This window comes from Podarcis bocagei, assembly GCF_964188305.1.
Source record: "Podarcis bocagei genome assembly, chromosome: 7".
Lineage (NCBI taxonomy): Eukaryota > Metazoa > Chordata > Lepidosauria > Squamata > Lacertidae > Podarcis > Podarcis bocagei.
Window position 1 is genome coordinate 66,434,620 of NC_138132.1, and position 132,562 is coordinate 66,567,181.

General features: G+C 47.6%; 5 protein-coding genes and 1 long non-coding RNA gene across 12 annotated transcripts in view; 3 read left to right on the forward strand and 3 right to left on the reverse strand.

Annotated features, from left to right (window-relative positions):
- Positions 1-1,296: 1,296 nt before the first annotated feature.
- CHD5 (chromodomain helicase DNA binding protein 5) lies at positions 1,297-60,837 on the reverse strand. 5 transcript variants are annotated; one of them, XM_081201344.1, is made up of 43 exons: positions 60,506-60,837; positions 56,295-56,425; positions 48,670-48,852; positions 47,797-47,838; positions 47,415-47,533; positions 47,059-47,303; positions 46,640-46,764; positions 45,733-45,850; positions 43,838-44,004; positions 42,579-42,794; positions 41,362-41,568; positions 41,046-41,257; positions 40,406-40,537; positions 38,850-38,961; positions 38,262-38,453; positions 37,548-37,748; positions 35,739-35,876; positions 34,791-34,912; positions 33,479-33,652; positions 31,780-31,921; positions 30,228-30,359; positions 29,701-29,818; positions 28,561-28,685; positions 27,640-27,871; positions 26,842-26,967; positions 25,808-25,980; positions 24,463-24,637; positions 22,537-22,629; positions 20,728-20,816; positions 20,286-20,419; positions 19,258-19,402; positions 18,005-18,164; positions 17,145-17,224; positions 16,638-16,767; positions 15,957-16,055; positions 14,114-14,248; positions 13,019-13,127; positions 11,294-11,426; positions 10,061-10,256; positions 7,945-8,108; positions 7,100-7,214; positions 6,909-6,959; positions 1,297-3,893 (listed from the first exon to the last, which is right to left on the reverse strand). In XM_081201344.1, exons 1-42 carry the CDS (start codon positions 60,546-60,548, stop codon positions 6,952-6,954), a joined length of 5,892 nt encoding a protein of 1,963 aa, XP_081057470.1. In that variant the 5' UTR covers positions 60,549-60,837; the 3' UTR covers positions 1,297-3,893; positions 6,909-6,951. The 5 variants fall into 5 exon arrangements, with proteins under 5 accessions (XP_081057470.1, XP_081057471.1, XP_081057468.1 ...); XM_081201345.1 differs by having other exon boundaries at positions 22,543-22,629; positions 56,295-56,428; positions 60,506-60,836; XM_081201342.1 differs by having other exon boundaries at positions 56,295-56,428; positions 60,506-60,836.
- A 4,061-nt stretch (positions 60,838-64,898) lies between these two features.
- On the reverse strand, positions 64,899-75,678 carry RPL22 (ribosomal protein L22). Its single transcript, XM_081201762.1, has 4 exons — positions 75,541-75,678; positions 69,975-70,079; positions 66,798-66,922; positions 64,899-65,114 (listed from the first exon to the last, which is right to left on the reverse strand). The coding sequence occupies exons 1-4, from the start codon at positions 75,550-75,552 to the stop codon at positions 64,970-64,972; spliced, it is 387 nt and encodes a 128-aa protein (XP_081057888.1). The 5' UTR covers positions 75,553-75,678; the 3' UTR covers positions 64,899-64,969.
- LOC308591169 lies at positions 70,100-73,609 on the forward strand. The gene is made up of 2 exons (XR_014010017.1): positions 70,100-71,400; positions 71,896-73,609. It is a non-coding gene; the product is annotated as an uncharacterized lncRNA (long non-coding RNA).
- A 1,974-nt stretch (positions 75,679-77,652) lies between the features above and the next one.
- On the forward strand, positions 77,653-105,505 carry RNF207 (ring finger protein 207). Of its 2 annotated transcripts, none has more exons than XM_081201531.1 (18): positions 77,653-78,267; positions 80,301-80,491; positions 83,198-83,327; positions 85,241-85,385; positions 85,946-86,027; positions 89,175-89,250; positions 90,586-90,711; positions 90,893-90,939; positions 91,760-91,832; positions 92,485-92,553; positions 93,131-93,199; positions 93,991-94,112; positions 98,674-98,866; positions 99,933-100,118; positions 100,241-100,292; positions 101,353-101,470; positions 102,022-102,114; positions 103,254-105,505. In XM_081201531.1, exons 2-18 carry the CDS (start codon positions 80,301-80,303, stop codon positions 103,468-103,470), a joined length of 1,989 nt encoding a protein of 662 aa, XP_081057657.1. In that variant the 5' UTR covers positions 77,653-78,267; the 3' UTR covers positions 103,471-105,505. The 2 variants fall into 2 exon arrangements, with proteins under 2 accessions (XP_081057657.1, XP_081057656.1); XM_081201530.1 differs by having other exon boundaries at positions 78,218-78,311.
- Positions 105,506-107,333: 1,828 nt separating this feature from the next.
- ICMT (isoprenylcysteine carboxyl methyltransferase) lies at positions 107,334-115,234 on the reverse strand. The gene is made up of 5 exons (XM_081201669.1): positions 114,878-115,234; positions 110,968-111,056; positions 110,158-110,327; positions 108,652-108,869; positions 107,334-108,261 (listed from the first exon to the last, which is right to left on the reverse strand). The coding sequence occupies exons 1-5, from the start codon at positions 115,217-115,219 to the stop codon at positions 108,079-108,081; spliced, it is 1,002 nt and encodes a 333-aa protein (XP_081057795.1). The 5' UTR covers positions 115,220-115,234; the 3' UTR covers positions 107,334-108,078.
- Positions 115,235-132,077: 16,843 nt separating this feature from the next.
- HES3 (hes family bHLH transcription factor 3) overlaps positions 132,078-132,562 on the forward strand; it is a 4,239-nt gene continuing 3,754 nt past the window's right edge. Inside the window, exon 1 of one of the 2 annotated variants that reach the window (XM_081200097.1) lies at positions 132,078-132,138. In XM_081200097.1, the coding sequence (XP_081056223.1) occupies positions 132,085-132,138 (54 nt within the window). In that variant the 5' untranslated portion in view covers positions 132,078-132,084. The remainder of the gene's footprint in view (positions 132,139-132,562) is intronic. The other variant, XM_081200098.1, reaches the window with a different exon arrangement.

Consider the following 132,562-nt stretch of genomic DNA (forward strand, 5'->3'; position numbering starts at 1 on the left):
GCCTCCCCCTCCATCAGCAAGTGGGGTGGATAGAACAAGGTTTGGGGGAAAGAGAGTGCCTGGGATTGTGAGGGCAGGCTTAGACACTGTGAAAACTACAACGTTGATCGTGTGAGGATACCCAGAGCTTACAGGGTTAACAGCTCAAGGGAAATGATGTCCTGTCACTGGGGGTGAGTTCGCATCTTTGTGAACATCTTTACAGTTTCTGTTTTGGCTGCAACAGGAAAGGCATTTCTCATAAGATCCGAAAGGGCTCGTCTTATGTTCTTATGGTGGCAAAGCATCTTCTAGCTTAGGCTAAGAAGCTTTGCAGTTTTGGGTGTCCGCATTTGGTCCCAAATATTCCCCAAATCCCCAAGTGACCTTTAAAAATAATAAATAAATAAATAAATAAATAAATAAATAAATAAATAATAAAATTTCCCCCCCCCCTTATTGAGTAACAGAGTCCTTATATTGCTATTTTATTAATCTGGAATAAATCTATATGCTGTACTTTTGTGTGGATTGTTTAGAATCCTGTCCTGAGCCAAACCCAACCCCTCAGGTCACTTGAATCACAATTAACCTCTTTTGTTTTACTGGCAGCTTCACGAGGCAGACTGATAAATTGGCACTTGTTTCCTGTGGTGACCCAAGGTTCTGATGAACCCACAGGTTTTCTCCTTGGGCCTTAAATCATGGGGTAGTAGCAGGCGATGGTTAGGGCGGGTTTGGATTGACTCTAGATTCCTCATTCCTTACAATGACAAACGTCATGTCAAAAGTGTTTCTGTAAACGTACCTCTTCCCATCTTCCAAACAGCAGAAGGTTGGTGGGACCCAGGAGAAGAACCAGCCAGCCATTCTCTCAGGTTTCATTTTTTAAATGATTTATTAAAACACAAAAATAATAAAAAACAAAAAGCAGGGGGGGAAACCCTTTGAGACACTCACAGAATTCAAAGGGGTGGGGAGACACAGTTTGTGGCATTATAAACTTGCCAGAAAGGCCACCCAAGGGTGGGGAGAGCACTGCTTTGATGTCCCACTTGCTGGTATCACAGAAATAAAAACACAGGAGCAATATGACAAAGTAGCTTGGAACACTTTTCTCATTACCCCACAACCCATGTTAGGAAATCTAACTGGTCTCACCTGCATTTATGCTCCCAGCTTAAGAGCCAGACTTTCTACTCAGATAGGGGAGGAGGGGGAAAGAGGGGTCCTTAAAGAAGAGTTGAGACACCCTTGGCAAAGCCAGGGGGAAATGGTCACGGCAGGCAGGTGGTGGTGACTTGGATTGGGTGGAGGACTCCCAACTTCCAGCAGCCAGCAAGCGCTGGTCAGTGTTGTGGCATATCAGAAGTCCAGCAATGGCCAACCCCTCACCTGTGCATGGTTTGCTAAGGCTAACACGGGGCTTCCAGATGTCAGAGTTCAGAAAGATCTAGGAGTCTAATAAGGCATCCTGAGCTGCTCACAGGAAACCATTCTGGGCTTCTCCACATTCTGCCTTTCTCTCCTGGCATTGCACTTGTGTGTACCATGAGGAAGTAAACTCCCACTCTCACTTAATCGAATGGAGCAGGAGAAGCTTTGTTGTCAGGGAATAGCTAGTTAAAACAATTGCCCAATACTGTAAATGAGTGTTGTGCTCATGCGCTGAAAAGGATGAGCGTGCAACCGTCTCTGAAAAGCACATTGGGGAAATATATAGAAGGAAAGCATCTGAAAAGGGGGGTGGGGGGACATTCAAAATAGCAGAGACTTGAGGCACACATCCCAGGATCATCCACCGGGTGCCTGCAATACTCACGTAACCCACCAAAAATGCATACAAAGGTGCTTATTGTTGGGAAAATACTGGTTTTTGTCATGAACACAGATCAGTACTCATCAAAGGCAGAGTCCTCCTTCAATGGCAGACCCAAGAAGGAGATGGAACCATTCCCTGGTCCTCACCATATGGAGCCACAGGCACAAAAACCCCTAACACCTTGGTCCGCAGACTCCTCAAAGGGTCAGGATTGCCCTGAGGAGGTATCTCCACTGCTTAAAACCCTGGGGCCTTAGAAGAAGCCAGCAGATGCAAAGAAAGGCACTGCCCCTTTAAATGGCCAGATGCAGCTTTCAAGGGTCATGGGGGGGGGGGTTTACTTAAAGGATTACCAAGCCGTGGTTATAAAGGTTGCTCCAAGACATTGCTAAGATCTATGGCCTATGTCAGCTGCAGGATTGCTGACCATGGTATTCAAACCCACAGGTTGACCGCTCTCCATGGTGCTGAACTTGCCTTGCCTTCCTGTTTGCCTGGAATCCTGGGGCAACTGATCTCTTCTTCACTTCGGCCATCACCTATCCAGGGCAGAGGGCATTCTCCGTATATCAGGGCACATTTTGGGGATTTAGACAACGGGCATGGGGGCACTGACACATTCTGTATGAGCTAGTGAAGGCTTGGTAAAAAGGAAGGCATCCAGGCCCTTTGAACAGATTGCTCAAGCATATACAGGTGGAAAGGGACCAAGCTCAGATTACACTCTGGAAGAGCTATATACAGCTGTCTTCATTTTATGGGAAAGACCAGAGTGGTCATGGCAACAGGTGGACAGACAAAATCAAATCAACAATTCTGGATTGATGTTTTCATATCTGGGCACTTGTAGATTCACTTTGGGATGTGTCCCCCTTGTCTCCTCGCCCTGGTTTTTGCTCAGGGGCACTGAGGACTTTCTACTGTGTGATGGTTCACATCCCAATGCACATTAATGCATCTCCTTTTAAGTTTGATCAAAGTACACCCAGGCCTGGTTCACACATGCACATTCATCACTGGATAGCAGAACAGCTCATGATGCCTTCGTTGCATTGCTTGGGAATGAGCATTCACAAGCCCCAAAGACGGAACTTTTGTACCACCACAACTCTTTTTGGTGCAGTCAAATTTACCTGCCGGTTACTGAGCAGAGGGAAATCAAGCAACAGATGCACACATGTGAGATGGGCCTTGAAGAGGACATGCTTGGTGCTTTCATATCCCTCATTACTGGGGCCAATTAAAAACCACATTGCTTGACCCTTGCAAAGCCTTGAATCCTTTACACCGTGACCATTAGCCAAACAACATTAAACACTTTGAAGTCCCACTGATTTCAATGGGGCAGAGAGTTAACTGAACGATTAACTCCTGCAGAAAGCGACAGGAGTCTTTGGCTGGACAGAGACCTTGGTGTCCATATTTCCTTTTTGAACCTCAGTTGGCTTTTTTGTTCAAATGCGGGTTGCATCCTCAGTCTTGAACACATATCTGGATTGAGCACAACCACAGTTCAGACCCTCCTCGACACACACAGCAGCAGCAGAATTCAGTCTACCCAACCTAGCCTGCTCAACGTCTGAGCTCAGAGAGTGAGCTTGTACCTTCTCCAAGCACAGGCCAAACAGGCATTAGCAAGGTTCTCCACTTGAGTCATGACTGCCACACATCTCTGGATGGGGGCGGAGAGGAATAGCACATTGGCACCTGCTCCCTGTCTCTCAATCAGCTGCGTATGAAAGGGCGACAGCATCCAGGCGAAAAACTGAAGAATCCATTTGTAATCCAGCCAACAAACCTTTCAAGTCCTCGATAAGAAAGTGCGAAAGAAAAACCCAAGATACAAGGAAGTGAAAATCTTGCTGTCTCAAGGAAGTTTGTGAAATGGCCCAAGGGATGCGGGGGGTTGTCCTTGTTTTGAAGAACACTTTGAGATGTGAACACAGCAAGCCCAGAGCCACCAAGACTGGCCTTCAATCTTCGATGCAGATGACATCGCAATGCTGTTCCTTGCAGTCTAAGGTTGCACCATCTTTCAGGGGCTCGGGGACCTTTATATCCAGGTGGCTCAAGGGCGGTCCATTGGGTGTTGCTGAAAGGACAAAAATGGAGGGATTATGTTCCTTCGACTGAGTTCAGCCTGGATGGCTCGGTTGGTTCGAGTGTGGTCCTCATAACAGGTTTGATCCCTGTATGGGACAGATGTATTGCAAGGGGTTGGGCTGAGACGATCCTCAGGGTCCCTTCCAACTCTATGATTCTATGAGGTACTTCCATCATGAGCCAGGGCCAATTTATGTATTAAACATGTGGCCTGACCAATGCCATTTTTAAAAGCTGGGAAGCCATTATGGACCACAAGATTTCAAACCCTGTTAAGGAGATGCCTGGTCTAGGAGCATCTGAAGTGAAGGAGATGAGCTGTTGATACATTGAGAGGACAGGGCTACTGATGGCTATGTTCTGGCTCCATAGTTGTGAGGCAACAATGCTTCTGAATGCTAGTTACTGGAAACCACATGAGGAGAGAGGGCTTTTGTGATCAGATCCTGCTTGCTGGTTTCCTTTTGGGGCATCTGCTTGGTCACTATGAGAACAGGATGCTAGACTAGATGGACCTGATCCAGCGGGATCTTCTTACATTCTTGTGAAACAAGTGAGGACCCGGAAGGTTGCTTCCCCAAACTCTTCACTGGAAGTCTGGACCTAAAGATAGAAGCAGCACCTGTGCTGTCATCAATGAGAGTCCGCTTAAGAGGCAGGCAGTAGCTGCCATGTGGAGGCCATTGGAAGCCGTGTGGGGAAACTGGGTTTCTGCCCAATCCTGAAGACTCTCAGCAGCAGCAAACTGGGCTGAGGGTGACATTCCTCTTATATTCCAGGCAGCACCTGCTTCCCCCTTAGGAAGAACCTCTTTCTGGCCAGTTTCCTGGTTTCACAGATTGGTTCTTGTGATAAACAACAGAACTGGGCCCAATGGTGGATGGACCATCTGCCAGTTCCTTTCCTTAAAATTTGGAAAAGGGTAATTATTCATAGAGTTTTAGGACTGAAGAGTTGGAAGGTACCCCAAGGGTCATCTAGTCCAACCCCCTGCCATGCACCCAGGGCCAACAACATCTGTTGAGTTCTTAAAAAGCATTGGGGGGGACACCTACAGAATGCATCACAATTTAAGGTTGAATTATAGCACCAAAGACTTCTGAGTGCTAGTCATGGAATAAGAGAAAAGGTCCTCTTGTGGATCAGGAATTGAGCAGGGAGTAAGAATAAATGGACAGTGAAAATATTGGATGAAAATGGATTGCATTAGGTTAAATGGCTTGCCAAAAATGTGTATATTAAGAAATACTGCAGAAAATGTGTATATTAGGTAAAATGCATGAGGACTTTTTAAGACTGGAAAAATTTAGAAACTGAAATAATCTGAAATCGACAGATTCATTGGTCCTTGCTCTTGAGTATTTTCACAACAAATATACACCAGCAACACAGCATACTTAAATGTCACAGCTCCCCAAATAAATAAACTCAGGAATTGTGGTTTGCTAAGGATGCTGACAATTCCCCATTTGAGATCCACTGTTTGTTAAATAACTTCATCTTCCTGAGGAGAAGCAAAAGCTCTTTGATTAGTCTGATGTGCAGATTCTCTTTCTTGGCCAAAGCTACCTCACCAGGTTGTCATGAGGATTAAGATGAATAGCCCCAAGTAAACCACCATTTTGAGTCCCGGGATTCAAATCTAATCCATTTAATTTTTTCACCCCCAAAATGGCATTTCTCTATGAAGATTCTCAGAAGAAAGCCAGCTCCTCTAGTGATCTATTCATTTTAGAGAGAGCAGAATGTAGTGTTGTTAAAGTGTCAGAATAGCACTTGGGATGCCCTGGGTTCAAATCATCACTCAGCCACCTGAGCTTAACCTACCTGCAGTGCTGTTTGTGAGGACAAGTGCAGGGGGGGGAATAAATGGTTAAGCCCCCTTCTCAGGTTCATTGCAAGAGGTGAAGTTTAACAGAGAAATAAAGAAGGGATATGAACTTAATAGAAAGAAATAAGACTAGAGAAAGAAAACATTTTAAAAGCTACTGAGGCTTTAAAGGGCAAGGCTGTTAAAATAGGGTGGTGATTAAAAGGTGGGGGCAACTCTCAGTAAAGGCCATTTTGCAGTGCAGGTGTCGGGATCCAGAGAGCTCTTGGGAGAGACAGGTCCAGTGGGCTGGAAGAGGTGAGGTCTGAGACTCAGGATATCTGGGCAAGTGACCTCAGAGTTTCAATCCATGCAAATAATGGAAGGGAGCAAGTTTGGGAGACGGGCAGTTCTGCAAGAGGGAAAAGAGGGGGGTGCTTAAGAGTTCCGAAGAAGAGAGAATTTCAGCAGGTGCATCAGCTATCCCCTAGTCAGCTATTCCTGCATGCTCTCCCTGCTGAAATCTCTCCCCACCCCAACTCTTAAAGGAGAAGCACTGACCTATTTTGCATCTGCCCACCCAGGTGCTGTTGCTGATCAAGGTACCTAAGGTTGGCTCTCCCACCCCACCTCATTTTAACATAATTTTAATTAATACCAAGAAAGAGTGCTGCACTGATTAATCAGGTAGAGGGGGCGTTAGAACTTATTGGCTGGTGGAAGATTAGTTAATTAGTCAAAATGTTTTTAAAATTATTATTTTTATTGAATTGTGATTTTATTTTTGTACTTACCAGGAAAAGTACATGTGGAGCACATGCTTTTTTTAAAAAAATCCTTTTAACAGAGGAATGCCTTTTGTTTCAGGTGCCATTTGACTCCCTACAAATTCAACTGGCTAAGCAAAATTAATGGATTGTTGTGCTGTAGAACCTTTTCCATGTTTACTCCGAAGACTCACTGTGTTAACCGGGGATTGCGCCATAGAAAGCACCCTTAGAATTACAGCGTAAAGCTCAGGGGATCAAATCAACGAAGGTTTTGTCCGTCAGGTGACAACGCGAACCCCAAAGGTTGCAAGTTTGCCACCTGCAGGAAGACTAAGCTGGTCACAGCAGTGCCAGCCACCCCCACCCTGCCCAAAGACAGAATGACAGAACACAGTTTATGAGAGAGTAATAAGCGTGGCCTTACCTCTCGTAGCAATGAGAACTGCAGAGGAAACTCTCGCAAACGGCTAAATATCTATTGATAAGAGAGAAAACAGCTGGCTTGCCCAATGCCCTTTTGTTTTTTGACTCATGGCCCCCACTTTAAAATTTGTACTCTTAAGAGAAGAAAGAGAGAGAAAAGAGAGGGGGCAGCTGTAAGGAACCTCAACTCACCCGTCACGTAAGGTCCCAGGGGCATCTGACTGTAGTTGACAATCCCACCTGGTCCTGGACCACGGAAGTTGGGGCCAAAGTTGTTGCTGTAGATCTGGGAGGAGCCAAAAGAGGCCTGGAGAGGGAGGAGATGGGGAAGAGCATTTATTTGAAAACACAAACCAACCCCATCCCCAAAGGCTCTGGGTGGATAACATTTAGAAACAAAGAAACCGTCAATATTACAATGATATTTTTTTTAAATGCTGGCGATTGATGCTGTGTACAAAATAACTTTAGCAAAAGAACAAACCTCTGCCCCACGGAATTTATAATCTCAATTTCAAATGGGGTGGAGTTGCAAGTAAGGGAAGATGAGAAATAGGCTTGAATTTGAACTGCTACAGGGTCAGCTGAATTGCAATTGCATCCCCAACAGATATATGGTTCGGAATAATAATATAATCATAATAATTTATTATTTATACCCTGCCCATCTGGCTGGGCTTCCCCAGCCACTCAAAATATTCCAAATATTCCCCAGCCACTCGAAATATTTCAAAATTCCAACAAAATATTAAAATACAATAATGCATCAAACATTAAAAGCTTCCCTAAACAGGGTTGCCTTCAGATGTCTTCTAAAACTCTGATAGCTGTTGTTCTCTTTGACATCTGGAATGCAATTGCATCCCAAACGGATAAATGGTTTGTCTCATTTCCTTACCGCTGCACACAGAACATCTGGCCACACAAAAAACCAAAGCCCTGCCCACCCCCCATTAGTGGGGAAAGGCTTTCCAGAGAAAACAGGAGCTCATTCTGGATATGCTGATGCACCAATGCCTTTTAACGCTGCCTCTAACCTGCTGGATGCTGGGGTCGCTCCCCCGGTTTGTCAGCCGGCTCAGGATGCTTCTCTCGGACATCTGGAGGCGAGCGGCCACAGGTGGGATGCGGGAAAGCATGGAGGGCAACCGAGTCACATCAGCTTTCATGTCGCTCAGCAGCTCTTCCAGCTGGTTTAGGACTGCAAGACAGTTGGGCACCTGTGAGCCCCAGAAACCTGTACCCAACCCATCTGGCAACACCGCAGATTTTTCCTTCTGTGTAACTTAGGCTGCCATTTCTTAAATTTTATTTTAGTACGTGCCATCATAGGAAACCCATTAGCTGTGGGTGCATCTGACAGAGCACAGTGCAGCCCATGAAAACCTATCCCATGATAAAATTGTTAGTGTTTTTTTAATGCAACAGCATTTATAAAAAATTAAAATAAAATAAATCATTTATTGTTTTCCTGATATAGACAGAAAAGTGAGCCTGATGGGCTGATTATGGGATCAGATTCTGAGAGAGAATTGTAACCAATGGGATGCCCAAAAAGCTATGAAATGCAAGTCGATGACACAGAATTGTAAAGTTGGAAGGTACCCCCCAATCTAGTCCAAACCCCTGCAATGCAGGAATCATAGCTCAAGAATCCCTGAAAAACGGCCATCCAACCTCTGTTGAAAAATCTCCAATGAAGGGGAGTCCACCACCTTCTGAGGAGCTGCATTCCACCGTTGAGCAGCTTTTGCCGTCAGAAAGTTCTTCCTAATGTCTAATCGGAATCTCCTTTCTTGCAATTTGAGTCCATTGGTTCAGGGCCTGCACTCTGGGGCAGGAAGAAGCAAGCTTGCTCCATCTTCCGTGGGACAGCCCTTCTGATATTTGAAGATGGATTCATATCCCCTTTTCTGGGCTAAACATCTCCAACTCCCAATCCCCGTGAGGCCTGCTTTCCATCTTGGCTGCCCTCTCTGCAGAGAGAGATGAGTCATATACCCTTTGGGGGTGTTCTTACTGTGCAAACTCTCCCCTCCTTCCCACACCCACAACACGCACAGAGTTATATTTACTGATTGCAGACATTTAAATTCCAGTTGTTGTTGTTGTTGCTGCTGCTGTTGTTGATCCGAGTAGTTCATTTTGCCAGTGTTCCCACAGCACAGCTGATAGTGTGAGTTCAGGTTCCCTTAGAACCTGAAAAAGCTATTTTCTCTCTTAGCCACTGTGGAGGTGACACTCCGCTTGTGCTGAGGCAAACCTCGCACCATGCATGCAACGGTGTGCCAAGGAGCATTGCGCCCACGCTCCGTGACCTTTTGCCTCCTTGGCTAGCAAACAGGGTTTTCCCCCTGATCATTTGTCCTCTCACAGATTTGGTTACTAGACATAACGCTTGGCTGCAGCATGACCAGGGATGCAGACGTAATCAAGTACCAGGGAAAACATTTTAGGGAAACACCTGCTAACACGTGTATTTGTTAATGCTGGAAATGTGCTTAGATGGAAATACGTCATGTTCAGAGTGGTTTCACTACTGTTTCCAATTGTTGACTTCTGCTAATAAAAGGAGCCTCTACAGAACTACGGGACTACGGAAGTCTACGGGACGCGGGTGGCGCTGTGGGTTAAACCACAGAGCCTAGGGCTTGCTGATCAGAAGGTCGGCGGTTCGAATCCCCATGATGGGGTGAGCTCCCGTTGCTCGGTTCCTGCTCCTGCCAACCTAGCAGTTCGAAAGCACCTCAAAGTGCAAGTAGATAAATAGGTACCGCTCTGGCGGGAAGGTAAACGGCGTTTCCGTGCGCTGCTCTGGTTCGCCAGAAGTGGCTTAGTCATGCTGGCCACATGACCCAGAAGCTGTACACCGGCTCCTTTGGCCAATAAAGCGAGATGAGCGCCGCAACCCCAGAGTTGGCCACCACTGGACCTAACGGTCAGGGGTCCCTTTACCTTTTTATTACAGAACTAGCCGGCAGCCTGCTTGGAGCATGCTTGCCAGCGTGCTTCTGCACAGCTCACCTGCCTTCAACCTCCTGTTGTCCTTGTTATTCCTACAGCCACCACTCTCCCAACTGGCATGGGAGAAGCAGACAAGGTGGAGGGAGTTAAGGGAGCGGGGAAAGCGATCCCTTTTTGGGAAAGACCCACCTTTATGAAGGACAGCGTTGGCGGGCTTGTTCCCCGCAAGGGACTCTTTGGAGAGGTGCTGGTGGCTCTCAGCAAGGCACTCCACTTCAGCCAAGCGGGCGTTCAAGGCCATGGCTGGGTGATTGGGGTCCTGGGTCATGTTGAGGTATGCTGCCCGACGGAGCTGCTCCTCAATCACCAGCGCCTGCTCCAGCAACTGCAAAGAGGATACGGGGAGCACATTCCATCAACCTTGCAGAATCCTCCAAGAGGCAGAGGTGGCCTCATACACAGATATCAGCAGCCGAGGAGCAGCAGAATGGGCGAAACATGAACCAGGAGAACATAAGCAGAGCCCGCTGGATCAGGCCAGTGGCCCATCTAGTCCAGCATCCTGTTCTCACAGTGGCCTAATGGAAAACCCACAAGCAGGAGCCCAAAGAGTACTCTTGTTTCCTGCAACTGCCATTGAGAAGCATTGCTGCTACTGTGGAGGCAGAGAATAGACATCATGCCTAGTCGCCATTGATAGCCTTATCCTTTCAATATCCCATTACACAGGGGGATGCACATCAAGGCAGGCTGCAGAGATTTAAAACACCCATTTAAATTGTCTCTGTTTGCATCAGGAGCGAGGACATCTGGGGACCCTTCAGGCTATGTTACATCCTCAATTGAATCATTCTGGCCAGGGCTGATGGGAGTTGGGAGTCCAGTAACATTTGCGGGGCTGCAAATGCTCCCCACTCCTGATTTACATCAGTCCACCCCAGGCCCAGACAGAAGGGGGGCCATATGGGCCACTTGGCCCGAGCCTCCTTTTTGAAAGGGGGCCTCGGTCAGCATATTCACAATTGCTAGGGAAGCATTTTTAAATGTAAATACTTAAAATAATCCTTTTCCCTATGTATTTTTTAAAAGTACTATTGTATATCTATATTTTCCATTTTGTCTTTATATGCAGATACAGTTCAAGCCTTGAAATAAAATTATTTGTCAGCATAACTTTTGTGAAAATTATTTATATACTTACTTATTTATAAGACTTCAGTTATCTCCAGGGTAAAAAAAGGGGAGGCACATTATCTACCTGGCCTGGGCCTCTGCCTGGCTCTGCAAGGCCCTGGTCCACCCTGAAAGGTACATTGCCTCTGTCCATGGAAGCTCGTCTTTGCTACTGCTGCTGAGACCTGGTGATAGGTTTTATCCTCTGCAAATGTGGTCGCTCTCGAACGGGTATTTCTGGAAACCCACCTTGAACCGCCGTGCCAGGAACTTGTTCTTCATCTCCAAGTAGTTACCCTTGTGGATCTCTGACTTGAAGGGCTCGTTCAGGATGACATAATGCGGGTCGTTCTGGATGTCTTGCCAGCGGGCGTAGCCGTGACTTAGGCAGCAGAGAGGAGAGGCGTTAAGGGAACAACAGAACCATCTGGCATCTGAAAAATCTCCTTTCATTCATTCATTCCTACCTTTTTCCCTGACAGAGACTCAAGGTGGCTTACAGATAAAATAGAAACGGGGGGGGGGGGGTTTAATGTAAAAAACAATCAGACATTAATAGAATATACAACTACAGATAATAACAATAAAAACATCACAGTACCATCCGTTTCCTTAAAAGTGCTGTCCTTAAAAGGACAGCACGGTGGGAGCCAGTGAGGCTTTTTAGGAAGAGAGTTTCAGAGCCTGGGAACAGCCAACAAAAAGAAAGATGTAGAAGGGAGCTCTCAATTTCTACTTTTCCCAGTCTTAAATTTGGTTTGCCCCATTTCCACTTCAGCTTGGGCAATTTTCATAGAAGATTATCCTAGAGAATCTTCATGCACATTCCTCCTAACGGAGTGCATTTTTGCATGTTGACTGATATTTCATTTATTTCAAATAAATTGATTGTAAAAAAAAAACCAAAAAATCCCCACGTTAGGGCAGTTTACCAAAAAGATAAATCAATAAAATGACCACTAAAAAAATTTAACAACAATAATTTTTTAAAAAAGTTACAATAACAATAGACTAATGAAAACAGATTAAAACTTGCTTCACCTTTCTAAATTTCAAGGCAGACTTGCCTAAAACAAAAATGATTTTAGCAGTCACTGAGAAGAATAGAGTGAAGGTGTCTGCCTGATCTCAATAGGCAGGGGGTTCCAAAGTGTGGGTGCCACCACACTAAATGATTGATTTCTTACAAATATGGAATGGGTATTATGTGGCACCTGTATCAGGGCCAGATCTGCTGAGAAAAAACTGTGGTTCTGCATGAACTTGCCCCTGTGATGTGCCTTTTTTGTATGCATTTGTTTTCATCACAAAATCCAGTAATAATAAGGATTTGTATGCTGCCCATCTGGCTCAGTCCCCAGTGCCATCTCCTGGTAGGGCTGTGTAGGACCCTTCCCGTCAGAGTAGACAACACTGAGCTAGATGGACCAATGGTCTGACTCAGATTGGGCAGCTGCCTAGGTTATTATATCTCTGTGTATGCAGCTTGGCCGAATAAGCATGTGAACTGCCCTTTGGATTTCACACTTCTCCCTGTTTTGAGTCCTCAGCTCAAGAAACATACCAAAATGCACATTTCAGGGTTAAGTACCTTTGGAAATGCGCACACAAGATAAAGTAGGGAGCTGAATATGAATCTGCAGGCATTTTTAAAACAAAACATAATAATAAGCCCACATTAATGCAGAAACATGGTAGGACCAACTTATATGTGCAAAATGAACATGGGCCAGGAACAGGGAAGGGCCGTAGCTCAGTGGGGTAGAGCATCTGCCTCGCATGCAGAAGGTTCCAGGTTTGATTCCTGACAGCGCCTCCAGGTAGGGCTAGGAGTGACCTCTGCCTAAAACCCTGCTACCAGTCAGTTTAGGCAATACTGAGCAATATGGAGCAATGGTCTAACTCAGCAGGAGGCAGCTGAAGGAAACCACTGCTGCATCCAGCCCTGACTTCCCATAACCACGCCAAGGATACGTGACGATTCCTGCCAGGAGCCAGTAATCGTGCCTCCGGTGCCAGATGTCGTAAATCTTCCCCGAGGAGACAGCCGCCCTCTCCTCGTTCTGCCACAGCGTGTGCAGTTCTGTAAAGCGAGAGCAGAGAGATGCTGCGTTTCAGGCGCCACACCAGCTGCGGACTGGAATGTCAAGAGGAGGTTTAATAATGCTTGGCATTTCCACAGCCCTTGTGGGTAGGAAGCCTTGCACAAACTCTCAAAGGGAGGCCGCTGTTATTAGCTCCACAGGGAGCCCAGTGACAGCAGGCTGCCCAGGAGTCCAGGAAACCAAGCCAAGAAATTCTCGCGGTTCCTGCATTGCATGGGGGTTGGGCTAGATGGGCCTTAAGGGTCCCTTCCCTACATTTCTATGTGGGTTGCCAGGGCTCTGCCTTACCTCTGATCCTGTGTTATGGCTCTGTGTGAATTCATCATTACTATTATTATTACCAATATTCTTGATATTAATATTGAACAGTTATTTATATAGCGCCATCAATGTACACGGCTCTGTACGCAATTGAAGTAAGAAATTCTACCCCACAGGGCATGCAATCTAAGAGAACAAACCCCAAACAGTAAAAATCAGTAGTTTGAAATGCACAATTCCCAATGCATAGCAGAATTAGGTACACTTAGAGGAGGTTCCCTGTCGCATCTCTGCATAACTTACTGCTCTGTCCTTCCCTCCTCCTCCCAGTTAGAGGGTAACTCTGCCATTTCTCTGCATCATGTGCAGAATTATCTGCCCTCAGAGGAAGCTGCCTGCTGTGTCTCTGCCCAGCTTGCTGCCCTAGCTTTGCATCCTTCCTCTCAGCCTCTGCTTGGGGCAGGTAATGCATCATATGCAACTGGATCAGAATTGTCCCTCCTTCTGAGGAGACTGCTGCTCGCCGTGTCTCTGTATAAGTCACTGCTCTGAGCTTCCCAACTTCCAACCAAAAATATGGAGCCGAGATGGAAACAATGAAGCATGCCTCCAATCTTAACCAATAAAGGAACAGAGCTTGAGCCACCAGGATCTCACAGGGGGAGGCTGGCTTTCCAGGAGGTTGGGGCCTGCTCGCGTGTACCTGTGAAGCCCCCGTCAGCGATGTTGAACATGAATCGGATCCCACTCTTGTCGTCCTTCTTCCCATCCTCCTCCTCCTCCTTTTCTCCATTCTGCTGAGCCTCTGACAGCTCATTGTCTTCTGCCTTGGCATCATCTGCTTAGCAAAACACAGGGGCACCCCATCACAAGAACACAAACATAAGAACATACTAAGGGCCTGATGGGTCATGCCAACAGCCCGTCCTGTCCAGCATCCCCTTCTCACAGTGGACAACCAGGGGGGATGCATTTTTATAAATGCCAAATTAGGTTAAGGTGGGGTTAATTACAGTAACTTTTTTTTTGTTCTGTTTTGTTTTCTGCATGGGTACTCCTCCTCCTCCTCTTCTTCTTCTTCTTTGTGTCTTACTCTGCACACTTGTCATTATGTATGCTTTATTTTTCAATAAAGAAAAGCATAAAAAGAGGGTGAATTGGAGGGGGATTGCCTAACAATGCAGACCAAATGAAATCTTTAGGGAGACCAGAGTCATGCAGGGGTTCTATATAATGATGGCTAGTTGCTGCTAAATTAATAATATCCCGAGTAAAGTGGATGGAATCCATCAAGTCTGCCTGTCCTAACACTGGCTCTATGCAGGGTAATCGCTCATTGCTAATCAAAAGTGACTCATTAATTGCTGGGGCCAGAGAACAGTAGCCAACCAGATGCCCATGAATGGAAACCGCAAGCAGCAGCTGAGCACAAGAGACCCCCCCCTTCCCCACACTGTGGTTTCCAGCAACTGGGATTCAGAAACAGACAGTGGAGGCAGAGCATTGCCATGATGGCTGGTTCCCATTGATTGCCTTATTCTCCCCAATGAATTTGACCAGCCCTCTTCAAAAGCCATCCAAGCTGGCAGCCTTCAAGTGTGTGATGGAGCAGGTTTTCCAGAGCAGGGGTGCCAAGTTGAATAAAACATTGTGAGTCCTGCATTGCATAATCGATCACATGACACAGGGCACACACAACATTTGAATGGGTAGGCCCAACAACTTTGTGGGAACCCGTCTCCCTAAAATATTTTATAGTGGGGACTGAAGCCACCACGGCCCCTAGAAGTTGGCTCCTATGCTCCAGAGTGAGCTTGGCATTCAAGCCGTGCCCAGCTGGAAGAAGATGCCCTTTTATCCTGGCAAACCTCATCTAGGGGCCCCAAGTGCCGCTGAGACCTCTGCCTGCCCACATTGCAGTTGTAATGGTGGGATATTTAAGAAACCCTTCAGAACACTTGCGCAGGACAGAAAGCAAATTGATCCTGAGAAATCAAGGATTTCTCGGTCCAGTATATCTGAAGGCGCGTCTCACCCCCATCATTCTACCCGGACACTGAGTTCCAGTGCCGAGGGCCTTCTGGCTGTTCCCTCACTGTGAGAAGCCAAGTTACAGGGAACCAGGCAGAGGGCCTTCTCGGTAGTGGCGCCTGCCCTCTGGAACGCCCTCCCACCAGATGTTAAAGAGAACAACAACTACCAGACTTTTAGAAGACATCTGAAGGCAGCCCTGCTTAGGGAAGCTTATAATGTTTGATGAATTACTGTATTTTAATATTTTGTTGGAAGCCACCAAGAGTGGCTGGGGAAGCCCAGCCAGATGGGCGGGGTATAAATATATTATTATTATTATTATTATTATTATTATTATTATTATTATTATTATTATTATTATTATTATTATTGATTTTGGAGGAAATTGAGCAAGTTGTTGGCCCTCAAGTAGCTGGTGGGGAGGAACCCAAGCAGGATCTGTTTGGAAAAGTTACATTTGCTTATGACTATGCATGCTGAGCTAGGTAAAAACTGAAGAGGGGGCTTCTTACCTGACTTGGATTCTTTACTGCTTCCTTTACAGGGGCTGGCATTTGATTCCGACTTTGCGGCTGGCTTTTCATTCTCCTGGGAGGCCTCATCTGCAGGAGCTGGGCAGGGTGGGGGGGGTAGGCAGGGAGGAAGGGAAGGAAGCAAAGCCTCACATCAGCCAACAAGGAGATGAACACAGCTTTCCATCAGGCAGCTTTGCATCAGAAATTGGCACCTGGGGCAGTGGGGATAATATGGCCCTCTTTGGGGCCTCGTTCCAAATATAATAATAGCCTCATCTTCTGCTTTTAAAACCATGCAAGTTGTTGGCCATCACTGCCTCCAGTGGAAGTGAGTTCCATAGGTTAGCTATGTGCTGTGTGGTCATATAATATAGCCCCTCATCCTATGGATGTGCACACTATGATGTGAGGCAGCTTTATTTACACTACTTTTTATTGCACCCTATTATGCACACTTAGATAATTCTACGTGCTTTCTTTCTTAGTGCTGGTCATTGACAATAAAGATTTGCTTTGAACCCACGTTCCTCACACTGGCTCACTACACCAGGTGCAAAATGACATCAAGCGAACTAGAGCAGGGTCCAGTTTGATGGGTCATTCTGAGGTACCGGTCAACCCCCAAAACCCATTGCTCTTGCACTGTCACCTCCCCACGGCATCTCATCAGCCCCACACCTTTTGCTGGCTGCTCGGGGACAGGCTCCACCCTCTCTTCCTCTTCGATGCTCTCTTCGACTGGTTTTGCTTGTCCCACCACAACTTCCTCCTTCTCGTCCTTCTCCGTTTTCTCTCTGTTCACCGGCACCTGAACATAAAGCAGAGTTTCCATCACCCCAAGCTCTTTCCATTATGAATTTGTCTGATCCTGATGGGGGCTGTTGGAAGGTAGACTGTGGTCTCTGGGTCAGTGCCCTATTCGCCCTAGTGGATCAGCCCCACTGCTCTTTCTACCCTTCTTTTTTCTTCTTTCTTATAAGTAGTAGTATTTTCTTGATGCCAACCCATATATTTTCCCGGTTTACTCTAGGTTACCCCTTTCTGGGTGAAATTCAATATTATTATTATTTTAACCAACCTGCTGCCAACAACCCATCTGCAAGATCTCAATGTCCCACTTGCAACACTTAAGTCCCTATCTGTGCCCCAAGGATGCCCCTCCTAGCTCAAGGGATGTGCTCTTACCTGGCTCTCCCGTGGCTTTTTTGCCCTCTGCTCCAATGGATCTTTTTCCTGGGGGATCCCTGGCTGTGGGTCCGCTTTGTCTGAAACAAGAGATGAGGCCCGCAAATGAAACGCCAGCAGCTTGGCAGAATCCTGCACACAAATCCGCTTTCTGGGCTTTTGCATGGAAATTATTAAGGCTGGCGGTTCTGTTTCTACAGCTATTAGCCATCGTTGTATCAGGAGTGGCCCTCCAGGTTGTGCTGGACTTCATCTCCCATCAGCCCCTGCAAGCACGGCCAGTGGCCAAGGGTGATAGGCATTGTAGCAGGGCTGCCATATGCCTGGATTTTCCTGGACATTACCAGGATTCCAAAGGTGAAATTGACATCCTGGATCTTAGGCAAGTCAATTGAAAAATCACTCAACAACTTTGAGGTTTGTCTAAAAAAAAAACCCTGAAAGAAAAGTTCAACAACATTCGGGTTGTACTGGTTTTTACAACCCTAATTGTAGTCCCGTAGCATCTGGAGGATCAAAGTTTCCCCACCCCCCAATTTGCATTACAGTGGTACCTCGGGTTAAGTACTTAATTCGTTCCGGAGGTCCATTCTTAACCTGAAACTGTTCTTAACCAGAAGCACCACTTTAGCTAATGGGGCCTCCTGCTGCTGCTGCACTGCCGGAGCACGATTTCTGTTCTCATCCTGCAGCAAAGTTCTTAACCCGAGGTACTATTTCTGGGTTAGCGGAGTCTGTAACCCTAGGTACCACTGTATATCAATCCAGCAGCTGCCTGATGTTGAGTCTAGCCCAGCCTTTTCTACACATGGGTTGGCAGTGGCTTTCCATGGTTCCAGGTGGGGATGTTTCAGCCATACCTGGTTGCAACGTGGGCCCCACCTGCCCATGAGCTGGGCTGGCTGGGACAGGCGTGTTTGGGTCCGAAGAGAGAACCTCCCCTCCCTTTTTGCTCTCCAGGCCTTCCGGGATGAGGTCAGGAGTGCTGTATTTCCCGTTGACAGGTTCGAACTCTTGAACCTGGATCAAGGAATGGGCAGGGTGGGGGGAGGGAAGGTGCAAGGAACATGGGATTAGACCCCCCACACACAATCCATTTATTTCTTAAAGTTTAAAGAACACCATTTCTTACAGAGTACAAGAAGCAGATTCAGAAACGAAAGGTTGTGAATAAAATGAACTGATATTCAGGTTAATGACGTCATCACCCAGACAATGATATTATGTTAGGGTTGTCATATTTCAAAACGTGAAAATCTGCACATAGAAGTTGTTGAACTTTTTTTTTTTTTTTGGCAAAGTTGTTGACATATCCCAGACATATGGCAACCCTAATTTGGGTTGATGATGTCATCATACAGGCAATGATTTTCAGATTAATGATGTCATCATACAGGCAATGATATTCAGGTTAATGATGTCATCGTACAGGCAATGATATTCAGGTTAATGGCGTCATCATGCAAACAATGATATTCAGGTTAATGATGTCATCATCAGAGCAATGATGACTCAGAACTCAAACACAAAAATAAAGGTCATTTCACACTAACTCCCCCCCCCCAAAAAAACCCTAAAACAGGAAAGAGTGAAGCACCTTGCTGATTAAACAGAAGGTAAAAACCATTCCTACAGTACTACATCAGTTAAATTAATCTCACTTTCTGCAACCTGGTGCCCTCCAGACATTTGGGGGCCACAATTCCCATCAGCTATGAAAGCAACATTGGGTAACATGTAGAAGTCAACTCGGAAGAAGAAGAAGAGCTTGGATTTGATATCCCGCTTTATCACTACCTGAAGAAGTCTCAAAGTGGCTAACATTCTCCTTTCCCTTCCTCCCCCACAACAAACTCTCTGTGAGGTGAGTGGGGCTGAGAGACTTCATAGAAGTGTGACTAGCCCAAGGTCACCCATCAGCTGCATGTGGAGGAGCAGAGACGCAAACCCGGTTCACCAGATTACGAGTCTATCGCTCTTAACCACTACACCACATTGGCTCTCGGACCCAACTAAAGCCATATATACAGTCTTACAATGACTTTTCCATCAACTCACTGAGCTCTCAGGAGCAAGCCTAGCAGGAAATAATTCAAGGGAAGAGTTGACCTACCTTCTTCCTTACTAGCGACATCACGCCAATTCGAGTCAGCACATGCTGCCGGGACAATCCCTCGCGGGGGACTCCATCAGCGAAGGTCTCCGCCCCGTCTGCCCCAGGTTCGCACAAGTGCCTCATGAACAGGGAGACATAGGCCCTGAGGAGGAAACAAACAGGAGGGAGGGAGACGCCAGGGCAAATGGCTTCCATTGTCTTAAGTCAAAATAGATGCAAATGTCCCAACCCTTAAATTAGACAGCTTGAGCTAAGCAGGGATAGATCTCTGTGTGGAAAGACTCAGCTTAGATCCAGTAATCAAACCAACACCCCGTGTCTTCTACCCAGAGTTCCAGGTGGTGGATCCTAGAATCCTAGCAAAAGCACAAAGCAGATTCCGCAAGTCTGCTTTGGTCTAGAAAAGGCTGAAATCAAGCAAAGCACTTGGGAAATCCACTCCACGGAGGTCCATCCATTCTCTGCCGCAGCTCCCGGTGACTACTCCAAAACAGGTCCCGAGGGCAGGAAGAGAGAAGGGTCACAGGGCACCCCCAGTGCCAGGCATGGAGAGTCCTCCCTTCCCCTTGGCAACTTGACAGATAAGAATTAACGAGCAGTTGATAGATTTGTAGTCCTTTTATTACAGCGTCATGTTGCAGGCACAAATACACAGCTCTCTGCAAGGAGGGCAGTTGGCTACTCTAAATCCTCCTTCTGACTTCGGCAGCATTTTGGGCGCCAATGGGAAGTTCCTCCGTCCTCCCTCTGGCTCCTTTGCTCTCTGATACATTCAGACCTCTGAAACCGAGGGGAGGAGAGATCCTCCACGCTCTCAAGTGACGTTTCAACTAGCTGCCCACTCCCTTCTGGTTCTGTCGTCATTATCTCATAACTGGGTAACTCCCCACTAAGCTGTTCAGCTTCTGCCTCTCTCTCTCTCTCTGTGATTCTTCCCCCTCCAGCTCTCCATCGGAGAGAGGCTGGTCTGCCATAGAATGCACTCCCTAATCCTTGTCTTCAGACCATTCCCTGACACCGAGTACCTGAACTCCTTCTCGCTTTTCCCCCGGAGGTCCCGCACCAGCCAGTGGGAGTTGAAGGCGTCCTGAGGGGGCATCCCCCAGCGCATGATGGCGTTCAAGAACGCTTTCCGCTGGCGAGCGTTGAAGCCCAAAACCTGCAAGGAGAGGCAGGGACGGGTGGAGAAGAAGGAGGATATGGGGAAAGATGGCATTCTCAGATGCCTAGGACAAAGAGGCAAAGCAGCATGGGATTGTAGGACCAGAAAAGGAACCCCAGGGGTCATCTAGCACACACACACCCGAAATGCAGAAATCACAGCTACAGAATCCCTGGCAGATGGACATCTAAAGTTTGGAAATCTCCAATGAAGGAGGGTCCATCACCTCTCTAGAGACTCCAATCCACTAGCCAACAACTCTGTCCACCGGGCCATCGCCATGAACAGCATTGTCCAAGACGTACCTCAATGTTCCCACCGACTCTCGCCAATAACGGTGGGAGGGGCTTGTCCCTGTCACTCTTCAGCTGCCTTCGGGACTGCCGCCGGCCACCTAGAGAGCGTCAGAGAGATCCCGTGTCAATAAGCTGAGATCCTAGGAGGAAGCTGCAGCCTCGAAAATGCCCTGTGGAGGGAGGCAGTGCTCTAGACATCCTAGGGTGCTTAAAAATATAATAATTCATGGTTCTACGCTAAGCTAAGCGACGTGGACTTGGATCCACCGAGGACCAAAAATGAAGACTTGAATGCTGCACACACCACACCAGAGCATCCCTGCATTCCGAAAGCATCGCTGCAAGGACTCGGCCCGGAATATAGGGCAGGGCTTCCGGGTTAGGCTTATTTTCGCTGACTCTCAGAGCGTCTTCAGCTGTGAGCGGGGAGGGCTGAGAGGCTACGGTGATGTTTTATTGGGTAGGGTGTTGGATTGGACCTGGGAGAGCCACAATGAAGCTCGCCGGGTGATCTTGGGTTGAACTACCTCACAGGGTTGTTGTGGGGGTTAAATGAGGACTAAAATCTGGGAGAGGCCAGGGTTGAAATTCCCACGCAGCCAAGAATGAAGCTCACTTTCTTTGTTTTTTAGGATGGTGTTTTCTTTATGAAGATGGGAGAGAAAGGGACTTTAAAAAGAGAAAGTGTGCAAGATAGGCAGAGATCCTTCAATAATGATCTAGGAGAAACAACGTCAGCAAAGCCTTTCTTGTACAGAACTGCCAAAATGGAAGGACCTTTCTCCTCCTTTCCACGGGGTTGGACCAGGTCAGCCTTTCCCCAATGCTGGTGCCTCCAGATCTTTTGGACCACAAATCCCATCAGCCCCAGGCAGAACAGCTGCTCCTTCTGGAACTGATGGGAGCTGTAGTCTGAAATGACCTTGCTGGCTGAGCCTGATGGGAGCTGTGGTCCAAAAAGGCTGTGATGGCTGGGGATGATGAAAGTTGTAGTCCAAAACATCTGGAGGCCATCAGCTTAGGGAGGGGTGGTCTAAACCAGTGGTTCCCAAAGTGGGTGGTACCTCCTGCAGGTGGGGGGATTCCCTGGGGGGGACACTAAGAGGCAAGGGGGTGACAGGGAGGTGCTGGAGGTGCAAGTGACTATCAGAATGGTGTCGCTAGATCAAGTTCAGCAATTCTGTAGCAATAGCATTAATGAAATAATACAGAACATCCACCCAGCATCCATGCTGTAAGTGAGAGAAATTACCAGAGACAACAACAAGCATAAATCTTGTCCAATGAATTCAACTGAATACTTTTAATTGGATTTTGAATAGACGTGCAATGAATTGTGATTGTTTTGAATTTTACCATGTTCTTCTCTTCCATGCTGGGTCGTGCAAACTGCTGTTCGGAATCATGCTTTTTATAGGGAGCAATGGGAATGGGTTTATGCAACAAAGGGGGTGGAGGAAAAGTTTGGGAGCCACTGGTCTGAGCAAAGATTTGGGGGGCAGGGGGAGAGACATGACAAGGAAGATTGCAGGCTGGACTTTAAAGATGAGGTCCAGGTCTGCAGGATCAACCAGGGGTAACTGCACAAAGGAATTAGGACCCCCCTTTTCCTTTGCACCCCATTCTGCCTTGCTCCAACACCCACAGCAGACTCTGAGGATGCCTGGGCAAATGCCTGCTGTCCATCCACTTTGCTCCCACTTCTGCCAGGATCAGCCTCTAAGGGCCCAAGAGCAGTTGCTGGAACATGCCTGGCTGATGTCAGCACAGACGAGGAAAGGGACTGGGTGCCGTCGAAGTAACAAAGGTCTGACTCACTCTGACCTTCGGGCCGCTCCTCAAAGTCTTCGTCCTCATCTTCAGAGCCGATGGAGTACTCAGACTGATTGTCGGATAGCTCGTCCTGCCACTCTGCCGGCAGAGGAGAGGGAGGGGTCTCAAGAGGGAGAAGCAAGGGGTCCGATGCTAGGAGGCTCGAGGCTGGGCGCAGAAGCAGGCTAAAGTGGCAGAGTCCTCAAGGGGCTGCGAGGACTCTGCCACTTTGGGCCGCAAGTGCGAACTCACATTCGTGAACGTTTGAAGCATCATAATAATCATCTCCTCGCAACGGATATTTAAACAACAACAACACAAGAGGCAAAGGTTAAGCCCGCCAAGGTCAAGTTCGGTTGTTGACATTTAAAAGGTACCTAAACAATTTTTTGCGGGGGGGGGGGATACCTAACAGGTCACCTCCCCAAACACAGTCCAAGCTGAACTTCCAAGAAGACCCTGCTGCTCACTGCAATGATCAGCAGATTGTCACTTGGTGATAATGTGGCAGTGGGCCATTCTAGGGGGCAGCAAACACCCTCGGGAATGCCCACCCCTCTCAAGTAATTTGTTAGGCAGACGAAAAACATACATGTTTACCCATGGATTTCTACTTTCCTGGACTTTTTGTTCTTGATTTGATTTGTTCTCTGCACACACCAGCTTTATTTGTGGCTTGCAGCTGCATTTTCTTCTTTGATTTTTACACTTGCTTTTAGGAAAAGTTGTTGAATACTGTTGCGTGTTTTATTGTTTTCACAGAAATATCTTTAAAGATTTTCATTACATGAAAGCATTTTTGCAAATAAATAAATGCACCCATAAATAGGGGTCAGCTAATTCTCTTGACTGATGGTTGCAAACGTTCCATATGTACGTTTAACATTTAATATGTGTTTTTGGTGCACCTGGGAAGTCGATGGTTACTCAGGGGCTTTTCCAAGGATCCAGTTTGGGTATACATGACATCCCAGAATGTAAGCCTTGTGCAAGATGCAATTGTACTGTGTTAGGATTCACCATTGGGCTTCAGCTAGAGGGATCTCACAGGTTAGGCACCCCTCTTTGTAGATCATTGTCTGCTGATTTCAACTTTGCTTTTATTCTGATTCTCTTTTAAATTTAGTTCTGATTTTACATCTAAGTTGTACCCTATGCAGTCCCCCCCCCTTTTCAAAATGTACCCAGCACAGAGAACATTGGGGTTGATTGGCAGCATTAAAAAATATCTGGCACTTATTAAATTGGGGTAGTCAACACAGTGACCTCCAAATGTTTTGGACTTCAAAACTTGCATCCTCCCTGGATACTGGCCATGCCAACTGCGGCTGAGGGGAGTTGTTGTAGTCAGAATATCTGGAGGGCACCAGGTTGGTCACCCTTACATTAAAAATGTGAGCAGCAAGGAAACTTTCAAAAGGACAGGTGAAAGCTTCTCCCATCCTTTCCCCTGAATGCTCACTTAGAATCAGAGAATCGTAGAGTTGGAAGGGAACCAAAGAGATATCTAGTCCAGTCCTTGCCATGAAGGAATCACAGCAAAACCACACAGAAGAAAACCGGTCAGGATCACAGCCCCGTGGAGAGAATGCACAGAGAGTCACTGTGTGAGCAAAATACATCTTCCTTCAGGGGGCAGCTGCACATGTCAAGTTTAAACATGTGTAGGCTCTTTCTCACGAGTAGCCGAACCCATTTACAGGTATCTTGCACCCACGTACAATGTAACGTGGGGACACCCCAGGAAAGACTGTCCGGGAATAACTAGTTTTCAAGTTACTGGATAGGATGGGTGCATATGTTTGAGAGAAGTTCCTGGACTACAATTGCCATCATCCATTTCTAGCCACTGGCCATGGGCTGATGGGAGATGGAGTCCAACAGCAGCCAGAGGTCTGCAGGTCTGCCGCCCCTGGACCACAACAGCCTCACCTTGGTCCTCCTGCGAGGCGTCGTTGTAGTTGACCTGCTTCCGGACTCTCTTCCCTTTCCCGAGGTTACGGGCCAGATCCTCCTGCTGCTGTTCGTAGTGGTGCCTCAGGAGCTTCTCCCAGTAGTCGGGGTCCACGTTCTCCTCCTGCTTGATGATCTCGCGCTCAACCTCCTCCTGCAAGCAGAAGAGGGGAAAAGGGGACAACTCTCAAACCACAGCTTTGAGGGATGGCGGTAACCATTCCCGAAAGGAGACACTCGCATGGGGCATGTTGGCAGGGCTGCAGTCAAAGAAAGAAAGAAGCTTCCAAACTGGATTACTGCAATGCACTCTACGTGGGGCTGCCCTTGAAGACTACTTGGGAACTTCAGGTGCTCCAAAATGCAGCAGCCAGATTACTACTGGCCAGGGTTCCATTTAGATCACATATAACCTGCTTTAAAACAGCCACACTGGTTGCCAGTTCATTTCCCAGCCCAATTTAAGGTGCTCAGATTGATGTTTAAAGCCCTAAATAACTCAAGACCAAATATCCTGAACGACCACCTCCTTTCCTACAGGCCCTCACTGGTGCTGTGATTAGCAGATGGGGCCCTCTTGGTAGCTCCTCTTCAGGAGCGGGTGGACCACAAGAGGGACTCCTCCGTGGTGGCCCCTGAGCTGTGGAAATGCCTCCCCACAGAGGTGTGTCTGGCACCTTCATTGCACAGCTTCCAGCCAATGCTGAAGTTGCACCTCTTTACCCTGGCTTTTGACACTTGAGGCGTTTGTTTTTAGGACCCACCTTCTTTTCATGGCTGCAAGTTGTTCTTAATTGTTTTTCACATTGTGTTTTCATGCTGTAAGTAGGACCTGATGGCGAAGGGTGGACAATAAATGAACTAGCTGCTCCAACACTTAAGTTATGAGGCAACCTTTGCTGTCCGGATGTGACTTTACTGCTAAATCGCTCAGAGGTATTTCACAGGAAGCAATTCATGAACACAGTGAAATAAACAAATGAGTAAATACTTAAGGGCTAGAAACATGGGTTTGGCTTGGGCTTGGGATTTTCAAGATGGCGGAATCACAAACCACCACCAATCTCTGCCCGATGGAGTGTTCTTTGGTGTCCTGATGAACAGATTCCAATGGCAGATGGGCATTACTGTCCTTAGGTTTTCAGTAAGATTTGTTTATATGTTTTATTTGTACCATTTTAGAAAGGTGTGTGTGTGTATCTGCATGTAGATTTTAGTGTGCCATGCACAACTTTGCTTTGTGTGTGTGTGTTTTTAAAAGCAACACCCTGAAATAAGCAAACTTATTGAAAAGGAAGGTAAACCATGACTCTGAACGCATTACCACACCATCCTCTTCTCTCACAACATACTGGGCCACTTTAAAAGAGCTGAGATACTCGTTCATGTTCTGCAGCTCCGTGTCGTCAGTGGCATCTTGGTTGCGGTCCAGGAGCTTTGAGATGGCCGCGTCGTCGTAATGGATCACGCTGCTGTCCTCGACGTCTTTATTGTCACCTGGGAGGGAGAACATACGCGTGTGAGGAGAGCCTACTGGTTCAGGCCCATGACCCATCTGGTCCAGCATCCTGTCCTCACAGTGGCCAAACAGGTGCCCCAGAAGGAAGTCCACAAGCAACAGTGCTCTCCCCTCCTGCGGCTTCCAGAGACTGGCAAACAGAAGCATTACTGCTTCTGACCATGGAGAAAGAGCTTAGCCATTGAAGCTGGTAGCCATTAACAACCTTCCTGTTGTCCAATGAATTTGTACAAGCCTCTTTTAAAGCCATCTAGGTTGGTGGCCATTAGTGCCTCCTGCAGGAAGGAGTTCCCATGATCAGAGGACTGTGGCAAACTCTATTGTGCAAACTCTGTTGTGTGAAAAAGGTTACCATGCCTGGGGCTTTTTAGATCACGTGCAGGAGAAAGTGGGTGGGGAAAACTTCTTCTATCCCTCACTTGACATCAGAACTTAATGGGGCCATCCTGAACTTTGAGAAGTTCAGGACAGGCCAAAGAAACTGCTTCTTCACACAGCACGTAATTAAAACTGCGGAACTCACTCCCACAAGAAAAAGTGGTGGCCCCCAACTTGGGAGGCTTCAAAAGAATGTTAGATAAATTCAAGTTGGATAAGGCGATCCACAGCTACTAGTCTCAAGGGCTGTGCTCTGCCCCCCCCCCACTTTCAGAGGCTGTAGGCACTCAAGTTCTGCTGGTTGGCTTCCCTTTGGGGTGTCTGGCTGGCCACGGTGAGAAGAGGAGGCTGGACAAGAAGGACCCCCTTTGACACCTCGTCTTAGCTTCTCACGTACAAACTCCAGAGCAAAAAAGGAATGTGAGCATTGATGGCTTTTGTGCCTTCTGTCCTTCACGTACCTGGAGGAGCAGGGCCATGTTTTTTCTTCACGCCAGGAGTCACTGTCCCACCTTTGGAGGCTGGTGCCTCCATGAAAGGTGTCATGGCCTCAGGTATGCCAATTTTCTGGGCCTGAGATATCATCCCTGGGAGCAAGGAAAAAATGTGAGTGTTACAGGTTTGTGCCAAGCAAACAAACACTCCACTTATTTTCACAGCAACTTGGGCCCACTAAGTCCAAATAAAGCTCAACTGGCTGAGGTGTCTAGAACCTTGGTTCTTCAACTGTTTGAGGTGTCTAGAACAAGAGCCCTTTGACTGGTTGAGCTATCTAAAACCTGGATCATTCAACTGACCATGGTGTCTAGAACCATTTTCCATCAACTGGTTGAGGTGTTTAGAACCTGAGCCCATTGACTGTTGAGGTATCTAGAACCTGGAACTTCAACTGCATAATGTGTCTAGAAACTTGATCCTTCAAGTAAGTGAGGTGTCTAGAACCTTGGCCCTTCAAATACAGAGATAGAGTAATTCACAGATGGCCCCAGGCTCAATCCTGGACATCACGTAGGGCTGCAAAAGACCCCCATCTGCAACACTAGGCAGCTGCTGTAAGTCAGTGCAGACAATACTAAGCAAGCTGGACCAATGGTCTGGCTAGGCATAAGGCAGCTTCTTATGTTGGAATGGGACTGTGACTCAGTTGCAGAGCACCTACTTGGAATGCAGAAGGTTCCAGATTCCATCCATGGTTCCCCCATCGCTGCCACCTTTCCCTACTCATGCCTGCATCATCAAGCACAGCCATGCCATCTCACCCTCAACGTCGTCCTTGAACAGTTCCTCTGTGCCAAACTTCAGGATGTCATCCAGCTCTTGTTTCGTCATGGAGCCAGACTTGGAGCCAAGGCCCGGGCGCACCACCAAATGAGTCAGCATCATCTTCCTCTTGGCCACTTGGGTGATGCGCTCCTCGACAGACGCCCTCGTCACAAAGCGGTAGATCATCACCTTCTTATTCTGCCCAATCCGGTGGGCTCTGCTGAAGGCCTGGATGGATGAGCAATGAGATGTTTCAGAATAACATGGAGGATCCTTCATGGAGGAGAAGACTATTAATGACTCCTAGCCACAATGGCAATGTTCTACCTCCATGGTTGGAGGCAGAAATCCTTCTGAACACCGGTTTCTGGAAGCCAAAGGAGGGGAAAGGGCCTTTGTGCTTGAAAGCTCAAACATAACGTGGAAATTAACAGTTATGGAAACATTGGGGAAATAGAGTAGACCGCTGTGTGAATGCAGCCTTAGTCATGCGAACACCCCAAATGAATAAATTATTTCAACAACTTCATTTTTCAGCTGTCAATAAAATGAAGAACATCTGGAGCAAATGCTGAAGCAAAGGGAAAATAGCAAAACAAACAAAACAAAAAAAACCAGCCAGCAGAACATTTCCTTGTGAAAATGGCAGTGGGCAGAGAGGGGGAGAAGGAAAGATTTATACAAGAGGAGAAGGAGGAGTGAAGTCAGAAAAACAGGCATGCATTTCTGGGAAACACCAGCAACTTGCTTTGGAGCCAGGGATGGGGGGAGCTTTTGAGGGACCCCAGCAAGATTGGTAGGGGGTGGGGAATGAGGCGAGGGATGCTAAGAGGAGGGTGGGAGGTTGGGAGATGGCAGGTGTGAGCCTTTTACTCCGGGGGTTACAAAGGTAGCAAGGGAGAACCGACGGAATTAACCTGAATGTCATTGTGGGGGTTCCAATCAGAATCGTAAATTATGACTGTGTCGGCTGTTGCAAGGTTAATGCCCAAACCTCCGGCTCTGGTGGAGAGCAGGAAACAGAATTGCTGAGCTCCGGGTGCTGAGGATGACAAAATCGAGAAGGTTGTGGGGTGTGGGTGGGGAGAGACGAGAGGGATGGGGAGACAGAGAAGTGTCAGGGTTAGTAACGACAGCAGGTGCCCCTGACTGCAAGGGGGGCAGGGAGAAGACAAGATCAGTTAGTGGCAAACAAAGAGGGGTGATCCAGAAGCAGGCAGGAGAGAAACAGACAACCTGAGCACCCTTTTCTGGGGCGTTTATAGAGCCCTACCAGAGCTGGCTAAACTGCTCCACCAGTAGTAGAAGCAAATTCATTTTGTGTTGGCTTAAGCCCACCATTTTCAAGCTGTGGGCCACAAAGGAAGGGCTAGCATGTGGTGAGAAGCAGATAAACAGAGCGAGGAAAAGCTCTAGTGGTCCAGAAGCCTGCAGACAAGACCCTGCTCTGAGCTTGCCTCCTTCTGATCTGGAAATCTAGCCTGTTCAACCCCCAACCGGCTGCAGCTAAAGGAAGGATTTGCTGTTGGACCAGGGGCATATAAGTAAATGAAACTGTGCCAGCCAGGGGGAGCCCCCAGGGAACCAACGCAGCAGGAGAGGTAGCTCTTTAACCAATGGAAAGCTGGAATGAAAACTGTGCTAGTCCATGAGAATTAAGCTAAATAACATGACTCCCCAACCCTTTCTGGCCATTTGGATAACAAAGAAACCACTTCATCCTACGTATCTTGCAATGGAAAGACATCAAATCCTGCAAACTTTCAGTGGCTTTGAGCTCCAGCTGGTTCCCCAGCATTCATTCATTCATTTCATTTATATCCCCCCCTCCTTTCCTCCATGGAGCTTAAAGTGGCTTACATGGTTCTCCCCCTCCACATTTAATCCCCACAACAACCCTGTGAGGTAGGTTCAAGGCCAAGTGGGGATTTGAACCCTGGTCTCCCAGGTCCTCATCCAACACTCTAACCACTACACCAACACTGCCTCTCCACCAGCCACCTGCGGGCCGGAGCAAGGCCTGCATCTTGAACATGGAAAAGCTGAAACTGAAGTACCGTTAAACCTGTCGATGGCTTCCTGCCTCAGTCCTCCAGTGATGCCGCCATCAATCCTCTCATACTTATAACCCTCGTATTCCAAGAAATCTTCCAACAAGTCAAGCATCTTCGTCATCTATTAAAAAATTTAAATAAAATAATCAGACCATGAGCGAGTGCACCACCTGAAATAAAAAGAAACAATTAAAGGTCCCTTTAAGCCCAAAGTACTCGGAAACAGAAGACACTCTACGGCAGCCCCAGGATTCCCTAGGAAGGTAACTGCACGCTGGTATACCACTCCCAAACTTTTATCACTTTACTCCCACAATTTTTCCTGGTCAAACAAGTTGTTTTTTCCTTTTCTTTCTAGAATCAAATAACACTAAAATGAGTGCTAAACAAGCCCCATGTTCCCAAAGTTTTCCTGAAGTGCTTTCACATCATGCGGAAGAACAAATATGACACGGAAATTAACAGTCTCTTTGGGGAAATGGAATAAATGGCCGTGTGGATGCAGCCTTTGCCGCTCGACCTGTTCACACCTGGGAGAAGATGAGCACCCGGTGGCCACCGTCCCTTAGCTTCTTGAGCATCTTCTGCAGCAGCATCAACTTCCCAGACGACTTGACCAGCGAGCTGCCGTCATAGGATCCGTTTGGCAATACCGGGGCTTCCTAAGAGCAAAGGGAAGTGAGTGGGGTATGGCTAAGTCCAGCCTGCAAGGGAACAGCTCCTGCATAGCACATGACCTCTGCTAGGAGGCCACTGGGTGAGCAAGAAGTGTCTCTAGAGAGATGAAGCCACACCCGGTCTTGGATGGACCAGTGGTCTTGCTCAGTCTAAGCCAACTCTCTGTGCTTGAGTCAGTCATGCTTCTGGACACCAATTGCTAGGAGCCACAAAAGGGGAGAGGGTTCTTATGCTTGCAGGCTTCTCTTTGGAGTAACTGCTTGTCCCCTGTGAGAACAGGATGGTGGACTAAGTGGGACACTCGCCTGACCCAGCAGTTTCTCCTTATGTCCTTATGTTCTGAATAACTTAAGAGGTCCACAAGAAAAGATCCAAAATCCACAGTAGTTAGGACCAAGCAAAATGTCCCAGGAACGACTTCGCAAATGACAATATTTTATAATGCTGACTAAACAGATAAACACACCGTTTACATCCAACAGCAGTCCTACTCGGAGTAGACACATGCAATTTAATGGGCATGGTTAACCGGGGCCAGTGGGTCTGCTCTGAGTAGGACTTAGCAGGAGACAACCCATTTTGTTGGTTGCTGGCTTAAGATACTGTGAGCGACGGACGCATAGAGTTCTTAAGCAAATGGAATAAAGAAAATAAAAGGTTTATGGGATATATTCTGCTTCTGCAGCTGGAGGCAGTAATGAATACCAGTTGCTGGAAGTCACAGGAGGAGAGAGGGCTCTTGTGCTCGGATCCTGCTTGCTGAGTGCCATCTGGGTGGCCACTGTGAGGACAGGATGCTGGGACCAGATGGGCCATTGGCCTGATCCAGCAGGCTCTTCTTATGCTCTTAAGAAAGAGCAAAGTTGGGTCAAGGAGTTCCCCCACCTCCAATGGTGAACCTGATGAGAGTGACCTCATCCAGAGCAAGCAGACCAATTAACACTGGGTTGTTGGGCCTCTTGGCCAAAAGCAACTCTTCCTTGGCTGGAGTAAGCTTCTTCAGACCTTCCGTCCATGTCCAAACCACCCTTGACTTCACCCAGAGATTCAGAACCTCCCCAGACTGAGATGGTGAAGAGAGACAGAGGTGCACATTGGTGACCACCAACTCTGATTCATACAGAGGAGCTCCATTGCTGCACTTTTATTGAGTTCATCTGGACTCCCTCGGGAGTGACTCTCCTTCCTTGGAGGTTTTTCAGCAAAGGTTGGATGTCCATCTGTCATGGATGCTTTAGCTGAGGTTCCTGCATTGCAGGGGGTTGGACTTGATGAGTCTCAGGGTCCCTTCCAACTCTATGATGGGCAACTGCCTAGGAAGCCCACCCACCCAATGCACTGATCTAAGCTCCGGTTTGGAGCAAAGGTGGGGAGGGAGAAGGCATGAAATAGAAACAGACCTACCACAGCCGCCACGGGGAAAAGATACGGATGGTTACAACACTTCTTGAGATCCATCATGATATTGAGTAGGGACACCTGGTTGCCTCCACCTTTCGAATTCAGAGCCTCAAAGTTCCTTGTCAGGATTAACTTGTAGTATTTCCTGTGTGAACACAAGTGGGGAAAGGGCATCTTAGTTAAGGGGCTTCTGGGCTTCCCCTGGAAGCTGTAAGATTTCCGTGACTCACAAGGGTGCTGAATGGGGATGCTAGATCCCCACCCAGCCACAAGCAAAATAAAGACCTGGGTGCCTTCCAATTCTACAATTCTATGATTCTTTCTGAGATCCTAGATACACTATCCTGCAGTGAACAGGATATGAGCATTTCCCTAGGCAATTGTATACCTCTGCAAAGTTACCAGGACTTCCTCAACGGGTTGCGATGGTTTGCTTAGGTTTCTGGAGCTTGGATAAGATAAGATAAACTTTATTCGCATTAGCCAATGGCCATAGCAACATAAAACAAGCAATATATGCAAATAAAATATATACAAATAAAAAAGACAGCAATGAGTAAAAAGGGCAATCAAATGGCCAAGATTATCATTCAGATAATCTCTACTAAAGATTTCTGGAGCTTGGAACGAAAGCCACACTCTCCTGCCAGGAAGAGTGAAAGGGAGGGGGGCTAAAACACAAAAGAGAACAAGAGTTTTGGGGGGTAGCAGCTGTTAAGAAGCAGCTCCACAGAGCAGGAGGGCAGTGGCCTTTGAAGGAGCACATGGGCCTCCCTGCTTCCCATCAGCTCAACCTGTAAGTAAACAAGGACACAACAAGTCCCTAGCATTCTCTCTTCCTGGAAGAAAAATGGTGGCAAACAGGCTGTCTCTGGAATGGCCTTCCAGTGGGGGAAGAGGGAAGTGGAGGCCCCATGTGTAAAAGGCTGGCACCATCGGCCTCGTGAAAAACTAGTGAATGTAGCTCGTGGGATCACCACCACCACCACCACATTTCTGAAAGTTTTTTGGGACATTTTCGGGGGGGGGGGGGTCCAGCTGAGAGCACTGCCTCATTTTTGAGGGGGTGTTGCTCGCTTTTCCAAACTTCTTCTCTGCTCAGAGTTCTCACAAGATGACACTATTATTCTAATTGCAGGTCGTGCACCATGCTTGATGCTTGTGTCATGCTGTCTCTTAAAGACATGTGTGTTTCATGTTTTGTATCACATTGTATTCGCCATAAGTGAATGCTTTAATGATTGATTGATTTTTTACAAACAGTCCACTCTGTTTTGACAGGCCTGTGACTGTATAATAAATGATGGATGATGGATGATTGGAATGAGTTTTCTGTCTGTGTTTCACATGTGTGTTTTTTTGTGGAGGGTGTGGAGTTGTGGGTGTTCTCACATTCCCTTTTCCACAAGTCTGAGGACAAGGACTGTTGTGGAAGTCACTATGGACTTATATGGGAGCTTTTTCCTGCTAAAGAGCATGATAAAATTGCCAATAATAATAATAGACACACCCACCATTTCTCTACTATGGTAATGGATCAGTAATGGTGGGGGTCCACATGCAAGTGAAACAACTTCTGGGTCACCGGGACCACTGCAAATGAAAGCACCCCACCTGCCCCACAGTTTCCAAGCTGAGGGCCATAGGGCTCAGTCACTGTGCTATGGCCTGGCCCAGCACGTCTTGCAAGGGGAGAACTCACTTCTGCATCTGGCTCAGCTCCACCCTGACAATCAGCTCCGTCTTGGCAGGCATGTTCTTAAACACATCGGCCTTCAGCCTCCGGAGCATGTGAGGTCCCAAAAGGTCATGAAGTTTCTTGATCTGGTCCTCCTTGGAGATGTCTGCAAACTCTTCCAGGAAGCCCTCCAGGTTGCTGTGGATGCAGAGGATGGATTATGGAGCAGCCAGGGCTTGGCGAAGGCAGCCAGGGCACTCCAGCACAGCAAATGCCACCCACTCTGCCTGCAGGATGCGTCTTGCACAGCGTCATTGGGTGGCTTCAAGGCAACGTCTGGAAAAGGTCCTGTTGCCAGCTGGCCAGGCTGAAGCTCTGGGCAGCCATACCTGAGCGCAGGTTGGGAAGGGCTGCTTTCTGGCACATGGGCGAGCCACCAAAATGAGAGCTGCAGGTGGCATCTGGTAAACAGAGCCTTAAATACAGCAGGAAGGCAGCCCTGCGAGCCTGGCCAGGCAAAGGGGAAAGACGAGGATTTACAACAAGCCCAGTCACTCCAAAGTCTTCCTGCAGACCACCAATCAACCACAGGCACATCCACAGTCCCAAACAAAGCATAAGGTGTGGCTTCAGCCTCAAGCTACGGTTTGTTCAATGGTCTGCCACAGAACAGCTTTCCCCAATATGGTGCCCTTCAGCTGTTTTGGAACACATTTTCCATCAACTCTAGCTTAGGGATGATGGGAGTTGCGGTGCAAAACAGCTGGAGGGCACACATTTGAGGAAATCTGTTTTGGAAGGTACGTGAGGAAGGGCATAACTTGCAGCATTTGGGATTTTTTTTTAGTTTAGAGAAAAAGCGAGGAAGAGGCAACATGATGGAAGTTCATAAAATTATGCATGGCATCAAGAAAGTGGACAGAGAAAAGTCTTTCTCTTCTCATAACACAGCGACTCATAGACATCCAACGAAGCTGAATGTTGGAAGATTCTGGACATTTTCAATAAAGTGACTATGGAACTCACTCCCACATGAGGCAATGCAGGCCACCATATTGGGTGGAATTAAAAGAGGATTGGACAAATTTGTGAAGGAAAAGGCTATCGATGGCTACTAGCCACAAGGGCTATGCTCTGCTGTCACAGCTGGAGATAGCAATGCATCTGAATACCAATTGCTGGAAACCACAGGAGGGGAGAGTTGCTCTTGTGCTTGAGTCCTGCTTGCTGGTTTCCCATGGGGGCATCTGGTTGGCAACAGTGAGAACAGGATGCTGGACTAGATGGGCCATTGGCCTGATCCAGCAAGAGTCTTCTGACGTCCTTAAATACTCACTTGAACCTCTCTGGCGTGAGGAAGTTGAGCAAGTGGAAGAGCTCCTCAAGGTTGTTCTGCAGAGGCGTCCCAGTCAGAAGCAGCTTATAGTCGATTTTGTAGCTGTTGAGCACCCTAAAGAACTTTGGAGAAAAGGGGAGGGGTTGACAGAGAGCTTATGGCAAAGGATCTGGGCAGTCGAACCATCACATAATCTTCCATTCAAAGAGAAGCCACTGACTACTGACCCATGTGATGTGATGCAGGATTAATAGGCTGCTCTGGAAACTGGTGCCCCACCATCAAGTTCACCCTCCTTTCCCCTTTGGAAGGTGGTGGACTCAGTGGCGTAGTGTGGGTTGTCAGCACCCGGGGCAAGGCAAGTAATTTGCGCCCCCTAACCTGCCGCCGCTGCCAGCTTCTTCTTGCTGCTGCCTGGTCTGGTCTGGTGTGGTTCTCTCCCGCGCTCAGCGCTGCGCTGGGCGGCCGCTGCACTGTCCCTCCCCCAGATAGTCCCTCGCTCTCTCTCCGCACCGCACGCCTGGCACCCCCCCCCTCCACAGTGGGCGGCGACCCGGCGGCTACACCACTGGGTGGACTCTCCTTCCTTGGAGACTTTAAAGCAGAGGCTGGATCACCATCTTCAAAGATTATTTAGCTGTACCTCCTGAATTGCACAGGACCCTTGGGGTCCCTTCCAACTCTACAATTCTATGGTTCTAGGAGGCACCCCCAGAGCAATGATCTACCTCATTTGGAGAGCGATGTTCTTGTTGGCTCCTCTTGGGACAGGTAACCTTGTGTCTTTTTACACATTCCCATAACCAGCTTGTTCTCGCCGAAAGTCAACATGGTGCCTCCATGAGTCCAGAAAGGAGCATGCCTTGGCTATCAGCAGTTCGGGGAAAACATTTGTCATTCAACCCCTGCACCAAACTCTGCCAACCTGCCCTGAAAAGGTGTGCCTACCTTGGACTGGTTGTTCTTCAGTCTATGAGCTTCATCCACCACCAGGCATGCCCACTCAATGGATCCCAGAATGGCCTGGTCAATAGTGATGAGCTCATAGGATGTGAGCAGGACATGGAACTTGATCTGAGCTTCTTTCTAGAGGAAACAAGGAGACAATGTCGCCAGCAAGAGAAGCGTGATCTGGGGAGAGGCCCAGAGCTCAGAGCACACTGGCTTTTCATGCAGAATGTCCTAGGTTTACTCCCTGGAATCTCTCATTACAAGGAGCAAATAGAAGACCTCTTCCTTCCGCTGAGTCTGGAGTGCCACAACCAGCAGAATAGTCAAGATGGAGCTATGTGGGCAAGCATTCTGCCTTGGTGCGAGGCAGCTTCCAAGGTTCCATGATGGCCCTGGTTCACACTTAAAGCTAAGCCAGCTTTGGTTCAAGCCGAACTATGGTTTGCTTCAACATATAGACCCAGCCCAGCAAACTACCCATGTTTAGTTTTCTACCCAACAAACCATGATGTGATGCTATCGGCTTATGAACCAGCAGCTTGTTTTAACTATGGTTTGGCATAACAGAGGTTGGATGGTCATCTGTCAAAGATTATTTAGCTGTGAGTCTTGCTTTGCAGGGGGTTGAACTAGATGGCCTTTGGGATCCCTTCAAACTCTAAAAAAAAATTCCCAAACTGTAGCTTGTTGAGGGTGATGAGAGTTGTTAGGAGATCTCCTATTCCCTGCACAGAGCTACAATTCTCAAAAGTTCCCAGTGAAGGATTATTAAACCACTCTTGAGAGAAATTTTTTTTAAAAAAAGAGTTGAAAAAGATGCTCAAAATCACCATAGAAAAGAAAGCAGAGGTGTATTTACTAGGTTTATTAGGGAAGGATATCCCACAGGAAAACATTCTTTCTATACGCCAAGGCAGCCACCAGAATAGCTCTCACCAGTAAATGGAAAGGTGAGACAATACCCACAAAAGAAGATTGGATATGTAAATTAAGTGAATTTATAGGAATGGCAAAGTTAACAGCAGTCATAAGACTCCAGAAAAATCAAAAATTAAGATTAGAATGGCAATGTTTTGAGGAGTATATGGTAAAACACTGCTCTAAAAAGAATATGTTGATATGCATGGATTAAGTATGTAAAGTATAAGAGAGAACAATAACTGGAAATGGCTATAAGAGCTGTATTATCCAAAGAATGCACTGATAGTATTTAAATTTGAGCTAAAGGAAGTCAAGTCGTGGGGGAGGGAAGTCACGGGGGTACGTAGGGTTTCTGTTTGCAGGGTAGGGGGTACATGTATTTTCTTTAGTTTGATTTTGCATTAGTATTTGCTTGTTTACTTTATTTTAATTTTCTGTATCATTTATTAAGAAATAAATAAAAATTAAAATATAAACCACTCTGAGAGTTTGTGTCTCTGTTAAACTGCAGCTCTCTGAGGGGAACCGGGGTCTCCTAAAATTTCATAACAGCTCTAACAAAATATAGTTCCCAGGATTCAGTGTGGAGTACGTCATTACTGTTCAAAGTGGTATGATACTGCTTTCTGGTGCAAATGGGGCCTAAGTTGGCGATGCCTAGTCATTTTTATGGGTCTCCTCTGTGTAGAACTACTTTGGATACAACCCACTATGTCTGGCATCTCCAGGGAGGGCTAGGAAGAACGATCCACACCTGAAACCCTGGCTGCCGGCCAGTGTCAGGAATACTGAGCTAGATGGAGCAGTGGTCTATTGTGACATAAGGTAGCTTTCTATGTTCATAAGCAAATGATGCTTGCTCACTCCCCGCCAACCAGTGCTCACCTTCATCCGAAAAACTTTCTTCCCGCTCCGGATGGCGTTGTCCTCAAAAGAGAACTCGTTCTCGCGAATCACAGACCGGCTCTCCTTGTCCCCGGTGTACGTGACCACATAGAATTCGGGTGCCCACATCTCAAACTCTCGCTCCCAGTTGATGATGGTGGAAAGGGGGGCGCTGACCAGGTACGGACCCTTGGAGTGGCCCTGTTTGGGGAAAGAGGGGTGTTTCTGTGCAAAAGGGAGGGATTTCCCCATAAACAACCTCCTTGCAAAGGAGGCCAGATAAGGAAGCATGGTTGTGGGTCTGTTTAGCTTGGAGGAGAGATGACCAAGAGGGGATATGATGGCCATCTTTAGATATCTGAAGGGCTGCCCCATGGAAGATGGAGCAAGCTGATTTTCTGTTGCTCCAGAGGGGAGAACCTGAAGCAATGGATTCAAATTGCAAGAAAGGTGATTCCAACTAAACATCAGGAAGGACTTTCTGACGGTAAGAGCTGTTTGACGGTGGAATGGACTCCCTTGGAAGGCGATGGACTCTCCTTCATTGGAGGTCTCTAAGCAGAGGTTGGGTGGCCATCTGCTAGAGATTCTTGAGCTGTGATTCCTGCATTGTGCAGGGGGGTTGGACTAGATTACCCTTGGCAGTCCCTTCCAGCACTACAATTCTACGATTCTGTGGTTCTAAGTCAGGGATAGCACAAGAGAAGCCTCTACCTCTTTGTAAAGGGAGTAAAGGTACACAATGGTCTGGACAGTCTTCCCAAGGCCCATCTCATCAGCGAGGATGGTGTCTGTTCCCTGCGCCCAGGAGAACCGCAGCCAGTTGAGACCCTCCAGCTGATAAGGGTGCAGAGTCCCACCGGTTGTATCAATATACCACGGCTGCTTGTCGAATTTTACAGTAGGCTGCAGGGGAAGGAAGAAAACAAGGCATGCCATTGAAGCCGTCAAGCAATGGAAGACATTTCCAGTTGACTCATCGCTTTTTTAATAATAAAAAAGTCGGGTATGCAATTGAATCTTCCATTGCTTCAAAATGCAATTGCTAAGGGCTGATCTTTCTTTCCTTTTGCTTAAAACCAAGCAGCTAGTCCTTATGTCTGCGGCAGCATTCTTGATGTTGTGCAGGCAATGCCTGCTGATCTCTGGGAAGCAGACCAAAAGGTGAGAAAGAAAGTGTAAGAAGCTTTCAATAACCATTTTTAAGGGGGACAAAATGCCATATAGGAAACAGAAATGTGTACGAGGAGGGGGTGGGGAAACAAGCTCTCTCTTTCCCCCCCTTCCGTATCCCGAACGTACATCCACAAGAGGCGATTCTGGAGGCCTTTCTAGTTTCTCATCATTGAACTTCTTCCCTTTCTTGCTCAGCCTCTTGGCAGTCTGGCTGCTCTCCTCTCCCAACATCATCTCCCTGCAAGGGAATCAAACACAAAAGTCAGTATGTTGCAGGAAGCTGCCTTAGACCAAGTGATTCCTGCACTGCAGGGGGGTGGACCGGATGACTCTTGGGGTCCCTCCCAACACTACAATTCTATGATCATCATTTTTGTCAAACCATCGATCTGTCCAGGCTCTCCACAGTTCAGGCAGGGGTCTTTTCTCAACCCTACCTGGAGATGATAGGAATGGAACATGGGATCTTCTGCATTACAAGAACCTGGGACCTTCTGCATTACAAGCACTGAGCTATGAAAACTGACACACACCCGCCAGAGACATGACATCTCTGTTTGCAAAGCCAACTTGGGCTGATCTCTTCAGCCACTTGCAACAACCACAGAAACAGCGACGCCATCTCAGATTAAAACTCAAGGACGTTTGCAAGGGATCTTTGTCAATTTGAACCCAATGACAAAATGGACGTAAACACAGACTGCGGGATTGGGCACCTCTCAAGCCCCTAGCTGTAAGAGCCCTGGCTTCAATATACTGTAATAAGACAGGGCTGGCTAAGCTGCTGGGGTGGCATGGAACATCCATAAACACTCCAACTTCTCCTGGTGAAAGGTGGAAGGGCAAAGGGGCTGATTTAGGGAAGGAGGACAGAGGAGGGAGAGCTAGTGCAAGGATAGGTGTGTAGTATGGGAATGGAAGAGGGAGAACAAAGCTAGAACTGACACAGAAACAGAATCTATATATCCTCCATTCTCTGCCCTTGTTTTTATTATGTTTTAAACTTGTATTTTTGTGTTGTGAATCGCCCTGAGATCTCCCGATGAAGGGCAGTATACAAATTTAATAAATAATAATAATAACAACAACTGAGAAGTGTTTGAGCTTGCTTTTCCCTCCTCCTTCTCATTCTTTTTTCCTCTTGCGTCATGTCTCTTTAAACTGTGTGTCTGAGGACACACTCTTAAGGTAGGGTTGCCATATTTCAAACTGTGAAAATTGGGATGGAAACGTTGTTCGCAAATAAAGAATAACTGCCATTTCTGAGCTGTTTTAAGGGGAAATTGGCCATATCGGCACCTTTTCTGAGATATTTTAAGGGGAAATTGGCAAAATTGGCAACCCTACTTAAGGACTTTTTTGGCTAAAGGGCAGGCTATAAATGCCTTAAGCACATGAAGAAGAATTTTCTGGTGGTAAGAGCTTTTGGGCAGTGGAACAGACTCCCTTGGAAGGTGGCGGCCTCTCCTTCACTTCAGTTTTTTAAACAGAGGTTTTGTGGCCAGCTCTCAGGGATTCTTTGGCTGTGATTCCTGTATTGCAGGGGGTTGGACTAGATGGCCCTTGGGGACCCCGTCCAACTCTACAATTCTGTGATTTTATTCTCTGATTATCTGAATGCAATAGGCCCCTGGCTGCCCTCCCCGCATCGACGTGTGCTGCACAATGCCGCACCCCCTGACCTGTGATTCCAGTATTGCTGCTTGAAGTTCTCGTAGTACGGAATGTCAATTTCATCCACCTCCCAGGTGCACTGATCATACGGCAGGTCCTTCCACTTAATCAGATAGTGGACATCTCCTTTCCTGTCAAAGCTGGGAAGCAGAAGACACAGCTGGTTTTTCAAAGCAGAGCCACAAACCTGCCCCAGTCCACCAATGAACAGTTTTTCAGGATTCAGATCACACATTCTAGAAGTAGGATTAAGAATCTTCTGTTTAGTATATTTCATGTTGTGCAGATATTATTTTATGACATTTGTGTTGTATGCTGCAAACCTCCCCGTGGTCTTCTGACAAAAATTGGAATAATAATAATAATAATAATAATAATAATAATAATAATAATAATAATAATAATAAATCTACTGTAATATAGAAGAAACTTTGTGAATTAGGTCCACACCTTCTTCATCTGACCCTGTTTTTCCTTTAAAAAAGACCAAACCATCTTATATGCAGTTGCAGCTAATCCACCAGATCCCTAGATATAAGACTGATAAACAAAGGCCAAAAACTTGTCCTTTAATCATTTGACATTTGCGAAACCATCTTTCCGAGCCAACAAATCTGATTTACACAGGTGAGACGTGGGCCTCCTCACCTGTGGTTGAGGATACGGTGAATCATCATCCATTCGGGCTTGATGCCGTAACGATAGTACTTCTCCTCCATCTTGGCGTACTCGGGGTCTTTGCTCTTCCTCTTCTCTATCTTGGTGTCCTCGTCGCCCGAGCCATAGTCGAAAGCCGGAGGGTCGTCCATATCGTTCTTCCTTTGGTAGTTGCGGAACATCACCGTGTGGTAGAGCTCCAGCTGTAAAGGGAGAGTGCTGAGAAAGGGCCGTAGCTCAGTGGGTAGACCGTATGCCTTGCATGCAGAACTTCCCCTCCCAAGGCCTACTGTGACTGCCTACTCACCTGCAACTCTTTGACCCAGGAGCAGTGCCAGTAGGACAGTCCTGCCCACTTCACGAAGAACTCTCTCTCGGGGATCCCCTCCAGAGGCTTCGGTGGCAGGGCAGCCAGCTCTAGATCTGCTGAGGGCAAGGCTGGCACGAGCGGGGCTGGGGGCTCCTGCCAGATCCAGTGGAGGATCCTCTGCACTTTCCCTTTCAACGGCGGGCACTGGGGACGAAAGAGGGTGAGACACACACAATCTACAATTGGCTTCGCCCGCAAGATCCACACCAAGATCTGAGCGCAGCACGTCTCACTTGCCTGTGTTGCGGAGTACACAACCAGCCTGGGGGGTGCAGTGGGAGGGAGAAGGGTCTCTGCCCTGAGGAGCTTACAATTTAAAGGAAGGGAGAGGGGGAGACCAGGGCAACCAGCTGGCAAAGAGAGTGGAGTCGCCCAAGAAGCAAAGCAGGGGGAAGAGAGAGGACAATTTCTAGCCCCCCGGACAGAAAGGCAGAAACTGTGCAACTGAATTATAAAGTCGGAAGATCCCTTAAAGATGGGTTGTTTTGACCCATCTTCTTGATGCAGGACCTGCAAAGATGAAACTATACCTTTCTTATATATATTTTTAGAAAATTGAACAAAAATAATGGGGGGGGGGTGCCTTTTCCATTCTGAAACTTTACAGTGGAACCTTGGTTCCCGATCTTAATCCATTCCAGGAGTCTGTTCGACTCCCCAAACAGTTTGAGAATCAAGGCGCGGCATCTGATTGGAGGTTCCTGCAGCCAATCAGAAGCAGTGGAAGCCGCACCGGATGTTTGGCTTCCAAAGAACGTTCAAAAACTGGAACAATCACTTCCGGCTTCGATTGTTCGGGAGCCAGAATGTTCAGGTCCCAAGGCATTCGGGAGCCGAGGTTCCACTGTACTTGGTGTGGACTTGACTTTTTAAAAAAGAAGACAGGAAAGAGAGGGTGGAACCCCTGCTCCTTGCCAGACAAAATTCCCCAAAAGCACCTCTAGGGGGATTGACTGGTGGGAGGGCTTTTGCGTTCTCCAGTGAATGCATATGAGCAAAAGAGAACCTCAGGATCCAAGCTAGGGCCTGGCAGAGGAGAGCCGGCCGCTGGCTGTCCCACCTTGGAGGTCCCGAGCCGTTGGCATCAAGCCCGGCCCCACTGCCAGGGGGCGCAAGGGAGCAGATGGCACGAGGAAGGCTGGTAAAACACTCACTGTACAACGGGGGCAGAGCCATTCACCATTTGGTATCTCCGGCAAAGGTGGGTTGAGGCAGTGCAGGTGGTAGGAGGACGGGCAGGTGTCGCAGCAAAGGAGCTCCCCTCCGTCCTTGCAGATGCGGCAGAACTCCATGTGGTCGTCCTCTTCCTCGCCAACCTCCTCTTCCTCCTCGTCCTCTTCCTTCGGCTCCCATTGGATGCCTTCTTTTTCCTGGTGTAAAGGGGAAGGCAGAGCTGAAATGTTTCCCATCCCAACTCTGGGCCTGCCATGTTTATCTCCTCTGCAATGGCCTCCAGTAAAATTTATTTGCGAGATTTATCAGGCAGTTTAAAAACAGCTGTGCATAAGAGACTGGGGCAAATTTATTGGCTTGCTTAAGATGGTGGAATGGCACGAGTCAGGCAAAACATATTTGTGCAAGTTGACAGAAATTACAAAGTATGCTTCTAGGAAGTGAAGTCTCTTCTCCCCCTGAGGATGAAATAAAATACTGCATCTATGGAATGTGTGTTTAAGGCAAACAAAGGAATCATTATGCTCTGATCATTAGAACCAGTCCTTATTAAGGGGATATGTTTGAATCCAGTGTGATGTCACATCCCTACGGAACACAAGAAATCATGCAACGCTTGCTTCAAGCAACAGTACTCCGTATGCCAGAGTAAATGCAGGCCTAATTTTTAATAACTTTTAATTCTTATAAAATATTGTGAGGTAGGGGTGGGTGGGTGTTTAAAATTATTTTAGTAAGTAAACCACTTGGGGGTGGCCTTGGAATGTTCATTGGTATATACCAGTTTTATAATAAAAACCCAAAGCTAGCCAGATAGTCTCTGCAGAGACATTTGCCTAATATTTGACACCTGCATTTGATATCCAGAGCTGCTTGATTATCATATGGCATCCTCGGAGCTAGATACTTTCCCCCTCACCATAGCCTTGTTCACAACATATATTTAAAGCACTATGACACCACTTTAAATAGTCCCCCAAAGAATTATGGGCATTGTAGGTTGTTAAGGGTTCTGAGAGGTACTAGGAGAGTCCCTGATTCCCATCCCTGAGCTACAATTCCCTGAATTCCCTGGGGTTGACTGTTTAAGCACTCTGGGAACTGTCGTGCTGCAGTTTCCTCAGCTCGGCAATTAGCCCCAGAACTAATAGTCTGCCATACAGGTTAGAAATCTCCCTCAAAGCACATCCTGCACCCTTTTTTTGCCAACGGCTGACTCTCAAGTGCCGAAACTCCTTACACAGTGCGGGCAGCTCCATTTCCCTTCCGGCGCCTTCTCCAGCTCTGGGTCCAAACAGACGAGGTGGTAGGCCCGGGGGCAGGTGTCACAGAGAATGATCTCCCCTCCTTGCTGGCACACCTCACAGTAATCCTGGTGGTCTGTCTCGTAGCCGTCTCCTTCTTCAACTGGAAGGCAAAAGCCAGGTGGAGGAAACACCATTCTGGACTGCTTATCAGGGATTCCTCAATTAGTTGAGGTGAGTCGATTTAATATTTGCATCCCGCTTTTCGAACAACAAATGCTGAGCTCAAAGTGGCTCACAATAATCACAACAGCATTAAGAAACAACAAACGTTGCAACCACTATGCTATTAAACACAATAGCATGTAAAGCAAGCAACAACAAATCCGTCAAAACAATGAATATAATTCAAGATAGCCATCATAGCTTATAATATTGCCAGGATACTTCCTTTTCTTTTTAATTTATTTATTTGGTTTTTCAAATTAAAATTTTACAGAGATATATCAAACATAAATCATAAAAACAAGATTCCAAGGAATCTCCTGGGCTTCCATCCTCTCTTTTGTGGGTCCTATTATTGATCATTTCCTCCTGCATCTTTTTGCCAGGGTACAGCATAATCCCATGGAAGTTTACTCCAGAGCAACAAAAAATGAACTTGCTGTTGGCTATCAAATGCATTGCTTTTCAACACGGCAATCGAGGGAAGCCTCATTCCCTGTACATTAATTATAGACACTGACACAGAACTATACATTTAAAAACCATTTGAAATGGGTGGGCAAGGTCATTGAGTCCATGGTGGCTGGTCAGCTGCAGACATGGTTGTGGGAAAAGGATCAGTCTGGCTTCAGGACTAGTTTCAGAACCGAAAGAGCCTTGATGCCAAAGGCTTATGTCAGGAGTGGAGAACCGGTGGTCATCCTTGATGTTGTTAGACCACAACTACCATCAGTGCCAGCTGGCATGGCCAAGGATCTGGGATGGGGGAGGCACAGATTCCCAAAATGGTCAAGCTGCTATCTGTGAAGCTCACAAGGGGAACATGAAGCAATAGCCGTCTCCCACCATTGTTCCACAGTGAGTGGCATCCATTGCCACTCAGTTTACCAGTTACATGAAGCCATTATGGCAAATAGTCATTGATGGAGATACCCTCCAGCCCAGGGGTCACCAACCTTTTTAGGCCCATGGGCTCATTCGGATTTTTGAGCAAGTGTCATAGGCACCACCTCCTCTGGTCATTTCTCTCTCTCCACCTGCCACCTAAGTAAATACCTGATCCAGTAGAATGAATCTGAGTTTTGGAAAGCACATAGAGTGGAAGGGTGAAGTGAGAAAGGGTCACTCTGCCAACTTCCTTCTTCAGCTCTATGTAAACTCCCATGACCAAGATGCGGGGAGCTCAATGGCTTTGGAGGTGCCCAGAAATGTTTGTGCCCACAGGCACCATTGCCCCAGCCACTACCCACCGCTTCTGGTCTTCCCAGACACATCAAAACATAAGAACAGGCATAGGCAAACTCAGCCCTCCGGATGTTTTGGGACTACAATTCCCATCATCCCTGACCACTGTTAGCTAGGGATCATGGGAGTTGTAGTCTCAAAACATCTGGAGGGCCGAGTTTGCCTATGCCTGCATAAGAATATCAGAAGATCCTGCTGGATCAGGCCAGTCCAGCATCCTCACAGGAGCCACCCAGACGCCTTTTAGGAATCCTGCAAACAGGACCTGAGCACAAGAGCACTCTCTCCATTACTAAAGTGTGTGTGCATAGCTCTTGGTGTGCTGCCCTGTCAGGATGAAGCCCTGCACCAGCCAATACCGTGCCCCTCCCCATGGGCAGCCCTGGTGAGCCCTGAGAGAAGTGCCTGGTTGATGACCTACTTTTCTTCTTCTTCTTCCGCCTCTTTCCCCTCTTGCCCAGAACAGCAGAGGACTCGGAGCGCACCGAGGAGCTGTTGATGCTGGCGCTGTCAGATTCCTCCCGTTCCTCCTCCTCACTCTGGAAGGGAAGCTATGTGGTTAGCACTGCTGACACTGGGGATCCTCCCAGCCACCAGCCCATGCCACCCGCCTTCAGCCACAGCCACACACCCTTCGAGATGGCACAACCTTCTAGCATTAGACAATGTAATTAGGGATGCATTACAGCAATCAATGCAGATCTCCTTGTGCTGCCTTTCAGCTCAATCTACTATTTTCCGTGAACCTACACAGGGAAAAGATTTGGAGTGCTCCAGTACGATCTTGTGGAGCAACCTGTTTTCTATGCTGTTCATAGCAGAACTTGGGTTCCCTCGAAACTGAAGCACCTAAATGCTTAGCCCTGGAGCACACAAAATAATTCCTCCTAGGTCTTCTTCCTGTGTGTCTTCTCCAGAGGAACCCAAGGAACCCATCCTCAGAGGTTGACTTGCCTCCTTCCACTCTGATTGGCTCCAATCAGCACAGAGGGTGAGAAGACCTCTTCTCATTGATTAAAAAGCTCCCCCGTCATGCTGATTGGGCAGCCCCAGGACCCTGGAGACCATGACCCAGCTTCATAAAGAATTACAGGACTTCAACCCTCCACACCCCTAGACCACTACACCACTGCCCACCTCTCTGTGAACAAGAGCTGTCCAGTCTCAGAAGTAGTGACTTAGTGCAGTCGTGGGGCAGGCAGGAGGATGCAGGAAGCTGAGGAGGTCAGGGGACTGCCACTGTTATTGCAAAGGTTGCAGACATGTGAGCAGTGATTTTGCACGTGCCCAGGAACACTGGGCTTTAGTACAGACAGGAGCTTACTTACCGAGGAGCCCTTTTTCCTCTTGTTGGCGATTCCCCCAAAGCGGAATTTCAGAGCCCCCACTTTCTTCCCTTTCCCCTTCTTCTTGATCTCTTTGGTGTTCTTAATTTTTTTCCGCACACCGGGACCTGCAGGAACATAGAAGCATTTGCGATGGAGACCTCCTGAATTTCATTACTTCTCCTGAGCCCTAAAATCCCAAGTACTTCCCTTGTTTGAGCATTTAGGAGTTATCAAGGGCTCAAGACTTTCCTGGGCTTCTCTCTCTCCCTCCCTTCCTTCCCTTCCTCCCTCCCTCTCTCCCTCGCTCTCTTTTCTCCAACTTTTTATCAACTTTTTGTTGGCCTTAACGCTTCCCCAGCCCTCATTATTCTATTAATTACAGCTAGCACATCCATTCGCATTCTTCCACCCCATTTTACCCTTTCCCTCCTTGGTTTTGGCTTTCCTGATGGCGGGTGGTGGTGGCAGCAGTTGCTGGGGGCTGAGGGTCAGTGGCGCCGGAGCTATGGCAACAGTTTCGACGGCCGCCGCTATGGCGGCTGCAGCAGCAGCAGCTGAGCTGCCTTTGAAGGGGTTGTTGGCACTGAATTCCCTCCACTTGGCACCCAGAACAGTCATCATCTTGGACATGGGGATTTTGGGGTTCCTTTTGGCAACCAAAGGTCTGGAGAAGAAGCAGAGAGGACCATTAACAGAAATCCGGGACACCAGTTCAAGTCCACAGACACACAAACACCAGACCAGATCAAGCCAGGCAGGGAACGGCATTACCTACCTGAGAAACTGGCTGAAGGCCTTGTAGTTTGTCAGCATGTGATAGTCTTCTTCGGAAAAGGCATAGTCCACATCATCCAGACCCCACTCCTCCATGAGCTGAGCCGAGGTCTTGGGCTCCTACAGGAGAGCCAAGAGCTACAGTGAAGCTTCCCCACTAACTTCTGCAACTTCCAAGGAAGAGCTGGATGAAATGCTTAGCAAACAGCATCACAGAGGAGTCATAGAATTGTAGAGTTGGAAGGGACCATGCAGGAATCCTGCCCACAGCCATCTCTGGGTGGGCTTGCACCACCAACCTTCTGGTTAACAGCCAGATACACTAAGCCATTCACAGACATTTCCCCACCACCTTCCCACAGAGTTGCAGCAGGCACACTCACCTGGCTGTAGTCATCCTTGTACCCGTGGCGTTCTGGTGGCTGCTGATTTAGAAGGGAGGAAGACATGGTTAGTGCCTCTTCAGAGGGAAGAAAAACACCTTGCAAGCCTACCGTGCTCCATTAAGAAGCTCCGTTTGACTTTCTTGGAGCTTCGTGTCTCATGAGGCCTGATCCTGATTAGCTTCAACAATGCTGGGGCATCACAGACCCTTCCCTGGACCCCAAAGAAGCACACTCCCCAAGGGTCCTTGGTGGAAACCAAGCAGTTCAAAGGCCTACCCATAGGGCCATTTGCAAGCCACAGGGGCACAGAGAGCCAGCGTAGTGTAGTGGTTTGAGTGGCAGACTAGGAGCTGGGAGACCAGAGTTCAATTCCCCCACTTGGCCATTAAGCTCACTGGGTGACCTTGGGGGCCCATCACTGCTTCTCAGTCTAACCCACCTCACAGGGTTCTTGTGGGGATTAAAGGAGGAGTGGGAAGACCATGGTCACCACTTTGACCTCCTTGGAGGAAAAGGTAAATGCAATCAAAATAATGATAACAATTGTTGCCCATGGTTCTTTCTGGTCACCCTAAGAGATGGCAAGCCTAAGACATAAGCTGCCAGGGATCAGCTCTTGTCACGCCAAGACACTTGAGAAGAAAGCCATCGCATAGGCGGTCCTAAGATAGGATTGGGTGCCCATGGCTAACTCAACTTCAAATACGCTGAGTCAAGGATGTTCCCATATGGGTACCAGGCACACACAAATGCGTGTGTACACAGAGCCTTAGTCTGTAGTACTAATGTGATGCCCTCTCCTTACCCAGCCCCATCACAGCACCAAGCTGCTGGTTGCCACATCCCAAGATATCTAGAGTTGAGGGTTACTTTTAAACCTCCTTCTTCGTTCTCCTCCTCGTTCTCCTCCTTCTTTTTCCTCCTGGCCTTCTTCTCCTTCTTCTCTTTCAGCTTCTTCTTCTTCTTCTTGTTGGGGGAATAGTCGCTGCCTTCGCTCTCTGATTTCTCTCCTGCTTCCTCTTCGTTTTCGGAGATTTCGTCGTCTTGGTTCCCCTAGATTTCAACAAAAACAAACACACATGCATGAGTTAAAGGAAGACAGGTCATAAAATTGAATGAGGCAAATTCATGGAGGAGAAGGCTTTCCATGGCTACTCTGCCTCCACTGTTGGAAGTGGTAATGCTAATGGTTTCTGGTTTCTGGGAGAGTGCTGTTGCACTCAGGTCCTGCTTGCAGGTTTCCCACTGTGGCATCTGGGTGGCCATTCTGAGAATGGGGTGCTAGACTAGATGGGCTACTGGCCTCATCCAGCAGGCTGTTCTTACATTCTTATGTTCTTAAGAAAAGAGGCAGAAGGCAGAGAACGGTCAGCTCTCCTGTCAGCAAGGGGACTGCTTAACACACACACACAACCCCCTCCTGGGCAGCTTCAAAGGCACAGCTCTGATCTTTAAGACCGCAAGACAACTTTCTCTTGTCGTCATTATTGTCATTAGCTGCCCTTCAACAGCAGATCCATGGGCAGGTGACAGCCATTTTAAAATTCAGAATGAAGAACAGTTAAAACATATTCTATTCACAATAATAATCTGTCAAATGTGTGCAGTTAAAGTTTGCTTCTCTGTGTAAAAAGAAAAGAACCACTAGATTACAAAAGAAAAACCTGGCCAAGCTGCTGTCAGTGGGTCAAGCATTATAAATATGATCCAAAAAACCAGAGATGGGGAATCCTGGGCCTCTGAGCATTGTTAGACTCCCAACTACCATCACCTCCAGCTAGCATGATCAATGGTCAGGGATACATTTGTATCATGCAAACACTTGAAATTGTCTTGAGCGTACACCTTAAATGTAATGTGAAAACAGTCTTATCCAGATGCACAGACTTATGCCATGGATCCAAAAGAGACCAGGACTGCTTTAGAGCAACATTTTTGCAGCCTCCCTTTCCATCTGGCAAAGGCTGCAAGTACATGCTACGTCAAGAGCTGGCAGTGATAAAGCCAGGAAGATTTCAGCACCTTGGACAGGGACAGAAGCCCAGTATGGGGCGGACCCAACTGCATCCCCAGCACAACTGGAATACTCTGCATAGGAAGCCACTGCCGCTGCCCCCCCCCCGCCCCACAAATCCTGAAGCTTTTGGTGCTGCTTGTATTTACAGCTGCTGCACAAGCACCAAAATTGATGTGCAAACATCTGGCCGATGATAAAGGGTCTGGAAGCCTATGTGAGACAGTCGAGGGAGTTGGATATGTTTAGCCTGGAGAAGAGAAGACGGAGAGGTGCCATCATAGCCATCTTCAAATAACTTAAGGGCTGCCACGGGGAAGATGGAGCAAGCTTGTTTTCTCCCGCTCTGGAGAGCAGGACCTGAGCCAATGGAATCAAATGACAAGAAATGATATTTTGACCAAACATTAGGAGGAAGTTTCTGATGATAAGAACTGTTCTACAGTGGAACCAACTCCCTCAGAAGGTGGTGGACTCTCTTTCATGGGAGGTTTTTGAACAGGGGTTGGATGGCCACCTGTCAGGGATGCTTTAGCTGTGATTTGTGCATTGAAGGGCCTTGGATTAGATGACCCTTAGGGTCCCTTGCAACTCAACAGTTCTATGGTTCTATAGTCATGATTTCACTCTATCCAGTGTTCCATGCATGAGTGTCTTGGTTGAAACAACAAATGATGGATTTCCCCCCAGAATGCCACCTTACCGTCACAGCTTAGCATAGGGGGTGGCAACCTAAGGCCCATGGGCCATAAGCAGACCATGGGGGTTGTTTAACCGGCCCACGAGCCACCCCTGAACCGAGCCACCAGCTTGGTGAGTCCCCACGCGCTGCGCTAAACCGGAAATCGCATCTATGCAGATGCCAAAAATTGTGTCTGCACAGACACAGACGCTGGAAATCGTGGGGGGGGGGGGGCGCTCACGCATGCACATGATCCATCCCATGGAAGGATCTCCTCTGGAGTGAACCAGCCCAGGTGAGGTAAAGTTTGCCAACCCCTGGGCTTAACATGAATGAGAGAACCTGGAGCGGGGCTATGCAGATGAAAGGAGTGGGGATATGCAGATCAGAAGGGCGGGATTCTCAATGGCCTGTATGGGGTGGGGTGGGGGGCTGCCACCAGATGCACAGAGCAAACTCACCAATGACCTGAGAACATCCCTTTACTTTCTCTCAGATTGTGAATAGCACCATCTCCAGCCTGCAAATATTTGAGCATCCCTGGACCAGCTCGCATCATGACCGGATGGATGTTCACACTTGATATAAGCCCCCAAATCTCAGTCTAGGCCCCTCCTGATGTTTTAGACTAGCCTGGGCCCATGGGAGTTATAGTCCAAAGTATCAAGAGGGCACCAGGTTGGGAAAGTTGGATCTAAATCATGGGTATAGAAACACACAAAGACACCACTGGCTAGTATTTCTGTGTCCTTCAAGTTTTCCATTTAATAACAGGGAGAAAGGGGGGGGAGAGAGAGAGAAATCTACTGTTGCTTTTCGCTGGCGATATGAACAGTTATAATTTAGGCCTGAATAATTGGTTGCCATGGTAATTTCTGCAGAACTGACTGAAATCCCATCTCTCTCCCTCCCTCCCTCCCTCCCTGACAAGGACTTCCATCTAAATATGTTCAGACTCAAACAGCAGCCTGCTTGTTTTATGTCAATACATCTCCCTCCTGTTCAGGTTATGCTGTTGAGAGCCCCGGTGGAGAACAATCAGCAAATGCATTTGGCTGCCAAAATGGCAGGCATTGAGACAAATTAACTCTTGCAATCTAGATCTAGAATGAGGATACAGATACAGATATGCAGATGCAGAGGGGGCAGAGGAGAAATGAGAAATGAGCTCTTCTCTCTCTCTCTCTCTCTCTCTCTCTCTCTCTCTCTCACACACACACACACACACACACACACACACACACCCCACAGGTCACATCTGCAGTCATACATGTATCAAGAAGGGTTTGCGGCTGCAGGGTACATACCATAATCTACACTATACATTTTTTATTTTTTATTTTATTTAAATATTTATGAGCCACCTTGTCGAAGAAAATATTGCAAGGCGGTATACATATGAAAAGCACAATACAAACATCACAAACACATCAGTAAGAGCTTGTTGGCAGAAAAAAAGGAAAAAAAGAAAAAAAAGTACGAAAGGTCTGTCATCTAAAACATCATCTAAAATTGACAGCTAAAATTGACATCTAAAACATCATCTAAAATTGACAGCTCCCACCAAAATTCAACTGGTAGGGAGTTCCACAGGGCACAGCCCATCACACTAAAAGACTGGAAACTCAAAATCTCCCCATCAGAAGACAGAAGACCTCATATGCAGGAGTTTTTAGGGGCCACTCGCCAGCACCCCCACTTCAAAGGATCTCAGGGCCCTTGCCCAAGACCTACTGCCAACCGTAATTATTGTTTTTAATTAACTGTTAATTCATATACTGCTTAAAGTGGCAAGCTAGGCTTCAGAATGGAGAGTTCAGAGCCTGACAGATCAGTATAAGGCAGCTGTTATCTGTATGCACAAGTCCTGGGTAAGATCAGCTCCTGCTAAAAATGGGTGAAGCCACTTGCATGAAGAAGCATTGCAGGGGGTTGGACTAGATGATCCCTGGGGTCCCTTCCAACTCTGCAATTCTATGATTTGCTGAACCAGCTTTATACAAAATCAAGCCATTGGTCTGTCTGGCTCAGGATTCTGTCCCCCAGCCTGAGGACCTCAAGATGTTCTTGGACCAAAATCCCCATAATCTCTGACCCCTAGTCATGCTGCCCACCCCATTAGTAGTGAAGAATTGGATAGATGGCTGCACGCACCTTCTCCATTCTTCTCCACAAACAGAGGAGCTAAATTCAAAGAAAGAGAAATGGATACTTGGATCCGGCCTGAAGTACCGTTGAGAGGACCAACATCCCTTCCCCCTTGCAACTTGTTGGATCAAAATAAGGATCCGCCCAGCCTAGTGTCCTGTCCTCTGACAGTGTTCAGCCTCTGGGAAGATCACATGCCAAGATTAGTCACTGGATTGTGCCATGGCAATAGTTCAAAGGAGGACCAGATAAACTAGCAAGGTGTTCTGTGTGCTGGTCAGTTTTGCCCATTTCTTTCAACTAGGAAACGTTCCATTCGGTGGCTCATGGAAGGAGCACACACCTCGCACGCAGAAAATCCCCCTGAGGGAGTTGAGAAAGACCCCCATCTGAAGCCCAGGAGAGCCTGTATAAGGTCAGTGTTAGCCCACCTCCCTGAACCTCTTGCCCAGCAGAAGTTGCTGGACTCCTGACTCCGATCAGCCCCAGCCAACATGACCAATGATCAGGGGTGTTAGGAACTGCAGTCCAGAAACATCTGTAGGGCACCAAGTCCAGGAGGGGTGCCCTAAACTCAGAGCTGCTGCTGAGAATCAGGTTGGTGTGTGAACCTCCCCTCCCTCTCCTACTCCCCCCCCCCCCGGCCAAACACACATCGGCTTTCAGAACGGTGTTCTGCGTCACCACCAGGAAGACGGCCACTGTTTCCCCACCCATCTCTTCTTCGTAACAGGTGGGTGAGCCGCTCCCACGCACGTCTGTGCCGTCAACCGATGCAAATTGCTACCCGAATCCGGAGAGGAGAGACAGGCAGACGCAGAAGCCAACACTTCTGCTAATTAGAGCAACACCGCAAATGCTCACCCAAACAAAGGAGGCGTTGCCCGCATGCCCAAGCAGCTTCAGAATCATGAGCAGGAAATCTATACATTCATTTCTGTCATGGGAGGGTGTATCCTTTTAATTTCGTCCATGTGTCTTGCAAGAGCATAAAACTCCCAGGGTGAATGTGGGCTTCTCTCTATGTGCACCAGGAGCAGAAACCTCTGGCCTTGCTTAGCCTTTGCTGAGCTGTATAATGTCATTCTGCAGCCAGGACTCTATACACTCGGTACATTTAAAATAATAATACTATTATCATTATTATCATTATTCTGCACAAATTCCAAACATAATTACGTGTCCTTGATGCAGATTAAGGGCATTTGCATTGCTGGACATAATTTTCATTTCCCTGTAAAGAATGTATGTAGAGAAACATAGGAAGCTGCCTTATATGGAATCAGGCCATTGGGCCATCCAGCTCAGTACTGTCTACACTGACTGGCAGCACCTCTCCAGGGTTTCATCTTTTATTATGTTTTTGTATATGTTGTAAGCTGCCTGGAGTGGCTGAGGAAACCCAGACAGATAGGCGGGGCACAAATAATAAAATTAAAATTTTCAGGCAAGCGTCTTTTCTCATTGCTAACTGGATAAGCCAAGGATTGAACTTGTATCCTTCTGCATACAAGGCAGTTGCTCTACTGCTGAGCTATGGCCTTTCCCCTGTTTCAACATAAGGAGGCATCAAAGGCCCTCTGACTCTTGAGAGCCTTGTCCACATGCTTCTGAGAACTTCTTCGCAAGGCTAGAAACTTGCTCTGTTGGAAAACAGAGATGGCCAGGAAACTGGGACCTGCCTGTGGAATCGCGGAGCGCGGGCAGCCCTCTGTCCTGTCATCCCGCTCTCTCCAAAAAGCGTCCCCCAAGGTCCTCTCCCCTCCCTCAGATGCACCATCCACAGAGCACGGTTGGTACAGCAGCGAGCTGCCAAGATTTACAGCCAGCCACCAGGGACAAACTGTAAATGAGGTGCTGCAATGCAGCTGGAGTATCATAAGGAGGAGAAGGCCCAAGATGCTGGAGAAAACACTTCCAGCAAGGTGGAGAGGATGGGGCAGAAACAGCCATATCGGTATCCTGCCTTCACGGAGATCTGAATTAGTGCACGCATATTGTGTGAACACCTTGGCCCTTTCCTCAAACTTCCCTTTTGAAAGCTAGTTCTCATGCCAAGAGGTCCAGGACATACAAACATCAGCAGCATCTGCTAATACAGTGGTACCTCGGGTTACATATGCTTCAGGTTACATACGCTTCGGGTTACAGACTCCACTAACCCAGAAATAGTACCTCGGGTTAAGAACTTTGCTTCAGCATGAGAACAGAAATAGTGCTCCGGCGGCATGGCAGCAGCGGAAGGCCCCATTAGCTAAAGTGGTGCTTCAGGTTAAGAACAGTTTCAGGTTAAGAACTGACCTCCAGAACGAATTAAGTACTTAACCCGAGGTACCACTGTACTTTGCAAATTCAGACTGTCACCAGAGGGAGGATATTCTGTCCAGTGGGGCCAGGAAAGGGCAACCAAAATGATCCAGGGGATAGGGATTAACCGCCCCCCGCCCCCAGGAAAGGTTGCAGTGTTTGGGACTTTATAGTTCAGAGACAAGGTGAGTAAGGGGCAACATCACAGAAGCTTAAAAAAACGATGCGTGGCATGGAGAAAATGGACAAAGTTTATCTCCCTCTCACATAACTCCAGAGTTCGTGGACATACAAGGAAGCTGGATGTTGGAAGATTCAGGACAAGTAAAATAAAGTTCTTCTTCATGCAACACCAAATTAAACTATGGAACTCACTCTCAAGGGAAGAAGTGATGGCTACCAACTTGGATGGCTTCAGAAGAGGATGAGACAAAATCATGGCAGAGAAAGTTATCAATGGCTACCAGTCATAATGGCTACGCCCTGCAGAAAGGCTTCTGAATATCAGTTGCTAGAATTCACAGGATTTATCAAACCATAGAATCGTAGAGATGGAAGGGACCCCAAGGGTCACCACCCAGCCCTCTGCAATGCAGGAATCCTTGACAGATGGTGTCCAGCCTCTGCTTATAAACCTCCAGTAAAGGAGAGCCCAATGAGCTAAATTTGCCATGTGCATGCATTTCAGTGGGTCTACTCTGATTAGGTCTAACGTTGACTACAACCCATTATGGTGCTGAGGCGCCTGCCATGCAATCTTGAGATTGGGGCCCAACCATGCCTCAGCTTACTGTGAACTGTGAATCCCTTGTGACTCCTTTAATTCCCTCTTGCTCTCTACAAATAATGTTCTCCTCCCTAAATTGTAATGTCCACAAGCAGCTGAACTGCAAGCACTGCTTTACAGTGACCCAAAGCCTCACATTTCAAAATGTGATTGCATCCTTAAAACTGCACGTGTGCAATTGCAAAATGCATGGATTCTTTGGGGGGGGGGGTTGCATATTTGCAAAGAGCACAAGTCTACCTCTCTGCTGAGACACCTTTCCCATTGCTTTGATCTTCTTGTCGCAGATCTCCTTGCAAGGGAAAGGAGCTGTTATTGTACATTTTGCGTAACATCAGGCCCTTTCCTTCTCTCAGCTAAACATCTGATACACAGGAGGAGAGCCAGAGGGCTGGAGTTATGTATCGCTTTGGGGCCTGAAGGGTCCTAATCGCTGACACAAGCCAATTCAGCATTTCTGAAGGTACATACAATATCTCAAGATAAACTGGACAATCACACAATTGTGGACCTCTTACTCCTGCTTTCCCCATCCCAGAAACCCCAAGAAAACCTACCTCCTTCTTCTTCCTCTTGACTTTAGACGCCTTGTTCTCCTTCAGCTTCTTGGCCTTCTTCTTCTTCTTCTGGGTGTTCACCTGATCCTCAGGATAAAACTCCTCCAGATCTTCCAGGACTCCATCTTCTTCTTCTAGACCAGGAAGGAAAGGGATCAGTCAAGAAACTGGGATCCAGGAAACAGCTGGTTTAGCCGTACACTTAATCAGGCCATTAGAACCTCAATGGCTACCTGCTATTCCACCCAGCCTTCAATTTGAATTAGCCTGATCCTCTATTTCCTTTTCCCTTTCCTCTTCTATGAAGAAAACCTTCCTGGGACCCCACATTTAAATTCTTCTCTGGTCTCCTTGCTGGCCCTAGTAGGACCAACTTGGCCAGTTAGCCCTGGTGATCATTTGATGTCTACTGACTGGTTCATTTTTTCCCCCACAAAAATGACCCTGATTTTTTAAATTTTATGATATTGATGCTGCATTTTATGTTGTGTTTTATGCTGTTTTTAAGTCCCATTTTAATCAATGTTTTATATTTGCTGTTAGCCGCCCTGAGCCCAGTTTTTAAACTGGGAAGGGCGGGGTATAAATAAAAATTTATTTCTATTAATTATTTATAACGGCTGCCTCTCCCCATACAAACTGACCCAGACCCTGCAATCATCACCTGAGGCCCTTCTCCATGTGCCTCCTCCATGACAGGTCCAGAGGGTGACAACAGGAGAACAGGCCTTTTCAGTGGTGGCTCCCTGCTTGCGGAATGCTCTTCCTATGGAGGCTCACCTGACGTCATTATAACATACTTTGAGGTGCTAGGCAAAACCATTTCTTTTTCCCCAGGCCTTTGGCTGTGCTGGCCTCCAGCACAATATTGATTCTGCCCGTTGTGTCTCTACATGATTCATGACTAGAGACTTGACTTCTTAGCATCAGCCTTCAGTGTGAGGGGGTCATTCTGCTGCTTGTCTGCATCAGGAATGATTGGCCCACCCACTCATTTGCCAGTGCAAATGCAGCAGAGGAGGCTAGGTCTAGAAAGGGGACTCGTTCAGAGATGTGGTAGGTGTGCTCCTCTGAGGCTGCATCATTCTGACTCACTGTAGTTAGAGTGTTTGGCTCCAACACTCTGTCTCTCACACACACAGCCAGCAAGTATGGGGGGGGGATGTTTAAAACCTGCAAATACATTGCCAACCTCACAGGGCTGTTGCAGGAATCATGGGGCCAATGCTAAGACATGCCTTGAACAAGGTCCAAAATGTGCCTAGTGCAGCCCTTGCTGAAGTTAAGGTGATCTGAGTTTTGTCAGCGCCTGCATAGGAGACCACCTCATGTATGCAGACTTTGATTGAACGAAGTTATAAATAGGTACAAAGTGCTGTTACAGTTCTGGTGCAGCAAGTCGCCTTCAGTCACAGGTTCAGGTGAGCTTGTGATAAAGTATTCCAGCATCCTTTTCTCACATTGACCAGTCAAATGACCCAATGGGCAAGCCACAAGCAGGATCTGAGCACAATATCACTCTCCGTTCCTGCGGTTTCCAGCAACTGTCAGGAAGTTCTTCCTAATGTTTAATTGGAATCTCCTTGCTTGTCCATTGGTTTAAGGTGTACCCTCTGGAACAGCAGAAAACAAGTTTGCTCCATCTTCCATGTGGCAGATATTTGAAATGGCTATTATATTTGAAGGTGGCCATTTGTCCCTTCCCAAAACATTCTTCAAGGGCAGCCCTATGAAGAGTGCCTTACAGTAATCTAAGCTGGATCTTGCCAAGGTAATAGTCACAGTGGCTATTATTGGATATCCAGGATCAGCGTTTAGATCCAGCAATTATAACCCATATTCTTAAGGGGGAGTGCAACTCCCTCCCAAACATATTGCATGACTAACCCTGCCTCTGCCCTTAAGGATACTATCTCTCAGCCTCAGAGCCACCATCTGCATTATGGGGACAGCAACACGGACCTACTTTACAGGGTTGTTGTCAAGATTACTGGCAGAAGCACTTGAAAATGAGAGGCTTGAAAGTATGCGTGTTCCTGCAGCAACGTTGCAGAAGTACAGTGGTACCTCGGGTTACATACACTTCAGGTTACATACGCTTCAGGTTACAGACTCCGTTAACCCAGAAATATTGCTTCAGGTTAAGAACTTTGCTTCAGGATGAGAACAGAAATTGTGCTCCGGTGGCGCAGCAGCAGCAGGAGGCCCCATTAGCTAAAGTGGTGCTTCAGGTTAAGAACAGTTTCAGGTTAAGAACGGACCTCTGGAACGAATTAAGTACTTAACCCAAGGTACCACTGTATTTCTAGTGCAGGGAGTGCAGGACTTCAGAGGTTCCCCCATAACTCAAAAACCCCTCCCCATAAAACAGGACAAATTTTGCCAACTGTTGAAGTGTTAGTTCATTAAGGAACTTTTTTCTTCAAGCAGCTTGAAGCAGAAAAGGAAATATTATTAGGCAAAGCACCCAAAGACCAAGCAAATGGATAACCATGTTATTAATTAGCATCCTTTGGAGACCAATATGGTAACCTCTTAAAACTAGCAAGGCAAGCTTCCAGGTCACTAAGACAGGAGTGAACAGCTGAGAACCCACCTAGTGGACTTTGCTAATTAAGTTTCAGAGTTCACTATAACGTCAGTGAGTAGCAACAGCAGTGAGCATCTTTGGCAGTTTCCGAAGAGGCCTAGAGACAAATGGACTGAGGATATATCCAGCATCAGCTTAGAGCCAAGTGGCGCCCTCCCCATTCCTCAGAAGGAAACCCCAGGACACGAGAAATTTATAAAAGTTTGTAAAATTTATAGAAGTTTATAAAACTATGCATGTCATAGAGAAAGTGGCCAGAGAGAAGTTTTCCTATCTATCTCAAAACACTAGAAGTCATCCAAGAAAGCTGAATGTTGGAAGGTTCAGGACCGATAAAATAAAGTCCTTCTTCATGCAATGCATTGTTGAACTGTGGAACTCACTCCCACAGGAGGCAGGGATGGGCACCAACTTGAATGGTCTTAAAAGAGGATTAGAAAAAAAATATCTGGAAGAGAAGGCTATGGATTGCTACTAGCCACAATGGCTAAGCTGTGCCTTCGTGGTAGGAGGCTGTGATGCTTCTGAATGCTACAGATGGGGAGAGACTGATCATGTGCTTGCTGGCTTCCCACAGGCATCTGATTGGCCACTGTAAGAACAGGTTGCTGGACTCGATGGGCCATTGGGGTGATCCAGCAGGGTTCTCCTTATGTTCTTAAATGAAAAGGAATGGAGGATGAGTGCCCCTCTTGTGTGTCCCTTTTTAGGAATTCCATGAGGTCTCTCTGGAGACAGATTACTGGAATCAGAAGGACCACTGGTCACCTGGCCCAGAGGGGCACACTTTCCCAGGATGTCCCATCAGGCTTGCAAAGGCCTCCAAAGAACATCTGCTACTTGTCAAACGTTATTTACAACCTGTGCTCAGGCTTGGCAGGAAGCCCCATTGATTTCAGTAGGGTGTTTGCAAATCACCGCCCTCCCTCTCAATAGGCTTACTGAGGACAGCTATTAGCTAGAGAGAGGGGGGGGGGATGAGGTAGCACACTTCTAAACTCCAGAGGCTCAAAGAGATGTGAAGAAGACAGAGAGCTAATATGATTAGCCATCTTTCTGCTGCTCCAGAGGGTGGCTCCCAAACCGACTACGAAACCTTAGGAACAACTTTCTGAGCTGTGGAAGGGCCTCCCTCAGAAGGACTCTCCTTCATTGCAGGTTTTGGAAACAGAGCTTGGATTCAGAGTCAGGGATTCTCCAGCTGTGATTTCTGCATTTTAAGGGGTTGGACTAGATGACCCTGGGGGTCCCCTCCAAATCTACAATTTTATTATTCTAGTGGCTTTGCCCTGCTGCATCCAGACTCCAGGATTGGATGGAGAGAGGCGCCCAACAAGCCTTTGGATAAGCTAAAGGGAACCTCCATGGGCAGGGGCAGTCTACCTCAAGTAGATGATCAGAGAGGGAAAGGGGCCACCACCTCGGGGCCCTGTTTGGGAGTGCCCACCCCCCTCCCAGCGTGGGGGCAGTCTTGCAGGCCACCTTGGAGAAAGGTACCTGACCCAGCAGGACTCCTCTTTGGGCTGTTTTGGGGGAAAGAGGTGCACCCTCCCACCTGAGCCTCCACTCGGGTCAGCTTTTGTCCCCCCCCCTTATTCCTCCCCACGCTTTCTCCACCTACCTGACATGTCCTCCACGATCTGCGGCTCCTCCGCGCCGCGCATCGCTCTGCGAGCCGAGCGGCGGCCGCCTCCGCCCGGTGCGCACGTTGCGCTGCGGAGGGCGAGGCAGCGAAGATGGCCGCTGCAGCGACTGGGGAGGGATGGAGAGGGGGTGCTCGAGAGCCCGGCGCGCGGGAGGGGGGCAGAGATCGGCCCGTCTTCTTCTTCTTCCTCCTCCTCCTCCTCTTTCTCGCCGCTGCCTGCCCCGCCGCGATCCGCAGCCGCGCAGGAGGAGGAGGAGCGCGCTGGACCCACCTTGCACAAGCCAGCCCGGAGCGGCGGCCGCGCACACATGCCCAGGCGCGCGCGCTGACGTCCAGTCTGGTTACCTTGGCAACCGCATCCCATCATTTTGGGCACACCACCGGCGGCGGCGGCATCTCTCTCGGTAGACAGGCAAAGCAAGCCCCCTTCCCACCTTCCCAAACACGCACAAACGCCCCTCCAAGAATCCTCCCCGCGGAGATTTTTACGCACCAGGAAAGTGAGAGGCGCAGGGGGAGGAAATATGGGTTGGGGTTGGGAGGGTTGATCTTGCAGGGACAATGCGATATGAGAAAAGGACCACAATATTTCTGAGGGGAGATACTTTGATTTGGCATTTGTTTTTCTTTTTAAAGGACCACTTATTTAAGCTTTTCTCCAAAAAGCCGTGCCAAAGGCCCACCAAGGTTAGAGAATCAGTGGTGGTGTCATGGTTAGAGTCCAGGCTTCAAATCTCCACTTGGCCACTAAGCTCACAGGATGACCTTGGGCCAGCGACTCATTCCCTGCCTAATCTACCTCACAGGGTTGTTGTAAGGACAAAGTGGGCAGGAGGCCACCTTGAGGAAAGGTGGGATACCGATGCAACAAATAAATAACAGACCAACCTCCTGTTCTTGCAGGGGGAGATGCCTATGGGCAACCTGCAAGTGGGACCCAAGAACAGGAGCACCTTTTGCCCAACTGCGATTCCCAGCAACTGTTATTCAGGGGGTCTGCTGCCTGCAACAGTGAAGGCAGAACATAGCCATCAGGGTTAGTAGCCATTGGCAGCCATAAATTTGCCCAGTCCTCTGGGTTGATAGCCATCACTGTCTCCTGTGGGAGGGAGTTCCATAGTTTATGCACTGCCAGAGGGAAGACTTCCTCTTATCTGTCCTGCGTCTTCCAGCATTCTTGGACATCCCTGAGTATTATGAGAGTGAACTTTCTACAGTTCCATCACATCCCCTCTTATTCACTGCTTCTCTGAAAAGTCCCAAACTCTGAAGCTTTTCCTTGATCGTTTTGCTTGCCCTTTCCTGAACCTTCACCAACTCTTTTTGAGGTGAGGGGACCAGAGGTGAGGTGACACAGTACTGCAAATGAGCCATAGATTTCTATAACGGCATTATGATGTCAAAAGTTTCAGTTCCTTTCCTGATGATCCCTAGCATGGAACTTGCCTTTTTCACAGCCACTACACACTGGGCAGGCACACTCTCTTCCTATTTGTATTCCCCAGCAGATGGTACTCAGAGATGATGCTAGCTAATCTGAAGGAGGACAGGGAGGAGACTGGTGTAACCCGTGCCCAAGTGAGGATTCGAACTCAGGGCTTCCTCGCTTTGGATATTCTGAAGGCGAAGAAGCTGGCAGCCCACAAGGGGAGCAGCAAATTGGGTCCCTGGGAAAGCCCCACAGCCACCCTGGGGAGGTTTGTGGCAGAACAGAGAGTCAAATGGAGGCTTCCACAGCCAATCTAACAGCCCCAAGGACCCAAACTTGGACTGGATCCCAAATGATCCCTCACCTTTAGGATGTACCTCTCCAAAACTAAGGCAAGCAGAAGCCAATAGGCTTTGCTTATTATGCTGCTCTCTTCCAGATGACCGGTTAATTGAGCATTCAGTCTGGTTTTGTTTGCAGGTAGATTACACCATACATTGAAAGCAAATTATACCCATGTTTCAAGCTCATTTCTCCCCAAAGAATCCTGGGAATCGTAGTTTCCCCCCTTCATAGACCTACAATTCCCAGCACCTTAACAAACTACAGTTCCCATTATTCTTTTGAGGAAGTCACTCTGGGATAGTTCAGTCAGTAGAACTTGAGTCTCTTTATCTCAGGGTTGTGAATTCAAGCTCCATATTGTGCAAAAGCTTCCTGCATTACAGGGATTTGGGCTAGATGACACTCAGGGCACCTCCAACCTTTGCCATCATGGCACTTCCAACCAGCTTCTGAAATACTGTTAAGCATCCTTAATATTATTTCATGTGAAATGCCAGCTTAGCAGTATTTAATAAATTAAAAAGATCTCTCATTGCTTTCCTTAACTACTGGCTGACACAATAGCCATAGTACTTGGATGTTCACCCTGCACAGCTTGGCAAACTTAATATTGTGGGTTTTTTATTTAAAAAAAAATCTGGGGGGAAAGCTTTCCTCAACCTCTTCTGTTCCTCAGAAGCAAGAAGACTAGTTTGCCTGGCAAAAGAAACCCCTCTTCCACAAGTTGCTGCAACAGTCAACGTGGGAATTTCCTTCACAGCCAGCAAACTGCATTTGCTCTCCCAACTCATCTTATTCCACCCAGCTGCAAGAAGATCTAAGGAAAACTTGAAATAAGGACAGAGGTAGGAAGGAGTAGCCAGGGAGCTAGAGGCATGGCCTTGGGGTAGCAGAAGTTCCATGGTGCCAGCCTGGTCTACAAAGCAGGGCATATAGTTCGGAGGGATCCCCAAGGGTCATCCAGACAAACCCCCTGCAATTCAGAAATCGCAGCTAAAGAACCCCTGACAGATGGCCGTCCAATCTCTGCTTAAAAGTCCAAGGGACTTTGACCCACTGTCAAACCCCCCTTTACTGTCAGAAAGTTATTCCTAAAGTTTAGTCAGAATCTCATTTCTTGCCATTTGAATCCATCTGTTTGGGTTCTTCCCTTCTGGAGCAGCCGAAAACAAGCTCGCTCAGATTTTCCATGTGACAGCCCTTTAGCTATTTGAAGGGGGCAGTCATATCACCTCCAAAGTCTTCTCTCCTCCAGGCTGAACGTCATCCTAAGACTTGGTTTCCAGACCCTCTGGCAGGCCACTAGTGCATCTGTCAAAACCCCAACCAACTTCAATACTCTACATACTGCTTCATACATCCCCCCTCCCTCTGAAACCAGCTTCCTCTTCCCTATTATACAAACACAGTCTCTGCACCCCTCTCTCCAATTATGAAGCCTTTTCCATCACAGCAAGTGTGGGGAACCTTTAGCAATCTAGACACTGATGAACTACACCTCCCAACATCAACCTTGACCATGCTTCCTGGGGCAGACGGGACTTGGTAGTTACAGGTGAAACTCGAAAAATTAGAATATCGTGGAAAAGTTCATTGATTTCAGTAATTCAACTTGAATGGTGAAACTAATATATGAGACCGACTCATGACATGCAAAGCGAGATGTGCTTCCACTTCTCAGAGGTCCAATCTTGCTTGATTTGCAATCCTTGTTTTGCTGATTTCCTTGAATATTCTAATTTTCTGAGATTGTTAATTTGGCGTTTTCATCAGCTGTACGCCATGATCATCACAATGATAACAAATCAAGACTTGACGTATCTCGATTTGCAGGTGACGAGTCTATCTCATATATTAGTTTCACCTTTCAAGTTGAATTACTGAAATCAAGGAACTTTTCCACGATATTCTAATTTTTCGAGTTTCACCTGTAGGTTCCCCGCACCTGAATTGCAGGAGCTCTTTCATCCCACCCCAATACAAGGGGATGAACCTTCCCCTCAGCCCAGTCTCCTAGGTTGGCAATCGCAGGCACAATGACCCTCTCAAACACCAGCACCCAACACCTTCCCAATTTTAACTTGAGGTGCTTTAGCTTGTGGAGAAGATAGTTTGGTTGGGGGAGTGAAGGGCTCGCCCAACCTTTGGGGGTGGTCTTTCCCCCCCATGTTTTATGTGTTTTCCCCTACAGGGACGGGTGGTGTTTCCAAGCATCGCCAGTTTTTTCTTCTACAAAATGTGCCCTTTGCAGCGATCCTGAGTTTGAGATTTCTAAGTGGGTTCTTGGGCACATCAGAAATGGGAACACGTGACTGTGGCGCCACTACCCTGGAGAGATTTTGTGAGGTTTTGGCTGCCAGTGCTGCCTTTCTGGCAGTGGCAGAGGTGCCCACAGGGGCCACTTCGCCCCACGCCACAGGTGGGCTGGCCCTGCTTGGGCAAAAGAAAAAGTTGGGGATTCCTACCCCAAAGCTCATACCACAATCTCTCCGTAGAGAGCAGCAAAGGACAGGGGAAGCTTTTGGTGCGGACATCTATTCTGGCTGTGTTTACATGGCAGACTGCAATCCAGACAGAACCACACAAGGAGAAATGTTATAACAACTTTCACCGTATTTTATTGAAGGAAAAGCGAATGTACAAAATATTGCCAGATTCCTTTGCATTTAATCTTCTTCCTCCTCCTCCTCTTCATCCTGGTTGATCTGGAAATATCGCAACTCGTAGCTCTCCTTGCTGTTGGCGACCACGCGGAGCCAGTCGCGCAAGTTGTTCTTCTTCAGGTATTTCTTGGTGAGGTACTTCAGGTATCTGCGGGAGGAACAAAGAAGAGGGAAACAAACTGACTGCGGCCCCCAAATGACGCCACTGGAGTCTGCTGGGTCAGTCACATGCCCGGTTCTCGAGCTGCTTAAATAATTCAAGCTGAGTCAACGGCAACAGGATCTCCGTCGACCAAGATCCCCCAAAGGCATGATATTTGCAAATGTGGGTAAAATCTGGGCAACCCAAAAAACCCTTAGCTTTCTCGTCATTTTATTTTTTATGAAATCACATTTCCAACTCCCTGTTTCTGGGTGTGAAGGTGAGTTGACGACACCGACTGAAATCTCCAAGGCTTAGAGGAAGGACTCAGTAGGACACCCAGAGGGTAAGGAACTGGTTTCATGGGCTTGCATTCTTCAATACCCCAAGCCAAGAGAAAAAAAATTATTCAAGTCTGTTAAATGAGCAGTTTGGCTTCATTTATACATGGAATGGGAGGGCCTGCATCGCCCTAAAAATATTTTTGGACTTTCAACTCCTGTCAGTCCCTACACAAACCAGCACAACAGAGCCTTTCCAACCCTCCTTCTCACTGTACTCAAATCTTGTTTTAAACTGTCTCTATCCCGCCCTCCATGACACCACCTGCTCACTTTACTCAAACTTCCATGTTTCCCTCTCAGTGTTCAGGTTGCAAGGTTTTTAGCTGGGGCAATTAGAATAAGATCCATTATTTGACTATTGATCCAAACCCTCAAAATGTATTTTATATAAGTGAATTTTTACCTTTATTCTTTGTACAGTATACCGCATTTTGTTTGTTTTATTGCTATGGCTGGTGGCTGATGCAAATAAATATTCATTCATTCATTCATTCATTCATTCATTCATTCCTTCCTTCCTCTCAGTGTTACTCCATCCCTGCTCTACTCAAACCTCCACCATTATTTAAAACCGCTTTTGTTCTTCTATCCCACCTGGACTTCACACAAATCCAGGATTGTGTTGCGACACTACAAATCCTCAAACGGGAGCTGCATGATAACATTTTTATTGGAAATGTTTTATATATAGAACTGTTTTATATTGTTTTCACACTTTTTTGATTCAAGGCTTTTTAAACATACAGTAGAACCTCGGGTTACGTCACCCTCAGTTAACGTAAACTTCAGGTTGCGAAAGCGGCAAACCCGGAAGTGTTTCGCTGCGCGCATGCCCGGAAGCAGTCTCTCTGGTTGCGAAAACCTCAGGATCCGGCCTGACCTCCGGAACGGATCCCATTTGCAACCAGAGATACCACTGTAACTGTGTATTTTAATGTTGCATCTCGCCCAGAGACCTTCCTTATGGTAAATTGGGGGAGTAATTAAATAAATAAATAAATAAATAAATAGCCGTCTTCCACTATTGCAAACCACGAACTGGTAATTCAGAGGAAAGATTTTTCTGAAGATGGACGTTCTAAATAGTCCTTATGAATAGCAGCCACGAATAGATTTCTCCCCTCCTCCTCCTCCATGAATCCCCTTTTAAAGGCACGAAAGCTAGTGGTCAACAACAATCCCTGTGGCAATGAGTAAAATGTATTGTATGAAGCAGCACATAAGCTTAATTGGGTGATCCTCTTTTCTCAGCCTGCACCTGCAGCCAATTGTACACCAGAGGGCCAGAGGCCTCTTTAAGTCAAAGCCACCCCCACCCGTCTTTTAACCCCACGTGGCTCCTTACCTCTTGGAAAAAGGGACCTCTGAGGTGACTGTGATTTTGCTTTTGCTTCTCTCGATGGTCACCACACCACCACCAAGGTTCCCAGCTTTTCCATTCACTTTGATCCGCTCCTGCAGGAACTGCTCCTGCAAAAAAAAAAAAAAATAGTAATGCCTGTTTAGGAACTGGCACCCCAGTTTAATTTGTTTTTTCCTCTACCCTCCCCGTCCCTTTTCCCTTGCGTGCTGCGTTTTTTAAGGTTGTAAACCTGCAGGAAGGGACTGTCTCGTTTTAAATGACTGTATGCTGGCCACTCTGGGAGCCTTTCTGCCTGAAAAGTGGATAACAAATAAACAACAAGTGCTTGAAGAGTGACTGTTACGAGGCAATGCCTAACCTTTTATTTATTTTCAAGAACATGTTTGTGTTGCCATTGCTCCTTCTAGGAAGATAAAGGCGGTGAAACTGGTCCCCCCCAATCCATTTCATCCGTACAACAACCCTGCAAGACAGGCTGAGAGACAGTAACTGATCAAAGATCAGTCTGCGAGCATCATGGCTGCCTAGGCAGGGCTTTAAACCAAAGTCTCCCTGGTCTTAGTCCAAAATCCTGACCACTACACTAGGTAAAGGTAAAGGTAAAGGTAAAGGTACCCTGACAGTTAAGTCCAGTCGCAGACAACTCTGGGGTTGCAAAGCTCATCTCGCTTTACAGGTCGAGGGAGCTGGCGTTTGTCCACAGACAGTTTTTCTGGGCCATGTGGCCAGCAGGACTAAGCCGCTTCTGGTGCATTGGAACACAGAAACCAGAGCAGCGCACAGAAACGCTGTTTACCTTCCTGCCGGAGCAGGACCTATTTATCTACTTGCACTTTTTTTTTGGTGTGCTTTTAAACTGCTAGGTTGGTAGGACCTGGGACTGAACAACGGGAGCTCACCCCATCATGGGGATTCAAACCGCCAACCTTCTGATCGGCAAGCCCAAGAGGCTCAGTGGTTTAGACCACAGCGCCACCCGCGTCCCTTGCGACCACTAAACTAGCCTTCCCCAAAGCTGGTGTCCTCCAGAGGCTTTGAACTATGGATCCCATCAGCCAGCTGCAGTCCCAAAACATCTGGGGGGCACAGGCTTGGGGAAGGCTGTTCTGCAACAAAACTGGACATGCAAATGTCCTGAAACAGGAGGCACCACTGCCAATTTCTAAAGGTCTAAAACCCAACAAAGGTTAATGAGAGACTTCAACGTAATTCTCACAAATGTTGAGAAGAACCATGACCCATAATATTCACCTGTGAACAATGTGAGGTCACCAGCCAATTAAAGGATGCCCAGATCAAGGATGGGAACCTATGGTCCTCGCATCTCTCATCTTTTCTAGCCAGCAGTCAGGGATGATGGGCCAACAACACCTGGGGATGGGACACAGGTTCCACATCCTTGTTGTTCTGGAGGGTCGTAGTTTAGCGCCAGAGCACAAAAGGTCCCAAGTTCAATCCTGGGTGCCTCTCATGGAAATCTCTCAGGCAGCAGGCTTGGCAAACTCTTCTCTCTACCCCAGACTGTGGAGAGTTGCTGCCAGTCAGTGCAGACCAGAGAAAGGGAGCCTGCAGCTCTCTGGCTGCCACGTGGCTTCAGTGTCCATCAGGCCCAGCCAGAATGGTCAGGGATGATGGGAGTCATTGTTCAGCAACAATTGGAGCAGAGGTCCCCAAACTAAGGCCTGCGGGCTGGATATGGCCCGAGGGACTCATTTATCCGGCCCGCGGCAACCCCTGCCACCCGCTGCTGCTCTTTCCGCCGCTGCACTGCGCGGCTGCCCACTTCCAGGTCAGAGGAGCACCAGAAATAGCTTGTGCGCATGTGTAAGCGTTATTTGTGCATGCGCAAGCGTTATTTCTGGTGCACATCCGGGTCGGAGGAAGCCCGCGCACATGCGCACAAGCTATTTCCAGTGCTCCTCCAACCCGGAAGTGCGCCGGAAATAGCGTATGGGCAAACGCTCCCATGCCCACCGCGCGATCAAGGCACGGTAAGTTTGCTGACCCCACGAGTGATTAATAAATTTACATTTGAATAAATCTGCATGTATAATACAGACAATGGCAGAAGCAAGAAAGGATTTACGATACATAGAAGCCTTTGAAAGAATGCACAACCAACAAGGAAAAGGGCCAGCCCGCTGGGGTATCCAAACTACTGTACTGGCAATACTCTGAGAAGAGTTCTCATCAGAAGCCCTGGAGTGCTGCTGCCAGTCAGGATGGAAAGCACTGAGGTGGATGGCCCAGCAGTCTGACTGAGACAAAGCATTAGTGCAAGCACATACCTAGTCGCTTTGTTCAGAGCTGAATGTATGCCCTGCAGCAAAACGGCAGTGCCACAAGCAAACAGGCATCAGGCTTTGCCACACAAACTTCAGATACACACACATACACAGAGCTCCAATATCTGCCCACTCCAAACCAGGCTGTTCCAAAACAGGACACAAAGCAAAAATAAGGAACTGGTGGCCCTGTTGAGGCCATTGGACTACAAGTCCCATCATCCCTGACCAATCTGGCCACACTGACTATGGGTGATGGGAGCTGGAATCCAACATTCTCTGGAGGGTACCAGGTTCCCCACCCCAAACCAACAATAACCTCCTGCAGGATCCAAAACCAGTTTCAACCAAATGTATGCAGCACAGACATGAAAAGAGCTTGCTGGATCAGGCCAGCGGCCCATTTGGTCCAGCCTCCTGTTCTCACCACGGCCAATCCCCAGTGGGAAAACAGTTAGCAAGAGCAGAGCAGAAAAGCACTATCCCCTCCTTCGGTTTCCAGCCACAAGAGCACTTCACAAGCGTTACTGCCTCCGACTCTGGAGGCAGAGCGCAGCCATCGATAGCCTTGTCCTCCATGCTAGCTGGAGAGATCAGAGAGAACAGCAGGTGCTCCAGTTAGCAGTGTATTTGCAAGCAATTTGCAAGCAGCCTTTTGACAGCCTGCCTGTCAAAAGCACACTCCGAAACAGAAGCCCTGAACAAGATAGAAGTGTCTCCCATTTCCAAAGACGGCAGCAAAGCAACCAGATCTTCTGTTTGCAATCTGTGTGGGAGATGTGTTCAGTTACCCGCCTGGCTTCTCAGGGTAGCAAGTGCAGGCAGTTAATGGGATTCCGGAGGTGGTCAATGCCTCCAAGGGCCGGGAACTTACAAAGTTGGCAGCATCCATGATGCCATCTTCTACTGGATGGGTACAGTCTAGAGTGAACTTCAGAACCTGTTTCTTTCTTTTGCCACCCTTCGTCACAAGCTTCTTCTGCAGGAGAGAGAGAGAGAGAGAAAGAGAGGTTACTATGGTTCAAGAAATCCGGGCACATGCACCACAGAGGAAATTTTAAGGGCTCTTGTATTATTTTAATATGCTGAAAACCGCTTCAGCTATTTTCCTTTACTTGAAATGCAGTATATAACTTTCTATAACAAATAAATAAAACTAATGTCTCACAGCCTGCCAAATGTAGGAGGGGAGGAGTGAAACAGGCAGCTGTCCCTCCCCAAACCCAGATTTTTTCATCTTGGCTGGAGTCTAAACTTAACCAAAAGATTCAGGGTAGATGACACTGACCATACGCTAGTCCCTGCCACCCAAAAGGTGAAATTAAAGTACTGAGGAATGCAGTAAAGAGGTAAGAAATTGTTTTTCAGCTGATTCTAGTCCACAAAAGTTTGCCCCATAATAAATTTATTAAGACTCTTTTGTTGTTTTTGCAGCTACAGACTAACACGGTTACCCCTCTAGTTAACAGCTTTAGATGCCTTACAGGAGGTGACAATAACCGTAAACATTTTTTCTTTCCCTATTGGGGCCTGACGCTCACTGCAAAAGCAGACATCCTCTTCGCAACATCAGATGAGCCACACATAGAGAAGAAATTGCACAACATCACGTTTTCCCAAACCCTTTTTTCCCCCACCCAACACCCTGATTTTGTCTCACACCTGTTGAAGCTTTGTGCTGGCTCCTTGCCACTTCTCTCAGCCAATCTAGAAGTTCCTCGTTCTTAAACGAAAGGCTATACAACCAGCTGCACCTCCTCTCAAATTTTCTCTCAATCTTTCTTGCTCTCCCCAACCCAAATCTTCTGCCCCTACAGATGCCTTTTGTGGTGATGATTCTGCTTCTGAAGCCGAAAACCATGTTTTTAGAAGTCCTTCCTAAAATCCCTTTTTTTCTCCAAGATTGTCAAGCTGCCCCAGAGCCAACATTTATTTACTCCTAGTAGGTTTCTTCTTATTGCTTTATCTGCTGCTATCCCATGCTTTAATTCTTCCTAACTCTGGCTGACTGGAAGCCTCCTGAGGAGAGTCCAGAAGGAGAGTGATGTTGCTCACTGGGCTTAGAGGAGCTCAGGCTAATCCACCTCACAGAATTCTGGAGAAGAAGTTTGTCATTCGCCCTCAGCCATGACAGCAAAGAAAGGAAGTGAGAGGCGGCATGTTGACTATCAAGCACTGGGGACAAACACCAGTGGGTGGCTATTTCCCCTTAATCCATGCTGGCCTAGCTATCTGCTTGCAAGCTAGCAGGACTGCAAGCAGATGATGCTAACTGCCCCCTTATCTGGTTGTCTACAGCAGTGTTTCCCAACCTTTTTTGGGCAAAGGCACACTTGTTTGATGAAAAAAATCTCGAGGCACACCACCATTACAGCCCCGTGACGTCAGCGCGCAGCGTCACGCCGGGAGGGACGCACGAAAGTGTAAGTTTCAATTTTTTCCCCTCCCCCTTGCCGGGGAACCTCCAAGCTTTGGGGGTGTGGGGGGGGGGAGGCAGCAAAGCGAGGCAGGAAGGAGAGCGCGGCTTGGCTGGGTGAGCTTTGGCAGGGGCAGGGAATGAGAGCCGCGAGGCGGGCGCTGCGGACGGAGGCGCTGCCCGCCGAGCTCGCAGGCAGACAGGCAGGCAGACGGCGAGAGCCCCGCGCTGGGCGGCCTCTCCTCGCCGCCGCCGCCCCGCCTCTCGCCGCCCGACTCGCCCGCCTCCCTCCAGGCAACATCTCGCAGCACACCAGGCAACATCTCACGGCACACTAGTGTGCCGCGGAACAGTGGTTGGGAAACACTGGTCTACAGAGAGCCAGAAGTGATTCCAGGCAACCAAGCTTTGTAGAAAGCTGGCACCTTTTTCAGATTTTGCGGGGATTCAAACCTCCGGCCTTCTGATCGGTAAGTCCTAGGCTCTGTGGTTTAACCCACATACACAGTCATCGCTTCCCCCAAAGAATCCTGGGAACTTAAGGCTGCTGAGAGTTATTAGGAGACACCCCTATTCTCCTTACGGAGCTACAATTCAGTTACCTGGGAAGAGGGACTGACTGTTAAAGCACTCTGGAAATTATAGCTCCGTGACAGGCCTTGGGAGGAGGGCCGCCTAACAACTCTTTGCACCCTTAACAAACTACAGTTCCCAAGGTTCTTTGAGGGAAGCCAGGGCTGCATAAAGTGGTATGAGACAACTTTAAATGTATAGTACAGGCGGAGCCTAGGACTTAATTGGATGCAACCACTAACACTGCTATGTATGTGAACAAACCTAACTAGTTTGGTGGACTATAAGCAACTAAGCAGTGATCTAGCCCTAGATAGCTGGACAGTCAGGTCTTCCCTAGTGCTCCAGCAACCTAGCTCAGTAACCTAAAGGCAAAAAAAGACACTTTAGTATGTGCACATACTAATCTTGTATACTATAGATCACATCTGGCACAAACTCTGCCATGGTTTGGGGCTTCCCTGTGGCTTGATCCAGAAGCTGCAGTTAGTGCAGAATGCTGCAGCAACAATTGCTGAGAGGTGTGACTTTGTCGACATAGAATAGCTGTGCTCAGAGATTTGCAAGTTCAAGGTGTTAGTGTACGAGCATACAGTCGTACCTTGGAAGTCGAACGGAATCCATTCCAAAGTTCATTTGACTTCCAAAATGTTCAAAGACCGAATCACGGCTTCTGATTGGCTGCAGGAAGCTCCTGCAGCCAATCAGAAGATGCGGAAGCCCCATCAGAAGTTCAGCTTCCAAAAATAGTTCGCAAACCGGAACAGTCACTTCTGGGTTCGCGGTGTTCGGGAGCCAAAATGTTTGGGAACTAAGCTGTTTGAAAACCAAAGTACAACTGTAAAGCCCTTGACAACTTCGGAACCAGTTTACCAGCAAGAACTCCTTACCCCATTATGTGCCTGCTGGACCACTTCAATCTGCAGAACTGGCACTGTTACAGCTACCCCATTACCTGTTCTGCATTTGTAAAAAATCAATTTTGTTATGTGGCAGCACCTGCACTTTGGAACTCCTTGCCTACCAACATTGGGCAGGACCTTCACTGTATACTTTTCAGTGTCTGCTAAAAATATTTTTGTTTAGCCAAGCTTACCTTGATATCTAAAATGTTGATGTGTGTTTTAATTTGTTTTTAGTTTATTGCTGATTTGAATGTTTCAAATTATTGTTTTTATTTTATTTTTTACCAATAATGTTATTGTTTTATTCTTCTTATAAACAACTTTGAGGTTTTCAGTGTCTAAATCTTAGGAAATAAATAAATAACTTGTGGCCGAAAATATAGTGTGCCTTTAGTCTGACCCCCCTGTCAGTCAATTTCCTGAGGAGTTGATGTGAAAATATGAAGGTATGCCATCTTTTCATATTGTTTCATATGATTTACTGTTTCAGCTTTAAATTTTGATATGGTGGGTTTTTTTTGTTTTCTTACTGACTGCTTTGACTGTTCCGATAGAAAAGTAGTACAGAAGAAATAATAATAATAATAATAATAATAATAATAATAATAATAATAAACACAGCAACCTGAGAAACAGACTTTAAAATAGCTCTTATTGCAACCAAGAATTGGAACAAAAGACAAAGCTATAGCTTAAATATTGTGGCTAGGATCATACAGCAGGTTCAGCATTCTGCCCACTCTGCACATTTTTTCTTATACAGTCATACCTCGGGTTACAGACGCTTCAGGTTGCGTTTTTTCGGATTACGGATCGCCGAAACCCAGAAGTACCGGAACGGGTTACTTCCAGGTTTCGGCAGTCGCGCATGCACATGAGTGCCGAATCGCAACCTGTGCAGACGCACTGCGGAGGGTTGCGAACGTGCATCCCGCACAGATCGCGTTCGCAACACGAGCGTCCACTGTATGAGTGAATATGTGTCACCTGGTCATATGAGGTGGGTGGGGGGAATTAATGGTCTAAATCCAACACAGGCAAGCTTAAGCCCACTGAATTCTGTGACTTTACAGAGTGTTGGATATAGGCCAATGTTACTGGGGACACTGCAAGTTGGTGTTAGTCCCCATCTCACAGGCAGATTTTTCTCTTTCATACCCAACACAGCCACAAAGTGGTGGCCCATACAAGTTGGAAAACGGACACTGGTGAATCCTGGACTGCCAACAATCAGAGCTGCACAACATGTGTGTCTGAACACATGTTCTATATATAACGTGACCTGGCTTCACAGACAATCACACTGGGTGAGGTGTGGACTGTACATAAAGCAGCAGGCCACAACCCTTTAGAGAGACTTTTCTCTCCCCCAAATGCTTATGTGTAATGTAAATCAATGGCAAGGCCACACCCCACCCCACCCCCCGGACACTGTTGAGACTCTTAACTCCCGTCAGCTCCACTTAGCATGCTCAATGGTCAGGGATGATGAAAACTATAGTTGTTCAGCAGCCTCTGCACTGCGTATTTTGGGTCTATGAACTGCAATAAATTTGTTTGTGTGCTATAGTCCAGCAACATCTGAAGGCCTCATGTTGGCTACACCTGCAGTAAACTATTGATGGTCCTTCAGGTGATGTTCAGCGTCCAGCTCCCATCAACCACAGTCTGCATGGGCAATGGGAGTCCAAAAGGCAACCCTTGAGACACCCCAGTTGAAGCCTCTGAGATAAACGGAGAGATAAAAGGGGGCTCTGATATAAAGGGTGCAGCAGGGCTGTGAGAAGGAGGATGTGCACCAGGCATAGGCAAACTCCGGCCCTCCAGATGTTTGGGACTACAATTCCCACCATCCCTAGCTAACAGGACCAGCGGACAGGGAAGATGGGAATTGTAGTCCCAAACATCTGGAGGGCCGGAATTTGAATTATGCCTGATGTGCACTGTGAGAACGGGGCTGGACTAGGTGGGTCCCTTTTGGCCCGTTCCCGGGCCTGCTGGGCTGTTCTCAGTTTTGTAAGATTTGTCAATGGAGCCTCCATAGACAGTGCATTCCACCTTAGAATGCTGGAGAGTAGGAGTGTGAGGAGGCTGTTGCTCTCACGTGCTGCTTGGGGGGGGGGTTACCTTTGGGGCACCTGGTTGGCCACTGTGGCTGGGCTGGATGGGGTCCCCTTTGGCCTGATCCAGCAGCTCTTAAGGGTAGGCCTCGCTTCCTGCGCTGTCCTTCTGGAGCCAGATCCAAGAGCTCAGTTGCTCTCTGCACATGATCAAGGGAGACATGGGGAGCCTACCCCGGAAAGTAAAACGCGTGCGGGTCCAGGGAAGTCAGAAATGCGCTTCATGGGCTGGGAGGAGACGTTGAGGCCTACCTTGCAGGGAGGAAGGGGCAGGGGGAACCCCCCCCGGCCAGGTAGACTGCCTCCCCTCCCTGCTCCTTATGACGTCACCGCCAACAACCCCCCCTCCGCTTCCTTAATACGTCACGGGCCTCACCCCGCCACCCTGGACCTCCCTTTCTAGGCCCGACTCGGCCGGAGACTCACCGCAGGCGCCATGGCGGCAGCAACGAGGGGGAAAGAGAGAAAAAGAAGGCGGCCGCGCGCATGCGCCTACTTCGGCGCCGCCCTCCCGACCACTTCCGCCCTTGCGTCAGGCGGCGTGCGCTTGCGCACTCGCCGCATAGGAGGGGCGGGGAAGGAGAGAAAGGAGGATATAACCATAGAGACGAGCGGGTAGGGATCGCCTTCGGCGTCCCGTCCTCTTAAGGCCGCTACTCGCGGAGCATGCTGGGAGGTGTGCCGTAAAGAGAAGCATGGCGGGGAGGGACTGAGCAGTACCTTTGGTCCGCTTCCCATCCTCCTCCTCCTCCTCCTCTCTTCTCGGGGGCTGATGGGAGTTGTAGTTCCAGGCGCTGCTCGGAGCTGCCTGAGGGGATTGAGACCAGGTTGAGGGGGAAATGTCATAAATTAATACCGTATGAAATGCATAAAGAGACTAACGAAGTATTCCACTAATTCAAAGAAAGAAGGAACGGAAAGAAACTTTATTAGTCTCGTTATTCATTAAATTAAATAAGTAAATAAATAAAGTTTTCAAATAAGTAAAAAAGAACGTTAATGTAATAAAAAATTTAAAAATGCTCCAAATAGCATAAATAGAGCTGCCTCTGTTTCTATATGAGAGCCGGTCATGCATATGCACTGATGTTCTCTGTATGTTAACAGATATATATCCTTCCCAAAGTATTCCTCCCACATTCAAAACCATGGGTAGGCAAACTAAGTCCCGGAGGCCGAATCCAGCCCAATCTCCTTCTAAATCCGGCCCGTGGACGGTCCAGGAATCGGCATGTTTTTACATGAGTAGAATGTGTCATTTTATTTGAAATGCACCTCTAGGTTATTTGTGGGGCCTGCCTGGTGTTTTTACATGAGCAGAATGTGTGCTTTTATCTAAAATGCATCTTTGGGTTATTTATGGGCAGTGGCGGAGCTTCATGCTCCGGCACGGGGGGGGCGGGGGCAGGGCAGAGAGCAGGTGGAGGCTTGCAGGGGCGTGGTGCGCGTCCTGAGGGCGTGGCGTGGCGCGCCACCTGTGGGGGCGTGGCGCCTAGCGCAGGTGGGGGGGCAGCCGTGATGGCACCCCACCGGGATTGCGCTGCCGGGGGCGGTACGCTCACCTCCGCACTCCTCTTCCTCCGCCAGTGTATGTGGGGCATAGGAATTTCTTCCTTCCCCCCAAAAAAATAGTCCGGCCCCCCACAAGGTCTGAGAGACAGTGGACCAGCCCCCTGTTGAAAAGGTTTGCTGACCCCTGTTCAAAACTGTTTACTGTAAATAAATAAATGGTTGTCTAGGCAGAACTCGCTAGGAGAAATTAAGATCCGGTGACTTGAAATGGGGGAGAGATTTGCTTCTTGGAATTTACCTAACTTCCTGAAACAATCCACAAACTGAAAGCAGTTCTACTTGGAATTTAACACTTTTACAAATTTTGCAATGTGCTTCTCCAATTCTCAAAAATGTGTACAAAGATGCTTATATTAGGGGGTCGTGGTAAGCATACCTTTAAAAGGGCTTATATTGGTAAAATTGTTTGCAAAAAAGTGTGCGTATTCAGCAGAAATCGATACAAAAATTGTGTATATCGGGAGAAACCATTTCTGACAGGTTTTCCCAAGGACTTGCGGGGCTGGGTGGGTTGGAAATTGATGTGGAAATATTGCCAATGGATATGTGTAGATGTCATGGACTGAAGACTGGAATAAAGAAACATCTATTGTAAGCCTTCGCCAACCTGGTGACTTCCAGACGTCGAACTACAACTCCCAACAGCACCAGTGGCACTGATGGGACTTGTAGTTCAGCATCTGGAGGCATAGCGGTCAACCTTCCCTTTTTTTGTGGGAAATTCCCTTATTCTAGCGCCGTTTCCCACTGCTTCCCGCTGCTGTCCTGGATTGTTAGATATCCTGTAGTCTGTCCCCAGGGCAGGTGAGGCTGCTGGTCCCTTATTTTCAAATCTGAAAGTTGACAGCTATGTCTGGAGGGCACCTGCTTGGAGAAGGCTGATCTACCCATAACCAGTGACAGTGCATAGTGTCTACCTGTCTTACTCCTTTGAAATGGCCATTCAACTTGCTAATCCTCGTGGCCTCTGAAACACGGAGGGAGTTTGCTTTGTTTCCATCACATGGGCACTTGATCTGACCTTGAATGAACCTTGACAGCGGCGGCGAATGAGAGAGAAAAGATTTTGACGTGCTGGAGAAGGGAAGCAGACCGTCAGTCGATAGACATTTGCGCTTGCCTCTTAGTTAACCTGCCTTTCCAGAGAAACAATCCCAAGGGAGCTGGGGGAGCAGACAGTTTTCTAGCACTTCCCAGGAAATGGGATACAAGAGCCGATGAACTTTTTGCCTCTTCAAATTTGACACGCCATCTTCTCCAAAGTACCCGTACTTACTGAGTTTCTGCAGAAGAATTTATGAAGTCCGTATTTGTTCTAACGCCATGGGTGCACACCTGAAATTTGCCTGCTGTCTTTCAGAAGGAGAACTATTTTGCCATTATCTCAGCAGAAATTCTTCTCCAGGAGGGCACGTTTTGCCTCAAGTTACTACAATTCTAAACAGGTGGTAATTTGTCTTATACAGTGGTCGGCTGAAAGCTACAGAAATTTTGAACTGAAACAAGTGGGGAGGTGGAGGCAGCAAATTGATCACTGCAGAAGTGGGCAAATTGGAGAAGACCGAAGGAAATCCGGAAAAGGTAAGATGTTTCTGCCCTCCACCCAAAAGTACAGCATGGCAGAGGTGAGATAATTTATAATTGTAATTATGACACCCACTCAACTGATTCAGGCCTAAATTCATAGGGCCGTCGCCAATGTCCTCAGACTAATTTGTGTCCGTTAATTTTGGTGCATGGCTAAATTCCTGGGTGGAATTCTCCAAACTTACAAAAATTCTAGGGAGGAAGGACTCATACAGGCTCTATGGCTGATAGAGTTTCCCTTAGATCTATTTATTCCTCAGTGTGAAGTTGCCATTCTGCCATGCGGTTGGGGAACAACTGACCTAGTAGGAAAGGAAGCGCTCTGGTATTTTCAATTTGCTTAATAGCATGCATCCAGAACATGATGAATCACTATCCACAAAGCCCTCAAGACTTTTCCCCAAAACAGCTGTTTCAGAATGAAATGAAGGGATTAGCATCCACTCTTGAAATATTATCCTTTCGCTGTCCGTTCGTCCTTCACTGGTCTTCGCAGCCCATTAATCCATATTAATTGTAAAGCTTAAGACAAAGCAGATCATGGTTGTGTTTTCCTTACATGGGTGGTGGCGGAGGGGGGGGGTGAACATGTATGTACAGTAATGTGTGAAAACTGCACACAAGTGTCAATATTGCCTCTATTTATACATGGAAGCCACAGTACAGTACATCCTGGCTCCCCAAATGTGTACTTGCAACTGGACTTGCAAAATTTTCACACATTGTTTGCACACTTTTGTTCTCTGTCCCTGTGGAGGAGAAAATCTTGAGGTGTGTGAATATGACTTCTTCAACCAGGAATGCTGGTATCAATTCCACTGTATTTCTGGGTTCTACCAGCAGAGGTCACTGTAGAGCCAATGAAACCGTTGCAACCTAAAGATGAACTTGCCAAAGTACGGTATACCAAGACCCCAAACACCTTTCAGTATATTTTCTTCAGAAATTAAAATATGATTTCTGGTTCCCCAGCCTTTTAAAGTTTTCAGCGATCAAAAATGGGAAAGCTGGAAGGTCTTTGGATTCTGTTTTGTGCAATGTGCTTAAATAGATAGCAATGTGCTTAAATAGTTTTTTCCTTTAAATCACTCTTTGATTACTAGAGTGGAAATATGTCTCAGTTGCTACCTCATTTCCTCTAGCCAGAAACAAGCAATAGAAAGCCTTTACACGCACTTGTGATCCTTATAAATGTGTACGTAACTTGCTATAAATACACACAGTCTCTACTGGTCTTAGAGAATACAATATTTTAATAGTGCAGTGTCGATAGACAGTGGTGTGCTGCAAGAAAACACATAATGTGCTGTGAGAAAAAATGAAATTGTTAAAAGCACCTCTGAGCCCAAAGCACCCTAGCAGCACAGGATGCTGCCTGCCGTATCTCTGCATGAGCCACTGCTCTGGGATTGCTTCTTTTGAACCTGGGTGGATACCCAAATCAATGACTCCGGCACAAACACTAAGGATGGGCTCCTCTGAGGGCATGCAAGTGTTAAAATCACACACCCTAAAAGCAGAGAGGTTTATGAGTGGGCCTCCCATTCAGAAATAAAACTCACCTTGACTATCAATTGCTCCAGGGGGCAGGACCCAGACCAGTGGATTCAACTTGCAAGAAAGGAGATCCGAAGTAAACATTAGGAAGGATTTTCTGGTGGTAATAGCTGTTCAGCAGTGGAACAGAACAGACTACTTCAGAAGGCAGTGGACTCCCCTCCACTGGAAATTTTTAAGCAGAGGTGTGTGGCCATCCGTCAGGGTTTCTTTAAGCTGTGATTCCTGCATTGCAGGGGGTTAGACTAAATTCATTCAGATGTTTGGGAGATTCTGTAATAACCTTGACAGGCCAATGTTTAATTCGCAAAAGGGATGTGTAGGCTTTGAGCTCACACAGAGCTCTTCACCTTTCTGCTTCCACAGGACTCTTTGCCTGTGCAATTCAAAAGGGCTACTTCTTGTTCTGCGGCCTGCCACCCCTCTGGTCCCTCCAGTAACCTTCTCCTCTCTCGCCGCTACCCTTCCAGATGTCTGGTGGGATTTTCTCCCCCTTGGAGAACCTCTGCGACCTGGACAATGCCAACTGCCACCCGCTGGTGTGCTTTCTCTGCCACGAGCAATACGAACACCCCTGCCTCCTCGACTGCTACCACAACTTCTGCGCCAGCTGCCTACGGGGCCGCGCCATCGAGAGCCGCCTGACGTGCCCTCTTTGTGGGTAAGGAAGGAGCATCTTGCTCCCCTACGGTCCAGAGATATTTGGGCGATGGGATAAGCAGCCCTTTTTACTGATGAGTTATTGTACTTCTGCACTAGCCTGGTGCCAGTTTGGAGCCCTTTGTGTGCTGCAAGAAATGCTTGTACAGTAATTTGAGAAATGGATTAAATAGGTAAAGGTTGGTGTGCTGTGAGCCCAAAGGTTCTATCCACAGAGGAGGCTGCCCACTGCATCTCTGCATGAGTCATTGCTCTGACCTTGCATCCTTCCAACCAGTTTCCATCCGGATACTACAGATTTCCATCCAATCAGCAGGATATGGGCATCTTTGGGAGAAACATGCAAGATGGGCACAGCCTGCAGGTTTTGTAGGGCCCATGGGAAGACCCCTCTAGAGCACCCCCTCCATTTGTGTGTCTGCCTCCTCCTCACCCCTATCATCACCAGCTGCTCTCCTCTTCCTTGCTTGCGAAGGAGAGACCCAGTGAGCAGGCCGGTCGTTGCATCTACTGCTCTGCATTGTCTGTATTTTAGAAACCTGCTGCTAATTCTCTCGTTTTATGCTGCTGTGAAAATCTGTTTTATTACACATTTTTTATTATTGCAATGGTATTTCTACAATTGCCTTGATGTTTATGTTGCATAGTACAGTATTATGTTATGTAGTGACATTGGTACTGTCATGTTGAATGCTTACTGGGACTGGTAGGGCAGAAAGCCAGGAGTCCAACAGTAGGTGGCGCAATAGCTAAAGACAGGAAGAAGTTGAGCTCAGTGACAGATAGAGCTAGCTCATTGTATGTACCGGAGTAGGCAACCTAAGGGCCCAATCACCTTCTCAATCCGCCCGTCGACGGTCCAGGAATCAGTGTGTTCTTACATGAGTAGAATGTGCCCTTCTATTTAAAATGCATCTTTGGGTTATTTGTGGGGCATAGGAATTCATTCATTCCCCCCCCCAAAAAAAATATATAGTCCGGCCCCCCCACAAGGTCTGAGGGACGGTGGACCGGCCCACGACTGAAAAAGGTTGCTGACCCCTGGTATGTACCTTTTGTCCTTATCCTCCTCTCTGTTGAGTTCTACAAGGGCAGAACTGTGACATGTACAAATTTGCAGTACTGTGCTAGAACTTTAGGGTTTTGTAACCCTGGGGCAACAAATCACCCTTTAAAAAAGCATCAAGCTTCCTTGTGGTTTGGAAAGCAGCAGGAGATGCACTGAAAAGTGTGGGGTGAACAAATGATCAACGGGGGGGGGGGGGAAATGTATGAATACGCCACAAGCAAATGCACACCGGACAAATGTTCCCTGTGTCATCTCCCGGCAAATAAATCAGAACGGGTGTTCAATAAACATCATCCAAACTCCGTGCCAACTTTGCACAAGCAAACCAGAACACTGGCTGAATAAACATATCTTGTGGAGGGGCCCTAGTAAATCTCTCACTAGTGTGAGCCAGGAATAGAGTTTGGGAATTAGCGGAAGAGGAATGAGGCATTGACTTCCTAAAAAGGGAAGCCCTGACCAGGCTAATGCCTGGCCTTTGTCTTCAGTTGTAAGACACCCATATCAGGTTTGACCGTAGCTGCCAAAGGAATCCAAGGCTTTGTGATTAACCGCCAGGGACAGAAACTGGGAAATAGGAGGGGGTTATTAGGGTCCTCTCCAACATTAAGAAGAGCCCCATTTCCCCACTTTCCGGGTGAGCAGTGTCAGTTTGTCTGTTTCCCCCCTGCCTCCTCCCCCCCCACTGGAAACCAGAGTGCAAATCCACACTTCTCTCGCCTCTGCGCCTCTGAAACATGAAGCCTCCCATCACACAATGAGCTTCAGGTGTGAACAGCTGCTGAGCTGAATGTCTCCCCTTTTAGCTCCAGCGGAATGCAGTTCGGCAGCAGGAAGGGGGGAAAGAGAGAGAGAGAGAGAAAGAAAGCGCGCCTTGGCCAAATCAGGCAAAGGCGTGCAACAGGTGGGGGAGACAAATGCAACCCACCCATTATCTTTTTGTAAAATACTCCAAGGGGTTTTTAAACAATCAAGCCATGTCTACATGTTATGAAATAAATAAAAATAAAATAAAAATAGTTAAAGCTTGTTCATTTACACACCTGGTTTTCCTGTCCATAAGGAAATCGATCTTATTATACCTGTTTGCTGAGAAGCAAGTTTCATTGTGTTCCATGGGGATTGTTTCCACCCACTTAGCTCTGAGGGCTCATCCAAAGGTCCCTTCTTCTTGTGCATTCGTGACGAGTTACTCTCAGTCCTATGTGATCAACACCTGCATATATTTTTGGGACAGTCACACCGCTTCATTTCCAATCAGTGCTTAACCCATAATTTCCTGCTAAAGTCCTATAACGTTAAATACAACAAATATTCTGGGGGTTTTCCTTCTTTGCCTCCCTCTGGGTGGCAGTAATGCGGTAGCACTGGGAAGCACCGCAGAGCAGAATAAATCCACCACGGATGCAACATTATTCTGCCATTAACTTTTTAGCGGTGATTCCTGCATTGCGGTGGGTTGGAATAGATGACCCTTGGAATCCCTTCCAACTTTACAGTTCTGTGATTCTGTGTTGCAGAAAGTGCCCAGGACAATAAAGCACCACATCTCAACATCCTTGCATGAGTCTTCCTGTATTATTTTGACAATCATCCTTCCCAGGGCTTCCTCTTTCTCCCTGTGTCTTCCTTCTGCAGCCACCAGTCCATTGTCAGGGGGAATGGCCTCCCTCCAGAAGACCGGCTCCTGAAGTTCCTGGTGGACAGCTCTGGCGATTGTGAGGAGGAAGTCCAGTGTGCAAATTGTGACCTGCAGAGTACAAAGCAGGTAAGCAGAGAGGGCGGCAAAGAAGACCTTTGAAGGTCAAGACCAGTGTGTGGGATTCAGCCAGAACTAGGAATGGGCAAATCTGCCCGTTTCATTTTCTTTCCATTTCTAGTTTTGTCCAGTCTTTGTTTAGTCCTCCACATTTCCACACCAGTGTGCCATTTTTTTTAAAAAAATATTATCTTGGAAATTCATCAGCTTTTTAGTGTGCATTTCTTCTGATGCTACACCTGCCTGTAAGCAATTCTGCATACTATTGTTGAATGGTTTCTTTAAATGTAAAGGTTCATCATTGTTCCACCCGATGTGTATGTCTTTAAGGGGCCAGAGCAAGGGCCAGAGCAAATAACAAGACCCAGTCTTACAGCTGTGAAACATAGCAGGTGCTGCTGAGTTGTGTTAATCAAGCTGTGTCAGCAATTGGGTGTACAGTGGTGCCCCGCAAGACGAATGCCTCGCAAGACGGAAAACTCGCTAGACGAAAGAGTTTTCCGTTTTGGAGGTGCTTCGCAAAACGAATTTCCTATGGGCTTGCTTCGCAAGACGACAATGTCTTGTGAGTTCCTGTTGGTTTTTTTCCTTTTCCTCCCCTTTTTCTAAGCCGCTAAGCCGCTTATCAGCTGATCCGATCAGCAGATAAGCCGCTAAAAGCCGCTAATAGCGCTAATCTGCTAATCCTTCAATGGGCTTGCTTCGCAAGACGAAAAAACCGCTAGACGAAGAGAATCACAGAACGGATTCTTTTCGTCTTGCGTGGCACCACTGTAGTATATAAGGAGCAGCACCTAGCTCTCCCATCACCCTGGGGGATGGGTTGGTAGTTGGGTCTGGTTTGTTGTTGTATAGTGTATAAGGAGTTTTTGTTTTTGTTATTAAAACCTTGTTTAAGTTATTTTTGAGTCCCTTTTTAATGCATGGTCTCCACAGCAAGCTCTCTGCAGTGCTACTAAACTGCAAATAGCCAACAACAATACACATTTTTTTGCAAGGCCATTCTCTCAAATATAATGCATTTTTGTATGTTAATCTCACTTAATATATGCATTTTAAACATACCGCTCAACTGTCCTACTAAGCAGGACATCCTGGAATTACAGAAGCCATCCTGGCTTCTGATTGGATCCTGGGTTGCCCCATTTTGGCTTCCATGAGAGCGTGGCCCCAAAAGACACACATCTCAATTTTCCTCTGCAGCATCTTGGAGGGTATGTTTTAATGCACACTTTCCCCTAGTCCAAGTATTTCTGTACTTGCTTCTTAGCTGGAGAACTGCATTGTGAAATTCAGAGAAGTGGGAATTTGAAAGGAGATCTGTGTTTTTGTCCAAAGGTGCAAGTTAGGTAAAGGTAAAGGGACTCCTGACCATTAGGTCCAGTCGTGACCGACTCTGGGGTTGTGGTGCTCAACTTGCTTTATTGGCCAAGGGAGCCCGGTGTACAGCTTCCGGGTCATGTGGCCAGCATGACTAAGCCGCTTCTGGCGAACCAGAGCAGCGCACAGAAAACCCTTTACCTTCCCGCTGGAGTGGTACCTATTTATCTACTTGCATTTTGACGTGCTTTCAAAGTGCTAGGTTGGCAGGAGCAGGGACCAAGCAACGGGAGCTCACCCCGTCGCGGGAATTCGAACCACTGACCTTCTGATCGGCAAGTCCTAGGCTCAGTGGTTTAACCCACAGCACCACCCGTGCAAGTTAGTTAGGCTCAAATGGAATTTCTCCAGCCTTTTCACAAGAAGCAGTCAAAAACTGTCAAACTGCTGTTTTAAAAATTGCCTGTGTTGCAATCTATGCTGCGGTGCACATCCTGGGGCACCCACTGTTGCCACTGAATAAAATGTTCTGCCAGTGTGTGGTGGTGGCGGCCCAGGCATGCCAACCAGAGCTTTGCCCTCTAACCCCACACCTCCCCTAGGACTTGGACGCCATGTATTTTTGCAATACCTGCCACCAGCCTCTCTGCTCCAAGTGCCGCGAGGAGACCCACAAAGCCAGAATGTTCTCCCGTCACGAGATCGTCTCCCTGACCAAGCGTATCAAAGACATCCACAAGAAATGTTGTAAGTGTCTTTCCCATAGCCTTCCTTAACTCACTGGAAACCAAATTTTTGGAGAAACGATTGAGGGAGTTGGGTTTGCTTAGCCAAGAGAAGACTGAGAGGGGATAGGGTAGTTTTTTCTTCAAATATCTAAGGTCCATTACATGGAAGATGGAGCAAGCTTGTTTTCTGCTGCTTCTTCAAAATCAACAAATTGATTCAAATTACAGGGAAGGATATTCTGAATAAACATTAAGAACTTTTCGATAGAGCTGTTTCTATTTACAGGGCATGTCATAGAATTAAAGAATTGTCCAGCTGGAAGGGACCCTGAAAGTTATTTCTTAGCTCAACTTCCATTAATTGTGACTGGTGGTCTCCCATCCAATTTGAAACCACACCAGATCCTGCTTAGCTTCACAAGCATGCCAGCAGTTTTATTACTATACCACTAGGAGGTGGTTCAATAGGGCTGTTTGATAATAGAATGTACTCCCTCAGAAGATGGTGGAGGTTTTTCTTTTTTGTCTATTTCTTTTTTATTATTTCAAGCTTAAAAGTGACACCTGTGTCTCTTTCAGCACTTCACGAGGAACTCTACATCATGTTCTCAACAGAGAAAAAGTCCATGCTCTGCATCAACTGCTTTCGGGACATGCCCGTGTGAGTTGCTGTTATTTCATATCTACATCACGAGCTATCGATGGGCATGGGTTTTTGTAGGAGACAGGAAGAGAGGTCCCTGCTCCGAGGTGGAGCTTAGCATCTAGAGGGGTTCTCCAGATATTTTGAACTGCAATTCCCATCAGCCCAATCCAGGCTGCCAAAGTTTGGTCTAAAGACTGATAGCAGGGAGAGAACAGAGAAAGGACAAAGCAGTAAATGACAAAATATGCTGTAATGCAGATTTAAATTTCAGTGCATCTGGGGAGAAGTTGAAGACTTCATGGACCAGGGTGGGGGTGTTGAAGAAGTGAAAAGAGGGAAATAGCACCACATTCAGGATTTAGGAGGGTATTCCAGGCATCAGAGGATGCAAAACAGGTGTACAATAGCCTGAGAGAATGGAAAACCCAGGAAATATCTTCTTAAGGCTGCCTCCATACTTTTGTTGCTGCTTTCTGGGGAGTGCAGTTCATTCACATACTGGCAAATTCAGGCTGCACAGCTACAGTTGATCAGGAGCACTTGTGTAACCAACCCACTTCCCCAAGAGATTGTTATTTTTTCCAGTAGGCGAAAGGAAAATGGGAAGGGTGGGACAAGAACTACCTTTGACACAAGATCATGGAACCTCACTGCAAACATATCAGGAAGAATGCACAATGAACAGGTCATCTGGAAGTACAGTGGTGCCTCGCAAGACGAAATTAATTCGTTCCGCAATTCTCTTCGTCTTGCGGGTTTTTCGTCTTGCGATGCACGGTTTCCCATAGGAATGCATTGAAAATCAATTAATGCGTTCCTAGGGAAACCACCTTCAGGCCAGGTCCGGGGACAGTCTGTCCCCGGACCTCTTCTGAAGGCTGGGGGGCGGGACAAGGGCTTTTCTTCCCACCCCCAGCATTTTAAAAAACCCTGGGACAGCGGAGGACTTCTCCGCTGTCCGGGGGATCTTAAAATGCTGGCGGGCGGCATTTTAAAATCGCCCCGGACAGCGGAGGACTTCTCCGCTGTCCGGGGCGATTTAAAAGCCCCTGGGAAGGCAGGCAGGGGGGAGCAAAGACTTTCGCCCCCTGCCCGCCTTCAGAAGGTGTTCCCACCCCCCCGCCCGGCTTCGCAGCAGCGCTACGAAGCCCGGCAGCTGGGGCAGCTGTTCCTGCCCCCCTCCCCCCTTCGGAACATCGTTCCGAAGTGGGGCGGCTGGGGCAGCTGTTCCCGCCCCACCTCCCCACTTCGGAACAGCGTTCGGAAGTGGGGCGGATGGGGCAGCTGTTCCTGCCCCCCTCCCCCCTTCGGAACATCGTTCCGAAGTGGGGCGGATGGGGCAGATGTTCCCGCCCCCCTTCGGAACATCGTTCCGAAGTGGGGCGGCTGGGGCAGCTGTTCCCGCCCCCCTCCCCCCTTCGGAACATCGTTCCGAAGTGGGGCGGATGGGGCAGATGTTCCCGCCCCCCCGCCCCCCTTCGGAACATCGTTCCGAAGTGGGGCGGATGGGGCAGATGTTCCCGCCCCACCTCCCCCCTTCGGAACATCGTTCCGAAGTGGGGCGGATGGGGCAGCTGTTCCCGCCCCACCTCCCCCCTTCGGAACATCGTTCCGAAGTGGGGCGGATGGGGCAGCTGTTCCCGCCCCACCTCCCCCCTTCGGAACATCGTTCCGAAGTGGGGCGGCTGGGGCAGCTGTTCCCGCCCCACCTCCCCACTTCGGAACAGCGTTCCGAAGTGGGGCGGCTGGGGCAGCTGTTCCCGCCCCCCCGCCCCCCTTCGGAACATCGTTCCGAAGTGGGGCGGATTGGGCAGCTGTTCCCGCCCCCCTCCCCCCTTCGGAACATCGTTCCGAAGTGGGGCGGCTGGGGCAGATGTTCCCGCCCCACCTCCCCCCTTCGGAACATCGTTCCGAAGTGGGGCGGCTGGGGCAGCTGTTCCCGCCCCACCTCCCCACTTCGGAACAGCGTTCCGAAGTGGGGCGGATGGGGCAGCTGTTCCCGCCCCACCTCCCCCCTTCGGAACATCGTTCCGAAGTGGGGCGGCTGGGGTAGCTGTTCCCGCCCCCCTCCCCCCTTCGGAACATCGTTCCGAAGTGGGGCGGATGGGGCAGCTGTTCCCGCCCCACCTCCCCCCTTCGGAACATCGTTCCGAAGAGGGGCGGCTGGGGCAGCTGTTCCCGCCCCACCCCCCCACTTCGGAACATCGTTTTAAAATGCTGGGGGTCGGCAGCGAACGCTCCCGACCCCCAGCATTTTAAAACCTCCCCGGGACAGAGACTTCTCTGCTGTCCCTTGGAGATTTTAAAATGCTGGGGGTCGGCAGCGAACGCTTCGCTCCCGCCCGCCAGCATTTTAAGATCGCCCGGGGCAGGTGGGGGGAAGGCAGGCGGGGGGGAGCAAAGACTTTTGCCCCCCGCCGGCCTTCAGAAGAGGTCCTCTTCTGAAGGCCGGCTGTGGGCGAAAGTCTTTGCTCCCGACCGCCAGCATTTCCCTATGGGCTTTCGTCTTGCGATGCAAGCCCATAGGGAAATTCGTCTTGCGAAGCGCCTCCAAAACAGAAAACCCTTTCGTCTTGCGGGTTTTCCGTCTTGCGAGGCATTCGTCTTGCGGGGTACCACTGTACGTTTAATGTTGTTGGGTTGGTTTTGTTTTGTTTTAAGGTAAAGTAAAAAGGGGGGAGAGAAAAAGCATTTCGGGAAAAACAAACTGAGATAATGGAATTGCTAAATGAATATTATGATATTTTTTTTAAAAAAAACCAAGATCAAAAGAGTTGCCTGCTGAACCCTAATGGGTTTGATACACACATCTGCAAAGGAAGCATTTCTGCATTTATATGACGTGCATAATGAGCCAGTGGAACTCCTTGCCACAGGATATGCTTTTTTGAAAGAAAGAAAGCGGTCATGTTGTGGATAACAAAGACGTAATATTCCTTAATATCGGAAGCTTCCTTAAATAGCAAGTTTTGGTCCATTTAGCTCAGTGTTGTCGACAGTGACTGGTAGCAGCTGTCCAAGAATACAGACTGGGGACATATCCAGACCTTCCTGGAGCTGGGGATTGAACCCGGGGCCTTCTGCATGCAAAACAAGATACTCCACTGCTGACCCACAATGCTTCCCCTCTGATATCTCCTTCTCTGGTCTTTCCTCCTCCAGGGAGAGTCGAGCGCATTGCATCGATATTGAGACTGCGTATATGCAGGGCTGTGAGAAGCTAGACCAAGCCGTGATGGTGGGTATAAAAACTGAAGAGGTTTCACTGAGGGGGTGGGCTGTGGCTGGGAGACGCTTTATCTTAATGCAACCCCAGCAGAATCATCTGGTCACGGTTATTCCCAGATCATCTTGGAGCAGGCCCAACTTCCCTGTTTTTTGACGATGACAGCCTTCACCTGATGATTTAGATTACAACTCCCATCAACCCCACTGTGCTTGCTGGGACTGATGGGAATCGTGGTCCAACATTTCTGGAAAGCTGTGGATTTGGGAACTGATACAGTTGTGTGAGGGACACGGGTGGTGCTGTGGGTTAAACCACAGAGCTTAGGACTTGCCAATCAGAAGGTCAGCAGTTCGAATCCCCGCGACAGGGTGAGCTCCCGTTGCTCAGTCCCTGCTCCTGCCAACCTAGCAGTTCGAAAGCACACCAGTGCAAGTAGATAAATAGGGACCGCTCCAGTGGGAAGGTAAACGGCGTTTCCGTGCGCTGCTCTAGTTCACCAGAAGTGGCTTAGTCATGCTGGCCACATGACCCGGAAGCTGTACGCCGGCTCCCTCGGCCAATAAAGCGAGATGAGCGCCGCAACCCCAGAGTCAGTCACGACTCGACCTAATGGTCAGGGGTCCCTTTACCTTTACCTTTACTTAAAGTTGTGTGAATGCTTTTCCTGGCTAGGAGACTTAAGGCATCTGTTTTGTGAATGGGCTCCGGCAGTGGCGTAGCGTGGGTTGTCAGCACCCGGGGCAAGGCAAGTAATTTGCGCCCCCTAACCTGTGGATTTGCACCCCCTAACCCGTGGATTTGCGCCCCCTAACCCTAACCCCCAGATGTTGCGCCCGGTGCGGCCGGCCCCCCCTGCACCCCGCACGCTACGCCACTAGGCTCCGGGTTGAGATTTGGGTGAAGGAGCTCTGAATAACAGAATGTACATCTAGGAACCTTTGATGTAAGTTGATTTTTAAAGGGGGAGGGTAGAATCAGCCTTTGCCAACCTGGTGCCCCCAGATGCTTTGGACTACAACTTCCACCCTCTGTGCTAGCTGGGGCCGACGGGGGCCTGGTAGGACCCAAAACAATGGATTCAAATGACGGGACAGACTGTCAGAAGGCGGCGGACTCTCCTTCACTGGAGATATTTAAGCAGATATTTAAGCAGAGGTTGAGCAGCTATTGTCGGGGATTCTTGAGCTGTGATTCCTGCATTGCAGGGAGTTGGACTAGAGGGGTTCTTTTCCGATGCTGCAATTCTATGATTCTTAATCTTGCCCTTTCCGTGGGGTCTGCTCTGCTCCCCTACTGATAACGCCTGCGGTTTTCAACACTCGCCTTTTCTGCCCTGCGACTCAGGCTGTGAAAGAGCTCCAAACATCCACCAGGGAGGCGATAGTGCTCCTCAAAGCCATGATCGAGGAGGTCCGCAACAGTGCAGACGAGGAGGAGACATCTATAAACTCGCTCTTCAGCAGCATGCAGGTGAATTGCGGCCGGGAAGGGTCACTTGCAGCCTTGGTGCTTGAGTCTGCCTTCAGGGGGTGCTCTCTGAGGCAGCAACCTACGCCCTAGAAGCCCAGTTGTGGTGGAAGGAGGGAGGCTGCCTAGCGCTTGAGGTGAGGAACAGTCCATCTCTCTCTCTCTCTCTCTCTCTTTTCCGCAGGAGAAATTGGCAGAGCGGAAGAAGATGCTTTTGAAAGTCGTTCAGAGGTAAAAGTGGTCCCATGCTCAAACTCCTTGCTACATGTCTTGTCTGGTTTTTTTCCCCGTTGGCAGAAAAGATGCAGGAGTGCCTTGGGGCTTATCCAAACAAAACTTTAGTATAGTGACGAAAACCCACACAGACCTTGCTCATGTGTTGTGAAGGATTTATTCAGGACAGATAAAAAGAAAGGACTTCTTCATGCAGCACGTAGTTAAACTTTGGAACTCCCTCCCACAGGAGGTTGACCTCTGTGAGAACAGGACTTGACAGGCCTTTGGCTTGATCCAGCAGGGCTCTTTTTATGGAGGTCTGTTGTCACAGCGGGATGCGGGTGGCAATGTGGTCTAAACCACTGAGCCTAGGACTTGCCGATCAGAAGGTCGGCAGTTTGAATCCCCGCGACGGGGTGAGCTCCCGTTGCTCGGTCCCAGCTCCTGCCAACCTAGCAGTTCGAAAGCATGAAGTGCAAGTAGATAAATAGGTACCACTCCGGCAGGAAGGTAAATGGCATTTCCTCGCCAGAAAGTGGCTTAGTCATGCTGACCACATGACCCGGAAGCTGTACACTGGCTCCCTCGGCCAGTAAAGCGAGATGAGTGCCGCAACCCCAGAGTCGGCCACGACTGGACCTAATGGTCAGGGGTCCCTTTACCTTTTATTAAAACGTATGGAAGTTTCTCTGGCTGCCTCAGATGCATTTTAAATATCATCAGCTAGCACATTTCAGGTTCATTCCCACCTCTCTAACAGTGGAGCTCTCTCATTTTGTGCATAAGCAGCCTTATAATAGGATCATTATTTTATTTTATGTTTTGTCATTTACAGCCAGTATGAAGAAAAGGAAAAAGCTTTCAAAGAACAGCTAGCACACTTGGCATCTTTGCTGCCCACCCTACAGGTAAAGCACCTGAGTCGGGAGGGTGGCCATTTCTCCCCCCACCCTCAAAAAAGGAAGGCTCTCTGCACTTTAACAGTAATGTGGCAGGCAAGAATTCAACAGGCACAGTCACCATATCTCAGCCCTGCTTACCTCACAGGGTGCTTGTGAGGACAAAACGATGGGTGCTTCCTTGAGCTTGAGGTGGGGAGGGTGCAAATTTGAGTAAACAAACAAAAATACACCCAATCTGAACGGCAGAGGTGAAGACGAGAATCCCACTTTCTATATTTGCATTGCATTATATTTATAGTGCACCCTATCCTTCAAGGTCAGGTAAGGTACCATCACCCTCGTTTCCTAAAATTATATGTCAAGTTTTGCCAGAGTTTGGAGGCACTTGGAAGTCTCATGAGATAAAACGTAGAATGGCAGGTTGTGGTTGGACTGACACCGAAATTGAGTGAGGTTTAGGTCTTCATGGAAGCCAAGCAGTCTAAGCTGAGGGAGCCCTGTCTCCCCACCCCAGAGGGGAGGAGGCATATATAGCCTACTCAGTGGTGAGAGAAATGCCCTTTGCACATGCTCAGAGGCCCTCTCGGTGCCTCTGCTGCAAGTACTCATAGTTTTGGTATTTGCACAGGTGTCATGTTTCCTTTCCTCTCCTCTTCAGGTCCACCTGGTGACGTGCTCTGCTTTCCTCAGCTCTGCAAACAAGGCTGAATTCCTTGATTTAGGCTATGTAAGTCATCACCCCAAATTCAAATACCACCCCCTTATTACAGCTGCCTCTGTGGGTACTCAGATGAGGCGCAAAGCCCTTCTTGTGAGTTTCCAGGGCAAGAAAAGTACTTTGCAGATGCTCAGAAGCACCTGATGGTTATGAATCTTTGTACTTCCATCAAGAAAAAGAGGATAGAGCCCTGCCCCAAGGAGTTTACAAACCAAACTTTGACACAGGGAAGACAAGGAAGAAAATGGTAGCTTGGGGATCAGGGGAGAAGAAGGTACATTTAATTCAGCTGTGTAGACACAGCAACAGCAGAGTTTGGGGGCTCAGGGATTATGTCAAGGACTCTGGTGTTTTGAGAGCAGTTAGAAAGAAAGAAGTAGCTAAGGAGATCATAGAACTGTAGAGTTGGAAGGGGCCGCATCTAGTCCAGCCTCCTGCAATGCAAAAATCACAGCTAAAGAATCCCTGACAGATGGCCAGGTGGTTCTTGTTCTTGACCAGAAACAGTCACGGGACAGGGACTGCTTTCACAACGGAGGGCGGCATTTTATAGAACTGACGAAATCATCCTCAATTCCATTTTCAGCAACTGATGGAGAGGCTGCAAAAAATCGTCAAGCTGCCCCATCGACTGAGGCCCTCCCAGACGAGCAAGGTACAAGTTTCTGCTCTTCCCTGCTGAGCCAACCCAGCAACTCCAGGCACCCAGAGAGCATTTGAGCAAAGGTTCACCCACCTTTCCCTCTGGGGTCATGCCTGTTTCATCTATCAGCTCTTCATGGGAAGGCCACCTGGCAAGCCAGACATAGTCTGCACCATGAGGTCTAACGGCACACCTGTAAAGCCAAATTTGGGTGTTTGCTTTAACTCCAGGTTCTGTACCTGAGGCTTTCCAGAGTTTTGCGGGAGACAAAGATGAGGCTGCCTAGACACCATAGGTGTGTCTTCACAGACAAGACCCTCTCCTGGATTGCACCCCCTTTCCACAAACCTCTGAGAGTGAAATAACTATCAAAAGGGCCCCTCTGCCAAATGCAGACTATAGAAGGATTGCAAGGAAGGAGGCACATCTTTGAGATATTTCTGAGTCATGTAGCTTTAAACCAATGTGAGCACCTTGAATTGGGCCTGGCAACCAACTGGCAAGCAGTGCATTTGTTTTTAAACAGGGGTTATATTGAGATCCAAACAGAACCTTAGCCAGTAATCTGACCACTGCATTTTGGACCACTTGAAGTTTCCGTGTCGCCTTCAAGGGCAGCCCCAAGTTGAGTGCATTGCAGTAATCCAATCTGGAAGTTGCCAGAGCATGGACTACAGTGGCCTCGTGTTTACCTTGACACGTAGTCCTGTCCAGACAGTCCTCTTATATCCACGTGCAGGAGAAGGCTTACAACCCTGGGTGCTTTCAGAATGACGACCCGTCTTAATTGGTTTCCCTTCCAGATCAACACGGAATACAGAGCTGAGTTTGCCCACTGCCTGGAGCCCTTGCTGCTTCTAGCGCCCCGTCGCTCCGTGGTGGTGAATGGAGCGGGCATTGGACCTGGGATGAGCAACAGTAACATGTAAGCTGCTCCCGAGCCCTGCTTCATCTGTGGCAACCTTCCCCAGATGTTTCGGACTACGAGTCCCATCATCCAGTGCCAGCAAACACAGGCAATGGCTGATGGGAGTGGTAGTCCAAAACTCCTGGAGGACACAACGTTGGGGAAGGGGGATCTGTGAGGAGGGAAATGCAGTGAAGTATTTTAAAACAAAGGTGGATTATGCAAAGCTGAATACGGGTTGGAGAGATTTTGAAGCCCAAATTTCTCTTGCCTGCCTTTGAGCTGGGCACCAGGCACCCTTGGAGACAAAAAGAGCTGTCCTGATTAGCAAGCAGATCAGATGGGCTGGCAGTGCCAGTTCCAGGAAGCCAAGCTGGCTGGTTGGGAGGCTGTTGTGTCAGAGAGTCCCAGTGCAGCTGGCACCCGGTCGAACATAGGAAAGTGAAGAACACTGTTTCTGTTTCTTTGGGATGTGGAGCAAGGAAACTACGGTAGCTCCGGCAATTGTAGCAAAGAGGCTCCAGGGATGGGGCAGAAAATTGTTTGCATTTAGATGCAAATTTACCTACTGACTTCTCACTTTGTGAAACAATACTACCTTCAAAATTTGCCCTCCTTTGAATTTTGCCGTTCTCCAGCAGAGGCATTACAAGTATGCATTAAAATGCACATATTTGTAAAAATAACATGCAAAAATGCATTATATTAGGGGAAACTGCTCTGCAAACATTGCAGAGAAGCATGAGCATATAAGGAGAAATTTGCACCAAAGTGCTGATGAATTTTTTTAAGGACTTTTTTTTTTTTTTAGTAAACTGATGTGGAAATGTAGAAAACCAAAAAATTAGAAAGATGAGAAACTAAGAGAAACTGAAACGGACGTATTTGCCCATCTAGTGCAGACTTGCTTGAAAATAATCCTTTCTGTTCTGGCAAACGATTTCATTTGCTTGCCTTACACACACACTGCATCTCCAAATGTTGCTGAATGCATTTGGAGTTGGTGTAGTTCTTCTGCAACCAGCTGCACTGCAAAATCAAACTTTTTAGTAAGAATATTCTTAGGCGGGGTGGGTGGGGATAAGCTAATACATTTATTGTGGCTTTCATCGAAGGGATTCCATAAGCATGTTCGCTTCACTGCAGCCTTGTTTCTGCTGCAAGAGACTTAAACTGTTACACCTCTGTCAGCTTAAAAAAAGAAGAAAAGAAAGGAAACGTTTTGGTCAGTTAACATAACTGAAGGCAAATAAGTGACCTCCATCTTTGCATGTTCGTGCATTTGGAGTCCTGGTCCTTGCTGTGCAAACAAGCATTTGAGGGCTGCTAGTTTGGGAGTGGGGGGAATGGGAGACTGGTGTGACAGCCACAGCCAACAGTCTGTTTGCACCATACAGCAGCCTCCAGGCAAGAACAGTCTACCTGAGTGATAAGAATTTTGGAATTCCAGCAGTTAAACTACGGAGCTCTCTCCCACTGGAGGCAGTGATGGCCACCAACTTGGGTACCATTACAAGAGGATTTGGGCTAGTGATGGCTACTGGCCAGGTGGGCTCTGCCCTGAACAAAAGTTGCTGGAAGCCCCAGGAGGGGAGAGTGCTGCTCTTGTGTTCGGATCCTGCTTGCTGGTTTCCCACAGGCATCTGATTGGCCACTGTGAGAACAGGATGCTGGACTAGATGGGCCTTGGTCCTCATCCAGCAGGGCTTTTCCTTAAGTTCTTATCTGCAACATAGTAAAGGTAAAGGGACCCCTGACCATTAGGTCCAGTCGTGGCTGACTCTGGGGTTGCGGCGCTCATCTCCCTTTACTGGCCGAGGGAGCTGGTGTACAGCTTCCAGTTCATGTGGTCAGCATGACTAAGCCGCTTCTGGCGAACCAGAGCATCGCACGGAAACGATGTTTACCTTCCCGCTGGAGTGGTACCTATTTATCTACTTGCACTTTGACGTGCTTTCGAACTGCTAGGTTGGCAGGAGCAGGGACCGAGCAACAGGAGCTCACCCCATCGCGGGGTTCTGAACCGCCGACCTTCTGATCGGCAAGTCCTAGGCTCAGTGGTTTAACCCACAGCGCCACCCACCACTGATTCCTGGAATGGGGCAAGTGGTGTCAGCTGAGGAGCCTCCCCCAGGTATCAAAACATCCTATTACAACTACAGCACTTGGGTCTGAAATGGCTGAGAGCCCTAGAAAACAGCAACACCCCGATGCGCCTTGCTTTTGGCTCTCAGCTAGCGTGCCTGTTGCCTTTGTCTGCCTGACCACCTTCATGCTCCGACCTACTTGAGAAGCAGATGGCAAACCCAGTGGATCCTTGCACACATCCCAGCCTGCCTGGCTAGCAGTTTGCCCATCCCTATTTTTATCAGAATTTCAGAGAACTCTGCAAAGCACATTTCCCTGGCACTGGATATATTTAGGACCATTGACATCACAGGCCCCTCTGCTCTATTGCAGCTGATTGCTGTGCAGGCAGGGACGGCCCTCTCCCAAAGCACTGGGGGCAAAGTGATGGGTTGGGCCGGGGGTCTTCAGGATCCCCTTTCCCTCCAAAGGGAAACTGAGGCTGAGAGCATTGGACTGGGAGTGCCAAGTGCCCGGCTGAGGGGAAAGGCCAAGCGGAATCTGCAGGGAGTCCCCATCTGCCGGTCTGGATGAACCTTCTGATCTGTAAGTGGCGATCTGAGCATCTGTCTTGGCTGCGGGATGAGTCAGTGGGAAGGACTGTCAGGCTGCAGCCGGGCTCTTTTTAATTTGGTTGTGGGTGGAGGGTTTGTTACATCACAATTAATTGGCAGATAGTCCTTTACTGGTGTAGATGGACCAGTCTTTGACTCAAGTCTTTCCAGGTAGGTGTGTGTGTGAGTGTGTGTTGAGTATGTGTGTGATAATGATTAATTTCATTTATAGATTGCTCTCTGTGCAGCCTATCAAAGCCATTTTGCAATCCAATAAAAACATACACAAAATACATTGCATATTTAAAAACAGCTTTAAAATCACTGCATGTCTTTCTTTCTTTCTTTTTCTTTCTTTCTTTAAAAAAGGTCAACACAGTAACATATATGAAAAACAATTTCAAATCCAGTACTGCGATATTGCAAAGGGGCTGCTGAGATACCGCAAAGGGTGTTGCTTCACAGTGGTGTTTATTATGGGATGCATGCACATTTTCCCAAGTGTCAAAACACCGTTGGCATCAAAAAGCCAGTTTGTATTGCTCACTGACTCGACCCATTTAACCCAGATTTACATTTTCTTGGAAAAATTACTGTTTGCCAGTGACCCGCTTGTGATATCTGCCGGCTTGTTTGCTATATGAAACCCCTGTCTGGAACCAGCCTTGGTCATCGGCAATAGCTTCCTTTTGTTTTTAACTCCCATCAGATTTTCCTTGGAAAAAATAACTCTGGATTAACTGGTGGTGGTGGTGGTGGGATTTGGGCTGGGATTTTGACAATGACGTCGTGGGGATTTTGACAATGATGTCGTGTGGCTACTGCCCAAAACTGACATGTGTGCAGACCACCCATCCTACAACAGGCGACATAATCAAAGCTTATAAAATAATGCGTGGCCTGGAGGAAGTGAATGGAGGAAAGTTTTCCTCTCCCTCTTATAACCTTAGGAACTTGTGGACACCCCAATGAAGCTGAATGTTAGAAGATGCAGGACAGATAAAAGGAAGTCCTAATTCACAGCACAGAACTAAACTGTGGAACTCCCTCCCACAGGGGGCCACCAACTTAGATGGCTGTAAGAGAGGATTAGACAAATTCATGGAGGAGGCGGCTATCAATAGCTACTAGCCATGATGGCTATGCTCTGACTTCATGGACAGAGGCAGTGATGTTTCTGAATACCAGTTGCTAGAAGCCACAAGATGGGAAAGTGCTCTTGGGCTTGGGTCCTGCTTGCTGGTTTCTTACAAGCATCTATGTGAACAGGATGCTGGACCAGATAGGCCTTACGATATGCTGCAATAATCTTTATTGTCATTGTCCCATACAGAACAACGAAATTGAAAAAAATCTACATAAGACATTCAAAAAGCAACAAGCCTGCTATCCCAGCTATCCCAGCCTGGTTAGCCCCCTAAAAACTCTGACACCCCATAATTAAATACAACATACTCCCATAAAGACTCCTTACACTGCGTTTAAAACCAAAATCGCATTTGGATAGAAACTGTTTCTCAGACAGCTAGTCCTAGTCTTTATAACCCTGTACCTTCTTCCAGAAGGCAGAAGCTGAGAGAGATCATTTCCAGGGTGCGCACCATCCTGCGCTATCTCTGCAGCTTTCTTATGGCACCTAGAAGCATAGATTTGATCCAAGGTGGGAAGAGTGCACCCAATTATTCTCTCCGCAGTCTTTACAACCCTGGACAGGGTTGTTTTTTCCCTTACAACACATACCTGCTGCAGAAGCAGCCTTGGCACATCGTCCAACACACTTTGTTCACCCTTAAGCAACACACCTGATGATGAGTGCTGAGATCCAAAGCCATTCCCTTCTGGAGCCTCTCACTTAGGGACTCCTCCTCTCTTCAGCTGGCTCCATCTTCTTCCTCCAGGATGTCCGGAGGTCCCTGCTCCAAGACCCTCCTCGTGTCTGGCTGCCCCTCTACCTGCGAAAAGATGTCCCTGGCGGGCTCCCTGGTCCGGAAGCCCACCATGCACCGGTACATAAGCACCAAGGTGCTCCTGGCTGAAGGTGGAGAGACACCCTTTACCGAGCATTGCCGCAACTACGAGAACATGTATCGGGTAAGGATGGCTGGGCAAGGGAAAGGCTGCTCTCGCTCTGTCCCTGGTGATGGTGTGTGGTCCTGGGCACTTGCAGGAGCAAGCCAGCACTGCTACTGGAGATGCTGTTTAGCCTTGCAACAGAGCAGGTCAAGATGAATCAGCAGGCCCAGCCAATGAATGTGTGGTTTTGCACGCACGCACACACACACACACACACACGTGAATGCAAAATAAGAAGACAGGAGCATTATAGCCTGACCACTATAGTCCATGCTTTGGTGACCTCGAGTCTGGATTACTGCGATGTGCTTTATATGGGGCTGCCTTTGTGTCTGGTTTGGAAGCTTCGGCTGCTGCAGAACGCAGTGGCCAGATTGCTGATGGGAGCTTCTGGCTGAGAACATGGGGCACCAGCTGTGCCTTCCCATCTACTACTGAGCCAGGTTCAAGGTCCTTGTGTTAATTAACAAAGCCCTGAACAACTTAGGTCTAGGGTGCTTCAGGGAATGCCTGAACCCATATATCCCCAGCTTGATTGCTGAGATCATTTGCAAGAGTATTGTTGGTTGTTCCTCGAGTTGGTGAGGCTCCTTTGACCACAAGAAACTGAGCCTTTAGAGCCATCAACCCTGACCTGTGGAACATTCTGTCACTAGATTCAGATTCTGTGCCAACTTTTAAATGCCTGTTGAAAACTTTTCTGTTCCGCCAAGCCTATGCAGGCACTTAAGAATGCATTCTTCCACAATTATTATTAATTAAATTTGTATACATCTCTTCACTGGTATTAATGAAAGCGAACGTTAAAAGCATAAAAAGCCAAAAACAAACATCAGTTGCTGATGTTTGTTTTTAGCAATTAATGTTTGCTTTCAGGTTTAGTATTGTTGCAAACATCTCATATATGTTTTCTGATATAGTGGTATAGAAATATTTTTTACAAATAAAAAAATAGTAAGTCATAAATCCCCGCCCCTTCCCTCGGTTTGGCAAAAAGGAAGTTTTCAGCATTCTATTGCTGATCCTTCCGCCTTGCCAACTGGAGCCTTTCAAACTTGCTTCCTTTCCCCCCGTGTTGCTGCAGGCCCTTCAAATAGAGATTCAGAACTTGAAGGATCAGGTGCAGGAGTTGCACCGCGACCTCACCAAGCACCATTCCCTCATCAAGACGGAGATCATGAGCGAGATCCTGCAGAAGTCGCTGCAGATGGACATGCAGATTGCTTCGGAGTATTCCTCTGTGGAGATGATGCGGAGCGTGTTTGAAGAGGTACGCTGACTTTCTCAGGCTGCAGAGTCCTGCAGCAACTATGCAGTCACAATACACACACATGCACAAAATCCCCCCGCTTGAGGAGCATGTGCTGATAACTCCGACTTTGTGTTTTGCAGACCTGGGAAGAAACCTATCAGCGAGTGGCAAATGAGCAAGAGATTTATGAAGGTGAGCACAGTATGAACTTCTCTGAAGCCATCCAACCCCACCGATCAGTGGTAGCTGGTAACCTTTTTGACTTGGTAGGAGTATGATACCTTGCTGTAGGTATAATAAGGACTTGTATAGCTCTTATGTAGGAAGGTATGCCATTGCACATGTGCAGAGTGCCACTGTTTCCTCCTCTCTGAAATACAAACCATTAATTATTACTCTGTACATCTATGGATGGGAAAAGAACTTCCATGTAAGAAGGCCAAGTACACTTTTCAGAAAAGAATGACTCCATGCCTCTTATTTAGAAACGTAGCCATGTCGCATAAGGTTTTGAATTTGTGTATGGAGAACCACAAGCTTAACTTGAGTCAACAGTGTGATGCAGCGGCAAAAAAGAAAAGAAAAAAAAGCTAATGCAAGTCTAGGCTGCATTGACAGAAGTATAGCGTCTAGATAAAGGGAAGTAATAGTAGTGCTCTATTCTGCCTTGGTCAGACCACACCTGGAGTCCTGCATCCAATTCTCGGCCTCACAGTTTAAGAAGCATATTTACAAACTGCAAGGTGGGCAAAGGAGGCCAACAAAGATGATCAAGGGTCTGGAAACCAAACCTTGTGAGGAACAGCTGACAAAGTTGGGTATGTTTAGCCGGGAGAGCGAGAGGAGATATGATAGCCATCTTCAAATAGCTGAAGGGTTGTCACATGGAAGATGGAGCTAGCTTGTTTTCTGCTGCCCCAGAGGACAGGACCCAAACCAATGGATTCTAGTGACAACAAAGGAGATGCCAAATAAACATCAGGAAGGACTTTCTGACAGTAAGAGCCATTTGACAGTGGAACGGACTCCCCCAGAAGGTGGTGGACTCTAGGCTTTTAAGCAGAGGCTGGATGGCCACTTGCCAGGGATTCTTTAGCTGTGATTCCTGCACTGCAAGGGGTTGGTCTACATGAGCCTTTGGGAGTCCCTTCCAACTCTACAGTTCTATGATTCTGTGTACCTATGCTTATTGTGTGAAAGGGCCAATCCTTTGGGCTTGACTGACTTAACGCCAGACTTCCTTCTCGTGCAGCACAGCTCCATGATCTGTTGCAGCTCAAGCAGGAGAACAGCTACCTGACAACCATCACCAAGCAGATCGCCCCTTATGTCCACTCCATCGCCAAAGTAAAGGAGCGGCTGGAGCCCAGGTGAGGAAGCAGAGAGCCCGGTCCACTGCTGCTTTCCTGCTCCGCTCCTGCACAAGTTTGTCTTCAAAAACCTCCACTGCCTTATCTCCAGAGGGGAGGATCGGAACCAATAGATTCAAGTGACAAGGAATTAAACATTAATTTGATTAAACATTAGGAAGCCATTCAGCAGTGACAGGGACAACCTTGGAAGGTGGTGGAATCTCCTTCATTGGAAGTTTGAAAAGCAGAGGTTGGATGGCCATCTGCCAGGGGTGCTTGAGCTGCGATACCTGCATTGCGGCTGGTTGGCATAGATGACTTGGCCCCTGAATTGCAAATCCCCATTGTGCTTCATAAAACACCCATAGCTAAAGGAATATGTAGTCTGGCAGAGGGATGCTCAAGCCTTGTGACTCTGTGAGGGAGGAGGGACCCTCTGTCCTCCAGAAATCTCTTTTGCTCCAACCCTGTCAAGGTGTATGGCTTTAATCAGCAGGTATTTGTGGTACATCTCTTGAGTCAGCTTCCCCCATGCCAAAGCCCCCAACTCAGCCCAAATATCCCTTCAGGTTACAGGACACAAAGGAGGAGAGGAATGGCCAGCCAGAGAGCTTGCTGAAAATATACGATGAGAGCCCAGAGGCTGCGGACGTCCAGCACAGGTATCTGATCCATTTCAGGTAGCAAAGAAGTTTGGTTCTATGTTGATGCCACAATACTATAGGAGCAAAATGGTGAATATTCAATCTGTTACAGATAGGTAGCCGTGTTGGTCTGCCATAGTCAAAATAAAAAAATTCCTTCCAGTAGCACCTTAAAGACCAACTAAGTTAGTTCTTGGTATGAGCTTTCGTGTGCATGCACACTTCTTCAGGTATCTGAAGAAGTGTGCATGCACACGAAAGCTCATACCAAGAACTAACTTAGTTGGTCTTTAAGGTGCTACTGGAAGGAATTCAATCTGTTGTTTTCCAAGTGGCCACTCCTCAGGGGATGCAGATTAACTAAGTGACCTGGTCAGTCAGCCATCAGTGTTCGTTTGGGAGGGAAAATACTTGATCTAAGAGGCTGGCTTCAAAGGGAAGCACTAACAGTTTCATGATTCAGTGTTAAAGAGACAAATTCATGGAGGAGAGGGCTATCAAGGGCTACTAGTCACGATGGTCATGCTTTGCCTCCACAGCTGGAGGCAGCAATGCTTCTGAATACCAGTTGCTAGAAGCCACAGGAGGGGAGAGGGCTCTTAGACTCAGATCCCGCTTGCAGGATTCCCACTGGGGCACTTGGTTGGTGACCGTGAAAACAGGATGCTGGACTGGATGGGCCATTGGTCTAGACCAGGCTTCCTCAAACTTGGCCCTCCATATGTTTTTGGCCTACAACTCCCATGATCCCTAGCTAGCAGGACCAGTGGTTAGGGATGATGGGAACTGTAGTCTCAAAACATCTGGAGGACCACGTTTGAGGAAGCCTGGTCTAGACTCTAGCAAACTCTTCTAAACTTCTTGTGAACCTGCTGGGCAGACTAAAGGCTGCCTTGTCCAGAATCCTATGTCCAGTAACATCCATCCAAATGCTTCTGCAAATTCTACAAGCTGGTTCCCCAGAAACTGGTAGACTGTGCAAGAACAGACAGGTTCCATTAAGCTATCAGAGCTACTAGCCTTCGATAGGGCTATCCTCCAGCAGTTTACTTAGTTAAAAAAAGCTTGGCATTTATTTAGTGATAGAAAAGCTAGGGCTTGTTATGATTTCCTAGACCATTCCTTCCACCCACTGTTATTTTTCTCTTCTATCTGAGGCCTGATTTGTGCAGCGGCCTTGAGGAACGAGAAGGAGCCTCGGAGCCCAAAGCAGAAAGCCAGATTCTCAGCCCAGCCGCAGAGGACTCCCTGCTGAAATCGAAAGAATATTACAGGAGCAAGCAGAAAGGCCGACCTGAGAGTCCCCCGCAGCCACCAGGACCTCGCAAGTCAGCCAAGGAAACGGATCAGGAAACAGAGCTTCTCCTGTGCTGAACCTGCACTCGCAGTCTTTCTGAACAAAAATGTTCATGTATGGCATAGCAGACTCTTTTCAGTGTGGTGTGTGTTCAGAAAACCATATATATTCTGCACTAAGATAATCCTGATTCTGCAATCCCTAAACCATGCAAAACAGAAGGATTTATTTTGTGTTATTCTGCAGGGCTTCTTTGTTGTTGGCACTTCCGGAGCATAGCAAGGTGCGGGCTTGTTAAGAAACAATGGAGGGTGCAGCAGCGGAAATCTTAATTCCTCCAGCTTCTGCCAAGTATTGCCTGTGTTCTTTCAGCTGTGCCTCCCACATCAATGTCTAGACAGGCACTGGCTTCTCAAACAGCTCCAAACCGAGAGAGTGAGTCTGGGCTTCTCTGAGAAAAGCAAAATCCTCCTATGACTACCAAGTGTGTGGGTTTTCTGCACCTGCCTGGAACTGCAGGTTTTTCTTATTTTACCATGCAACTGAGAGGCATGAAATGTTGTTATGCAAAACCAGCATCTCCTATTATTCAGCTACACCCTTAAAAGCCAGTTCTCTAGATACAGCCATTTCCACTAGCACACTAGAGGTTGGGGCATTCTCGGATCCTGAGAAAAATTCAGCAGTTCTTCTGTATGGCTTAAAGTGTGCAGAAGAGGCCTGCCCACTGTGTCTCTCTGCATGACCCCCCGTGTTGGCCTTGCTTATTTCCTGTGAGCCTCTCCTGGGGCCCAGCAATCTTGCCATGTCTCCTGAGCAGATGTGGGGACCTGCCTGCTGTTGCTGAACTACAGCTCCCATCAGCCCAAGGAAACACAGCCCTTGGCCAGCGTGCATGGAGTTGTAGTTCAGAAACCTCTAGAGAGCCCCCAGCTGTTCTGGGACAATGTGGTTAAATGATCCAAACCCTCCAGACAGAGCAGAATTACCTTCAGAGGAGCTCACCTGTTGCACCTCTGTAGCAGCCACTGATGTGGGCTGGCCTCCTTCCAAGAAGGTAACTCGCTCTCTGAAACAGGGACCTCCAAATGCTGCTGGACTCCCCACTCACATAGTCATCCCTGATGTGTGTCCAAGTTTAATTCGGGGGTGGAGGACATTCCTCTTATATTGCAAGGCCAGGAAACACTCACTTAGATGCAAACATTTTCCTTGCCTTTAACGCTTATGGATTTCATTAAGCAACCTTCACAAAATGCATCCCATATGCTCAGTATGATAATTAAGGATGTGTATTTGTGCTATTAGAATTGGGGTGCGTGTGGAAAAAAACATACCTGTTTTCCGTTTGAAGACAGATGTCCCTGATGCAGTGCCTATTGGCATGATGGCTAGGGCTGATGGGAATTGGGAGTCCAACATCTGGAGGGCTGCAGGTTCCCAACACCTGCCGAAATGGTTTTGAAATAAGAGGGCCCCTTCCTTGCCCACCATTAATTATGGGGTTATTCCCAGTCATGCATTATGAGGGGGAGACTAGAGTGCAAATCCCCGCTTGGCGACTTTGGGCCAGTCATCAGGTCTCAACTACCCTACCACACAGGGTTGTTGTGAGGCTCATATTATGGGCTACATACACCACCTTGAGCTTATTGGAGGAAAGGTGGGGTTGTCAATGCAATAAATAAATATGATCTAAGAAAGGGGCGCTGTCAACATCTGCCAAAGAATAGAGACTTAAAAATATTTTATTATTATTCTTTTAAAAATACAAGAGAACAGAACTGATCCTCTGTTTGGCTGGTTGCCAGCCGACTGCTCCAAAGGGACTGGAAAGTAAACAACTGCCTCTCAGCTTCCGAGGTAACAAAGCAAAAAACAGCATGATTAATTTTCAGAGGGAATCTCAGGATATTCTCCTGGCAACACAAACTGGCTAGTTACCAGGGCAGCCGGGGGGAGGGGGAGGGAGGAGAGGGGGAGGCAGACCTGTGTGTATACCATGATTTCTATAATAATGATGCTAGGATTATACATCCAAAATTCGTTCTAATAAAAGCTGTATTCCACAATCCATACAAATTACACTGATTTGATTAAATGTGCATACTTTTTAAAAAAACAAATTTGCTTCTGCATATTACAGATATTGCCTGCATATTACAGATATAGACATGTATTTTGACCGAGGAGAGCCTAAGTGGGAACACAGGGTGCGACCTGATACTGCTTCAGATCTTTGGATCCATCTACCTCAGTACCGTCTACACTGACTGGCAGGGTTTCAGGCAGGGGACAGTCCCCAACTGGCCTCCTGAATGCAAAGCACAGAGCTACCCCTCAGCTGCAGCCCCTTCCGTACAAAGCAGGGTTTGCAAACTACACACGTGCTATGCAGGGAATTCAAATCTCATCCAACCAAGTGCAGACCCATTGAAATGAACAGACCTTAGACATGCCCATTCATCTCAGTGGATCCACCCTCTGTAGGACAGATCAGAATCTGACCCTTGAAAACCTTAGCAACTTTCTAGATTTTGAAATTCAACCAGACATACCCTTCCTCCACCATGCAAGCTCATTTTGCAGCCACAAGGACTAGAAACTTTTATTCATTTATTAAAACTGATTTTCTTGGGGAAACTGATTTCTGCAACCAATACCCCATCTCATGGCATATATGAACCGTATATGAATCTTCTTCCCCATCAGAGCAAGAAAATATTAGGCAACATGGGTCAATGGACTTACTCAACATAAGGAAGAAGCTTCAGTTTTCTGTTGCAGTAGGTCAACTGTGCAACAGGTTCCCCCACCAAGCTGTACTATGGCATTTGCACAAAGCCAACCAAGGGGCTCTCAATCGCTACCGGATAGTTCACAAGCAACAGAACAGAATTTTTCAGATTCTGCTTGATTCTTAACGAGCCACCGAGGAAACAAATCGCCCTGAAGCTCCAAGTCATAAGTTGTGTCTCTCCATCACACGCCTAAAATTAACTCAGCCATGCTCTCAGATTAAAGAATTAAGGTCAACAGAAGCTCTTGGGCAATGCAGTCTATAAGGGCAAGGTCTGAGCTCCTACCTAACTCTGGACAGCAGGGGAATTATTGACCAGAAATTTCCAATGCTAAAAGCAGACTCTACAGGTACAATAGGAAATGGGGGGCACTATGTAGACTGTCTTAATTTATACAGAGGTGTAGAATCCAGCTTTTCCTAAGCATAGAATTGTTTTGGACCTATTTTTGCACTATGTTTTTTTTCTCTCTCTCTCTTAAGTGCACCTGCCTCATTTTCTCCTCCCGCCCCCAAAAAAGTGCCCCAAGGATGTCACAGAGTGAAAGAGAAATTAAAGCTGCTTGGTTGAGATTTTGGCCGTTTTGCATTTACAAATCAAAGAAAGTGGACAGATGACAGCTTAAGGAATCATCCTTGCTGGGTACAGACAGAATGATAGCTGGATGGCAACTGGCCCCCCAAAACGACAGAAATGCCATTTCTGCCAGTCTTGGCCGTAGTTTGCAAGCGTCTTATTTCCTATCTTCATTATAAATAGATCAATAGAAACAGAAACACATTAAACTTCTCTTTGGTATATTAAAATGGAAAAGTGTGCAGCGAGAAACTTTTTTAAAAGGCAGCCAGGGAGAGGGGGGGGCAAGGGAAGTTTCTCCCAGTCATGTGCATCCTGCTTTATATTGCCAAGGTAATACTTGTTCAGTATGCAAAGTCAAAAGCAACCATCCCCTTGCACTTTGTAGAAACAGAATTTGAACTTTTGCTACACAAGCAGGATTCTGGTGGGAGGAGAGGTGGTCATTATCAAAAATGTGGAATGAAGACAAAGGTTGTGAGGCTGAGCAGTAGGAGTGAGACAGGGCCGCTCAACCAGGAGGGACATCAAAATGGCCGTGAAAGAAACAGGAGACCATAACATTTAGGTGCAAAGACTTCTCTTTTTTTCATTCGTTTGTGAGGTGTATTGCAAGCCTGGTTTGGAAAAAGGGCAAAGGGAAGGGAGATCTCTTTGCCTGTGTTGTTAATCTTGACAGTTGTCATGCATTTTAAGATAGAACCAGAGGGCCTGGATGCTGCAAACAGGCCCTACCCCCTGCCAGCCCAGCCTTGGGAGAGTGCTTAGGAGATCAGGCCCAGAGGTTAAAGCTGTGCTGGGCTTGCCCTTTGGTGGGGCGGCGTTTGTGGGGAGGGGGAAGAACTGGAAGGGCTGGGCCCCTTTGCTTTAAAAAAGAAAAGAAAAACCTTCGACTAGAGAGGTGAGTTTCTATCCAAATCCCTTCCAGGGAGCAATAGTGGTTACTCAAAGGGCGAGCTTGTCATTGAAATCTGCTTTGGTGCACTTTGGTCCATCAAAGCTGCAAGAGGCAGAGCAACGAAAATTGTTTTCCTTTCAAAGTCGGCCTTGAGGATTCAGTGCAGCTCTGATCCAGGCAGTTCCTTCTCCCGCTTATGTCAAGGGAGGACATCTATTTTTGCCTAAGGTATGGAGCTTCCGCCCAGCCCTTCACAAACCTCCAGGAAACTCACTAGGTATTAAAACTGACCGCTACTGTACCGGCACGGCACGTATGTCACCGTTGTTCTTCTGCACAGGCCAGGCCAGGCCAGGAGGCCCCTGGAGCCGGGAGTTCCCACGTTCTGCTCAATGCCAGCCCCGGGGTCTTCATAGCTCCGCTTTCACGCCTCTGATGAATGGCAAGCCTGTAGGGACCCTCCTCTTGTAGGCCAGGTACTCTTCCCCAAAGAAATGGATCAGGGTCATCTCCTCCTCTTCTATCCGCTCCCGGAAGAAGCGCCAGGATGCCAGCGTGTAGCCCACCATGCAGACTGGATTGCACAGCAATACCTGAAACAAGGAATGCAGGAGAAAGGCTGCCAGGAACATCAGAACTGGAAAGCTCAAGAGACTCGTAGGCTGCATTCACACCATATGTTTAAAGCGTTCTGATACCACTTTCAATGACCCTGCCTTCTTTCCCCAAAGGATTTTGGGAGCTGAAGTTTGTTAAAGGTGTCAAGAGTGGTTAGGAGACCCCTATTCCCCTCCCAGAACTACAATTCCCAGTTTCCTGCGACAAGGGATTGACTGTTAAACCACTCTGAAAACTGGAAGATTGGATGCATGAATTATACGCTATCACACATTCCTCTTAAAAACTCATGGAGCCTAGGGTACCCCCTCCACCCCCCGAAAGAGCCAAAATATTACAAGATGCACTAAGCTGTGCAACAGTACCTGGGTCCCAATACTCCAGTAAAACCATCCGACGTACGATGGGTGACGAAACCAGCCATAAACGCCTCTGGTCACAAGAGTGTGAGTCTCCGATTTTTCATTCTGAACAATGTGGTTGAAGTTGGAGCCAGCTGTGAGCATGGCAGCCTTCCTCAGACAGTCCCCAAAAACCACCATGAGCAGCCCTGCCGAACTCAGCCAAGTGATCTGCTTCATCTCTGCAAATGAGCAAGCGCAGGTTGCAAAATGGTGCCACTCTGGTAGAGTTGCAGCTACACCGGTCAGAAGGGGAAAGGAGGCACTCGGCGCTTGTAACAAATGGATTAACTTCACAAAAATACATTATTCACAAGGGACCAGGGCAGACAGCTGCACTGGAGCTAGGTTTTGGTTTTCTTTTGGACCAAAAATGACTGATAGAAGTCTGTGCCAGCAGGTGGGCTACAACAAAGGTATGTGGGCTAGTTAACTTCTGTGGAGACCCATCTGCAAACTTCACAATTCAATGTACACAAGAAGCAGAATACAGAGATCAAAGCCAAACTTCCATAAACACTAGTTGATAACAGTGATCTCCTCCCCCTTCACAGTGTCATTTAAAACAAAAAAGGACCTTAATGTAAGAGCATGAAGTCAAAACAGTCAGTGTTTTAGAAGGGTCAGAAAATGGTCCAACTAATGACAGAGAGCTAAAGCCACACACAAGTGGTGTGCGGCCATCTTTCAATGCAGCCTCTGAATAAGCTTGAGGGGCAACAAGTTCACCCTGTTATCAGCATTTTCAGGCGTGTATTAGTAACTGAGGGCCAGCAGGTTGCAATGAATAGAGCACTCTCAGCCACCACTGAAGGGCTGTTGTTACAGCTAATAATGCAAGCTGTGGAGTCTCTGGTTCAAGGTGGTAATAAGCTGAGTAGATGGGCTTCACAAAAGGAGTGCTGCTTACTCAGCCTCTGTACCTGCAATAGTAGGATAGCAACCCCGGCCTAACTTAGAAGCTTTCTGAGATAATGCATGCAAAGCCCCTTGACACTGAAAGGCCAAGTCCTACACCTTGTTTCAGCATACCAAGTTCTTATTTATTTAAAGTATTTATGACCCGCCTTTCTACCCAGAGGTCCTAGAGAAAGAATATATGACCTAAGCACCAACAGTTTAAAAAAGAAGATAAAAACAGCATGTAGCAAAATACAGACTTCAGTTACAAACCACCAGTAGCAATGGAGATTCAAGAACCCAATACATACTTCATCCCTCCCCAAAAGCCTGGGCAAAGAGGTGTGTGTCTTCACCTGTTGCTAAAACAGTATCAGTGTTGTGGTGAAACACACCTTCAAAGGGGAGATCATTTTAAAGGTGAGGGGTCAATATTACCCCAATTAGTTCAGGTTGGGGAGAGAAACAGCTTCGTTTTCAGACCTGCCTCCAAGTCCATGTTTCTGGGTCTCCCATTAGAATGATTCAGTTTTTCTGTTTCACTTGCATAAGAACTCAATAGTTACTGACCTGGGCAAATGAATTTTTCCACGGTGAACTCAACCCAGGATGAGACTGCAGCTAGGTTGTATTCAAAGCTGTGGTTGATCAAGAAGGAATCCAAGGAGAGACTTCTGGGATTGTTAACAGCTGTCACCAAGTATTCAGAATAATGGAAGAAGGAGAGCGAACACATATACCTGAAAGAGCAACCAGGGACTTAGTAAAACCCTCATGTTTCAGCTTCCTGGGTTTTAACTCTAGGTTTGCTCTTCTGAAGAGCTGTAAACTGGGCTGCTCAACACACCAGCTGCTTAATCTCCAATGCTGTTTTAAAAACGATATTACAAGGGTGGGCGCATTCTCTGGATGGTTCCTTTTCCAGGAAGCATGCAGACTCAAATATAGCATCATTCACGTCACTCAACACAGGTGTCCTACAACAGTGAGAAGAACTTGCACACATCTATATATATATTTTACAGAGCAGATACCTAGGTCTCACATCCAAAATTAGGAGTGGGAAGGCTAACCACCTCAAACTAAGAACCATCAGTTATTCAGACATTCCCCTCCAGGTGTCTGCTTTTGTCCCCTGGCAAGCAGCTAGGATTTCCTGAGTATAGAAGGCAGGGGAGAAAAGGGGCTCCAAAAAATGGATTCAGAAACAATGCATTAAGTAGTATTTGTCTCCTATGGCAGGCTCTCCTAGTACCCCTAAGAGGATCAAGGCCAGCCAAACAGAGGTGAGTGCAGGTCCCAGGAGTCTCCAGGAACAAGAGAGCTGTCCCCCAGTGCCCCCAGTTTTCTTTTCAGAAACCTAAAGTGCTGCCCTCTTACCATCCAAAATGCTTCCACGTAGATTGTCCGAAGCTGAGCAATAAACCACACCCAAATGCAAAGCCCAAGAAGCAGGCACGGATGGCAATCTACAAGGCAAGAAAAGGCACAGTCAAAAACTCACCTGCCCATCAGCCAGAGGGGGGAGGCAACCCCACATACTCCTACCCCACAAGTCACCAGTTCTGAAGCCAAATCCTAAGGCAGTTCTATCTCTCCAGCAAACCATGGGAGGGATTGACAACAGGAAACCCCTGGGTGGAAATATGCCTATCCTGACCACCGCTCCAAGCTCCTATTGTCCTCCCCAACCACTGGTGATACTGGAAGTTCAAGTCAAAAAACATATCAAAGGCTGCAGATTCCCCTTCTTATTTGTCTACAATATCATTTATGAGAAAAAGATAGATGAGATCTATCAGGGATGGCTTTGCATCCTAATCATCTAGCGCAATCTTATTTCAAATAGGGGTAAGGGCTTGAGGTTTCCTCTTCAAACTTTTCCTACTTATCCTACGGCAAGACATTAAGATCTAACACAACGCTGAAGACTTTTAAGAGACCGGCCGCAACAAAAATGACTGTGGGCTTGACCAAATAGGTGCCAGGCTAAAACAAGTCACGCCACAACAGGTAAGTAAGAGCCTGGCAGGATGAGGCCAATGGCCCATCTAGTCCAGCATCCTGTTCTCACAGTGGCCATCCAGAGGCCTGTGGGGAAACCGCAAGCAGAAGAGGAGTGAAACAGCCCAGTGCGCAGCAACTGAGGAATAATGGAGGCTGATTCTGGCTAGCAGCCAGTGACAGCCTTGTCTTGCATGATTTTGCCCAATCCTCTTTTAAAGCCATCCAAGTTCGTGGCCATCACTGCCTCCCACCAAGGGAGGCAGTTTCATAGTTTACCTATGCACTGTGTGAAGAAGCCCTCTCTTTCACCTGTCCTGAATACTCCAACATTCAGCTTCATGGATGTCCAGAAGTTATTGTGAGAGAGTAAGAAAAGCTTTTCTCTATCCACTTTTTCCATTCCGTGCATAATTCTATCAGCTTTTATAATTTTATCTCTTACAGTGGTACCTCGGGTTACATATGCTTCAGGTTACATAAGCTTCAGGTTACAGACTCCGCTAACCCAGAAATAATGCTTCAGGTTAAGAACTTTGCTTCAGGATGAGAACAGAAATTGTGTTCTGGCAGCGCGGCGGCAGCAGCAGGAGGCCCCATTAGCTAAAGCGGTGCTTCAGGTTAAGAACAGTTTCAGGTTAAGTACAGACCTCTGGTCTTGACTATGCTACCACTCAGTGGATTTGTAACTGGCTGACTGACCGAACCCAAAGGGTGCTCATCAATGGTTCCTCTTCATCCTGGAGTGACTAGTGGGGTGCCACAGGGTTCTGTCTTGGGCCCGGTCTTATTCAACATCTTTATCAATGACTTGGATGATGGACTCAAGGGCATCCTGATCAAATCTGCAGATGACACCAAACTGGGAGGGGTGGCTAACACCGCAGAGGACAGGATCACACTTCAAAACGACCTTGACAGATTAGAGAACTGGGCCAAAACAAACAAGATGAACTTTAACAGGGAGAAATGTAAAGTATTGCACTTGGGCAAAAAAAATGAGAGGCACAAATACAAGATGGGGGACTCCTGGCTTGAGAGGAGTACATGTGAAAAGGATCTAGGAGTCTTGGTTGACCACAAACTTGACATGAGCCAACAGTGTGACGCGTCAGCTAAAAAAGCCAATGCAATTCTGGGCTGCATCAATAGGAGTATAGCATCTAGATCAAGGGAAGTAATAGTGCCACTGTATTCTGCTCTGGTCAGACCTCACCTAGAGTACTGTGTCCAGTTCTGGGCACCACAGTTCAAGAAGGACACTGACAAACTGGAACGTCTCCAGAGGAGGGCAACCAAAATGGTCAAAGGCCTGGAAACGATGCCTTATGAGGAACGGCCAAGGGAGCTGGGCATGTTTAGCCTGGAGAAGAGGAGGTTAAGGGGTGATATGATAGCCATGTTCAAATATATAAAAGGATGTCATATAGAGGAGGGAGAAAGGTTGTTTTCTGCTGCTCCAGAGAAGCGGACACGGAGCAATGGATCCAAACTACAAGAAAGAAGATTCCACCTAAATATTAGGAAGAACTTCCTGACAGTAAGAGCTGTTCGACAGTGGAATTTGCTACCAAGGAGTGTGGTGGAGTCTCCTTCTTTGGAGGTCTTTAAGCAGAGGCTTGACAACCATGTCAGGAGTGTTCTGATGGTGTTTCCTGCTTGGCAGGGGGTTGGACTCGATGGCGCTTGTGGTCTATTCCAACTCTATGATTCTATGAATTAAGTACTTCACCCAAGGTACCACTGTACTTGCCTTTTTGCTAAATGTAAAGGTCCTAAGTTCCGAATGCTGCAACTTTTTCTGATAGGCAAGTCGCTTCTCCCCTTTGATCCTCTGGTTACCCTTCTCTAAACCTTTTCCAGAAATTTTCTTTCTGAGGTGGGGCAACCAGAACTGTGCACAGTATTGCACATGGAACCACGCCACAGATTTGCATAACGACATTATGATTTCAGCAGCTTTGGCTTTATGTACTTGACGAAGCAAGTGCCAGCCTAGGACAAGTAAACAAGCCCAGTTGTCAGAGTGCTGCAAGGCGCCTCACAGGTATGGACTGCTTCAGTGGTTAAAGCACTCTGCGCTTGCGCAGGGACATACTTGCCCCATGGTTCAGCCCTAAGCACTGGTATAAGAAGATAGAAAGCCGTTCAGCAGAGCTGACATATCTGGGTCAGGAGCAGAAAAGCAAACTCATTAAGGAGATAGCCACACCTCTCCTTAAGCAGAGAAGGGAGTGGCCTTTGATGTAAAAATTGGGGTTTGCCTTTTGCTGTCCAACTCCCCATGGGACTCTGAGTCCCCTAAGTCCATGATCAGTCAGAGAAGAATGGATGGAGGCAGGATCCAGTGGAAAGCAAGGCAGATATATATTTTTTTTCTGTTGCAACAGAGTTCCCTCCCCTCCTTCCACAATGAGAGAGACCCTGAACAAAAGAGTGCAGGAGCCTTTAAAGACGTTTGACGCTGCCCAACCGCCTTAGCCAAAGACCACCCCCAAGTCATCATACATGCATCATAGGAGGCAGTCGACAGCAGAAATCCTGTTTTCCAGGATAACTGATAATGGTCGCTGGCTGTATTACCTGGGAAGCCTGGCCATTTTTGTGATGGTTAATACTTTAGTTCCTGAATCCAGGTCACAGGCTCACCCTATTCATTCGCAAATATGCCCCCTTTAAGACAAGAAGGGCTTTAGCCATTTGCTTCCCTTACTGGCAGAGGAATATTTGAAGTTCATTGGGGGAGTTAACATGGCTTCAGGATTGCTCTCCTGAACTATTTCGGACACATGGATTATTTATACAGTGGAACCTCAGGTTAAGTACTTAATTTGTTCCAGAGGTCTGTTCTTAACCTGAAACTGTTCTTAACCTGAAGCACCACTTTAGCTAATGGGGCATCCTGCTGCCGCTGCACCGCCGGAGCACGATTTCTGTTCTCATCCTGAAGCAAAGTTCTTAATCCGAAGTACTATTTCTGGGTTAGCGGAGTCTGTAATCTGAAGTGCATGTAACCCGAGGTACCACTGTATTTAGATATGCATGCATCTATGAATATTTATTCCATTTTTGAGACCTTAGAATTCTTTTACCACCCTTGGTTAGACACACCTAGGGGAAACAGCCCCCCCCCGGGCGTGTCTAACCAAGTTATAGCAAAGGGTATGGCCACGCCCTTCCCAGGCAGAAGTGGGCGGACTCTGCACTAACCACGCCCACGAACTCGGCGAGTCCCTCCGCCGAGGGGCGAGGCCTCGCGTGGACACGCCCTCCTCCCAGCCCTTACCTGGTACATGCCCCCCGGGGCGCGACCCCAGGCCAGCAGGAGGGCGGCGTTGACTCCGGCCACATGAAGGGCCAGCGCGGCGCGGCCTTGAAAGCCCAGCCCGGAGAGCAGCGCCGGCGGAGGCGCCGACAGCAGCAGCGGCACGGCCGCCACGGAGCTTCCCAGCACGAAGGCAGTCAGGCTGGTCCGTGCCTCGCGTCCCCTTCGCCCGCCGACGCCCGCCTTCCCCTCAGCGCCGGCCATGATGGACCGGCGGCCGGAGCCAAGCCCCGCTCTCGCGAGGCCTCTCCCCCCAAAGTTTCGCGAGACCACTCCGCGGAGGCGGAGCGTAGACTCCGGCATCTTAGCATGGGACAGGGGGAGAGACCTCGCGAGATTTATTGAAACCGGCCCAGGGGGGCGTGTCCGCTTCGGTAGGGCGGGTGACCATAGAGATAAGAAAGGTGAAGAGAAATGCACGCAGCGCGAGTTTCTGGTTTCGATAACGCTTTGATGATGATGATAATTATAATAATTTTTTATTTATACCCTGCCCTCCCCAGCCAAGGCCGGGCTCAGGGCGGCTAACAAGCAATAATAAAAACAAGTTCAATGAATACAACTTAAAAACAAGATTAAAATACAACATTAAAATATTGAAACAATAAAATATTAAAATGCAGCCTCATCACAGGAGGAGAAAGGAAAAAGAAAAAAAGAAAGAAAGAGGGGGAGGGAATCAAATTTGATGATGATGATGTACTTCCCCTTTTTCTATCCAAAAGGATTCCAAGAGCAGCTCAGATAGCAGCCGATTTTGACTGCTGGGCGGGTGGGCGGACAACCTACCTAGCTTGGCTTTAATCAGTTTTTAACATGTTTTAAATAACTGCTTTTAATTATTTTTATTTATAATTGCTATTGCTTTTCTTCATGTAAACTACAGTACTTTGTGGTGCTTTCTTACAGTTGAGGAGTATGTTTATGAAATGATGAATTAATAAATAAGTGGTGGCACGAAAGGAAAGAGGTTCAGGGAGGAAGGAAGGGAAAAAAAGAACTCTGGCACCAGTGGTAAACGCAGAAATAGCCGTACTCACAGTCAGCAGTGCAGTTAGGCTGTTTTAGATTTGGGACTGTATGGCCTTACATTGTGGGCTCTTGATGTGGCATCACTTCAAAATGCCATCCGCTGCCTTTTGAGGTGGGGGGATACATACATATGTACACACACAAAGAGAGGGGGGAGAGAGAGGGAGACCAGTCTAGAATGCAAGGAGTTCGAGTAACAGAAGCAGCCTAATGGAGCTGACCCTTCAGCCATGCATGATGGTATGGGCCCCGATTCCCATCTTCACCCACTGAGGCAGCCCATAGAAACCAAGGCAGACATCCAAGAGTTCTCTAAAGCCCTGACTAATGACTTCCAGCCTGCTGCATTATTAAGAGTGGCCTACATGGCAGAACAGGGAGGCGGGTGGCGCTGTAGGTTAAACCACAGAGCCTAGGACTTGCCGATCAGAAGGTCGGCAGTTCGAATCCCCGCGACAGGGTGAGCTCCCGTTGCTCAGTCCCTGTTCCTGCCAACCTAGCAGTTTGAAAGCACGCCAAAGTGCAAGTAGATAAATAGGTACTGCTCCGGCGGGAAGGTAAACGCCGTTTCTGTGCACTGCTCTGGTTCGCCAGAAGCGGCTTAGTCATGCTGGCCACATGACCCGGAAGCTGTACGCCAGCTCCCTTGGCCAGTAAAGTGAGATGGGCACCGCAACCCCAGAGTCGGCCACGACTGGACCTAATGGTCAGGGGTCCCTTTACCTTTACATGGCAGGGCGGGACGGGGGGGGGAATGTTACAATCTCATGGAATTGTAGAGTTGGAAGGGATTCATTTAGTCCAACGCCCTGCAATGCAAGAATCTCAACTAGATAATACCTGACAGATGACCATCTGCAACCTCTGCTTAAAATCCTCCAAGGAAGGGGAGTCCACCTCCCAAGGGAGACCATTCTACTCTTCAGAGCAGGAGAAAACAATCATGCTCCATCTTCCGTTATCCACCTGCATCGGGGATAAAACCAAAGAATATTTCCTTTTAGGGTTGTTGTTGCAATTTTTAATTTTTAACAAATTTCTATATTGCCCTGTGTCCAATTGTGTTACAATACAATATAAAACCACAAAAATACACGACATAGTAACAAACAAGGATAAAAACTATTCCACCATCATGACCCTCAACCTACAACATAGGACAAGGGGGGGGGGGGAATTGGCATACCTGGCAGCACTGCTGGGGGTGGGGTTGTATACTGCTTTCCTATCCTCATTCTCTTCCTGGTGCTGTGGTTTAGTGTGCCAGACAAGGACCTGGGAGAGACCAGGGTTCAAAACCCCAGGTGGCCATGAAGCTCACTGGGTGTGCCCCTGGGCCAGGCACTGTCCCTCAGCCTAACCTGCCTCACAGGGCTGTTGCTGGATTAAATGAGGAGGGGGAAGAACCATGTGACCACCTTGAGCTCCTTTGAATAAAAGTGGGGTATAAAAATTTTAATAAATAATATAGAAACCACTTGTTCTTTGGGGTTGAGGCATTCTAAAGCTTATGTGTAGGCCGTGCATTAAAACCGAACATCGTTCAAAAAATATATTTGATGGAAGACTCAAGATTTACCCACACTGGAAGAGTGGCAAACGCAATTGATGGACTACATGGAATTGGCAGAGATGACTGCCAGGATCCGGGATTTGGGAGAAGAAGCAATGGAGGAGGACTGGAAAAAATTTAAGGACTACCTGCAAAACTTCTATAAGTTATATGAATTATAAGAATTCGCATGATTTGGAAAGGTTAGCTCTTGCAATGAGAGTGGATGATATATGAAACTAAGCAATATTAATGAAAGGTCCAATGTTTAAATGTTTAAAATAACACTATATTGGTTTTTGGAGTAAATGAATTAAGTCATTTAAACTTAAAAAGTAATTAGCTGAAAGTACAAAAGAAACGCATGAAACAAGGTTATAATTTGCTGATATTTTTATTGTTAAGAATGCATGGTGTGGGAGATGTGGGGAAGTCCGGTAGAAGATTGGAAAAAAATTTTTTTGAAATGATTCATCCTTCTTTCTTTTCTTTTCTTGATGCTCTTATGTTTTTGTATATCTGACTGTGTATTTTTATCTGGAAAAAATGCAATAAAAAATGTTTTAAAAAAATATATATATATTTGAAACTGTATTTGTAAACGGATATTTTGTATTCTCTGGATATATTATGTTTCCTTTGCTAATTGTTTGTCGGCTGTTCTAAACAAATAAAAAAATACATGGTTCAGACTGCAGTTACTTAAGTGGCTGCGTATATTTTAGAAGATCTGAAAAGCTAGTGGCAGAAAGATACCATTGGATCACCTTTGATTTCAACTTTTAAACACTTGCGGAAAACTTCTATCAGGCTTAAGCAGGCAATTAAGAAGACATTATTCCATCATGTTGATTTCTGATATTTTTATATGGTTTTTATCATACGGTGTTGCATACAATTGTTGTAAACCACTCTGATTTGTTTTTAAATGAATCATGTGTATTTTTTTAATGACTGAAAACAAAATACCAACCAAAGGTGGGTTCTTTAAGGTCTATCTTTTGCAGGCTGCCCCTGCAAAAACAGAGCCACCACCTCTGGAAATGGATACACATTCCCCTGCTGCCACCCCCCCACCCCCCGCTGTTGCGTGTGCAAATGAGTTATGAACAATAGAGCAGGGTAAATATTGAAAGATTACCTCCAGCTGGCTCAAGGCACAAAAGACACAGACAATTGGGCCTTTCTCTGAATTCACTCCTAACTCTCACTTTGCACACTCTGGTTGAGTGTTGATTCACTCCTCTGAGTCTATTGTGTCCAGGCATAGTGGGCCCCTCCCCCCCCCCCCCTTGGCAATTCAGATTGCTAAAAGCCCACTTTTATTAAGGACACTTTGAAAACCTCCAGCCCCTCCAGGATGCATCTCTAGAGAAAGTGTGGTCATTGTCTGCCAAGAGACAACAGAGGCTGAAATTCACTCAGCTTTCATGGGGGGAAAGAATGCACAGCCTTTTCTCTTTCTTTCTTTTTTTCCTCCAAGCTCTCTATCACCCTCAAAGCTTTTTCCAAGAAATTGGAAAGCGTGACTCCTTTTCACAGGCTGACTGCCCTGAAGAGCTGTTCGCCTTTTCCTCCGAGCTACCTCCCCACTCCTTGTGCAATGATTAACTTCATTTTGCAAATGTTACATTCTGTTGGATCCTAAAATACAGTCTCTAGTTGGGTATGGAAGAATTGGGTTTTGTTTTTTCACATCTAACATGGCATTTGCAGCTTAGATAGGGTTCCAAATCTAAACTAAGATTGGTGCCTTGTTTTTGAAATGCTTTTGGAATTGCAGGAATACTTGCCTAGGGATAAGTTCCATCACACACACCGTTGGACTTATTTATGGATAACTATTAATAGGCTTGCACCTATGAGGATGTAAATCACCCACTTGGGAGAACTCTCCAAGGGTTTCAGTGGGACGTACTCCTGAACAAACACACATTGGGCTGGACTGAATGGCTTTAGTTTACAAATTAAGAAGTGTAGGATCATTTGGGCATATTTTAAAATGACGGTCCTGCAAATCCAAAACACATGATTATTCCTTGGAAGTTTCTTTTGGTTCTGGCATGACTGTAACAAGAAACAAAGAGGAATCAGATGAGATGGCTTTTCAGTCTGACAGTGAATGGTCGTGCATTGCAGAGGGTTGGACAAAATGTAGTCTCTTCCAACTCTACAATTCTGTGACTCTATATCACACATCCTTCAGCATCTCAATAAAGGCATTTCCCTTTGGGCTTTGGCATCAAGGTGCAAATGTATTTAGATTAAACCAATTAAACACTTGATGTTTTGGGTTCAAAAGCCCATGATGATTCATCAACTCACTTTTGTACCGACTGGCTCACCCGGGGCCTCGCCATCATGACTAGTAGCCATCAGTAGCCCAAATCTTTCTGTCTCTTATATCAGCAGCTTTAGCAGTAGCAAAAGCAGGCAAAGAAGTCTTTTCAGTACTCTTGGGTTTACAGATGCTTCTGGTTACAAGCGCTTCAGGTTACAGACTCCGCTAACCCAGAAATAGTACCTCGGGTTAAAAACTTTGCTTCAGGATGAGAACAGAAATCGCGTGGCGGTGGCGGGAGGCCCCATTAGCTAAAGTGGTGCTTCAGGTTAAGAACAGTTTCAGGTTAAGAACGGACCTCTGGAACGAATTAAGTTCTTAACCAGAGGTACCAGGGTACAGATATTTGGGGGACACCTCTGCCTGCTTACTTCCATGGTGAGAACTGTCCATTTATTCCTACTTGGTCCCCACCCAGTTCCTTAACCAGTTACCAGTCCCTAAAAGGACCTGTCTTCTTACCCCATGACTGCTAATTTTACTTAGACCATTGATGAAGGACTGTTAAAAAGTCCTTAGGGCACAGACCTAGGACACTAATTGGCAGGTGCTAATTGATATGCATAGGTGCCATAACGATGCATTGTGTTTTAAAAGCGTTGCCCAGTAGCTGATGTGGGGTCCTTGAAGAGAAAGGTGGGATATGAACACAATAGACAAATAATAAAATAGTAATAATATTTTTTCCTCTTAGTTTATTTGTAAATCCAGGTTAAATGGGCAGGAGATATGAGGGTACGAAAGACACAGGGCTGTACCTTCTGGGCTCCTACATCAATGCCCAGGGTTTGGTGTTGTCAATGTTGAGTTAGTTTGTTGAACAGCTGCTGCTTCTGAGCAGTCACTGTCTGTCTACCTTGCACAGAGCCTGGACTAGATGAGCCTTGGGGTTACCTCCCAAGCCTACAATTCTAACATAAGCAAAGAGAAGCCTGCATTTCAGCAGTTCAGGAGATCATATCAAACGCTTCTGTAACACTCGGTAAATATGATCTCGTCTTTCCAGGAGCTCCGTAAGAACTTAGCAGGGAGCTCATTTATAACCATTAGGACAAGGCATGGCAATTTCTGGACAAAAACTGAACTGGGAGCCATCCCTGTGTGAGGTTGCCGTTGGAGGGGGGGCATCAGCAGCGGCACAGGGCCCATTTAGTACGGTGCAGCCTCACACCACCGAGCGTGACCGTGCGTGAATGGCAACGGCGGGCTTAAAGCAGGGGATCACTCCAAAAGCAGAACATTGCAAATTAGCACCATTTTTCGGTCAATTTTCCACCGCTGAGAGGGCCCTCGCCACCACACAAGGCGTTCAAAACCAGCTAGGCTGGCCTGCTGACTGGTTTGGGATCCCTTTGAGCAAGGCACTCATTAAACACAGCCTGCTGTGTGGGAAACATCCATGTAATTAAAATAATGGTGGAGCAAATTGGGGGACTGTTGGGGATTGACCGGCATCAGGGAGGAGGTGGGAGGCAAGCAAGGAGGTCCTCAGAAAGGCAGGCATGGTCCTTCCTGAGCTAATTTTTCCCTTGTTAAAAAAACTTTGGCTATTTGAAGACTTTCCAAGGGGGGGGGGAGGAGATGGACCCCCAACTCATCATGCTTCAAATGCAAAAATTTGAGAGTTGGTTACAGTTTGCACAGTGGTTCGAAATGTGGGTTTAAAACGGCAGCGTTCAGATCCTGCCCCAGCCACAGGTCAGCCCCGCGCATGTTTACTCAGGTGTAAGTTGCATTGGGCTTGAGGGAGCAGCGCACAGCAGCCATTCAGCCTGATGTGATGCATATTTACTCAGGAATAAGCCCCTTTCATTTCAATGGGCTTAATACTCCCGAGTACAATTTAGTTGGCCTCAACCCACTCTACTTGATGAGACACAAATAGCCAAACAATTGCGTCCCTTCCCTCATGCCTCTCCGCCTGACCATTGGCTTTTCCTGACTCCTTAAGGTCTGCTCCTGCATCTCTGTATTCATTTATTACAGTACTTTATTTGCACCTCCGTCTGGATTTTAATGTGTACAATTTTTACGGGTGGGGAGAGCACACAATTTTGTGCCTAATTCTGTTCTGTTCTGTTTTTATCTAAAATGGTATGCAAGCTTGAGACTTCTCTAATTTTGTGCTTAATTATGTTATGTTTTCATCTAATAACGTACGCAAGCTTAGGTCTTCTCTAATGTTAATTGGTTTAGAGATGATTATTTTTTTACAAATGAATGGATAAATCAAAGGATGCGCACGATACATTTCGAACTTTAAATGTGCTGTAGAAATGCTTGATGTTGTTATATATTTCAAAGTGCTGGCTTGCTTTTTTGTTTTTAATTAAAATTAAATGCTGTTCAAGGTGCTGGACTATAACACAAAACTCTATTTATGCTGTCTAACTTGGAGGGAGTTTTGGGGCCGAGGGAGGGGAATAGAGAGATTATTATTTCTCTGTAACAGAAATGTACTCCCTACGACCTCAGATGCACTCTCTCCACTATTACTATTACTATTACTATTACTATTACTATTACTGTTATGCTTATGCATGTTATAAAGTTGTTCTTTGGTGGGGGGGGGGTTCAGTGTTCTGGAATTAGAGATGCTTTGTTTGTTTGTTTGTTTGTTTATTAATGTGTTTATACCCCGCCTTTCTCCCAGGCTGGGATTTGAGGTGGCTTCTGACATCTAAAAACATAATTATAAAACAGAAAAGTAATAAAAGCAAACTAGTTGAAACACTTTTAGAACCAGCAATTAAAATACAGTTCCCCCTGAAGGCAGCCCAGTTGTCAGCATCAACTGCACCTTAGTTTTCAAAGGTTCCAGGTACCGTACTTACCATCCTTTCTATCCACCCCCCACCCCCCGGACCCCGGACTGGTTAACTGGGACTAAGCTTGCAATTGGCAATAGGTTGTGTGCTGGATCCAGAGGACCAGTTTTCATTCTGTGCAACGAACACTAACAATCTGAAGGCTTCTGGTTAGGACAAAGCCCCCTCTCTCCCCACCTGTCTGCACGACAGACATTCAACAGGTGCAGATTGCCTCTCATCTCATGTAGAGATGCAATGATGGGGGAGACAGTTTCACCGGTTGGATTTCTGCCTGAGAATCAGAGAGAAGAGGAACGCAGCTAGAAGTGGTGGGTGTAAAAGCCACCTGGGCATCAGCATCACACCAACATCTGGTTTGATGAACACATGCCTTCAGAGCTAGGAATTAGATAGATACAACTGCAGCCACCTGTTGCCCTTCTTCCATGTCCTCTGGGAAAGGATGTCACCTTAAGCTTGCCAACTTATTTACAGCCTCCTGCTTCTCTGTGCACCCGTGAAGATAATTAGCAACAGATTGTGCTGCAGGCCAGGTCAGGATATCTATCTATATCTATCTATCTATCTATCTATCTATCTATCTATCTATCTATCTAATCTATCTATCTATCATCTATATCTATATCTATATCTATATCTATATCTATATCTATATCTATATCTATATCTATATCTATATCTATATCTATATCTATATCTATATCTATATCTATCTCCAACCTTGTTTAACATGCCCAGCCCTCTTCCATCATCTGGCCCACCTTGCTGAATTTTAAGGGCATCCAAAGTTGCATAAAGCAGGTTTACTTATACCAGTGAATTCAAATTGTAAGGGAAGAGATTCCAACTAAATATTAGGAAGAACTATCTGAGCCGTTCTGCAGCCTTGCTAGAAAAGCTAACCAATAAACTTAGACTGACACGAGGGGCAAATAGAAGAAGGCGCCTTCACTCCAGTACGGCTCCCCTTTATCAGATACACAGCCCAACAAGGCAACAACAAGAACCCACCAACAGCATACAAATCAATCTGGCTTACTTGACCCAACAAGACTCCCCCCACCCCACTCACAAATGCAAACAAACCCCATTGCAGCCAAACACAGACAACCAACCATACCCTGGGCCCCCAACCAAGGAAATGTAACAAGCGAATAGAAAGAGAACCTATGTAGTGGACGCTGACACAAAACCCCCACAAGTACACAGCAAAAAATATATAAAATTTGCCGCTGCCACCCTTCTTTTTCCCGACCTTATACTGTACTCAGCACTAAAGTCTCATAGCAAATGTAACAGATCTGTAGAAAAGACTGTAAAACTTGAAAGAAGAGACAAGGGATGTACTTTTGTAAATCAATAAAATCTTTAATAAATTTAAAAAAATAATAATAATCAAAGGTTGGGTGGCCATCTGTCAGGGATGCTTTAGCTGTGATTCCTGCATTATAAAGGATTTGGATGAGATGACTCTTGAGATTCTACAATCCTAGGAGAGTTCTGCCTGATGTTGCCTTTGGAACCATTCCTTCTCCTGTGGCCCTGGTTAGACCCCATTCCGTTTAGAAAAAGGGAGCGCACGACTCTCTTCTTTTCACCCCACCCAATGCCAAAAGTGAGGCAGGAGAGCCTGGGGCTGGTTAATAAAAGACCAGCTTTGCAGCCTCCTGTTTAATTACCCTCCACAGCTCCACCAAGTGGGCTTTGGGTCCTTTGGCTGGGCATCAACATAACAAGGCTTATTGGGTTGCTAATAGAAGATCCCTTTTGAGAAAGCTTTTTTTCTTGGGGGGGGGAGGGAAAACCATGGGGGCTTTATGGCAAGGAAACAGATCATTAGTTAACAAATTGCTCCCAGAGAGGCAGGAGGTGTCCCTGACAAAGGCAGGCGCTGGCTAAGCCTCACCCTGCTGTCCTTTTCAGCCGGGCACCTCCGCCCACCAACCCAGCACATGCGGTCTCATAGAATCGTAGAGTCGGGAGGCACCCCAGAGCTCATCTAGGCCAACCCCCCTGCAATGCAAAGGTTCCTTGGCCATGTTCACACATGCGTATCTCCAGGACCACAGAGGGTGGAGAAAACCAGTACAAAATCCCTGGGGCCCCGTCTATTTGACATCCGTTTTATGCCATTCTTAACAATATTTCAAGCTCAACGCACGCACAATTATGAAGGACAGCTTGTAAACTTGTGCCACAAAGTGAGTACAGTGGTACCTCGGGTTACAGACGCTTCAGGTTACAGACTCCGCTAACCCAGAAATAGTACCTCGGGTTAAGAACTTTGCTTCAGGATGAGAACAGAAATTGTGTTCCGGCTGCGCGGCGGCAGCAGCAGCAGGAGGCCCCATTAGCTAAAGTGGGGCTTCAGGTTAAGAACAGTTTCAGGTTAAGAACGGACCTCCGGAACGAATTAAGTTCTTAACCTGAGGTACCACTGTATTTCCAACTGCCTACGGACATCCGCACCTGCCCTTTGCCTATATGTGCCAACACAGCCTCGTCTGCGTTTGTACGTTTTCGGAAGCAAACCCCGCATGCATAACAACTAAAGCCGTCGCGTGACCCACATTGCGTCGTGTTGCATGTACGAGTTTAACGTTCAATGTATATGTTGCGTTCAGCAGCAGTCGTGTGGGTGCTTCTATTATTGCTGTTCGTCATTAGGATGGTAAGATTCTGCACAGGTGTGAATATTACAAGCAAGGCAGGAGTAGGAAGGGCCTCGGCTCAGCAGCAGAACACCTGCTTGGAATGCAGAAGGTCCCAGGTTTCATCCCCAACAGCAGCTCCCTGTAAGCCTCGGAGAGACCCTTGCCTGAAAGCCTGAAGAGCCCTTGCTGCCAGTCAGTGTGGGCAACATTGAGCTATATCAGCCAAGAATCTGGCTCAGTGTAAGGCAGTTTACTCTGCTTCCAGCAAAAAGAGCTGAAACGATTTCTCATTTTACTCTGTACCTAGACCATCCTGGGGTTTTCCGCTAAATGTTAACCCTTCTCCCCCTTTTTATTTTGTGTCTCCCTTCTTATTTTAGGCAAACCCGTCTCGGATCAAAGAAATCAGACTTAACAGATTTGATAACAAGGCAGTTTGGGGGCACAGATGCACCCACCAGGGTACGCCTCGGATTTAGGGAGGGGATGCCGCAAGGGGTATTCTATGGGATCCTACCCTAAGCTGCTTCAGCCTGCCCCCCTCACCAGCCTTCAGTCTTTGCAGCAATTGAGCAGCGGGGGGGGGGGCTGAATAACCATCCTCTCCACCCCACTTCACCCCACATTTGCTTTCTAGTTCACAGGCCCTTTATACAATACACCAACTGCCTCCCTCCTACTCTTTAGCCAAGACCCTCCAAGAGGACGTCTGTGCAAGGAGGGTTGAAACCAAGTCCCCCTCCCAGCAGAGTGCCTGGCTATTTGGGGGGGGGGGGTATCAACTCACAACACTGAAAGACTGTGGGGCGGGCCACGATTTTCCACGGTGTAAGATGCTGTCCTTCCTGAGAACACATCAATATTCCCCCATGAAAGGGGCAGACAGGCTACCAGGGCGGGTGGGAGAGAAGTCCCCCCCCCATCTGTTTGGAGGAACACAGACAAGCCTCATCTAATCCCCCCCCCCAAAAAATCTCCCCAGGCACAGGCTGACTCTGGACAACACAGAGCAAGCAGGGAGACTCTGGGTGGAGAGGGGTTTTGGGGGGGGGCTTGCCTTCTTCCTGATCCTCATCCTGCTCCAGGACAGAGAAAAACAGGGTTCCTCCTAAAACTTCAAGGCCCATCTGGACAAGTAGGATGAAGAGTTTGCTGCCCACTCACCCCCCCAAATAAAACCCCCAAAGAGGGTATGAGGCAGAGTGGTCTTGGAGAAACAGCCCTAGCCTCGGAGGGGAGCTTATAAATTGGAGAAAGCTATCAATGGCTACTAGCCAAGATGACTACGCTATCCCTCCAGGGATGGAGGTGGTAAATGCTTCTGAATGCCAGTTTTGGAAGCCACAGGAAGGGACGGTGCTCTTGTACTCAGATCCTGCTTCCAAGTTTTCCCGCAAGAGTCAGGTTAGCCACTGTGAGACAAGGATGCCAAGCAAGATCCTTGTGGGGGCTGTGGCCTGACACAGAAGGGCTCTTCATTCATATATATATATATATATATATATATATATATATATATATATATATATTATTGATACCCTGCCCATCTGGCTGGGTTGTCCCAGCCACTCTGGGCGGCTTCCAACACAATATTAAAATACAGTAATGGATCAAACATTAAAAGCTTCCCTAAACAGGGCTGCCTTCAGATGTCTTCTAAAAGTCTGATAGTTGTTGTTCTCTTTGATATCTGGTGGGAAGGCGTTCCACAGGGCGGGTGCCACTACCAAGAAGGCCCTGTGTCTGGTTCCCTGTAACTTGGCTTCTTGCAGTGAGGGAACCGCCAGAAGGCCCTCGGCGCTGGACCTCAGTGTCCGGGTAGAACGATGGGGGTGGAGATACTCCTTCAGATATACTGGGCCGAGGCTGTTTAGGGCTTTAAAGGTCAGCACCAACACTTTGAATTGTGCTTGGAAACGTACTGGGAGCCAATGTAGGTCTTTCAAGACTGGTGTTATGTGGTCTTGGCAGCCGCTCCCAGTAACCAGTCTAGCTGCCGCATTCTGGATTAGTTGCAGTTTCCGGGTCACCTTCAAAGGTAGCCTCACATAGAATCATAGAGTTGGAAAGGACCCTGAGGATCATCTAATGAGGTTTCTAGCTAGCTACTTGTCTGTCCTCATCCCCCACCCTCTCTGTGACTTGATCTGAGACGGATTCCCTGTGTCACTTGGTGTTTTAACTGCACTGTGCCAGTTTCTGTTGATGGAGGAATCTGCAAGCTTCTGAGTAACACAGAACACCTTGGCAGGCAGAGGTGTCAACACCTTACAGGGCTGTTCTGAGGATTACGGAGGTGGATATATTTGCATGTGTGTATTATCTCTCTGTTGCCGACGGAAGCTGAGAGTGGTGTGCTTAAGACTGCTAGTCGAACAATCTTCTGTTCTGCCTGTCTACTCAGAATTAACTTTGAGATGTTTTCAGGAAAGTGGATACAGCAGGGGTTGGGAACCTCTCCCCATGCCCCCAGGTGTTGCTGGACTCCAACTCCCATAAGCCCCAGCCAGCATGGTGAATAGCCAGGGATGATGGGAGCTGGAGTTGAGCAACATCTAGAGCAGTGTTTCTCAAACTTGTGTCTCCAGCTGTTTTTGGATTACAGTTCCCATCATCCCTGACCACTGGTCCTGCTAGCTAGGGATGATGGGAGTTGTAGTCCAAAAATAACAGGAGATCCAAGTTTGGGAAATGTTGATAGAGAGGGCCTCAGGTTCCCCATCCTTTGAGTATAAAAAGGCAACCCTAGCAAGCTTGTGGCCGAGATCATATTTGAATCCAGGACTGCCCAGATTCTAGATCCACCTTTCAGCTGCTGTGCTACTCTCACTGTCAAATGTAAATACTTTTGGAGCAGAAAGAATTAGCCAAATCTCTCCAAAGACTCCTTTGGGCTTTCCTAAAAGTCTGCACACTAAGGCATGTTCTTTCTCTGTTTCAGAACATCTGGAGAGGGCCATATTGGTCACTTTTATCATAGAACAGATGTCAGCTTTGAGAGTGAGGTTGGGTTATTTTTTGAGGGGAAAGGGGAAATCAGCTTTGGGATGGAGAGGACGCCAGGACTTCCTCACAGGGACAACCTCCTCGTCATAGGAGTGCGTGGTTTGGATTGACACCATAATTATTTTGGGGTGCAAAACATCCAGATCCCTGTTTGGAAGCTTTGGACCAAGTGCATCAGAAGAAGGAACAAACTCCCGGTCAGGCAGACCTATGATTTGGGGGCATTTCTCAATGTTGGGGGGTCCAGAGTTGTGCCCCCTCCAGTTCAGGCTATCATGTACTTTGAGTGCTCATTGTGGAACTGGGAGCCAGGAAGAAGGAACTGGGACACCAGCAGACCTCAGCTCACGCCATAATAAAACGAGTTAAGTCTTTCTAAAGACCACCAGACTTTTGTTTGTTTCAACACATCTCGGGGGCTGAATAAGGAACTGGGAGGCCCTTTAGCCTGGCTTGGAGGGTCCCACTTGCTGACATTGTTCAGCCAGATTGCAGGCAATGCAATAAAAGCTCTCTTATTCCTTGTGACACCCCCCCCCCACTTCCAACTGTAGTGTGTGTGGTTAGCAGACAGTATCCTTAAGAAACTGGAAGGGAGGGAGGACAAATTACAGGCAGGGGGGAGACTTCCTTTGGCCACCTCTGGGCCATCCAATGGCCAGGAGGCCCCCACCTCCAGCCAAGCTGGCTTCCATTTACAATTTCAGAGCAAGCATGCCTGCCTTAGCTGGGGTGGGGGCAAACATGCGCGGGTTGGATAGTCATTGGCATTCTCCTCATCTGTTTTCCCCACCAAACCACCACCACCAGCAGCCCGGCTCCCACCGCCAGGCCGCGCCTGGCAACATCTGGGGTTTTTGTCTGAGGCACCAAAGCGAATCGCCTATTATGGAGGCGGTGGCAGTGAATGGGTTCCTCAACAGGAGACTCAGGCTTCATGGGGCAGGCCTGGGGCGAGGAGAATTAGGGCCACGCCTCCCCCCTCCCCAGCCAAGCTCATTTCCCATGTGCACTTTGGAGGCAGGGAAACAACCCAGCCTCCCCCCCCCCCAAAAAAAAATGCAGTCACAAGGTCCAGGGGCAAGGAACCCCGAGATCATCAAAGCCTGCCTAGGAAAGTGTATCTTCTTTCGATCTTCTTTCTTATTCTTCTTGGGATTAAGAACCTAGTAATTATACAGATAAGAGAAAACATCAAGCAATGTCCAAAATATAGCAGTACTGTAAAAAGGGGAGGGGGATTATTCCAAACGTACACAGCTTCCCAGCTTTGCAAGAAATTGATTTCGTGAATTGCATCGCTAGAAGAATGAGAGGTGCTCTGCAATTTTGTCCTCCTTCCCTGGCTGTTAGTCACCCATTCTAAACCTCTTGGCTCAGTTATGCTCTCTTGCAAAAGCAAAGAATGAAAATCCTCCCACTATTTAATGTACAGAAAACTTCAGTACAACTATTAATGCCTAAATAAACAAATGACATGCAAGGAAAGCACTGCTGGATCAGACCCAAAAGTCACACTTCCTCACCGTGTAAGACAAGGTGTCTCTGGAAAAACACACAAGCAGGACATTAAGAGATCCGCCTTCCCCTCTAGTTCATCCCACACCCAAGTATTTGTTGCTTCAAAGGTAGACTGCCAGTCAACATGGAAAATCTATCTTTAGTTAGCATCCTCTATACTAAGGCCTGAGTGAAAGCACTCTGCACATGCTCAGAGGCACACGTCATGTCTCCTGTGGCTCAGCCCTGGCACAAAGAAGCAGCTCTGATGCCAATCCCCGACCCCAGGGAAGAAAGTGTGGGGTGTGATGGGAAGAAAGAGGGCTGTGCTGTGAGTCTGGAAGCCCTCTGTTTCGTCTTGCTTCTGCCACAAAGCCCTGAGGTGGTCTTTGGCAAATGACCACATCTCAGGTAACCACTTACGACTTGGGGTACTGTCACCCTTACTGGCCTACCTTGCAGGGGTGTCTTAAGCACCAGCAAAAGCAAGGAAGTGTAGAAAACGCTGCAGGAACATAGGAAGCTGCCATATATGGAGTCGGACTGCTGTGTTCCATCTGGCTCAGTAGCGTCTACACGGACTTGGAAGCAGCTCTCCAATATTTCAAACAGGGAGTCTTTCCCCAGCTCCACCTGTAGACCCTGTGGGGAATTGAACCTGCGGCCTTCTGCATGCAAGACAAGTGCCCTGCCACTGAGCTACGTCTTCCTTGCAGCTATAGAGGGAGTTGAGCAGAGTCCTGTCCCCTGGGGGGTTCCCTGGGATGAGAAAGGAGGACAGGGGACAGTGGAGCATTCCCGACCACTTAACAGCAAGCGGTTTGCCCGCCCCCCCCCCCTTGCATCCTCGCTGCCATGCTTTAATGGGACACATGTCCAGGCGGAGCTCAGCGAGAGCGGCTACGCTCTTTTACAGTCACAAAAAGGCAGAAAATTGCTACATTGTCCAGCTCTCCTCCTTCGTCCCCAGCATGAAATGTGCGGATGGATGGCCACTCAGGGAGACCCCCCTGAGAGGAAGGGCTTTGGATCCTGGCTCTTCAACTGCAAGGGAGCCTAAACATTTCTTTTATCGAGGCACTGCGCGTGGCTCTCCATTTCAGCCTTACAACAACCCTGTAAGGTAGGTTAGAGACCCAGAGGCTGTGGCCAAGCCAAGGTCATCCAGTGAGCTTCGGGGCCGAGAGAGGATTCGAACACTGGTCTCTCCCACGTCCTTGTCTGAGACTCCTCGAATCACAGCACCAGGAGGAGGAAGGGCTGGGATGAGAATGGGAAGGGAGCATACAACCCTCAAGCCAACATTTGGCGACTTACAACGCAATCCTATATTTCAGGTCATGAGTTATAAACGGGCTGCGCTTAGGGCTGAAGTCTGATTCAGCTGTTGATTGGCTGCTTTGCCTAGGATTTGTCCCCCAACCTCCAGTGTACAGTGGTACCTCAGGTTACATACGCTTCAGGTTACAGACTCTGCTAACCCAGAAATAGTGCTTCAGGTTAAGAACTTTGCTTCAGGATGAGAACAGAAATCGTGCAGCAGCGGCACGGCGGCAGCGGGAGGCCCCATTAGCTAAAGTGGTGCTTCAGGCTAAGAACAATTTCAGGTTAAGTACGGACCTCCGGAACGAATTAAGTACTTAACCCGAGGTACCACTGCATTTGGATTAAGCAAGCGCCAGGATCCAAGTGCCATAATCAACTCACAATTATTTGGCCTGGACGTTTTTACAGGAGACAAAACAGTCCCCACTTGAGCCTTTAAAGCAGTCGTCCCTGGGGTTAAGCAAGTGCTTAACTGATCAACAAAGAGGTTCTGGGGTCCCTTTCGGCTTCCCTCCTGATCCTAGCTTGTTTGTAGGCTGTGTAGAAATGGGAAAGCGCTTTGTACATGCTCGAGGGACATTACAATGAGGAACAATTCACCAGGGGCGTGGGGTGGGTGTTGCTGCCTTCCACCACCAAGCCCCTCTTCCTCTCCCCAAAGGCCTGGATGTTTCTAAGTAGGCAAAGCGCATGATAACAAATCTGTCCTTAAAGCGGGACCTGAAAGCCGTTTGATGCAGGCAGATCCAAATGCCTGTATCCCGCCCTCCATCTCTCTGCAAGCCGCTACCCTCTCCTCCACCCTCCACCACTTCCCTCCCCTTTGCGGGGGAGGTTCCCCAGCCTGAATGGACCCATTGAAATGGAAAAACGACTCCGGAGATAAAATGCCACCTCCTTGGTGCAGGGAGGGCAGAGGATGCAGGATGGGTACGGACCACAGACTGCAAGAGAGGAGGGCGCTCAATTCCTTCCGCAAGGTTGGTGGGTCTGATGCTACAGATGGGAGCAAAAGGACAGGGGGCAGCCTACCTGCCCTCCCTCCCCAGGGTGGAAGGAGAAAAGGGTCCCTTTGCCATATGTTTTTGCCCAGGGGTTAATGTGTTCCCAAGATCAGCATGGCACCTGTTTCCAATGCCAGGAATAGTTGGAGATTCCCCTGAGCTTATACAGGGAGAAACTGCAAAAAGCCAGTAGTCAATATCTAAACAAAAAAAGATTCTTCTGACCTGAAAGCTCTTCCCCACCCACCCACAATCTCCAGGTGCCTGGCAACTCTCTGTAGGCAGTAGGGGCACCAGCAAAAAATATGGGGGGGGGCACAGAAGGGGGAAAGTTTGTTTCTATGTGGGCAAGTTGTGTTGTGCCCCACATATTAACATCTCTGAAAGATAATTAACAGTC

Coding starts and splice junctions, on each gene's coding strand:
- CHD5 (XM_081201342.1), bottom strand. CDS start 60,548: ATGCGCGGCGCGGAGGAGCCGCAGATCGTGGAGGACATGTCAG. Junction 29,819..30,227: donor GGGTGCTCATCTTCTCCCAG/GTGTGAACAGGT, acceptor ATTTTTTAATAG/ATGACGAAGATGCTTGACTT. Junction 16,768..17,144: donor AAAAGCCACGGGAGAGCCAG/GTAAGAGCACAT, acceptor CTTTATGTTCAG/GTGCCGGTGAACAGAGAGAA.
- RNF207 (XM_081201530.1), top strand. CDS start 78,273: ATGTTTCTGCCCTCCACCCAAAAGTACAGCATGGCAGAG. Junction 91,833..92,484: donor CTTTGCTGCCCACCCTACAG/GTAAAGCACCTG, acceptor TCTCCTCTTCAG/GTCCACCTGGTGACGTGCTC. Junction 98,867..99,932: donor ACTACGAGAACATGTATCGG/GTAAGGATGGCT, acceptor GTGTTGCTGCAG/GCCCTTCAAATAGAGATTCA.
- ICMT (XM_081201669.1), bottom strand. CDS start 115,219: ATGCCGGAGTCTACGCTCCGCCTCCGCGGAGTGGTCTCGCGAAACTTT. Junction 111,057..114,877: donor CCCCGGGGGGCATGTACCAG/GTAAGGGCTGGG, acceptor CTTGCCTTGTAG/ATTGCCATCCGTGCCTGCTT. Junction 110,328..110,967: donor ACGTGGAAGCATTTTGGATG/GTAAGAGGGCAG, acceptor TTGCTCTTTCAG/GTATATGTGTTCGCTCTCCT.
- RPL22 (XM_081201762.1), bottom strand. Junction 66,923..69,974: donor TCATGGATGCTGCCAACTTT/GTAAGTTCCCGG, acceptor TTTTTTTTGCAG/GAGCAGTTCCTGCAGGAGCG. Junction 65,115..66,797: donor GAGGTCCCTTTTTCCAAGAG/GTAAGGAGCCAC, acceptor TTCCTCCCGCAG/ATACCTGAAGTACCTCACCA.